Source organism: Triticum urartu, chromosome 2, assembly GCF_003073215.2.
Source record: "Triticum urartu cultivar G1812 chromosome 2, Tu2.1, whole genome shotgun sequence".
In the NCBI taxonomy this organism is placed as follows: Eukaryota; Viridiplantae; Streptophyta; class Magnoliopsida; order Poales; family Poaceae; genus Triticum; species Triticum urartu.
In genome coordinates, this window is record NC_053023.1 from 646503337 (window position 1) to 646622412 (window position 119076).

The 119076-nt window shown below is 48.5% G+C and overlaps 2 protein-coding genes and 1 pseudogene across 3 annotated transcripts; all 3 read left to right on the forward strand.

Annotated features, from left to right (window-relative positions):
- Positions 1 to 23790: 23790 nt before the first annotated feature.
- Positions 23791 to 29666, forward strand: LOC125539410 (serine carboxypeptidase-like 18). Of its 2 annotated transcripts, XM_048702854.1 has the most exons (13): positions 23797 to 24049; positions 24195 to 24340; positions 24438 to 24514; positions 24602 to 24724; positions 24828 to 24930; positions 25117 to 25154; positions 28039 to 28140; positions 28253 to 28336; positions 28412 to 28597; positions 28696 to 28889; positions 28977 to 29090; positions 29186 to 29231; positions 29335 to 29666. In XM_048702854.1, exons 1-13 carry the CDS (start codon positions 23898 to 23900, stop codon positions 29416 to 29418), a joined length of 1449 nt encoding a protein of 482 aa, XP_048558811.1. In that variant the 5' UTR covers positions 23797 to 23897; the 3' UTR covers positions 29419 to 29666. The 2 variants fall into 2 exon arrangements, with proteins under 2 accessions (XP_048558810.1, XP_048558811.1); XM_048702853.1 differs by having other exon boundaries at positions 23791 to 24049; positions 28696 to 29090.
- A 1476-nt stretch (positions 29667 to 31142) lies between these two features.
- Positions 31143 to 41312, forward strand: LOC125539411 (serine carboxypeptidase-like 18). The gene is made up of 13 exons (XM_048702855.1): positions 31143 to 31423; positions 31511 to 31656; positions 31754 to 31830; positions 31937 to 32059; positions 32166 to 32268; positions 32586 to 32623; positions 39601 to 39702; positions 39789 to 39872; positions 40044 to 40226; positions 40317 to 40510; positions 40625 to 40738; positions 40835 to 40880; positions 40983 to 41312. Exons 1-13 carry the CDS (start codon positions 31302 to 31304, stop codon positions 41064 to 41066), a joined length of 1416 nt encoding a protein of 471 aa, XP_048558812.1. The 5' UTR covers positions 31143 to 31301; the 3' UTR covers positions 41067 to 41312.
- Positions 41313 to 42609: 1297 nt separating this feature from the next.
- LOC125537649 lies at positions 42610 to 96715 on the forward strand (annotated as a pseudogene).
- The last annotated feature ends 22361 nt before the right edge of the window (positions 96716 to 119076 follow it).

The following is a 119076-nucleotide window of genomic DNA, read 5'->3' on the forward strand; positions in this document are numbered from 1 at the left end:
GTTCGAAGAGACTTGCAAAGATATCAAATCATGCATATAAGAATTCAGAGGAGATTCAAATAATATTCATAGATAAGCTGATCATAAATCCACAATTCATCGGATCTCGGCAAACACACCGCAAAAGAGTATTACATTGAATAGATCTCCAAGAACATTGAGGAGAACTTTGTATTGAGAATCAAAGAGAGAGAAGAAGCCATCTAGCTACTAGCTATGGACCCATAGGCCTGAAGTAAACTACTCACGCTTCATCGGAGAGGCAATGGTGTTGATGTAGAAGCCCTCTGTGATCGATTCCCCCTCCGGAAGGCGAAAAAGGCCCAAAGATGGGATCTCACGGGTACAGAAGGTTGCGGCGGTGGAAAAGTGGTTTCATGGCTCCCCTGGATGTTTTTGGGGTATAAGAGTATATATATAGGCGAAAGAATTAGATCAGGGGAGCTATGAGGGGCCCACAAGGTCGGGGGGTGTGCCCCACCCCTTGGGCGCCCCCTCCACCCTTGTGGTCGCCTCGAGGCTCCTATTACTTGTACTCCAAGTCTCCTGGGTGTCTTCTGGTCCAAGAAAAATCATGGAGAAAGTTTTATTCCGTTTGGACTCCGTTTGGTATTCCTTTTCTGCGAAACTCTAAAACAAGGAAAAAACAAAAACAAGCACTAGGGTCTAGGTTAATAGGTTAGTCCCAAAAATCATATAAAATAGCATATTAATGCATATAAAACATCTAAAATAGATAATATAATAGCATGGAACAATCAAAAATTATAGATACATTGGAGACGTATTAGTGTCCCGGCTAGGGGCCTCTCACCATGTCGCCTCCCGGGCTGGTGGGCTGGACTGAGGAGCCCCTTGTTGTTCCCATCCGGCCACTAGCCCGGCCCACTGAATATAAATCAGATAGAATATAAATCACACATACTAAACCTCAGAAGGACTCAAATACTTTCAATGAATTATCTGAATATAAATCAATCTATTTGTCCAAAGAAGGCAGATAGATCAGAGAGAATGACAAGGGTATAAAATCACACATACTAAACCTCAAAAGGACTCAAATACTTTCAATGAATTATCTGATCATAAACCCACAACTCATCGGATCCAAAAAACACACTGCAAAAGTTACATCATATTAATCTCAGATGAGATCATTGTATTGAAGATCAAAAGAGTGAGAGAAAGCCATCTAGCTACTGTTATTGACCTGTAGGTCCCATCGAAACTACTCACACGTCATCTTGGAGGTAACAAGGTTGATGAAGATTGCCTCCCCAGTGGTTTTCCCCTCCGGCAGAGTACTGGAGAGGCCTTCGGATGGAATCGCCGAAGAATAGAGACTTACGGCAGCGGAAAAATTGTTTTGGGACCTCTCCTGGTGATTTTTGGGTATATGAAAATTTATAGCGCTGGAATTAGGTCAAACAAAGGCAGAGGGGGGACACAAGGCACCTGGGCGCACCCTACCCCCTAGGGTGTACCCCTACCTTGTGGTTCCCTCGTGTATCGTCTGGTCTTCTCCCGAAGCTTCCAGGTTCTCTTTTTGTCCAGAAAAAATCATCAAAAAGTTTCGTCAAGTTTGGATTTGTTTGGTATTGATTTTCTAAAAAACCAAAGACATGCATAAAACAGGAGCTGGCACTAGGCACTGAGTTAATAGGTTAGTCCCCAAAATGATACAAAATGACATATAAAACATAGAAGGTTGATAATATAATAGCATGAAGCAACTAAAAATTGTAGATACATTGGAGATGTATCAGGCGCCACCACTAATGTCATTCGCTTTATACGTTCGGTGTGGGCGGCAGTAAAGCGATTGTGAAAATTGGTCCATACCGCCTTGCAAAGGACACGAGAAATAGGATGCGCAACAAATAGTCCATGAAACCATATTGATTACTGGCTTGGGTTATTACGACTTGCTATCGGGTTAATGTTTGTTCTGTTGCAAAGAGCTTGCAGACTTGTCGTGTTTATGCATCTAGTGGTGCTGCAACTTCTGGTGTGGTTCATTAGGTGGGTTTTTTTGTTAGTGCAAGCTAAAAGTGCAACGAATCCCAGGGTGGTTTTGGTCATTAATAACAACATATATGTCATTAAACTAATGCCTATTCAAAGATTGATTTCAGGAAAGTTCAATATTAGCATGGCAAGGACATGTTGAAGTGGACCCCTCAAAATGCTATGGAAACATATTGGAAAAGCTCCAAGACTCTTAATTTTTGGTTAAGTGATCCAAGACCACATTGAGTCCATAAGAAATCCAATACTATTAAAAGGGGGTGAGGCTTTGATCATAAACCCTCAACCACATTCCCACATTCCAATATATACAAACCCTAACTTTTAAACTCGGTCCCGATGAAACTTCCACATTCGGACCCACCGAGTTGATCCTAGACAAAGCCACAACCAAACCCTAGAAATTTGGTTCTACCGAGATGATGTTCGGTCCAACCGAAATGTTGTGACCAAGTTTCTGTAACCCTTTCACTCCATTTCGGTATTACCGAGTTGGTTTGATCGGAACTATCAAAATGGGGTTTCACTTAGGTCATCACATATCGGTCCCTCCGAGTTGATCCGTTCGGTCTCACCAAGATGCCTAACGTTCGAATCTTTTACACCGGTCGGTCTCACAGAGATTCGTTTCGGTGTCACTAAGTTGAGTCAAAAGGTTTTTATGATTGGATTCTTGGTGAAGGATATCTATACCCCTCCACCCCACTCACTCTCTAAGAGAGCCATCAAAATGGAACTACACTTCCACCATTCCTTTTCTGAGAGAGAACCACCTACTCATGTTTTGAGATCAAGATATTCCAATCCAACCATTTGAACCTTGATTTCTAGCCTCCCCAAGTTGCTTTCCATTCCAATCCCTCTCCTACCCAAGCCAAATCTGTGAGAGAGTGATTGAGTGTTGAGAAGACTATTTTCTGAAACATCAGAGCAAGGAGTTCATCATCAACACTGTCGGAGTAATGGGCCACGAGTAGGCTAACCCGAGGCCCAGAACCTTTCAAGACATCGGGGCTGACTGCGCCCCTCAAGACACCAGGATGGAGAGCCGCCTTCCAGAGGCCGGTTAAAGGAACAGCCGACTGCCCGCATGCGACCGAGTTCTGGAGGCGAGGTCAAGACAGGCCGACTCCCGCCAGGCGGCTCCCAGAGAAGCCGGCCACGGGGAGTCGGCCCACGACACCAACAAAGCCCATGCCCTCATAAGGGGGGATGGGACGGGAGTGGCCACAGTAAAGCCCACTCCCTCCCCTTTTTATGGGATGGCTAGGCCACAGTGCACCGTACCAGCGGAGATCTCCGTCCGGCGAGGCACTGTTGTCGTGCCATCCCTGACATCAGCAACAGTAGGCGGAGTCTTGCACCCACGACGGCCTGTCGGTACGGTCTATGGACGATGGGCCCTACCGGTCAGCGAGAGTCCAGAAGACGGCAAGAGCGCCACCAGCCGGACCCGAAGGGAGCCGGCCCTCGGAAGTCGGCCTGCCCCTCCCACGGGTCCCACGTGCCATTAACCAGACGAGACGGGGAGTGGCTACAGTAATCGCCCGCCAGGTAGCAGGGTTGTAGCCACGACCCCATGACCAAGCCTGCGTCATTAGAAGCACGGCTACAGTAATCGGCAGCCGGCAAGACCCGCAAGCGGCGGGTACGGCCTGTCGGCTCCGTACCAGACCAGTCGACGGGGCCCACCAGTCGGCGGGCCCCAGTAGTCGGCAGAGAAGCCGGCAGGCGGAGAGACTGACGGCTGGGCCCTGCGCCCAGTCGGTTTACCATTGTACCCCCGGGGGGTAGGCCTATATAAACCCCCCCGGGGCACCCATGCAAAGGGTTCGGACCCATTAGAATGAAACCAGACCTTAGAGAAGGAAGAGAGCTGGCCTAGCCTCCTCCTGTCCACGGATACAGCTCGAGGAGCACCATTGTACTCACTTTCGCCTTAGTGATCATGCGGAGACCCCGCAGAGCAGGACTAGGGGTGTTATCTCCTAGGAGAGCCCCGAACCTGGGTAAAGTTCGCCGGTGTACGTGTCTATGCCTCATCCCATTTCCAGGCACCGGCGACGTTCTACTCGCCCCCACCATGATAAGCCATCCATTGACATATGTCGCACCCAACCCCTGACATTTGGCGCCCACCGTGGGGCCTGGTGCACCGTCGTCCGGAGACCTGTTCTGGACGGGAATCCTTTTTCTCCCTGGCGAGCACAGCCAGCCCGGCACGTTAGACGGAGTCTGCGCCGACGTGCTGCATGGCGCTGAAATCGCCTGCGCGGCCAGTTGCCTCGCCGATCTTCTAGGCGAGGTCCGCCTCTCCGATGAGCCCGCATCCGACGCGGGCACAGGCGGCCCCGAGAGCCTCCTCGCAGGCCTCCTTGATCAACTTCACGTCGCCAGCGAGCCAGCTGGGGACTTGGAGTCCGTAGGCTCCACTGATCCAATGTTGGTCGACTCCGACACCGTGTCGCTTGACACGTTCCCCACCAACGTGGTGGTCTACGACGAAGCACCGTCACGGAAGTGCTTGTCATCGAACATGGCAAGCACTCCGGTGGGGGTGATCACGACCCGCTCCATGCGGCGCTGCAAGACCTGGCAGTGCCCATCCCTGAAGATGCCGACGCCGAGACACTGGAGGCACGCCGCCTTCAGCTAGTCGATGGCGCCAAAAAGCTGGCCAGCATGAGACACCTGTCAGAAGCCTACCAGCGCGAGATGGACCGCGCGGTGGGTGGCACGCCGGCTCCAGCTGGGCCTAGCCGCCTTGGCACGGTCCAGCAGCGCGGTGCGCCTATCGCCGATCTGTTCGGGGCGAATCGCCCCGTCTACGCCACACCTGTGGAGAATATTCGAGTCGCCCAGGCGGCGGCGGACGAGCTGGACAAGTTCGAGGGCGAAGAGCGTCGCTTGATGACGGAGCGCGTGCAGCGACTCCTTGACGCGGCTGCTGAGCAGAACAAGGCCGGCTGCCACACTAATGCGCCGCGCCGACGGAATGACAACCTGCTTCCGCGCCGAGACCAAGGCGCGGAGTCTCGGACGCCGACTGGCGGCGTCCGCGGAAGGAAAGACAAGGAGCCGGCTGCCAGCCGCAGTCGGACTCGCATCACCATAGAGCGCGACCGAGACGGCCGCCCAAGAACAGTGGAACGATGGGATGACTGCCCGCCTCCTCCCCCTCGGAGGGAAAGGCGAGTCTCCCCGCCGCTTGTTGATCACCCGACACTCGACGACCGCCTTGGCCGTCGAGAGGGAGTCGGTGAGAACGACGCCCGCCATCGGATCGACCGTCTCCACCGATCCCTGGCGCTTGAGGAAGAAGATGAGTTGGGTCCGCCGTGTTTTGGCCCCCGCATCCGAGATGAGCCCTTCCCCAAAGGGTTCACGCTCCCCAGAGACACACCCAAGTACACCGGCTCCGTGAAGCTGGAGGACTGGCTGGTCGACTACTCCACGGCCGTCAGCATAGCAAACGGCAACAAGCATGTTGCTGTGAAGTACGTTCCACTCATGCTCCAGGGCATGGCCCGTACATGGCTGAACAGCTTAAGGCCCCACAGCATCAACAGTTGGGTCGACTTCACTGACGCCTTCGTCCGCAACTTCACCAGCACGTACAAGCGACCTCCCAAACCCCGCCAGCTCTCCATGTGCGTGCAAGGCCCCAGCGAGTCAACTCGCGACTACCTCACGTGCTGGGCCGAGCTCCGCAACTCTTGCGAGGGCGTGCATGAGGTGCAGGCTATTGAGTACTTCACTACAGGATGCCGAGAGGGCACCCTCCTCAAGCAGAAGCTTCTCTGCGATGAGCCGGAAACTCTCGACGAGCTGCTAATCATAGCAGACAAATACGCCACGGCCGATTCCTCCATGAAGACGGAGATTCAAGTCAGCGCAACCGGCAAGGTGGCTCCTCAGGCTCCCCGAACCCCAGCCGGGGACACCAGTCGGCGCCAGCAGCAGAACGACCACAAGCGTAAAGCCCCCCCCCCCCCCCCCCCCCGCCGACTTCCACCAGTCGGCAGGTGGCAACAGTTGAAGACCAACAGCCGGAAGGGCAGCCTCCGCTCAGACGTCAAAAGGGCGGCAAGTCCAACTGGCAGCCGGCTTTCTCATATGAGCAGACTCTGGATGGACCCTGCAAGTTCCACAGTGGCGCGAAGCCGTCCAACCACACCACTCAGAAATGCCACTGGCTCACCAGGATCGCCAAGGGAGACGGCCTTATGCCTCCCCCACCTGCTGGGCAGCCGCCTCCCCCTCCGCCCAAGCAGCCGGAGGTCAGACCAGTCGGTGCAGCGCAAGACGAGTACCCAGAAGAGCAGTGAGCATACGTCATGTTCACCAGTGTGGCCGATGATCAACGCAGTAGACGGCTGCAGCAGCAGGAGGTGAATACAGTAGCTTCTGACACACCTGAGTTCATGCACTGGTCTGAGAAGCCCCTCAGCTAGAGTCGGGCTGACCACCCTGAAGTAATGCCCAGACCCGGCTCCTATGCTTTGGTTTTGGACGCCACCTTTGCCACGGACAAGCGAGCTGCTCATTTTTCCAGAGTCCTAATAGACGGCGGCAGCAGCATCAACACCTTGTACAAAGATACCATGGAGAAGTTGGGAATCAGGCAGAGGCAACTGCAGTCCAGCCGGACGGTGTTCCACAGCATCGTCACTGGCCTTTCCTGCTCGCCAATCGGCAAGATCTTGATCGACGTCCTCTTCGGAGACAAAGATCATTTCCGCCGTGAGTCAATATGGTTCAAGGTGGTGGACCTAGAAAGCCCATACCATGCACTGCTTGGCCGGCTAGCCCTGGCCAAGTTCATGGCCATCCCCCACTATGCCTACCTCAAGATGAAGATGCCGAGTTCCAAAGGGATTCTGACCATAACTGGCGACTACAAGAAGTCGTCCGCCTGCGCATCAGAGAGCAGTCGGCTGGCCGAGTCCCTCGTGATCGCAGCTGAGAAGCGGCTGCTAGATCGAGTTGTGGCGATGGCAGGCAAGCAGCCAGAAATATCGCCTGATCCCAAAGAGTCGGAAGCTGAGGGCTCGTTCAAGCCGGCCAAGGAAACAAAGAAGATACCTTTGGACCCGGAGCACCCAGAAAGGTACGCTGTCGTAGGCGCCAACCTCGACAGCAAATAGGAAGGCGAGCTCGTCGATTTCCTCCGTGAGAATCTAGACATCTTCGCATGGTCCCCCAAGGACATGCCAAGTGTCCCAAGGGAATTCGCCGAGCACAAATTACACGTCCGACCTGATGCCAAACCAGTCAGACAGCCTTTACGCCGCTTGTCAGAAGAGAAGAGGAGAGTTGTTGGAGAAGAGATAGCCCGGCTGCTCGCAGCCGGCTTCATCATGGAAGTATTCTTCCCAGAATGGTTGGCCAACCCGGCCTTAGTACTGAAGAAGAACAAGCAATGGTGAATGTGTATTGACTACACAAGCCTCAACAAAGCATGCCCCCAAGGACCCGTTCGCCTTGCCAAGGATCGACCAAGTGATAGACTCCACAGCCGGATGTGAGCTATTGAGTTTCTTGGATGCATATTCAGGGTATCACCAGATCAAGTTAAACCCAGCCGACAGGCTGAAGACTGCCTTCATCACGCCGTTTGGAGCTTTCTGCTACCTAACCATGACGTTCGGCTTGAGGAACGCCAGCGCCACCTTCCAACGATGCATGCAGAAGTGTCTCCTCAAGCAGCTCAGCAGAAATGCTCGCATCTACATGGATGATGTGGTGGTAAAGATGGAGAGGCGTGGAACATTGCTGGAAGACCTCAAGGAGACCTTCGACAACTTGCGCCGATTCCAGATCAAGCTCAACCCGGAGAAATGCATCTTTGGAGTACCAGCCGGCCAGCTCCTTGGTTTCCTGGTCTCCGAACGCGGCATAGAATACAACCCTGTGAAGATCAAGGCAATTGAAAGGATGGAGGTACCCAGCCGGCTGTTGGACGTACAAAAATTCACCGGCTGTTTGGCGTCCGTCAGCCGATTCATCAGTCGGCTGGGCGAGAAGGCCCTTCCCTTGTACCAACTCATGAAGAGGACCACTTTTTTCGAGTGGAACCACAAGGCGGACGAAGCATTTGTCCAACTAAAGAAGATGCTGGCGACTCCACCTGTTCTGGCGGCTCTGACTCCTAAGGAGCCCATGCTCCTCTACATCGCCGCCACCAGCCGAGTGGTCAGCACGGTCATTGTAGTAGAGCGCAAGGAGAAAGGCAAATCACTACCAGTTCAGAGACCAGTATATTACTTGAGTGAAGTACTGTCGACCTCCAAGCAAAACTACCCCCACTACCAGAAGATGTGCTATGGTGTGCATTTTGCCGCCAAGAAATTGAAGCCCTACTTCCAAGAGCATCCAATCACTGTGGTCTGCACGGCTCCTCTAGCCGAGATCATCGGCAGCCGAGACGCTTCGGGACAACTGGCCAAGTGGGCCATAGATTTGTCCCCCTACACCATCTACTACCAACCTCGCACTGCCATCAAGTCACAACCTCACGCCGAAACCCAGTACCTACCACCAGTGCCCGACTCCACCCATTGGCGAATGCACTTCGACGGCTCCAAGATGCGCACCGGCTTGGGAGCCGGCATCGTCCTCACCTCTCCCAAGGGCGACAAGCTCAAGTATGTGCTACAAATCCATTTTGCCGCCTCCAACAACATCGCCGAGTACGAGGCACTCATCCATGGGCTCCGGCTAGCCAAAGAGCTCGGCATTCGCCGGATCCTGTGTTATGGTGACTCCGACTTGGTGGTCCAACAGTCGTCAGGCGATTGGGACGCCAAGGACGCAAACATGGCAAGCTACCGCTTCCTCGTACAGCAACTTAGTGGGTATTTCGAGGGATGCGAGTTTCTCCATGTACCAAGAAACGACAACGACCAAGCAGATGCCCTGGCACGAATCGGCACCACCCATCAGGCAATACCGTCTGGTGTCGCCCTTCAGCGCCTCCTCAAGCCATCCGTCAAGCCATCACCGGAGTCATACTCCATCTTCGTGCCGCCTCCTCCTGAAGTAGTCAGATCCGACTCAAGAGCCCCCGCAGACGGCGCGAGTGTTCCGGCAGACAGTGCGGGGATCGTGGCAGTCGCACCCGGCCCGAGGACTGCGGTGGCCGGCCCGGAGACTTCAGAACCCGGCCCGGGGACTGCGCCAATTTGCCTGGGGACTTCATCGACGCAACAAGCGGCTGCCGACTCCAACCCGCCACCTCCCGACCCACCCACCCACCCTCGTCCAAGTCGCAGTCTTGGCGGTTGCAAAAATTATAGCACCTTCATGGGCCCAACCCATCCTCAAATTCTTGGCGAACAAAGAGCTTCCAGCCGATGAGATCTCGGCTCGGCAAGTGCAACGCCGGGCGGCAGCGTACGCCATCATCAATAGAGAGCTCGTAAGACGCAGCGTCACTGGTATTCACCAGCGGTGTGTGGAGCCAGAGCAAGGCCAGGCAATCCTCAAAGACATCCATCAAGGCAAATGTGGCCATCACGCGGCTTCAAGAGCACTCGTCGCCAAAGCTTTCCGCCATGGCTTCTTGTGGCCGACTGCTCTTGAGGTCGCCAAGTCTCTAGTCCAAAAATGCAAGGGGTGCCAGAAGTTCCACTCTAAGCCTCATCAGCCGGCTTCAGCACTCAAAACTATTCCTATTGCCTGGCCCTTTGCTGTTTGGGGCCTGGACATGGTCGGACCATTCAAGACGGCGCGAGGTGGTTTGACTCATTTACTTGTTGCAGTGGACAAGTTCACCAAATGGATAGAACCAAAGCCAATCAAGAGTTTGAATGGTCCGACTGATGTGACCTTCATCTCTGACATCACAATTCGGTACGGCATACCGCACAGCATCATCACCGACAACGGCACAAACTTTGCCAAGGGTGCCTTGGCTCGTTTCTGCGCAACGCAGGGCATCCGACTGGACTTAGCGTCCGTTGCCCATCCGCAGTCCAACGGCCAAGTAGAGCGAGCAAATGGCCTAATCCTGTCCGGCATCAAGCCCCGGCTGGTCGAGCCTCTGGAGCGCTCGGCAATCTACTGGCTTGATGAGTTGCCAGCCGTCCTCTGGAGCCTGTGCACAACTCCAAACAAGTCAACTGGCTTCACGCCCTTCTTCCTCGTCTACGGTGCCGAAGCCGTCATCCCAACGGACATAGAGTTCGACTCCCCTCGAGCCACCATGTACACCGAGGAGGAAGCAGAGGAAGCACGTCAAGACGGCGTCGATCTGCTGGAAAAGGGCCGGCTGTTGGCACTCAGCCGGTCCAGCATCTACCAGTAGAGCCTACGCCGATACTACAATCGGAAGGTCAAGCCGCGATCTTTCCAAGGAGACCTTGTGCTTCGGCTGATTCAGCGAACAGCTGGCCAGCACAAGCTCTCAGCACCTTGGGAAGGCCCCTTCATCATCAGCAAGGTGTTGGGCAATGACTCCTACTACCTGATCGACGCTCAGAAGCCTCGAGCACGCAAAAGAGACGACTCCGGCAAGGAGACGGAGCGACCATGGAATGCAAATCTCCTCCGAAGATTTTACAGTTAATGCAGTATGTATCACGCTACCTTTTGTATTAAAGTACGAAGACTTCGGGCCCCTCGAGAAGATCTTGGGGACTGCCTTCTTTTATCTTTATGATAATGAGTTATGCCTATGAGTATGTTATTCTTTATCGCTTGGCACCGGTTTCGACTAGTCGGCCCGGGGACTTGCCGTCTTGAGCTATGAAATGACTTCCTGCAGCCGGACAAGTAGTGTGTGGCACTCAAGCCGTCTCATGTTAGAAGCTGCAGATCGCAGAGCGACTGACTGGCAAGCAGGAGTAAGGTAGAATGGGTGTCCATATGAAAAATGGCTAAGGACTCAAAGCACGCACATAGCTTAAGCCGGTTTCCAGCCCCTTTGCAACCGACTCTCGAGCAGCCGGCTCGCCGTTTTCTAAATTAACTTGCTAAAAACTCTAAATGGCTAAGTACTTGCCTCCCAAATAAGCCAAGTATTTGATCTAGCGGCAGTCCGCAGAGCGGCTGTCCGACTAGCCAAACGGCAACCAAGGGAAGGCAGCAAAGGAAAAAGCCAAAGAGCAATAAGTAAGAAGATATAGAACGCGGATAAATATTTACATAGAAAGGCCCTGGGCCGAATCATCAAATAGGAGTTCAAGATACACCCACATCTAGTGGGTGAAATTGTGCAAAATAACAAGTTCATTGAGACCACTAAGCAGGAAAAACAAAGATAAAGTGGCAGCCTAGGAAGCCGCGGACGGACTCGGAGGACCAGAGGGGTCGGTGGTGCTAGTTGGCGGGGCAGTCGGTTGGTTGGTCTCCGCCTGATCACCCCTGGCGACAGCTGGCTCAGTTGTGCGCGGCTCGTTGCTGGAGGCGCGGTCGGGCTGGGGCTGGCTGTCTGCCTCGACCTTTGGCGCCTCCTCCTCGTCTCCTTCCTCCTCCTCACCTTCCCCTTCGCCATTGGAGTCGATCACCTCCGCCGAGTCCTCGCCATCGTTCGGGTTCAGCCCGAACCACTCCGGCGGCGCCTCCTCGCCGTTCTCAGCCCGCTTTGGGACGAAGACACTGGTGTCGGTGTACTCAGCGATCGATGTGGCACGCTTGACGAGATCGTCCTCCACCGTTGCTAGCTCCGCCTGAGCTTCCAGTCGGAACGTGGCTAACTGGGCTAAACTCAGGCCAGGATACCACGCCTTGGCGAACTCCAAGGCCCGGCGGGCTCCAGCCCGGGCTGCAGAGCCCTTCCACGCCTCAAGACGGCCGGCTGCCACCTCCAACCAGTCGGCAGTCCGACTGGGGGTGCGTGGCGCCTGCATGTCCGGCCACAAGGCGGCAATCGCCTGGGCGCCGACACGTTGAAGCCGGCGCAGCATCCGGTGGGCTGGCCGAAGACGGGCCTCGATGCTCAGAATCTGCTCGTTAAGAGTTCGGGGGGCGTCGGCGGCGACCTGTGCACCGTCCATCCTCCGTGCTTCGAGATCAGCCTCGATGGCCTGATTGGCGGCGTCAGAATGGCCGGGGAAGAAGTCTTCTAAGGAAGAAGAGCAAAGAAACAAAGTTAAAAATTTAAGGCCGACTCGACTAGCAGTCGGCAGCCCGGAAAAATAAACAAATGGAAGCTCACCATCGACAAGATCTTTGATCGCCTGGAAGCCGGAGACCAGCATCGCCTCCTTGTCGGTCCAGGAGGAGCGCTCGGACGCAAATTTAGCAAGAAGGGGGGTCTCCTTGTCCTCTGCCTCCTTCTGGGCCCTCTAGAGCAGCTCCTTCTGCTCCGCCAGCTGCGTAGCCAGCCGGTTGCGCTCCTCCGTCAGCCGGCCACACTCCTCCTCCCTAACGCACAGCGCGGTTTTGACTTTGCCCAGCTGCTGCTGAAGGGCGGCGTTGGCCTCTAAAAAAAGAGGGGGAGGGATGTCAGTCGTCAGCAAAGAAGAAGGGTCGCTGGGGAGATCCGGCCCGACTACTCAGCAGTCGGCCCGAATCTCGGGGACTACAACCCGCGGGTGCGCCTGCGTGCCCCCGCAGAGAAAGAAGAAAACTCACCCCGGCTGTCCGACAAGTCGGCGGTCCGCTTGGCTAGCTCCTCAACATTGGCGTTGAAGGAGGTCACGCGAAGATTGTGGTAATCCTGCATCAAATTTTAAGAAAAAAGCATTGGTACTTGGAACTTGCCGATTAGAGTTCCGAGCCACCTGCTCAGCAGCCGGCCCGAAACTTGGGGACTACACCAAGTGGGTGCGCTGGCGTGCCCCCACAAAGAAAAAAAAACAAGGAAGCAAAGCAAAGAAAGGATGTGTACCCGGATGGCGGTTCATGAAGCCAGGTATGCCTTGGTGCACTCCTTGATGGTGTCGCGCTCGGTCCGGAGCTTGGCTTGGACATCCAAGAGCGCCCGGTTCAACGGGCCTGTCCCGCCTCCCCGCACCCACCCGGTGGGCGCGGCGCTCGACACCTCGGTGTCCGGGATCGAGGAGCTCACAGCGCCGGTATCCAGAGGACGCGGCACTGAGGCCGCCTTCATGAGACGGCGGCGCTTCGGCGTACCGACCTCGAGGGCCAGGCCCGTCGCCGCCGCGCCTCCGGTTGGCGGCATTGGCAGATCCGCCCGTTGTCCGCCTGGCGCGCCTCCGGAGGGTGGCAGTGGCGGCACAACGACCTCCGGTGTAGCGGTGACGTCGACATCCCTCTCCGTGACCGGGTTCTCGTCGCCGGCTTCCCCTGTCTGCGTCGAGAACTCCGGTGGCGGCGGTGCGGAGTTCAAGGGGACGACAAACACTGCCGACTGGTGGCGCGCGACTTCTTCCGCGCGCCTCTTCTCCGCATCGGCGGCCTCGGTTTCCGCCAGCTTCTTTAGAGCGGCGGTCTCCGCTTTGTCGGCTTCCGCCTTCTTCAGGCGGGTGGCTTCCTGCTCCTCACGCGCCTCCCGCGCGTTCTGCTCTGTCGCCTCCCGGAGTTCGGCGGCGGGGTCAACCCGCCGGGTGATGGAGGAGGTCTCCGCCGACTTCACGATGGAGCCGGCGACCGACTTCTCAAGAGAGAGAGGGGCCCTAAAGCCGGAAAACAAAGTAAAGAAATTTTAGACAGACTCAATAAAGAAATATGAAGATACGAGGGGAGGTGGTGCTTATGCTGAAATGAGCTGCGGCGTCTTCACCACCTTGCGGAAGCGGATGGCCTTTGCGGCCGCCTCGTCCCGCTTGGTCGCCACGGCTGAGCCCTTGGGCTTCTTCGGCCGGTTGCCAAATAGGCTCGCCCCGGCCCTGCGCTTCTTGTCGCTGCCTTGTGCGTCCGGCGGAGCTGACGAGCCCGCGCCCGACTGGCCGGCTCCTGGCTGGTGGCGTGGGACGACCTCCTCGTCATCATCGGGCCAGTCCTCGAGACTGGCCCCAAGTCTCGGGCCGCCCGTTGCGCCGCCTCCTCCCTCGGCATCGTCCTCCAGGGCCGCCGCCCCCAGGTCGGGGTCGTCAACATCACTCTTCGCCCGATCGGGGAGGAATTCGCGGTCCGGCCTAGCGGTGCCGGCTGCTGGCTGGAGGAGGGGGTTCTAACCAAAGCCGGCCGGTCAGATCGGACAAGACGGACTCGGCAACGAAGAAGTCAGAGAGAAAGAGAAAAAGAAAACGACTCACCAGAGGCGGAGGGGCGGCACGTGAATACGGCTCCTTGCCGAATTGCCACTATTCTCGAAGGTCGCAGCTCGCCAGATAATTCACCATATAGGCCACCTCCTCGCGAGGCATCTCCTTGGTGCACATCCGACTCGGGTCCCGATGCCCGCTCATCTGGCAAATCATGTGGGGGAGACTTTGAAGAGGGAGCACTCGGCGGGCCACGAAGGCGGCCAGCAAGTCCGGCCCGGTCAGGCCCTCCGACTGCACCAGTACTCGAAGCCGTGCAACGGCACCGACTCCCGCTTGCGTCAACGTCCGGGCTCGGTACGACCAGTTGGGTTGCCTCCCAGCCGGCGGGCCGGCTACAAAGGCCGGCAGGTTGATCCAGTCGCCCTCCGCGGAGACGTTCTTCACGTAGAAGTACGACCGCTGCCACATCTTCACCGACTTGATCAGCTTGATGGAGGGAAACGGGTTGTCGGCCCCCGACCTCCGAACGGTGATGAATGCGCCGCACTGAGCCGGCACGCCCGCGGCCTGGGTGCCGAGCTTGGAGAAGAAGAACTCCCTGAGAGCTCCATGGTGGGGAGAACGCCGATGAAGCCCTCGCACAGGGTGACGAAGGCAGACAGCAACACCACCGTGTTGGGGGTGAGGTGGTGAGGCTGGAGTCCGTAGAACTCAAGGAAGGAGCGGAAGAAGTTGCTCGCCGGCTGGCCCAGGCCGCGCAGGCAGTGCGAGCGGAAGACGAACCGCTCGCCCTCCTGCAGCGCCGGCGAGATCTCTCCCCTCCGCGCGAGGCAGACCCTCACGAGGTCCTCGCCGGGCAGTCGACGCGTCTTGCGGAGGAAGTCGATGTGATCCTCGTGGACCTCCGAACCATACCAGGTGCTGGAGTGCGCCGCCGGGGGCGTAACGGCGGAGGAAGAGCTCATCGTGAGCGGACCGCTGCGACGTTCGATGAGGCTCGAGGAGCGGAGAGGGAGAAGAAGTAGTGGGGAGGTGGGACGCGCGTGCTCCACCGCTTCCCCTCCTCCCCCTACTTATAGCCCAGTGGGATGCGAAGCCGAGGGGGCAGTAGTGGGATTTACTGCCCCCACTACTCCACGCCTCCCACGTTTATCACGCAAAGTTACTGCGCGCGGTAATTCTGTGGGAACCTCAACCGCCCCCACGGCCGCAGCAGATCCACTCGCGCGCCGAGGCATGGTAGTGGGGGCCCCGCCTGCGGACATGTCCCATCTCGCGGAGGGGTAGGCGGGCTGGCCCGGCCATTGGTTGCCACCTGGCGGGCACAGAGTGGGTGGCGGTCAGGAAGCTTAGCTCATACGCTACCGAGTTCCCGCCGGGGAATTCGAAAGCATTTCTAGACTAGTCAAGGTCAGGCGACTCCGACTCCTACCAGTCGGCCCGGCAGAAGTCAAACGAGGTCTCACCTCAAGCACTCGGAGAAAGAAACTGCTGAGGCTCCTCGGCTGATCGTCCGCGACGCCTCACCAGCTTCGGGGACTATTGTCGGAGTAATGGGCCACAGGTAGGCTAACCCGAGGCCTAGAACCTTTCAAGACATCGGGGCTGACTGCGCCCCTCAAGACACCAGGATCGAGAGCCGCCTTCCAGAGGCCGGCTAAAGGAACAGCTGACTGCCCGCATGCGGCCGAGTCCTGGAGGCGAGGTCAAGACGGGCCGACTCCCGCCAGGCGGCTCCCAGAGAAGCCGGCCACGGGGAGTCGGCCCATGACACCAACAAAGCCCATGCCCTCATAAGGGGGGATGGGACGGGAGTGGCCACAGTAAAGCCCACTCCCTCCCCTTTTTATGGGATGGCTAGGCCACAGTGCGCCGTACCAGCGGAGATCTCCGTCCGGTGAGGCACTGTTGTCGTGCCATCCCTGACATCAGCAACAGTAGGCGGAGTCTTGCACCCACGACGGCCTGTCGGTACGGTCTATGGACGATGGGCCCTACCGGTCAGCGAGAGTCCAGAAGACAGCAAGAGCGCCACTAGCCGGACCCGAAGGGAGCCGACCCCTGGAAGTCGGCCTGCCCCTCCCACGGGTCCCACGCGCTATTAACCAGACGAGACGGGGAGTGGCTACAGTAATCGCCCGCCATGTAGCAGGGTTGTAGCCACGACCCCATGACCAAGCCTGCGTCATGAGAAGCACGGCTACAGTAATCGGCAGCCGGCAAGACCCGCAAGCGGCGGGTACGGCCTGTCGGCTCCGTACCAAACCAGTCGGCGGACCCCAGCAGTCGGCAGAGAAGCCGGCGGGCGGAGAGACTGACGGCTGGGCCCTGCGCCCAGTCGGTTTACCATTGTACCCCCGGGGGTAGGCCTATATAAACCCCCCGGGGCACCCATGCAAAGGGTTCGGACCCATTAGAACGAAACCAGACCTTAGAGAAGGAAGAGAGCTGGCCTACCTCCTCCTGTCCACGGATACAGCTCGAGGAGCACCATTGTACTCACTTTCGTCTTAGTGATCATGCGGAGACCCCGCAGAGCAGGACTAGGGGTGTTATCTCCTAGGAGAGCCCCGAACCCGGGTAAAGTTCGCCGGCGTACGTGTCTACGCCTCATGTCGTTTCCAGGCACCGGCGACGTTCTACTCGCCCCCACCATGATAAGCCATCCATTGGCATATGTCGCACCCAACCCCCGACAAACACACCATCTATTACCTTTTGGAGAGTTGTGTATTCTAGATTGGTTAGGTGTCACTTGGGAGGCTCCAAGATCATGTGGAGTTGAACCAAGGAGTTTGTAAGGGCAAGGAGATCGCCTACTTCGTAAAGATCTACCCTGAGTGAGGCTAGTCCTTCGTGGGCGTAAGCCATGGTGGAATAGACATGGTTGATTCTTCGTGGACCCTTCATGGGTGGAGCCCTCCATGGACTTGCGCAACCGTTATCCTCCGTGGGTTGAAGTCTTCATTAACATGGACGTACGATAACAACACCTATCTGAACCACGCCAAAAATCATCATGTCTTCATTGCGTTTGATTTTTCTGATCCCTCCTTTACGTTCATATGCAAAGGCTTTATTTTCCGCTGCACTACGCTTAGACTTGCATGTGTAAGATGTTGTTTGACTTGGTAGAATTACTAAAACTTGCCTACTACTAAAATTAGGAGAGGCACACTGCTATTTCCGGATGCTTGGTGAGGCACACTGCTATTTCTGGCCGGTTGGTATAGATGCGACGCGAAGAGCCATGTTGGTTCTTATCTATCCTACCACGTTGCGAGTGCCACGTCCACCCACATCATATGGTTCTAACTGGCGGTGCATACCATTTGGTTAAGTACAACCAACGTCTTTAGTACTCTCTCCGGTTCTTTTTAGTTCACATATAAGATTTGTCTGAAGTCAAGCCTCGTAAAATTTGACCAACTTCATAGAAAAAAATTCAACATTCACAATGTAAAATTAATACCAGTTTATGCATCGGGACTTAAAGTTTCATATTGTATAACTTTAGCATGATAGATGTTAATATTTTTTCATATAAATATGGTCAAATTTCTCAAAGTTTGACTTCAGATAATTCTTATATGCAGAATAAAAAGGATCGGAGGGAGTACATAGTCCCTGGCCAAGCAGGTGGTTTTGAGCGGTCAGGAATAGAGAAGGGGATGCCAAAAGGAAATATATGTGTTTGACCGGGTACAGAGCAGCGGAGCCGAGCAGACCGTGTACCTCACTGGGCCTTTGTGCCAATTGACTCCTAAAGCCACAGAATGTGGCACATCTTGGTAAAGTGACCATTGGCATTTGGAATGACACTCATAGGTCTCGGTGGAGTCAGGTCATTGTCGGATCCTCAGAATCTATTCAGATTTCGTTTGTCAGCATATAAGTTTGAACTGTAAAGAAGAATATAAGCTTGAGTGAAAACTGAACTGTAAAGAAGAATATAAACTTGAGTGAAAACTGTTTTTCACATGGTTTCCTTCTGCTCGTGTGGTTCCGGGCGGGAGCATATGCCTTGGTTGAAGTTTTGGACTATTGCCCTGCCACCCCATGCATGTTTGGGGTATTGGACTATTGCTTGTTCACTGCTAAAGAAGTCAGAGGGACCTCCACTATAAAACCAAGGCAGTCCACCCACGCTTGGTGGAGTCTGCCTTTGGCTATCCATCTGCTTGTCAGCTGCCCGACTCGCACAGGCGAACCATCGACCCATACTCACAGGACACTGAGCGGCGTTCGAATGCAATAGGGTACCTAGACTAGCCGGGAACAACTGACCCTCGTATGCAAACAATCCGGCACGGGGTGAATGAACAACCCTAACAAGCAGACTGGGATTGCCCCTTGCGCGAGTTGCCATGTGGGAGAGGGTAGATGCGACACAACCCATGTTGTTGTTTTTTTCTTTGAGAGGGTAGTTCCGATGTGATCGTGATAGGTGTGGCTTCTCATGTTTTCTTGCACAGTGTTGGGCTAGTAACACTTGTGCTACTATCTCGTATATTTTTTTACCTACTTGTATGAAATTTTTCTCACCGCTTTATATCAGTTTGACTGTTTGTGTCTTTATTTATAAATAAAGCATGTGAAAGCCTAAGAGGACCTTGGCAGTTGTCACATGAACATGATTAGTCCCAGGACATTGGTAATATTCTTCGATTGGTCATCAACTCATCATGAACATGATTAGTCCCAGGACATTGGTAATTGCCTTTAGCTTTCTTGATGTTACCTTTTGTCGAGGCATATGAATGCTTTGTTTAACCGACCGTTCCATTATCAATTACTGGAATCCAATCCTATCTTGGAGGCTTTTAGGAAAAAAGTTTCGTGACATCCAATTAAGAAGTTTTCTTCCCTGCTCCTTTGTTTTTCAGTGCCTTTTAGAAATTTCAAACAAAGTACTAGCTAACAATTAAACTAATAGTAGTATGCAGATTTTCTTTTCTACAAAGGATAATCATATGTGGTTTATTGGCAAAAATTAACCCATTAGATTTTTATTCATTGAAGGTGATCTCTTACGATTGTAATTTTGTACTTCCTCTGATGGTTTACTACAAAGTTAGTGATCAGAGGGAGTAATATTTTTCAACAACATATTAATTGACGATGGTTTACTATAAAGTTAGTGACCAGAGGGAGTAATATTTTTCAACAACATATTAATTGACGATGGTTTAATACAAAGTTAGTGGCCAGAGGGAGTAATATTTTTTAATAAATGTGTTTTTTGTAGAAATGAAGGAGAACCCTCGGTCTCTGCTTCTGGACGATGCATGCAGCCAATTTATTAATTATTCATACAAGACCTTACAAAGTCATATAAAAGTAAGACTAAAGTCACTGTCTAGGCAACATCTGTCGCTACTTCTATCCAGTTGATGAAGGGATGCTGATAATCTGGGCCTAATACCAAACATACCTCGCAGCCAAACCTAACATCTAAGGCTTGAGATCCCAACCAGGACGCCTGCCGAGTATGGAGCATCCACCAGTCTGGCGCACTCCTCAACCTGGACGCCTGCCGGGTAAGAGGCCGCCGCAGCCACCTGCCACCGATTCATCTTTAGTGTTGTACTGCTACATGTACCTTGCCCGGTCTAGCTGTCGTCGACGCCACCACGACGCCAGACAACGCCACCATCCTGCGCTCGTCCATCATCACACGCCCATTGGCGAGACCCCGCTGCTCCATGCCGCTGAGACCCGCCGTTGTCGACGTGTCAGATACCACGCTGCTCCTCTTCTTGTCCCCTCCAGCCAACACTTGCTCCAAAACGATGCCCCCAGAAGGGAGAACGACATCAAAACATCGCCATCGTCCGATCTAGTAGATCTAGATCTAGGGTTTTCCCAGAACCTTCTGATCAGGTTGACGTCACCTGCAATGACGATGTCTCGAGAAGAGAACGACGTCCAAGACGCCACCATCGTCCGCCATGACCGCAGTCAGGCGCGATTTTCACCGGAAGCCACGTCGTCCCGATCTCGCGGTTGGCTGGAACCGAGCGGTGCCCTCTGCCGAACCGGTGATGCCACCGCCGAACCGGTGACGTCACCGCTAATCCGGCCACGCCACCGCCGTGCGACGCCCCCGATGGAGATCCCGATCGAGATCGAAGACGACCCCGACCAAAACCCCGCCACCAGTGTCGCCGCACCGTGCCAGCTCCTTCTAGCCCAGTCGCCGCCGGATCCAGCCATCCCCGCCTCCGGGAGACCAGTCGGACGAGGCGCCCCTTGTCCCCAAACAGCCGAGCCGCGCCGTCGCCATGAGGACCAGAGGAAGGAGGGAGTGCCCCACCGCCCGCGCCGCACGGGCTTCGCCCGGCGGGCGCACTCCGACGACGGCGAGGGGAAGGGGACGTTGACGAGCGGGAGTCACCGGTGGCCGATCTAGATCTCCCGAGACGCGCGCGGGGGGCGCGTCGCGGGAGCGGGGCGAGAGTCCTAATCCCTTTAACAGATGTGTGAAGCAAATTGTTAGAGTTGTGTCGAATATTGTGTACAAGGTAGGTTACAGTCGGACTATGAGTTGTATTGTGTTTACATAGGATGTGGAGTCGTGTCCAATTAGGACACTTGTATCATAGGCCTCTCTTATATAGCGGGTGTAGACACACGGTGTAACCTATGCCAACATAATAGCACAGGCACACAAGGGGGAGCCGGTGGCATGTGCCGGCGCTCGGGTGGCCGGTGTGCGGTATTGTGACGGTGTCATGGGAAGGAGCGCCCGTAGTCAGGCCCAGGGGATGTAGCCATATCGGTGAACCTCGTTAACAAATCTCGGTGTTGTGCTCGTGTGATTGCTTGGTCTTCGGATGATCAACGATATGCCTCAAATTTATTCTAACAAATGGTATCATGAGCTAGGTTATTCGAAGGCTGCGGATCGTTGATTTAGAGGAAGGATCAAGTCCAAGATGCAGCCGGCTGTCGGCGTGGTTCTAGACCAGACCGGAAGAAAGCAGATCGGTGGGCGGCTCGTGCGCAGACAAGGCAGGACGTGCAGCGATGGATCAAGAGGATCGATCGGGCGAGCGTGCGGCGGTCAGACGTGTGCAAGCGGCAAGTGAGACGTGCGGAGATCGATCGATCGGGCGAGCGTCTCCTGCGAGCGGCGACGGCGTAACGTGCGACAACAGGACTTGCGATCGGACGGACCACGCAGACGTGGCTATGACCGTGCAGGCGCAGCGGCAGATGGCTGCGTGGCCCAACAGGTGTTTGCCTGTCTGTGTGTGCTGGCGGGCTGGCCCAGGCGGGGCTGTCCGAGCCGGCAGCGTGTCCAGGACGAGGCCCAGGCACGTACGCGTGGCTAGCTGCTCAGGTGCGTTGCGTACGTCCGAGATTTGTTTGAAAAAAGGAGGACCCGAGTCCTCTGGTACGCTGCAAGGCAGCAGATCAATTGGGAAAGAAAAGAAATCCATCACGTTGGCATCCATCGAATTAGCAAGGCGTTGACAAGGCAGTTGCACTAGCATCAGGAGTTGAGCACTGAAGCACATCACGTGAAGGCCAAACATGTTTGGTTGGATTTTGCTATTAGTACATGGGGTGTACCTCTTCAGATTTTGCTCGTGTACTTGTGGCATTGCAGTGGAAGCTCGGTTAATTTTTCATAGCGTCGGTCATATGAAGAATTATGACATCATCAGGAATCAGGTTTGAGGTGGAGAAGTTTAACGGAACTGAAAACCTTGGGTTATGACAGACAAGGGTGAAAGATTTGTTTACACAATGAGGATGCTTGAAGGTGTTGCGTGAAGTCAATTCAGCTAAGATGGAATTATCATATGATGGATGGAGATTCACCGAAGGCGATTTGGGAGCCTCGAGTGTGTCGTACAGTCGAACGAGTTCGGCTGGGTTGGACTGGACAGTCTGATGGATTGACTTGAGTCGGTCGGTACAGAAGACGGCGGTGATTTCAGCGACGACGACATAGGAGCGTGATGTTGATGGTGACCGACTTCTGAACGTGGAAACACGTGGCGCAGGCCCAAGGGCTTGTGTGGCTTCGACAAGGCTTTGGTGCGGGGTTGATTCAAGGTGATGTACACACGGAGCTTGAAGTCGACGGGACGCGGGGATGAATTGATCATCTACCATGGAGTCATGTTGAAGGTGAAGCTGGATTGAGGGGCTACGGTGTAAGGATCCGGGAAATCGAAGCCTATCCAATAAGAGAGAAAAGCGAGTGACATGCAGTTTGGACTGGAGCCCAGTGGTCTTATGGAAGCATGAAACTCGTCATCGGTCGGTGATGATCGGTGGTACTCTGCAGTGGGGGTTGAGTGGTGTGGGTTCGCGGCCCTTGAGACTCGACTGGGACAGCGGAGGCTCGACGCGGTAGTAGCGGCGAGGCGTGCGGTATGCACGGGACATGGAGACGGGCCAGGGCTCTGGTGGTCATACATGTGGTGAGATAACTGCGAATTTGACTCAGGATGACTACAAGCAATGGTGAAATTCTTTAAAGTTTCAGACAGGCGGTCAAGAAAGGAGCGGTGATGTTGAGTTCAGGTAACTCTTATGTGTGACACCCAATATGTGAGTTATTCATTTTCACGCAGGTTAGTGATCAGTGTGTGATGGCGCTGAACGGAGCTCTGAAAGTTGGGAGCATACACTAGAGTAAAGAAAAACTTAATTTTGCTCGAGTGTTGACAGTGGTCAAGAAAAGAAGGGACTACAAGTTGCAGGTGGAGTCACATGGAGTCTTTGGAGTAGTAGCGGTACTCACGGGATAAACTCAAGTCCAATGCACATAGAAGTTCACACAAGGACGAATTCAAGGTGGTGGAGAATATTCGCCAAGGTGGAGTTTGTTAGAGTTGTGTCAAATATTGTGTACAAGGTAGGTTACAGTTGGACTATGAGTTGTATTGTGTTTACATAGGATATGGAGTCATGTCTAATTTGGACACTTGTATCCTAGGCCTCTTTTATATAGCGGGTGTAAACACACGGTGTAACCTATGCCAATATAATAGCACAGGCACGCAAGGGAGAGTCGGCGGCGTGTGCCGGCGTTCGGGTGGCCGGTGTGCGGTATTGTGACGGTGTCACGGGGAGGAGCGCCCGTAGTCAGGCCCGGGGATGTAGTCATATCGGTGAACCTCGTTAACAAATTTCGGTGTCGTGTTTGTGTGATTGCTTGGTCCTCGGATGATCAATGGTATGCCTCGGATTTATTTTAGCGAATCAAAATTGATCAGTGACAAAAAAATATGTCTTATATTTCTACGGAGGGGTGTTACGTAATATAATATATTTTTTGAAGGCAACGTAAAATCATTTTTGCTTCGTCGTCTATGATATTGTACATGCTGTGCCTGATGATTTCCTTTTTTTATTTTTATTTTGCAGGTCGCGTGATGACTTATCTCGAGAGAACCTTCTTTTTTCCATGGCAACTTGCCACGCCTGACACATGATATTATGTTGATTGGCCATCTAGTAGCTGTCAGAAAAGGATTAGCCATCTAATATGACATACTTGTGTGAGTGGTGACATGTTAACAGAGTATAATACACAATGAAAACATTATTATTTTGAAAAGTCCCATGTGGATCATGCTCACGATTGTTCTTCTGCTGCCTTAGGGCATGTATTTTGCGCATATAGGCTTTGAAGCAGTAGGTCTCAGCCTGTTTCTAGAGAACAACAAAACGGAGCAACTCGCAAAGAACTAAAAACTAAAACAGAGCAAAAGGAAGCGGTTGACCACCACAATGAGCGGGCGGCTGCTCCTGCTCCTCCGCCTGATCCTCTGCATCGTACTTGCCACAAGGCAGCTCGCTCTCGCCGGCGCAGCCTCCAGTTCCACGGTGGTGACCAGCCTCCCGGGGTTCCAGGGCCGCCTCCCCTTCCACCTCGAGACCGGGTACCCTTTCTCTCGCTCTGTTCTTCGCTCAAGTTTTTCTACGCACCCAGGCGGTAGGAGCTAGGTGCCGATGTGCGGGATCTCCGTGTCTCCTTGGTCAGCTCCATTGGTTATAACCTGCTGCTGGCTGCTGCTAAATTACAAGGTATGTGGAGGTGGACGAGGAGAACGGCACCGAGCTGTTCTACTACTTCGTGGAGTCGGAGGCCGGCGGCGAGAATGACCCTTTCCTCCTCTGGCTCACCGGCGGCGACCACTGCTCCGTACTCAGCGGCCTCGCGTTCGAGATCGGTACATTTTGTTTCCGTTCTCAAGCGATGACTCGCCGTTACTCTCTACTCCGTGATATCATACATGAGATGCATACACATGTCAACCGCAACTGCAGGTCCATTCAAGTTCGTCCTAGAGCCTTACAATGGCACCATACCGAGCCTGGAAATCAATCCCAACTCATGGACCAAGGTCGTCAATCGGTCATGTTTTGCACTCTGCAGCTAGCCAATTAGCCGTATTACATGTTCATGCTCATTCCTGTATTGACCGTTGCAGGTTGCGCATATCCTCTTCGTTGATTCGCCGGCCGGGGCAGGATTTTCCTTTTCCAGACAACCCAAAGGTTACCATGTTGGGGAAATATCTACCTCACTGCAGTTACATGAGTTCCTCATCAAGGTACTACCTAACCTAACTGATTTGATTTGATTTGATTTGATTTGTTGCCACCCATTGATTGCCTGCATCTTCCTTACTGTCTGATCCACGTGACCTTGTCCAGTGGTTTAGGGACCATCCCAAGTTTCTATCAAGTCCTCTCTATATCGGGGGAGACTCGTATGCTGGAAAAATTGTACCATTCATCGCACAAAAGATTTCCCAAGGTACGAACACTTGCTCTATATTTCCACGTATCCAACATTGAGCATGCGTTTATAGTCGACTAAATTCACCACAAAGGTAAATGTGGTGAGCTATCTCAATTTTTTTTAAATGTGTATTAACTGAGTTCATATCTATCTTCATGTTTTTTTACGGACGGCGTCATCTTTATGCTTTCATCCCTACAGGTAATGAAGTTGGAAGGAGCCCCCTTCTTAATCTCAAGGTACCTACCGTAACCCTCACAATTCTACACAAGAGACTACGGAATAATACATATGGCTAAAAACTTGCATGTTGTGAAACACGCATCACAAATGTGTATGTGAAGTTGATATATCGTTATCGGTTTTGCTATTCATCAATTACAATTATTATGGTATTTCTTTAGTGAGTTTAGGATGGCTCACCACTCTTGTCACAAGATTTCACTCATTATTGTGTTTGTTTTATGGGGCGTCGTTATAGTATAGGCCAATCTGGATCGCAACCACCCTGAGGTCCCATGTGTCAGGGTCATTAGGTTATATCATGGGTCCCATCCAAGTCACCACCCAACACATATACATCCCAATGATTTATCCATTTATGGGTCCAACCCAAGCGCAGCTAACACATGTGCATCCTTACAAGTATGTTGACATAAAGGAAACAAATAAGAGGATGGTGTCGCCTCACAGCATGTGTTGTTGTCACGGATGGGGATGTTGTTGCGCTTGTTTCCAAAAGTATCTTTTATTTCCGAGTTGTGCCTTTTTTTATCTCTCTCGTGTGCAAATTTGTGTGTATATTCTCTGAAAAACTAAGCGAGAAAATTAGATCACAACTAGAGAAAATAGTTTCTTAGATAGACGGCATGCTAAATGCAGTATGTGGCATATCACTTGCTATCATCTCCATAGGCGCCTCGGGGCTTCACTGTCTATATGTACAATGAAAGGGAGCAATAAATCGACAAACGTGTTTGTTGATGACAACACATGTACTAGCACCCACTACCGGCTATGCCACATAATACTATCTTTAGTGTTATGCCACATAATATTGTCTTCAGTGTAGCAACACCACTAGAGGAATGACAAAGGAAAATATCATTTGAATATGCGGAGTGATGTGGAGTTTTAATTATCTTGTTGCATAGAAGTGAAATCATTCATAATTTGGATACTCATTCCGAAAACTATTGTATTCTGAATTTTCACTCAAAAGGTACGCCAAAAATAACTTTGTGTCCCTTGCTGGCTGGAAAAGAACACACGTTTGTCACTGTGTGGCCACAACCCGCGGGTAAACTTTGAAGGAGGGGGGGGGGGGGGGGCATAAATTTGACCCGTTAACATAAACAATGTTGAATTTGTTGTTTTTGTTTTTAAACTATGTTTAATTTTGGATTCTTAATTTTTTGTGAGATTGTATATGCGTAATATATCTACTTCATAGATTATCCTTATATATTTTGACAATTTCTAAATTTTGTATTAATTTGCCGGTGCACCGGATGCAACTGCTTCCTGCTTCCTTGATTGTGCTTTCTTCCCAAGATTCCACATTCTCCCGGATCATTAAAGGATGAAGGATGTCGATTAGGCTGGGGATGGTTGAATAGGAGATTGCAAGTTTTAATCATTATTTCTATTTTAGCGAATTGCATATATAAATAATATGTAAGTGTAACTACCTGAGACAACCTACATGATATGGCAACTAGCAAGAAAAAGGTCACCACTAAGAAAGTAAAGGAGTAAGTCATAAAAATAACCAAAAGGGGCTCGGAGTCAATGTTGATTAAAAGTGAAGTTAAATTCCTTGATTAACTCTAATATTTGTGGGAGACGTTTGGCACACCAAGTCAAACACGACTAAAAAGGTCCAGCCTAGTTCTGGTTAAGCTTCAGCCACAATGTACGAGTTCAACCGCCAAGGGTAGATCTTCAGGGGATCTTCGATCTTTACAAATTCTCGGGGCAAATCTAGATCTTTGATGTTCCCGGTGGACTCTAAACGCCTAGGAGTCCCAAAACGCCTAAGCGGTAGGTATGAAAACTGAGCGGAAATGTATGAAGCAAGTGTTATTGCATTTGTTTCTTAGTGAAAGCAAAACACAAATGAAAATCTTGTAAACAAATACGAAGAAACATTGCCAAAAAGGAATACAAAGCGAACCTGTTGCGGACACCTATACGAAAATGAAAGGTTACCGAAACATAAAACCCCCACAACCATATAGAAAAATACACCCGAAATAACAAAATTGTTCAAATGCGTATGAGCGAGCATGCCTATAGGATGTGAGTGGGAGGTGTGTAGTCGGGAGACAAGGATCACAAGACTAGTGGGATGGGGGATTTTTTGTGTGTGGATAGGAATCGGTTGTTCCCAGCGTGTATATGGGCTGGGATGAAATGGGCTATGCCGATAAGCGGAAATTTCTCCACATATGTTTACTAAAATTTTCTTTTTATTTGAAGTTTCACCAGAAAACGCTATTCTATCTCCATTCCATTATAAAATATCCATTCTGCTTCTGTAATGTAAATTCCATTTCCGATTACGAATTCATGCTCTGTTTTTTTTCCTGAATGGACGGAAAAATTCTGCCTAGTTTTCACCCCTAGGAAGAAGCATGTAAACCCACACACATTACGTCTGTTCATGAAACGTAGATATAGTACAAAATCCAAATTACAAACTGGTAAAGGTAAAATATGCTAGAAAACTCAACAATAAGTATCCACCCTTTAATTTGGTATGCCAACTTTTAATTGACGAAGCATAGACAATGGATCTTCATAACTATGCCTAACCGATCATGGTCAATGGCGTACATATACCATTTTAGCCGATATAGAACTTCAAAATTATATGGCTAAACCTAAACATATCTATCTTTTTGCAGTTTTAATAAGCACACCATGTCAATCAGCTATAGTTTGTTCTGCAAAAAATTATCTCTACTCAGCAACCCATGCCTCCAATATTTTCGTAGCATGTGTCGAGGACACACAGTAATATGCATATCTTTTTCTTAGCAGTATATACCTGCTTTTGGTAGTGTGAGTGTGATGTTAATATATCTGATGTCATGTTTATGTTCATTTCGTCACCATCAGGGCTATCTATTAGGTAACCCGGCAACAGGTGAAAGGATCGACGAAAGCTCCAAAGTGCCTTTTGCTCATGGATTTGGTATAATATCAGATCAATTATATGAGGTAATTAACCTTGCCTGTATCCATTATCCCGACAGTCTGCTCATACAACCATACATGTCAGAACTGTTGTGATGCAAATAGTACTCAAATAGTATAAATTTCTTTGATACAGACAATATTGGGTCATTGTCAAGGACAAGACTACAAGAATCCTACAAACGTGTTGTGTGCTAAAGCTCTGGGTACTTTCCATAGTGTAAGAACCCGCTAGCCAAGATAACTTTTATTCCATAGATATGAAGCAAGTATATGACCGAGTACTCCAATGCAGCTCCTGTCTGAACTCATGTTGCCCCATATTTTGTGGGACAAATGTGTTTATTCATCCGCTGGACCGCACGCGAAGACGGACGACTCAGCTGGTGCTGCCAGGAAGATCTTAAGCGAGGAAGCAGCTGAAATCAAATTGGGGAAACGGCTGAAACATCCGCCAGTCCGTCCTCGGCTTGACTGTATTGTAAGTCAGCATCATGCGTATGCCTCTAGTACCCTACCCTGTATGTGTTCCCCGTTTCGTGGACTGACCCGATCGATCATGCATGCCCGATGGATCAGAACTACGCGCACTACCTGTCGTATTTCTGGGCGAACGACGAGCGCACCCGAGGCGCCCTCGGCGTCAAGGACGGCACCGTGGACGAGTGGGTGAGGTGCCAAGACGGCGGCGTCCCCTACACCAGAGACATCGTGAGCACCATCAAGTATCACCGGAACGTCACGGCCAACGGCTACCGCGCGCTTGTATACAGGTCCACACATTTTTGCCCTGTTACTACTGCATACAGCTTAAAGATCGAGTGTCATTCTGATGGGATTTTGTTTCGTGTCCATGGCAGCGGCGACCACGATTCGGTGGTGCCACACCTCGGGACGCAGGCGTGGGTGAGATCGCTCGGCTTCCCGGTCGTCGACGAGTGGAGGGCGTGGCATCTCCATGGCCAGTCTGCCGGGTTCGTCGCCGTCGTCTCCTTGTCGTTGCATGTTCTGTTTATTTCACTCGCTAACAGTGATTTCTCCGCTTGATTTCTTTCACGCGGGTTCGCAGATTCACCGTAAGTTACTCCAACAACATGACATTCGCGACCGTAAAGGTAAGAAAATTACTTATTGCTCCACCTTCTCTGCCTGTGTTGGTGGGAGGCACAGTTTATTAGAAAACCGGTTCTAAATTGCTGCTCTGAATTTGGTTTTCAGGGAGCCGGTCACACAGCCCCTGAGTACGAGCCTGAGAGGTGCTTTGCCATGTTCAGCCGTTGGATCCTGAATCAACCACTCTAGTCTATTGTATTTGTATTTTGAAAAAAGAAAACGATGTACATGTAGAACCTTGTGCATGTACAGGATGTGTTGATGCACGATGTGAGTTTGTGACTTTGCGTTCGACTCATCTCGCTAGTGTGCGGGTTGAATATCTGATTCTTTTTGTGAGAGACTGGTTTCTTGAGGTTTTGGCAAGAGACATAGTCATGTATATATGGTAATGTTCAGTCGTTTGATAAAGCATGTAGCTACCATTTTGCACCGTATAGAGTGTTGTCTTCTACAAATCATTCTGATTTTTTAACAGTATCTTCAGCAGTAGCTTTGATACCTCTAATTTTTATTTTCATTACTGCCTTCCTTTGATTTTATACTTCTACTTTAGGCATATCATTTTCTTGCACAGCATTGGTGTTTGAAAAACTGCCCTCAAATCTTCTCGCAAAATATTGACAAAACATTCTCCATCCAACAAAAATAGTATTCCCCATCTGTCGTCCACAAATAAATGTAGACATTTCATTTTTCTCACTTAGAAAGCAACTACCCTTTCTGTTGCTCTAAAAATCCTCATAAAATCACATAGCAATTCCTTGCAATCTGGACAACAACTATTCATGAAAATAGGATTGGCCCGTGCGACTTTGAGGAAAAAGCTTAGGCGTAGTTTATGCAAAAATCATAACTCATTTGGGAACCTATTTTCCTCTGATCCAAATGGGCCCAAACTTTGTGGGCATTCCCCTACACCTATTGTAACAATTGTAAAATAGGATAAAAATTGTCACAATTGTCCTGCCGCATTTTAAACTTTGTGGACTACTCCGGGTGGTTTTGTGTTGACATGGACCGGGTATTGACTGCAAACCGGGCTATGTTTGTAGAGGGACGAAAAGTATCCGGTATATTGTTTTTAACGTCAGGCAAACGTTGTCATAGGAAAAAGACTAGAGTAAGGCCTCCTTTGGTTTGTAGGAATTTCATAGGATTTCTATAGGATAAAGATTTGCAATTTTTTTTCCTTTAAAGCCCTTTGGTTTGTAGGAATGGATTCCTATTCCTATGTAGGATGGGAATTAATCCTTCACATTTTGGAGGAAAAAATATTAGCTAAGGCCTCTTTTGGTTCATAGGATAGGATTATCATAGGAATAGGAATCTTGTAGGAAATGAGATGACATGTATCTCAAATCCTATGAGTAGGAATAGGAAACAAGATGTCATTTGGTTGACACCAAAGGAATTTTTCTATTGAGTCTAGGCTCTTTTTTATTTTCCTATGAAATGTGGATGATAGGAACCAATCCTATGTAGGAATAGGAATCCATTCCTATGAACCAAAGGGCTTTAAAAGAAAAAATCCTATAAGAATCCTATCCTCTAGAATTCCTATGAAATTCCTCTAAACCAAAGGAGGCCTCAATGAAAAAATTCCTATCATATGCATCAAATGACATCTTCTTCTCTATAGAAATTGAGATGCATGTTATCTTACTTCATATGATTTTTCTATTCCTATAATATTTCTATCCTATGAAGCAAAGGAGGCCTAAAATGTAGAGTTTGCTCTTGGCAAAAGTTCGGGCGTACACATGGCCAGGACACAATATGAAACGAATTAGTAATAAGATGCCATATGGGGCCAGGCTCACGTGTACCCTGGTTCTTCTGCTACTTGTGACGGCACGTGTTGCACACGTCGAATAGTACAAAGTGGAAATGCTCATCTGTTTGATGGTTGCCTTTGTGTCCACCTCTTGTGCGCTGGTCTGAACGAAGGAGACGTAAACGTAGATTGTTTAGCGCCTCCTACGATTCCAATCAAACCGCACTGCAGCAGAACAACTCCAGAGCAAAAGGAAAGCAGCCAGGCTCTACTCTGCAATCTAGGTACGGGTAGTATGATCCGGCGCCTGCTCCTGCTGCTCTGCCAGCTCGCCCTCGCCGGCGCAGCGTCCAGCTCCAAGGTGGTGACCAGCCTCCCCGGGTTCCAGGGCCGCCTCCCCTTCCACCTCGAGACCGGGTACCCATTTCTCGCTTTCTTCTTCAGCTAAGTTTTCCACGCACCATGGCGGTGGGAGGATATAACCGGCTGCTGCTTAATTATTAGGTACGTGGAGGTGGACGAGGACAAGGGCACCGAGCTGTTCTACTACTTCGTGGAGTCCCAGGCCGGCGGCGAGGATGCCCCTTTCCTCCTCTGGCTCACCGGCGGCGACCACTGCTCCGTACTCAGCAGCCTCGCGTTCGAGATCGGTACATCTTGTTTGCGTTCTCAACCGATGACCCGCCGTTACTCTCTACTCCGTGATATCATACATGAGATGCATACACATGTCAACCGCAACTGCAGGTCCATTCAAGTTCGTCCTAGAGCCTTACAATGGCACCATACCGAGCCTGGAAATCAATCCCAACTCATGGACCAAGGTCGGTCACGTTTACACTCTGCAGTTAGCCATGTTCAACCGTTCGATCCTGATTCCTTTCTTGGCGGTTCAATCCTAATTCCTGCCTTGGCGACGCCCATTTGCAGGTGGCACATATCCTCTTCGTTGATTCGCCGGTCGGGGCCGGATTTTCCTTTTCCAAACAACCTCAAGGATACGATGTTGGGGATGTATCTACCTCACTGCAGCTCCATGAGTTCCTTATCAAGGTGCTACTTAACTGCTTATTATCAGCTACTCCCATCCACAGATTTGTTACGATGCATGAATTGGCTATATCTTCCTTACTGTGTTGATTCACGTGACCTTGTCCAGTGGATTAGGGACCATCCCAAGTTTCTATCGAGTCCTCTCTACATCGGTGGAGACTCTTATGGTGGAAAAATCGTACCATTCATCGCACAAAAGATTTCAGAAGGTACGGGCACTTGCAGTACATTTCCGCCCATCCAACATTGAGTATGAGTTTACATTTGACTGAATTCGCGGATTTAACAACAAGGTAACCGTGGTAAGCCATCTGAAAATGAAAAAAAATATGAACTATTAGCTGAGTTCAACTCTACCTTCATGCGTTATTCTACTCCCCCCGTTCCTCAATATAAGACGTTTTGGCAGTTTAAATTGAACTGCCAAAACTCCATATATTTAGGAACAAGGGGAGTATCATACGAACGGTGTCATTTTTATGCATTTTTTATGTGGGGAGTCATCTTTATGCTTTCATCCTTTCAGGTAATGAAGTTGGAAGGACACCCCTTCTTAATCTCAAGGTACCTACTTTACGCCTCACAGTTCTGGCCAACAAACAATGCAATAATATATATGGCTAAAGGCATGCATATCGTGAAAACAAGAATCACACAAAAAATGTACGCAGAGATGATATATCATTATCGATTTTGCAATTCGCTAATTATTATTGTGTTTCTATAGTGGGTTTAGGATGGCTTACCACTCATATCGCAAGATTTCATTCATTATCGTATTTGTTTTATGGGGCAACGTTATAGTCTGGGCCAACTTCGAAATGGCAACTACCCTGAGGCCCCCATGTGTCACGGTCTTTAGCTTGTATTATGGGTTCGGCCCAAGTCGCCAACACATACACATACACATCCCCATGATCTAGCACCCGTGGGTCCGACCCAAGCGGCTAACACATGCAAATCCACACAAGTATGTATATTGATATAAAGGAAAGAAACAAGAGGATGGTGCCCCCCTAACGGCATGTGTCACTCTCACGGATTTGACAAACATCATCGTATAGTTAAAGAAATACATATTTGGCTTAAGATCTCCAATTTCAATGTAACAAGAAATAGAAAAACCTTCTGTTCCGATGAAATAACAAATGTGTATGATATCATTCTTGCCAATTCATCACAAATGTGGGACACGGTGCAGGAAAATGAAGAAAGGATCTTGAATGATGCTCTATGACATGCTCAAGATTAACATACATGTATGAGAAGATATATATAAATCCAGTGATAAAAATAATATTCCAGAATATCGGAGAGGTCCCGGCTTAGGAAAGAAAGGATGGAGAAGGCAACATTCTTATTTGATGTTTCAATCATTCTGCTCTTTATCAACCGTAGAACATATCTAGTGCAGCCACTATCATGATACAATCCTTGCACCCGAGATAAAAAGTATACTCTGAAAGTGACTAAAAATATGAAAGTAATTTTGTACTTAGATACACTGTGTTTATCATGTCGCGGTATCTCAGAATTCAAATTAGACTTGCAACTCGAGAAATAAGCAAGTCAAATTATGTTATAAGTAGTAGTTATTTGAAGACGGGACAAGAATTTAGCTCGTTAACACAAGCAATGCTGAATTTGTTGTTTTTATTGCTCAAGCTATGTTTCAAATTTGGATTAAATTTTTTGTGACATTGTATATGCATATTATGTCTACTTCGCAAATTATCTTTAGATATTTTCCCAACTTCAAAAAATACGTATTAATTTGTCGGTGCACCGGTTACACCACAAGTGAGGATGCACCAGATGTGTTATGCTATCAACCCATCCTCCCTGAGAGTCCACACTATTCCAGATCATTAAAGGATAAAGGTGAAGGAAATATGCCCTAGAGGCAATAATAAAGTTGTTGTTTATATTTTCTTATATCATGATAAATGTTTATTATTCATGCTAGAATTGTATTAACCGGAAACTTAGTACATATGTGAATATATAGAAAAACAAAGTGTCACTAGTATGCCTCTACTTGACTAGCTCGTTGAATCAAAAATGGTTAAGTTTCCTAACCATAGACATCAGTTGTCATTTGATTAACGAGATCACATCATTAAAGAATGATGTGATTGACTTGACCCATTCCGTTAGCTTAGCATTCGATCGTTTAGTATATTGCTATTGCTTTCTTCATGACTTATACATGTTCCTATGACTATGAGATTATGCAACTCCCGAATACCGGAGGAACACTTTATGTGCTACCAAACGTCACAACGTAACTGGGCGATAATAAAGGTGCTCTATAGGTGTCTCCGATGGTACTTGTTGAGTTGGCATAGATCGAGATTAGGATTTGTCACTCCGATTGTCGGAGAGGTATCTCTAAGCCCTCTCGGTAATGCACATCACTATAAACCTTGCAAGCAATATGACTAATGAGTTAGTTGTGGGATGATGCATTACGGAACGAGTAAAGAGACTTGCCAGTAACAAGATTGAACTAGGTATTGAGATACCGACGATCCAATTCGAGCAAGTAACATACCGATGACAAAGGAAACAACGTATATTGTTATGCGGTTTGACCGATAAAGATCTTCGTAGAATACGTAGGAGCCAATATGAGCATCCAAGTTTCGCTATTGGTTATTGACCAGAGAAGTGTCTCGTCATGTCTACATAGTTCTCGAACCCGTAGGGTCCGCACGCGTAACGTTCATTGACGATATAGTATTTATGAGTTATGTATGTTGGTAACCAAATGTTATTCGGAGTTCCGGATAAGATCACGGACATGACGAGGAACTCCGGAATGGTCCGGAGATAAAGTTTGATATATGGGATAATAGTGGTCTCCGGAAGGGTTCCGGATGTTTTCCGAAATGTTTGGGTACACGAACACTTTATTTGGGCCAAAGGGGAAAGCCCGCAAAGTTTTTGGAAAGCGCAAAAGGAAGTTTTGCGGAGTCCTGAGGCCAGACGTCAGGGTCCGTGGCGTCTGGGTCCAGACACCGGGAACCCTGGCGTCTGGCCCTGGAGTCCGAGAAGGACTCTTGCCTTTTGGGTGAAACCGACTTTGTGGAGGCTTTTACTCCAAGTTTCGACCCCAAGGCTCAACATATAAATAGAGGGGTAGGGCTGGCACCCAAGACACATCAAGAAACACCAAGCCGTGTGCCGGCAACCCCGTCCCCTCAAGTTTATCCTCCGTAATAGTTTCCGTAGTGCTTAGGCGAAGCCCTGCGGAGATTGTTCTTCATCAACACCGTCACCACGCCGTCGTGCTGCCGGAACTCATATACTACTTCGCCCCTCTTGCTGGATCAAGAAGGCGAGGACGTCATCGAGCTGAACGTGTGCTGAACGTGAAGGTGCCGTACGTTCGGTACTTGATCGGGACGGATCGTGAAGGTGTACGACTACATCAACCGCGTTGATAAACGCTTCCGCTTTCGGTCTACGAGGATACGTAGACATACTCTTCCCTCTCGTTGCTATGCATCACCATGATCTTGTGTGTGTAGGAATTTTTTTGAAATTACTACGTTCCCCAACAAAAGGATGTAGATTAGGGTTGGGGGCAGGTGGGGTGGGGGTGATGGAATAGGAGATTACAAGTTTTAATTATATTTTATTTTAGGGAATTACAGATATAATGATACTATAAGTGTGACCACGTGAGATTGCCCACATGAGATGGCAACTAGCAACAAAAATCTTACTACAAGATATGAAAACCTGTTACCACTATAAGCAAGTAAAGGAGTAAGTTTACCATCAAAATTTATGGAAGGTTCACCAAAAAACACCATTCTATCTCCATTCCATGATAAGATATCCATTCTACTTCTGTTATGTAAATATCAGTTTTGTTTACGTATTTACACTATGCTTTGGTTTCTTTGTGAAATGGACGGAAAGTTTCCGCCCAGTTTTCATCCCTAGAAAGAAGCATGTAAACCCACACGTTAGGTCTGTCCATGAAACGTAGATAGTACAAAATCTCAATTAAAAAGTTGTAATCATTGCATTGCTATCTACCCTCATCTCTATCAATCTATTAGATTAAGGTACATGATGTTTTAACCGGTGAAGGGTAAAATATGCTAGAGAACTCAACAAAAAATATACATCCTTAAATTTGGCAGGCCATCTTTTAATTAACAAAGCATAGATTTTTTCGACAAAGGGTGAATTTTATTTGCTCAAAGAGCAGCATCAAGAGGATACAGACGCAAAGAACACACATCCGGCCTCTGCACATCTAGGATGCACAGAGCCTACACCAACACACGCACACAAAAACACGTGAGATAGCAAAGTCATATAAGACCAAAGCTATGTGTAGGCAAGTAAAAGAAAAACCCGAAGCGATCAGATCCATGATTGGAAAACTATATCAGTGACCATATCCGCACCAACCATCTCATGACACCACACAGACCACGAGGTTCTTGAACTGCAACGCCTTCAAGAAGGGAGCAACACTCGAGTGTTGCCGTCACCGGATCCAACCGCCAAGGCCCGAATCTAGGTTTTCACCTTGAAGAAACAATCGAAGCATATCCGAGAAATGCCTTCAACAAGGTAACAACGTAAAAGAACATCGCCATTGCCAGGTATAACCAGCTCGGGTCAACCTAGGCTTTCACCCCGGAGCTCACGACCGGTGCTCACAGCACCACCATCGAAGTCACTATAGTGTTGTCGCCACCCCTTTTCCGCAATCCTAGCAGCTACATGCGATGCGATCGCCGCCACTGCACAACCATTCCTCTACGTCAAGCCGGTGTCCGTAGTTTGCATCACACCGTGAAAGTCAACCATTGGACATAGAGAGATGAACTGAAGATCCCTCAGTGACCACCGCCGTCATGGTGCCGCAAGAGGTTGCTGCAACAGTCTACAGGAACCCCACTCGACCGACCGAATCTGGATCACCACCACCCTTGCACCAAATCCAACAAGGCCCAGGATCTGCCCCGCCGGAGAATGGCCGCGTCCAAGGACCTCGAAGATCAGCAGGGCTAACTGTTCGGGAACATAGCATGCAATTTCAAAAATATTCCTACGATCACGCAAGATCTATCTAGGAGATGCATAGCAATGAAAGGGGGAGAGTGTGTCCACGTACCCTCGTAGACCGAAAGCGGAAGCGTTAGTTTAACGCGGTTGATGTAGTCGAACGTCTTCTCAATTCAACCGATCATGTACCGAACGTACGACACCTCTGAGTTCTGCACACGTTCAGCTCAATGACGTCCCTCGAACTCTTGATCCAACAAAGTGTTGATGGAGAGTTTCGTCAGCACGATGGCGTGGTGACAGTGATGGTGAAGTGATCCGCGCAGGGCTTCACCTAAGCACTACGACAATATGACCAGAGGAGTAAACGGTGGAGGGGGGCACCGCACACGGCTAAGAACAATTGATGTGTCATAGAGGTGCCCCCACCCCCGTATAAAAAGGAGGGAGAGGGAAGGAGGCCGGCCTAGGGCGCGCCAAGTGGGAGGAGTCCCACTTGGACCCCTAGTCCAATTCGGACCCCCTTTCCTTTCACCGGAAGGAGAAAGGGGGAAGGAGAGGGAGGAGGAGAAGGAAAGGGGGCGCCGCCCCCTCCCCTTGTCCAATTCGGACTCCTTCCCTGGGGGGAGGGGCGCCACCTCTTGTGGGCTGCCTTGCCTCTCCCCTATGGCTCATATGGCCCATATCTTCCCCCAAGGGGTTCCGGTAACCCCTCCGGTACTCCGATATGTACCCGATACATTCCGAAACACTTCCGATGTCCGAATACTATCGTCCAATATATCAATCTTTACCTCTCGACCATTTCGAGATTCCCTGTCATATCTGTGATCTCATCTGGGACTCCGAACAATCTTCGGTCACCAAAAACACATAACTCATAATACAAATCGTCATCGAATGTTAAGCGTGCGGACCCTACGGGTTCGAGAACTATGTAGACTTGACCGGCACACATCTCCGGTCATATTGGTTCCTACCTATTCTACGAAGATCTTTATTGGTCAAACCGTAATGACAACATACATCATTCCCTTTGTCATCGGTATGTTACTTGCCCGAGATTCGATCGTCGGTATCTTCATACCTAGTTCAATCTTGTTACCGGCAAGTCTCTTTACTCGTTCCATAATGCATCATCCCGTAACTAACTCATTAGTCACATTGCTTGCAAGGCTTATCATGATGTGCATTACCGAGAGTGCCCATAGATACCTCTTCGATACTCGGAGTGACAAATCCTAATCTCGATCTATGCCAACACAACAAACACCTTCGGAGATACCTGTGAAGCATCTTTATAATCACCCAGTTACGTTGTGATGTTTGATAGCACACAAGGTATTCCTCCGGTATTCGGGAGTTGCATAATCTCATAGTCAAAGGAATATGTATAAGTCATGAAGAAAGCAATAGCAATAAAACTTAACGATCATTATGCTAAGCTAACGGATGGGTCTTGTCCATCACATCATTCTCCTAATGATGTGATCCCATTCATCAAATGACAACACATGTCTATGGTTAGGAATTTTAACCATCTTTGATTAACGAGCTAGTCTAGTAGAGGCATACTAGGGACACTTTGTTTTGTCTATGTATTCACACATGTATCAAGTTTTCGGTTAATATAATTCTAGCATGAATAATAAAAATTTATCATGATATAAGGAAATATAAATAACAACTTTATTATTGCCTCTAGGGCATATTTCCTTCACTAACCGCCAAAAAAATGATTGAGGGCACAACTTACTCCGGCCCCAACCCGCCCGGGCCATGGAGGCCACGCGCAGGAGCTATGGTGAGAGGATTCCCCGTGCCCTGCCCACCTTGAACACCGCAAGGCACGGCATCGTCCACGCGTCGCCGGACGGCTGACAATCTCAACGACGGATCCTAGTGGGACTCAGAACGGACCGGCGCCGCTGCCTCAACCGGGGAACCCCGCCCTAGCTGCTGGAAGTAACGAGAGACTCACGCCGCCCAGCCTTGCTTGTCCGTCGTTGCTGCCCTCTACCCCCGCCCCCCAACACCTTCGGCGCTGGGGCCCGCCGCCGCCGCGGACGAGGCCGGCGGCAGCGGCGTCGGAGATCTGATCTGGGTGGAGTTTTTTGACGGGGCTAGGTTTCGCCCCGGTGTCACTCTAGGGAGCAACACGGGAGCAGGCTGGTGTCGAGGGAGGAGTTCCCCGGTTACCTTAGTGGATCTTCAGAACTATGCCTAAGTGGATCACGGTCAATCGCGTACATATACCATTCTAGCCAATAGATATTTAAAACTATAACTAACCTAAACATATCTATCCTTTTGCAGTTTAAATAAGCACACCATGTTAAACAGCCCTACTTAGCTCTGCAAAAGAATATCTCTACTCAACAACATGTGCCTCCAATATTTCCATAGAATGTGTAGAGGACACAGAGTTATATGTTTGTCTGTGGTAGTGTGGGTGTGGTGTCAATATATTTGATGCCATATTTATATTCATTTTTCGTCACCAATAGGGCTATCTAGTAGGTAACCCGGTAACAGGTGACCGTATTGACGAAAGATCCAAAGTGCCTTTTGCTCACGGATTTGGTATAATATCAGGTCAATTATATGAGGTAATTAACCGTCCATCTGCTCATACAATTGTGTCAAAAATGTTGTGTTACAAGTAGTACTCATAGTATAAATTTCTTTCATACAGATGATATTGGGGCATTGTCAAGGACAAGACTACAAGAATCCTACAAACATGTTGTGTGCTAAAGCTCTGGGTACTTTCAATAATGTAAGAACACCCATTTATTCCATAAATATGAACTACTCCCTCCGATCCAAAATAAGTGTCGTGATTTTAGTTCAAATTTAAACTAAAACCACGACACTTATTTTGGATCAGAGTGAGTAATATCTAACCAACTACTGAAGGTTATAACGGTTCTAAATAATCCAATTGCAGCTCCTCTCTGAAGTTATGTGGCCGCATGTTTTGTTGATCAAATGCGTTTATTCATCTGCTGGACCGCATGCGGAGACAGACGATTCGGCCGGTGCTGCCAGAAAGATCTTAAGCGAGGAACCTGGAATCAAAGTGGGGAAACGGCTAAAACATCCGCCAGTTCGTCCTCCACTTGACTGTATTGTAAGTGAGCATCATGCATACACCTATACCCTATATGTGTTCCGCTTTCATTGGACTGACCCGGTCATGCGTACCCGATGGATCATTCAGGACTACGCCCACTACCTGTCGTATTTCTGGGCAAACGACGAGCGCACCCGAGACGCCCTCGGCATCAAGGACGGCACCGTGGACGAGTGGGTGAGGTGCCAAGACGGCGGCGTCCCGTACACCAGGGACATCGCGAGCAGCATCAAGTATCACCGCAACGTTACAGCCAACGGCTACCGCGCGCTTGTATACAGGTCCTTCCATTTTTTGCCCTGTTACTACTGCGTAAAACACTAGGATTGGTTGGAGCGAGCTAGCTGAAAGATGGAGTGTTATTCTGATGGGATTTTGTTTGGTGTCCATGGCAGCGGCGACCACGATTCGGTGGTGCCGCACCTGGGGACGCAGGCGTGGGTGAGATCGCTCGGCTTCCCGATCGCTCATGACTGGAGGGCATGGCATCTCAATGGCCAGTCTGCCGGGTTCGTCCTCGTCGTCTCCTTATCATTTGCGTTGCATGCTCTGTTTATTTCACTCACTGACGGTGATTCATCTGCTTTCTTTTCACTGGTTTGCAGATTCACCATAACTTACTCTAACAACATGACCTTCGCGACCGTAAAGGTAAGCAAATTACTCCACATTCTCTGCGTATGTTGGTGGGATGCACGGTTTAGTAGACCATCGGACATCGGTTGTAAATTGGCCTTTGGTTTTGGTTTTCAGGGTGGTGGTCACACGGCGCCTGAGTACGAGCCTGAGAGGTGCTTCGCCATGTTCAGTCGTTGGATACTGAACCAACCACTCTAGTCTACTGTGTTCTCTCCGCTGGGAAAAACTGCACTTGTAGTTCCCATAAAACAAACATGCACGTGCAGAATGTGAGCTTGTGACTTTGCGTTCGACTCGTCTCCCAAATGGGCGGGTTGAACATCGGATTCCTTTTGCGAGAAGCTGGTTTCTGGAGGTTTTGGAAAGAGACATACGGTCCTAGACGTGTATGTTGTTCTATGTTCAGTCGTTTGATAAGGCATGTAGCTGCCATTTTGCACCGTATTGAGTGTTTCTTCAGCAGTAGCTTTGAGTCCTCTATTTTTTTTTCATTAGGTTTCCACTTCAATCACAACTTCCATGATGTAGGGGTGATGTCCGCTTACCTTCATATTCTTCTTTAGTCTCATCGTCTGCGTCGCTACCGTCATGTACTCTCACACACACACACACTATATATATATATATATATATATATATATATATATATATATATATATATATATATATATATATATATATATATTTAGGGTCGCGCTATTCGTCACCCTGGGTGATGAATAGTTATTCGCGCTATTCGTCACCCTGGGTGAGGAATAGTTATTCTTCACCCCCTCTTTATTTTGACGCCAACGCACCGTATTTTTAGGTTTCGTAAATTTTATCTTACTTCATACGTAAAAAGAAAACGTAAGAAAATATATACACGCCGTAAAAAATATTTTATGTTACGTAAAATTACAAACGTAAAAACATAGTGTAAAACATACATAAAATGTGATATTTCTGGTCTTATAACCTATTTTTTTTGTTTTCTCATATCAAATTTTGCGTAGTAAATCAATATGAATGTAACTATTTGTATTTCAAACATAATTTATTTATGAAGCGGTCGTAAGATTACGTCGGATGAAGAATAACTTATTCTGCACATTGGATGATGAATAGTAACAATATATATATATATACACACACACACACATATATATGTGTGTGTGTGTGTGTGTGTGTGTGTGTGTGTGTGTGCTCACGAGGCTTAAATAATAAACATTGATCCAACGCATTACGTCAATCCCCCCTCTCTATTCCTCTTACACCTTCCTTTGATTTTATAGTTCTACTTTAGGCATCTCATTTTCTTGGTGTTTGAAAAAAATGCTCACATATCTTGCGCAAAATATTGACAAAACATTCTCCATCCAACAAAAATATTATTCCCCATTTTATCGGCCACAAATTAGTGTAGACTTTTCATTTTTCTCACCTACAAAGCAACTACCTTTCTTTTGCTCTAAAAATCCCCATAAAATCACATTAGCAAGTCCTTGCAATCTGGACAACAAGTTTTCAAGAAATTAGAACTGACCGGTGCAACTTTGCGGAAAAAGCTTAGGCGCAGTTTATGCAAAAATCATAACTCATTTGGGAACGTATTTTCCTCTTATCCAAATGGGCCCAAACTTTGTGGGCATTCCCCTGCACTTGTAATGTAATGCTCACATCACCCAAGTCTCAGCCTCTAATTTTTCAATCTCGAACTTCGCATTTCCTCAAACAATTGGCAGGTAGAAAGAGATTTGACATGTCTCTGTCTGCCACTAGCGAGGCCCAACGCTTCCCTCCTCCCCTACTTCTAGAGCTCAGTGTTGATGCCACGAACCAGCCACTCTGGTCTATTGTATGTAACATCATCTAGTTTTGTTTTTTTGAAAAGGAGGAAGACCTTCAGTCTCTACATCTGAACGATGCATGAAACTATTTTAATTTTGTTTGCGTTCTCAGGCTATGACTCGCCGTTACTTTCTACTCCGTGATATCATGCACGAGATGCATACACATGTCAACCGCAACTGCAGGTCCATTCAAGTTCGTCGTAGAGCCTTACAATGGCACCATACCGAGCCTAGAAATCAATCCCAACTCATGGACCAAGGTCGCCGATCGGTCATGTTTTGCACTCTGTAGCTAGCCAATTAGCCATACTATTTTATGCTCAATTCTGTATTAAGCATTACAGGTGGCGCATATCCTCTTCGTTGATTCGCCGGCCGGGGCAGGATTTTCCTTTTCCAAACACCCAAAGGCTACGATGTTGGGGAAGTCTCTACATCACTGCAGCTACATGAGTTCCTCATCAAGGTGCTACCAAACTGCTTAGATTTCATTTGTTGGGACGCATTGATTGGCTGCATCCTTCTTACTGTTTGATCTACGTGACCTTGTCCAGTGGATCAGCGACCATCCCAAGTTTCTATCAAGTCCTCTCTACATCGGGGGAGACTCCTACGCTGGAAAAATTGTACCCTTCATCGCGCAAAAGATTTCCGAAGGTACGGACACTTGCTGTATATTTCCACGTATCCAACATTGAGCACGCGTTCATAGTTCACTGTATTCCCTGATTTCACCACAAGGTAAACGTGGTGAGCCATCTCAAAATGAAAAAAAAGAAGTATTAACTGAATTCAACTCTATCTTCATGTTTTTTTTACGGACGGCATCTTCTTTATGCTTTCATCCCTACAGGTAATGAAGTTGGAAGGAGCCCCCTTCTTAATCTCAAGGTACCTACCGTAAACCTCACAATTCTGCACAAGAGACTATGAAATATTACATATGGCTAAAAACTTGCATATCGTGGAACACGCATCTCGTCACGGTTTTGCTATTCATTATTTATTATTGTGTTTGTATAGTGAGTTTAGAATGGCTCACCACTCGTGTCAGAAAATTTCATTCATTGATGTGTTTATTTTATGGGGGGTCCTTATACTATAGGCCAATCTGGATATTGCAACTATCTGAGACCCCACCCCATGTGTCAGGGTCATTAGCTTATATAATGGGTCCCGTCCAATTCACCAGCACATACACATCCCAACATCTATCCACTTATGGGTCCAACCCAAGCAGCTAACACATCTGCATCCGCACAAGCACGTCAACATTTTTTAGAGAAAAAGGCCGCAGACAGACTTTAAATTAATAAAGCCCACCAGTAGAACATATTAAGCCCAAGGGTAATAGACCCACACAAGCCGAAACAGAAGAAGAATTTAACAGGCCACACGCAGCAACCAAACACGCAGGCCATCAAAGAACTAACAAGATAAAGGGCGATAACGACGACAACGGCGAGCACCAACTATTGTCGAGAGGCTTGATTTACATCCAGAAGACTAGCAGCCGAAGATGAACGCAAGAAATGAGAAGCTCCACGGCCGCCGAGTCGCCGTCCTTAGTTAGAGATTTCCACTGCTGCAAAAAGATAGAGGATTTGAAGATGCAGTCAATCGCCCTGCTAGGGAACACAAGTTCAATAGTAAAGTTATTACTGGTTGTCCACAGGGTCCGGCACATGGCAGAAAAACCGAACCTGAACAGTCTCTTAATCTGTCCCACGAGGGTTGACGCCTGGGCCTACAACTCCCCAAAGTTACTCGGGGCCCAGGACACACCCAACCGCTCGCAACAGCAGCTCCAGAACAACCTAGCAAGAGGGCACCGGAAAAGGATACCATCAGTGTCTTCTAAGTTCTCGCAGAGGAAGCAAAATAAAGAACCAGGCACATTCCTCTTTTTGATTTGATCCGCAGCAGGCAAGCGTCAGCGCATAGCCTACCACATAAAAAAAACTTGGGCGGCACACTCGCCCTCAAAATAGGAGAGAATCTAGACACGGGAGCACCCATAGACAACAAATGATAACAAGACCTAACAGAAAAATGGCCAGAGGCCGAGTGTGGCGAAGAGACCACATCCGGCGACTCCGAAAGCACCGGGAGGGAGGCAACGAGGCGATGCCAGTCCTTCAACTCTACAGGAGACAAGGCTCGGCGAAAATCAAGGTCCCAATCTTTGGCCGCAAGCTCCGCGATGGAGGCAGAAGGAGATGCAACAAAAGAAAAAAAAAGGGAAGGCAGCCGCGAGAAACCCGTCCATAGTCCACTAGTCGAGCAAAAATATAATCAAAGAACAACTGACCACCGAGAACTTGACCAAAGCCCTGAAATCATCCCGGACAATAAGCAACTAACGCCAAAACTGAGAAACAAAATAGCCCCCTAGGCTGAGACCATCGGCGGGTTCGAATGAGGGAAGTATTTGGCTTTAATAATGGAACCCAAGAGGGCGTCCGGGCCAGGGGAAAGGATGCGCCACCACCATTTAATCACGAAGCATTTGTTCATATGGAAGTATTGAGAATACCCAAGCCCCCAAGCAATTTAGGTCTGCACTTAAGCTTCCATTTAACCAACCTATACTTTTTCTTATTATGCGCGGTATTCCCGTAGAAGCCACTCCTATGTTTGTCAAAACCTGTGTGAATGCCTTCCGCCGGGCAATAAAACCCCATGAGATGCATAGGCAGCGAGGAGAGAGAAGCATTGATCAGACAGAGCCTCCCGGCCGAAGAATTGTAACGAGCTCTCCCGGGCATAACACGATTACCCACCTTAGTGACAAAGAAGGAAAAGTCTTTAGAGATAAGTTTGTAAGGGGAGATAGGAATCCCAAGATATTTGAAGGGCAAGATCCAAGACTACAGTTGAGGAGGGAGACCAGCCGCCTCGCCTCCTCCGGGGGAGCACCAACCACTAAAACCTCACTTTTTAGAAAAGTTAATCTTAAGACCAGAGAGTCCCTCGAAGCAAAGTAGAAGAAATTTAAGGTTAGCAATACGGTGGTCAGAGTTCTCCATAAGAATAATTGTATCATCTGCATATTGGAGATAAGACACACCATAGGGAATGAGATGGGAAGCAACCGGAGTAATATGGCCATTCACGGACGCACAATTAAGGATGCAAGAGAAAGCATCAGCCACAAAGTTAAATAGGAGGGGGCAAATGGAACCCCCTGCCTGCGGCCCCTGTCATTCTTAAAGTGGGCGCCAACCTTCCCGTTAACAGACACGGCAGTATGGCCCCCACCAACCAATTGCATAATCTGGTGAACATACGCACCCTCAAAACCTTTAGCCAGAAGAACATCTTGAAGAAAAGACCAACTGACTGAGTCGTATGCTTTCTCAAAGTCTAATTTAAGAATAATAGCATTAAAGTTCCTAACTTTAAGGTCATGCACAATCTCATGCAGGCTAAGAAACCCATCTAGGATGAAGCGCCCTTTAATAAAAGCACATTGTTGTTGGCCAATGACCTTATGGGCAACAGGAGATCAGTACGTAGCAAAACCTTTGGAGGGAAATTTAGCAATGTTATTGAATAGGGAAATGGGTCTGAATTGATGGATCGAATCAGCCCCTTTAACCTTGGGCAGAAGAGAGGTGCTCACATAATTAAGCCTGGAGATGTCAACGGAGCCCAGACAAAACCGCGTGATAATAGTATACACCAAATGCTTCAAAACCTGCTAGACTTTTTTAAAGAAAGGGACAGAGAACCCATCAGGGCCAGGAGTAGAGTTGGACTTGGAAGAGGAGATGACCAAATCAATTTCCTCATGGGACAAGGGAACCATAAGCGCAGCATTATCCAATAGGGAGACCCTACAATCAATAGGCCATAGGTTGGGAGAAATATAGAATCTCAAGGGCCGCTTAGCTGCCAGAAGATTAGAGAAGAAGGAAAGAATATGCTCCTAGATCACAACAGGATCGGCCATAACCTCTCTGTTGATCAGCAGCCTAAAAATGGAGCACCTCCTACGGTGGCCATTGGCAACAGGAAAAAATAAGCCATAATGGAGTCACCTTTTAAAAGCCACGAGATGCGCCCATGGTGCTGCCAGTAAACCTCCTCCTGGCGGCAGAGTTCCAAGAGGGCATTTTCTGAGTCATATCTATGGGCCCAACCTGCCTCATCCAAACCACCCAAGTCAGCGACTGCATGCACTGATTTGATGCAAGATAGCAGGATGTCCTTTTCTCTACGTGAGTCAGCCACTCTGTTCCGACCCCAACCTCCCAAAGGTCATCGAAGATTAGAAGACAAGAAGTGCCATTCATCGAGAGGACCAAAATATCAGTGGGGCAAGCCAAAAAACTCTAGGATCTTGCATGAGACTAACGGGGAAAAACCCTCGATCAACAGCCACGAAGCATCAAACTTAAAAGGGCGAGGAACAATAGAAGAATTCAATAAGAGTCCAGGAGAAGAGGTGTGTGATCGCTACCAATAGAGGACTCAGTGACCAAGGAGGGTCGAGGGTAAAGAGCGTCCCATTCTGGAGAGGTTTAGAACCCTGTCCAGCACCAATTGGACATGGTCAAGCTGATGGTTAGACCAAGTAAACCTAGCCCCAAACCTCTATAGTTCCCGAAGAGCAAAGCTAATAATAAAATCATTGAAACCCTCAGCCCTGGACCAAGAGAAATTAGCATTATTTTTGTCCCACGGGAACCTCAAAAGATTAAAGTCCCCAACAATAAAGAAGGAAGGGAGATCAACTCAACCTTAGAAATTAGCTCTAAAAGGAAATCGTTAGACAAAGCATGATTAGCAGGACCATAAACCCTATTAAATTCCCAATGTTGATCCCATGCGTAGTGGTGCAAAACCATACTAGCAAAGAAAGAGCCCGAGTCAAAGTAAGTGAATTCAAAAACATCATGACGAGCACCAATTAAAATCACACCCGACTAGCTAGAGGCAGGCACCCACTTGTGGCAAAAAAACATCAGCACCCGCCAAGGAGGCCAAGCCAGCAGGAGAGAATGAGACTTTGATGGTTTCCTTAAGACACACGAGATCGATATTATTAGCCCTAGTATAGTCCTTCAACAGTCTTTGTTGCCCCTAGCTCCGAAACCCCGCACATACCAAACTAGGGCTCTCATTTAAAATTCAAGTTTTTAATGCGGAAACTGCACCTCAAGGGCCTAGCAGACGACACCAACCTCTTGCGGTTAGGTCTACCAACAAGGACAAAAACCAATGTTAGAGTCAAAGGCATTCCCCTCTCGGCCACAATTAGGAAACGAGCAACAGACGCCGCAGTGGCCACATGATCTTTAGCCCTTGCCAAAGCGGTCTGGGAGAGCTCATTAGCACGAATCTTAGAAATCAAAGTAGAAGGGGACCAAAGGAGCCATCCAAAATAAAACCAAAACCTACCGCTACTACAATAAAGTGCTCATCACCAAAAAAATCAGTTAAAAGGACACATTTGGGGAGGCAAGACTCGTACCTGTCATAACGCGATCCTTGTCCTCCCACATCCAAGTTGCACGATCAAGTACAAACTCCCCTGCATTCCTGGCATGACGACTCTTGTGAGTAGTGGATGTGGGGGTGTGAATAGCCAGGGAACAACCGGACATGGGGAAGGCCATAGTAGGCTTGGGCAAAGCCACCTTGCCCAGGTCATGGTCAAGCTTGCAGCAGGGGCCAGTCATGGAGTGCTTGGAGGCCCGAGAGCTCCGACTGTGAGTAGAGAACTTCTTGACAACAGACTTGGAGCGCGAGCAAATAGGAGTGGTCGAAGGAGCCACCGGCGAAGGAGGGACCACATCATCATCCACCCTAGAGAGCGACGGCGATGCCTGCCTAGCTGGGTGATTGGAGCAGACCACTAAGAAGGGGCTAAGGAAACTCGTTCCCCCTACGGCAGAGCTCAGGCCAGCCCCCACACCCGCAGCTGTGAAGGGAGGTTCCTCAGCAGCCAACGGACCGCCGCCACCCCCACCACGGGGGGGGGGGGCTTGAACAGCTCCTACAAATGGGGGTTGAGCACATCCCACTCATGTTGAGCGAACAGCACCCTAGAATCATGAGATTCATCCCGACTGCCATCAACCGGAGGCGCCGGGGGGTGGAGGCATCCAAGGAGAAGGGCGGTGAACCCTCAAGGCGCATGAAAATACGGAAGGCAACATCACCCGGAAAGACTTGAATGTGGCCACGAACGCGAGAGGGGTCAATGCACTTGATAAGCACACGAACCGAGCTAGGCCACGCAAGGGAGGAGGCATTCGCAGCCACCGGAAGACCTATTAGATCCACGAAGGACTTAAGAGAAGCAGAAGAGCGCATCAAAGGAGGGACGTCATTAAGAAGGACCCATGTTTCGGACAGAACGACAGAGGATTTGGCGCCATCTTCCGCCTCCTTGACAAAGATAACCAACTGTTTGACAGGGAGAGTGAAGCTTGTGCATGAAACGATTACACGGAAGCTTTCTTTCGATGGAAAAATGGCACTGACAGAAGAGGCAGTCAACTATTGGATTTGCCAATCCCAACCCTCCAAACCCCATGCCTTCAACTCATCAGCCAACATCTAAGCGGATGCCCCTTTGGATAAGATGGAAATGATAGAGGTGTTCTGGACACCAGGCACCGGGTTACCTAATCGAGCTTATGCACCGAGGCGAAAAAATCACAACTAGGTAAGCCCAGCCCAAGGTGTTTGAGCGTCGGAGAAGGGGAGCAGTTCATGCAATTGATAGTTGGGTGGCCATCTTGGCGGCAGATAAGACAAAATGGCGGAAATTTACAACGAAAATTGGAAATGACCCAAACGGTGGTACGCAAAGCAAGAGAGGGAGTCACATGAGGAGGATGGACCAGGGTCAACCGGAGATGACAACAGATAAGGAGAGCCAGGAGGAGGAGGGGAGAATACCATCACCATGGCCAGTAGGCCTGTTGTCGGTGTCAAAATCGGCGGATCTCGGGTAGGGGGTCCCGAACTGTGCGGCTAAGGCGGATGGTAACAGGAGGCAGGGGACACAATGTTTTACCCAGGTTCGGGCCCTCTGGATGGAGGTAAAACCCTACGTCCTTCTTGATTAATATTGATGATATGGGTAGTACAAGAGTGGATCTACCACGAGATCGGAGAGGCTAAACCCTAGAAGCTAGCCTATGGTATGATTGTATGTTGTAGTTGTTGTGTCCTATGGACTAAAACCCTCCGGTTTATATAGACACCGGAGAGGTTAGGGTTACACAAGGTCGGTTACAAAGGAGGAGATACACATATCCGTATTGCCTAGCTTGCCTTCCACGCCAAGTAGAGTCCCATCCGAACACGAGACGAAGTCTTCAATCTTGTATCTTCATAGTATAACAGTCCGGCCAATGGAGATAGTCCGGCTGTCCGGAGATCCCCTAATCCAGGACTCCCTCAGTAGCCCCTGAACCAAGCTTCAATGACGATGAGTCCGGCGCAGTATTGTCTTCGGCATTGCAAGGAGGGTTCCTCCTCCGAATACATCACGGAAGAATTTGAATACAAGGATAGTGTCCGACCCTGCAAAATAAGTTCCACATACCACCGTAGAGAGAATAATATTTTCACAAATCTAATTTGCTGACTTGTTTTGGCAGCACGACATTATGTCATGGCCCAGTGATTATTCGAACCATTTCCTTTAACTAGCCCCACACATAACGCGAGGCAGTTTTTTGACATGTCTTGTCAAAGCAGAGATCATGTCCCCTTATCACGGGATTCTCATCAATACGGGCATGGGTAACCCAACCGCGCCATCGATTATGGCGCTTGGGGGATAAGCGAGTTTTACCGGGCTAGTGGGGACGCATAGTTTCGTCCGCCCATATAAAGGGATAAGGATTCACCTTTTCATCCATGCCTTCTTCCTCCTTTGCTCATCCGTTTTCACACACTCGAGCTCTAGCGCCCAAGTCCGCACTTCCCACCTCGACCTTCTCCAACCATGTCCGGAGTGGGAGGCAGGTGGATGGTCTCCTCCGTCACGGAGGGAAACATCAAGAAGCTGAGGAGAGCCGGATACCTGCCCGACGACATCGCGCACCGGCTCCCAGATGAGGGGCAGCTTATCCCCACCCCCGGGCCCCATGAGAGGATAGGGTTCCTTACACATTTCCTCCGCGGACTGGGATTCCCTCTCCACCCATTCGTCTGGGGGCTCATGTTCTACTACGGCCTGGATTTCCACAATCTGGCCCCGAACTTCATCCTCAACATCTCAGCATTTATCGTCGTGTGCGAGGCCTTTCTCCGCACCAAGCCCCACTTCGGCTTATGGCTTAAGACCTTCAATGTCAAGAAGAAGGTAGTGGGCAGCCGCCAGACGGAGTGCAAAGGCGCCATGGTGGGCAAGATGCCCAACGTTACATGGCTCGAGGGCTCCTTTGTGGAAACCATAAAGGGGTGGCAATCGGGGTGGTTCTACATCACTGAGCCGCGTGACCCTGCATGGGCAGCGGCCCCCGAGTTCCGATCTGGCATCCCCACGTGGCTCACCTTCTGGAAAGAGAAGGACCTGTCCTGGGGTAGTTCGGGAGAGCTGACCGGACTCCAAACATGTATTCAAAACATGGTGAACAAGAAGCTCAAACTCGTCAACGTAGTCCAGGTCATGCTCATCCACCGGATCCTCGCGTGTCAACAACGGGCCTTCAACTTGTAGGAGTTCGACCCGGCGTAGCACCAAACTCTGAACAGGCTCTTCGATACAACACACGAGGATGCCTGGAAGGTGCTATTCAAGGGCGCCGAGGTTCCTCCTCCTACTACCGAGGATCGCGGATTCTGCGCGAAGCGCCAAGCCAGCGCGGTAAGCTATTTTACCTCTTACAAGATACTTGTTTTACATAGTTTGACTCTATGCGGGATCTAAGCTCCCGTTCCTTTGACAGGACTGGCAGGAAATGGCCGGACAGATCGACTGTCCGGCTCCTTTGCCCGAAGGCCCAGCAAACGCTCTCCTGACGGAGATGCTGACTCCGGCTCCTTACAAGGTGCCAGAGAAGACCAAGAAGGCCAAGGGAACCCAAAAGAGTTCCCGGCGCCAGGTGTTATCGGACTCATCGTCTGATGACTCTGCGGCACACTCCTCCCCCGAAGATGAGGAGGAAGAAGAAGATGCTCCCCCTCCAGGCGGGGGAGACAAGAAAAGGAAGGCCGTCCCAACTGGGGGGGCCGAAGGGTCCAAGAAGGGAAGGACTCTCCTTCCGGATAGTTCCACCACCACCGACGAAGGCGAAGACGAGTGGTTGCCCAGGGCCAAGCCCCTGGGGAGATCGTAAGTATTCGGACACCAGAGTAACTCATAGTATCCTTTTGCGCACTGCTTCCCCTAACACGAAAATATGATTATGCAGGCCACCCCGAGGCCGCATCGATGTATCATCGGACGGCTCCCTGGGCTCATCGGACATGGATAGCGATCCAGTCCCGACCACCACCTCCCCTCATCCCGCGGACGACGCCGAGGTGCTGTCCCACGAGGCACCGGGTCGAGGGGAGACAGTCCCGGAGGCGCCTCAAGGCGGCCTCCCGGACTCCGGGAGCCAAGGGGACAAGGCCCCTGAGAGCTCCGAGTTTGGCCCTCAGCCGAACACCGCGCCGGAACCTCCAGCAGTTCCGGGCTCGGGCAGGCGGCCTCCTTCTAAGAGGGGCGAGACGCCTGTACCAGTGGCCTCTGTCCATCCAGAGGTGTCGGACAATCTGCTGGAAGCGCTTCGCAGCCATTCCATCGACGAGGAGCACCGCACTATCATGAGTGCGGTGATACAGAAGGTTCAGTCCGCCAAGAGATGATTGACTGAAGCCTGTGCCAGCCTTCTAACAGGCTTTGAGGTAAGTGTTTGAAATATAGGAAAATATTACCGCATAGACAGTAGCCCCTGATGCTCTGTTCGGTGTTCACAAAGAAAAGCCGAACAGAGGATCAAACAATATCGCAGGAGTCTAATATGAGTATGTCAATATGCGTATGCAGGCTTCGCTGGTGGCGTCCGCCACACTGGCTGCGGAGGTCGCTGTACTGAAGCAGGACCTCGAGGGGTCCAAGAAAGAGCTCGGCCTTGCCAAGAGGCAGCTCGAGGATAATAAGGGTAAGTAATACCCTCTCTATAGATATGTATATATAAAAGAAGATGAGATTGCAAAATGACAGGATCATCGTATATTTGCCAGGGGCCATGACCGAGGTGGCAACCCTGAAGCAAGCGCTAACTAAGGCCGAAGATAAAGCGGCCAAGGAGTGCACCGAGCGGGAAAAGCAAGAGGCTCGTGTGGGCGAGGTGCAGCAAGAGCTCCAGGCTCTCGTGACGAAGCACGAGGCGTTGGAGCTTGACTCGAAGACGCAAGAGTCTGAGCTTGCCGCGGACCTCGAGAGTGCAAAGAGTGCCAAGGCCGAAGCCCAAAAGGCCCTCCGGGAGATCGACGCAATGAAGAAGATAGTGGCAGGTAAGGCATTCTATATGCAGAGCAAGCATGTAAAAGTAAATTACCGATTACTTACCCAAATTCGGAGCTCTCCAGGAGCATTCGCAGATTTGCCCCGCAGTGTGTCGGATGCCGCACAGTTTTACCAGGCCGAGGAGGGAAGCTCAACGGAGAAGCTGTTCTGGTCTCAGTATATTGAGACCGAACACCCGATGCCTCTGAGCGACCAGCTAAAGCAGCTGGTCGAGCTGCACAAGGCGGCCGAACAGGCCATGAAGGGCCTTATAGTCCGGCTGTGGCTTGGCGACGCCCTTCCGAACAGCTACTTCGGCCTGGTGAGGCGGCTAGTGGATGCCTGCCCACGGCTGGAGGTCGTCAAGCGGTCCGTCTGCATCGAAGGTGCACGCCGGGCTTTCGCCCGTGTGAAGGTGCAGTGGGCCAAGCTAGACGCCGTGAAGCTAATCAAGGAAGGGCCGCCGCAGGGCAAGGAGCATCGCACCCCCGAAATTTATTATGAGGGTGTCCTAAAGGGTGCCCGTCTTGTAGCGGACGAATGTTCAAAGGATGTAATATTTGATGATGAAAACTTGCTCGTGTGATCCTGTATGATGAAAACTTATTTCATATGCGCTATGCAACGCTTGTGTGAATTTAAAATATTACCTTCTGTTTGTCCGTTTATCCAATCTAAGAGATGGCTAGTCATCGGCTTCTGCCCCCATGCCACGAGTGCTGGGGTGTTCGGGATAAACCTGAGCACTCTTGTTCCCATGTTTGGGTCCTTCGAGGAAGGTGCTCAGCACAACGAACAAGGCAACTGGACTAATAATGCTTTATCACTCTCACTTAGCCATAGAATTCTATAATTTTAAATTTCGGCGAAGCTCCTGGTATTCGAAAGGCCGAAGTCGGGGGCGATACACGCCTTTAAGCCGGACAGGGCCGGCCCCTCGCTCTAAGCGGCATAAGTCTTTAGGGACTCGAAAACCTCGCCGAACAGCGACCGGTCTCTCGCCTTATCATGACAGTCAGTTTTAGCTTTCTCTACTGAGGTGCTCGGCCCAGCAGAACCGGGGCACAATCGCAGTAGTTCTCCTAGCGCTACCTTAGCCGATAGAGCGGAACGTAAGGTACCAAAACATAGGAGCCGGGCAAACCCAACATTTGACCAAAGACATGATTCGGAGCTGATGCATATAATGCTATAAGTTCGGGGTGCCGCACTTGTGAAAGTGTTCGGACTTTTCACACCATATTGTGGGGTACGTAAGCCCCTGGTGTATTGGCCGTACCAAAGTGTACGGTTGCAAGGCGTCGTTAATGAACACACATATATATAACAAGAATGCAATAATAGTCGTAATGTTATGTGTTGTTTATTCAAAAAGTTGCGTTAAAGCAGAATGATACAGATGGTGCGATAAGCAAAGAGTAGGACTAGGTCCCTTCCAAGGGCAAGCTGAGGAATAGTATTAAATCAAATATTTCGCTCATTATTGTAATCCACCTGGGAATTCCGTGGTGTGACGTAGCTTTCTGCCTCCTTGATTGCTGCATCATGTGTTCGCCAATAGTGCTGCCGGACAGGGTTTCCAGAGATTAAGGTCCTGAAAAAGAGAAAAATAACCAAACGGGAAGCCCCTAGTGCGGTTTAAGCCTCGTCTTGGGGCGTGCCGCAGTTGTGTCCCCCTCCCCACCTGTGCCCATGGTATTTTTAATGCGTAATGATGTACGCGTGGCACGAGTTTCGCCGTTCGGCTGGGACTGGGGTGGGGGCCGCATTGCTACGCGAGCTCAGATCGCGCCAGTCGGTCTAGTTGCTGATTGCTCTGAGCACGCTTGAAGGTGTCCGGGTCTTGAAACGCCGAACTGGTGGATTGGCTTAAGAGGCTGCTTTGCGCTTCTGCTGCGAGGGCCACGGTGTGCTCCTCCGTTCGGAGAGAGCGCTCTGTGTTTCCATTGACTGTAATAACCCCGCGAGGTCCTGGCATTTTGACCTTGAGGTATGCATAATGTGGTACCGCATTGAATCTCGCAAATGCGGTTCGCCCGAGCAGTGCATGATAACCACTGCAGAACGGGACTATATCGAAGATTAACTCTTCGCTTCGGAAGTTATCCGGGGATCCGAAGACCACTTCTAGTGTAATTGAGCCTGTACAATGGGCCTCTACGCCTGGAATGACGCCTTTAAAGGTCGTTTTTGTGGGTTTGATCCTTGAGCGATCTGTACCCATTTTGCGCACTGTGTCCTGATAAAGCAGGTTCAGGATGGTGCCGCCATCCATAAGGACTCGAGTGAGGTGAAATCCGTCAATGATTGGGTCCAGAACCAGTGCGGTGAATCCGCCATGACGGATACTAGTGGGATGGTCCCTGCGATCGAAAGTGATGGGATAGGAGGACCATGGGTTGAACTTTGGGGCGAATGGCTCCAACGCATATACGTCCCTGAGCGCATGCTTCCGCTCCCTCTTGGGGATGTGGGTTGCGTATATCATGTTCACCGTCCGCACTTGTGGGGGAAACCTCTTCTGTCCTCCAGTGTGTGGCTGCCGGGGCTCCTCCTCGTCATCGCTATGTGGCCCCTTGTCCTTGTTTTCGGCAATTAACTTGCTGACCTGCTTGAACACCTAGCAATCCCTGTTGGTGTGATTGGCTGGCTTTTCTGGGGTGCCGTGTATTTGACACGAGCGATCGAGTATACGGTCCAAGCTGGACGGACCCGGCATACTTTGTTTGAATGGCTTTTTCCGCTGACCGGGTTTAGAGCCTTTAAATCCGGCATTGACTGTCGTATCCTCGGTATTATCATTGTTAATGCGGCGCTTATGTTTGTTGCGACGTGACCTGCTATTGCCATCCTTGGTATCCGAAGTGCCATGGTTCTTTGATATGTTATTACTGCGAGCTAGCCAGCTGTCTTCTCTCGCACAAAAGCGGGTCATGAGTGTCGTGAGGGCTGCCATAGATTTCGGCTTTTCCTGACCAAGGTGCCGGCCTAGCCATTCGTCGCGCATGTTGTGTTTGAAAGCCGCTAGGGCCTCTGCATCCGGACAGTCGACGATTTGATTTTTCTTTGTTAGGAACCGAGTCCAGAATTGCCTGGCCGATTCTTCTGGCTGCTGAATTATGTGGCTCAAGTCATCGGCATCTGGTGGCCGCACATAAGTGCCCTGAAAGTTGTCGAGGAATGTGATGAAGCTATGTACCTAGGGTAGGGGCACGGACCTGTCCTAAGAGCCCTACCCAAGGACATCCTTAGAAAAATTCATCTTTCAATCGACTTGAAGGATACCCACTCGACGGGTTCAAGACACTCGACTAAGAAGCTACCACTCGACCACGAAGCCAACCACTCGACGGCCAGGAGATCTAAAGTCACTCCGCAGGCAAACGGTCGGTCATTAAATAGTCTTTATGGTCATCATAGCACTTTATTAGGGGCGTTACCAGTAACGCCCAACCTTAATGTACCTTAAACCCTGCATTACTGAGGGCAGGAGAGGGCTGGCGAACTCTATATAAGCCACCCCCCTCCTCAGTAGCAAGGGTTCGCACCCCTGTTATTCACACACCTATAATCCAATCGACCGCCTCCAGGCACCGAGACGTAGGGCTGTTACTTCCTCCGCGAAGGGCCTGAACTCATACATTCTGGTGTGCTTACAACTTCTCCATAGCTGAGATCTAGCCTCTCCATACACACCCCCTACATCACTGTCAGAGTTAGAACCACGACAGTTGGCGCCCACCTTGGGGCGGGAATCTTAGCGCCTAGTTGGAGAAGTTGCGATTTTTCCGATCCCTTTGATCATGGTTTCGTGCAGAGTTTTCGTGGAGGGCCGTGAGATCCGTCTCGGCGCGCTCACGTTCATCGCCGACGACTCCGCTTGGCTTCAGGAGGCCCCACTCGACATCGACGCGCTCCCCGTCCGCGGTGCGACGCACTTCCGCGCATGCGTTCGTGGCGTCCTCCTGCGGCAGCCGTCGACCCAGTATCAGTCGGCCCCCGTGTCACCTCCCCGCTCTGTCTCTCGCCTGCGCAAGCGCTCCGGTAGGTCGAGACTTCAGAGGTGGGTGAGGCATGCCGTGGCTCGCCAGTCGGCCGCCCCACAAGTCACGGCAATCGAGCCCGACGAATCCCTCTGCGGCTTGTTTGACCTGTCGACTGGCTCCGCGGAGACCGCATCCGAGTGCGACAGCAGCGACCCAGCGACTGAGGTTCTGGCGGTCGATGGAACACACAGTCCTCCCGGTTTCCCTCGCACTGACGGAGGCGCGGGTGGGGGCGACCCGTCGCATCCCCACGATGAGTATCTCCCCGAACCTCTCACGTCATTGCAGCGAGAGGAGCTTCGCCGCTGGAACATGGACGCGCTCCACACTCCTATCATCAGAGAAACCCCCAAGGCCCGGGCCTTGGAGGACGTGCGCTTGGCTAACTTGGCCGAGCGCACTCGACTGGAGAATCTCCAGCGAATACTCGACGAGCAAGCGCGTCAGCGAGCTCCCGAGTCCAGTCGACGTCAGCTCTTCCCGCCGACGCAGGTATATCGAACCCCAGTTCAGAATTTGGCCGCCGCGGCCCGTATAGCAGAATCGATTCAGCCCTCCCAGTCAGAGGCTGGTAGGGGCTTGTTGCAGATCAGAGCGTTGCTCCGGGCAGCGGGAAACCAGAATTCCGCTGTTTCTCAGTCACGGAATAGGATCCACAGTCGATCCATCGCAACGGATACAGTCCAATCGGCTCACAGCCCGAGATCGCCCCCGAGGCGTGAGGGACGTGGAGACCGGCACGATCAGTATAGAAGAAATGAGCAGTATGATCACCGATTCGATCGTGATGATCGACATCGAGTGCCAACCCCTCCCCCAAGGAGTGGGTCGTATGCGCCTCGACAGCAAGATGACGGACGCCCTCATAGTGTTGGGCGGAGGATTCCGGTCGACCCCAGGGACCCAGGCTTTGATGCGAGATCCATCCTCGTTCAAGGTCTGGTTGACAGGAACAGAGCTCATCGAGAAGGCCACGACAGAGATGCGCCTGCCAGCAGCAGAGTACACGCTTCGGGGCCAGAGTGTTTCAGTCGAGCCATCAGAGCCGCAGTGATTCCTCCCAACTTCAGGTTGGCGACGGGGGTCAGCAAGTTCACCGGTGAATCTAAACCTGACACTTGGCTTGAAGATTACAGGGTAGCTGTACAGATTGGCGGTGGCAATGATGAGGTGGCTATGAAGCATTTGCCTCTCATGTTAGAGGGCTCAGCCAGAGCGTGGCTAAATCAGTTGGCACCCAGCAGCATCTACACTTGGGAGGACCTCTCCCGAGTGTTTGTCACAACCTTTGAGGGAACATGCAAGCGACCTGCAGGCCTTACAGAATTGCGGTCTTGCGTGCAGAAACCGAATGAAACTCTGAGGGATTACATCCAGAGGTGGATCACATTGCACCACACAATTGAGAATGTACCAGATCATCAAGCAGTTTGTGCCTTTAAGGAAGGCGTTAAGTACAGAGAATTGAATCTGAAGTTCGGTCGAACTGGAGAGATGTCTCTGAATCGGATGATGGAGATTGCCACCAAATACACTAATGGTGAAGACGAAGATCGACTCCGAAGTGGCAAGCACAAGGCAGTCGCCCAAGAAACCGGAGGAAACTCCAGTCGGAAACAGAAGTGGAAGGCCGAGCCAGCCGCCCCTGGGGAGGCCCTGGCCGTAACCCAGAGAAAATTCAATGGAAAACCCAAGGGGCCCTGGAATCCCAAGAAAGTCAAGGATCAAGATGGAAATGATGTTTTGGATCTGCCATGTCACATCCACACCAAGAAAGATGAAGAGGGTAATTTTATTTACCCGAAGCATACCACTCGACAGTGCCGGCTCCTGATCCAGCAGTTTCAAGGCAAGCAGTCCAAGGATAAGGAGAAAGAGTTGGACAGAGTTGAGGACAAGGAAGATAGTGACGATGGATACCCCCAAGTCAATTCCACCCTGATGATTTTTGCTGATGTCGAAAGCAAAAGTCGACTGAAAGTCATTAACCGTGAGGTGAATATGGTTGCTCCGGCAACACCCAGTTATCTGAAGTGGTCTCAGACTGCCATCACATTCGACCAGTCCGATCACCCTACGCACATTGCCACCCCTGGGAGGCAAGCTTTGGTGGTCGACCCAGTTGTCGAAGGCACTCGACTGACCAAAGTCCTGATGGATGGTGGCAGCGGCCTGAACATACTGTACGCAGAAACATTGAAAGGGATGGGCATTCTGATGTCCAGGCTCAGTACCAGTAACATGAGCTTCCACGGAGTCATTCCCGGGAAGAAAGCCGAATCACTCGGCCAGATTGCTCTTGATATGGTTTTCGGTGATTCGAAGAATTACCGCAAGGAAAAGTTGACATTTGAGGTCGTGGACTTCCAAAGCGCTTATCATGCCATTTTGGGCAGGCCAGCTTATGCACGCTTCATGGCTCGACCATGTTACGTGTATCTCAAATTGAAGATGCCCGGCCCCAGAGGTGTGATCACTGTTACAGGCAATCGGAAGAAAGCTGAAGAATGTCTTCAGAAAGGCTCAAAGATCGCTGATGCTCAGATGGCAGTGGTCGAGTTGCAAGAGTACCAGAAGACTGCTGATCCGAGTGAATTGCTACGAGCCAAGAAGCCTGCTTCAGCATCTGCTTTCCAGTCGTCCGGTGAAACAAAGCCAGTCCACATTCACCCGACCGACCCCGATGCTGCCCTGACTCACGTCTCAACGACGCTCGACTCCAAATAGGAAGAAGCGCTCGTCCAGCTCCTCCGTGAGAACTGGGACATCTTCGCATGGAAACCCTCTGACATGCCTGGAGTTCCCAGAGAGCTGGCTGAGCACCATCTACGAGTCGACCCAAAATTCAAGCCTGTGAAAGAACATCTTCGACGGTCCGCCATCCAGAAGAGGAAAGCTATTGGCGAGGAGGTGGCTCGGCTCTTAGCAGCGGAGTTCATCCGAGAGATTTACCACTCTGAGTGGCTCGCCAATGTCGTCATGGTCCCCAAGAAGGACAAGTCACTTGGCATGTGCATTGATTTTAAACATATCAATCGGGCCTGCCCGAAAGATCATTTTCCTCTCCCTCGCATCGACCAAATAGTCGACTCGACCGCGGGGTGCGAGAGATTGTCTTTTCTAGACGCCTATTCCGGGTACCATCAGATCCGTCTGTACGGACCCGACGAGGTCAAAACGGCTTTCATCACTCCATTCGGATGCTTCTGTTACGTCACCATGCCGTTCGGTCTCAAGAATGCCGGAGCCACGTTCATGAGGATGATTCAGAAGTGTTTACTCACTCAAATCAGTCGGAATGTGGAGGCATACATGGATGATATTGTGGTCAAGTCACGGAAAGGTTCCAACCTGCGGGTTGACCTTGCTGAAACCTTTGCCAACCTCAGGAGTTATGATATCAAACTCAATCCATCAAAGTGCACATTCGGAGTTCCAGGTGGAAAGTTACTCAGTTTTCTCGTTTCCGAACGGGGGATCGACGCCAACCCTGAAAAAATTGGTACCATACTCCGGATGAAGCGTCCTGTGCGTGTGCACGATGTCCAAAAACTTACAGGCTGCTTGGCCACTCTAAGTCGATTCATTTCTCGTCTCAGTGAAAAGGCGTTGCCTCTTTACCGACTGATGAAGAAGTCTAACAAGTTCGAGTGGACTCCAGAAGCTGATGCAGCATTTGCAGAGCTCAAAGCTCTGCTCTCCACCCAGCCGGTGCTTGCTGCCCCAATCAGCAAAGAGCCTCTGCTGCTTTACATTGCAGCCACAGGACAAGTTGTCAGTACAGTACTTACGGTCGAGCGGGAAGAAGAAGGAAAGGCCTTCAGAGTTCAGCGTCCAGTTTATTATGTGTCTGAAGTTTTGACCCCTTCAAAACAAAGATATCCTCATTACCAGAAGCTTTTATATGGGATTTATATGACCACGAAGAAGGTTGCACATTACTTCTCTGACCACTCCATTACAGTCGTCAGTGACGCCCCACTGTCAGAGATTATGCACAACAGAGATGCGACTGGTCGAGTGGCTAAGTGGGCGATTGAACTCCTTCCCTTAGATATCAAGTTTGAAGCAAAGAAGGCTATCAAGTCCCAAGCAATCGCAGATTTCGTCGCCGAGTGGATTGAACAGCAACTTCCGACTCAAGTCCACTCAGAGCACTGGACCATGTTCTTCGATGGACCTAAGATGCTGAATGGTTCCGGTGCTGGGGTAGTATTAGTCTCCCCCCGAGGAGATAAGCTCAGATACGTTCTCCAGATCCACTTCGATTCCTCCAACAATGAAGCAGAATATGAAGCACTTTTGTATGGGTTGCGCATGGCCATTTCACTCAGCGTCCGTCGCCTCATGGTCTATGGCGACTCAGATTTGGTGGTTAATCAAGTGATGAAGGAGTGGGATGTCAGAAGTCCGGCAATGACTGGTTATTGCAATGCAGTGAGAAAGTTACAAAAGAAATTCGAGGGGTTAGAGCTTCATCACATCCCCCGACTGAAAAATCAGGCGGCTGACGATTTGGCAAAGATAGGCTCCAAGAGAGAAGCCATTCCCAGTAACGTGTTCCTGGAGCACATCCACTCGCCGTCAGTCCAAGAAGATCATTTTACAGAAGAAGCCCCGCAGCCGAAAAGTGCCACGGATCCGACTGAAGTCGAAGTCCCTGCTGTGGTCGACCTAATCATGGAAGTCTTGGCAATCACTCCTGACTGGACGATACCGTACATCGCGTATATCCTAAGGAAAGAACTCCCGGAGGACGAGGAAGAGGCTCGGCAGATCGTTCGCCGATCCAAGGCCTTCATAGTCATAAAGGGACAGTTGTATAGAGAAAGCGCGACTGGAATCGGTCAGAAGTGCATAACACCAGAAGAAGGTCGGATAATCCTTGATGATATCCACTCGGGGACCTGTGGTCACCATGCGTCTTCTCGGACCATTGTGGCTAAAGCATACCGAGCGGGATTTTACTGGCCAAAGGCAAACGAAATGGCTAAGGAGATAGTCGACAAGTGTGGAGGGTGCCAGTTCTACTCCAACATGTCACACAAGCCTGCGTCAGCCCTGAAGACCATTCCACTCGTCTGGCCCTTTGCTGTTTGGGGACTGGACATGGTTGGTCCACTGAGAACAGGCAGGAGCGGTTTCACGCATGTGCTTGTGGCAGTCGACAAGTTTACCAAATGGATTGAAGCTAAGCCTATCAAGAATCTTGATGCTTGCACTGCTATCAGTTTCGTCAGGGGGCTAACATTCAGATATGGAGTCCCGCATAGCATCATCACTGACAATGGGTCAAATTTTGATTCAGACAAGTTCAGAGCTTTTTGCGCCTCTCAAGGCACACGAGTTGACTACGCATCGGTCGCCCATCCCCAGTCGAACGGACAAGCTGAGAGGGCGAATGGTCTGATCCTCAAAGGACTAAAGCCCCGGCTGATGCGTGATCTCAAGCATGCAGCGGGCGCATGGGTCGACGAGCTTCCGTCGGTTCTATGGGGATTGAGGACCACCCCAAATCGGTCGACTGGAAGAACTCCGTTCTTTCTGGTTTATGGAGCCGAAGCAGTTCTGCCGAGTGATCTTCTTCACAACGCACCCCGAGTCGAACTTTATACCGAAGATGAAGCAGAACAAGCCCGGCAAGACGCAGTCGACCTCCTAGAAGAAGAGAGGGAAATGGCCATGATCAGATCGACCATTTATCAGCAAGACTTGCGTCGATTCCACGCCAGAAATGTGAAGAGTCGAGCCTTCCAAGAAGGAGATTTGGTCCTCCGAGTGGATCAACAGAAACCACACAAGCTTGCTCCTACTTGGGAAGGCCCCTTCATCGTCACCAGAGTCCTCCACAATGGAGCGTATCACCTCTACAATGTTGATCGCCAGATCGACGAGCCGCGAGCTTGGAATGCAGAACTGCTCCGCCCCTTTTACACCTGAGTTCTCCCTTGGACGAGATGTAATAAGAAAAAAACTTCTGCAGTTCATTTTTATCAAAGACAAGAGTGTTCCAATAACTGTTGTCACTTTTGTTTGCATACGAAACCTCCCCCAGTGGGTGACTTAGCTGCGAATCCGTTTCGCCTAAGTTTGAAAAATCCTACCGAGTGGAGAGCAAACCTCCCACTCGGGGGCTTAGCTGCAGCCCAGTGCTCACCTAAGTGTTTAAAAATCCTACCGAGTGGAGAGCAAACCTCCCACTCGGGGGCTTAGCTGCAGCCCAGTGCTCGCCTAAGTGTTTAAAAATCCTACCGAGTGGGGAGCAAACCTCCCACTCGGGGGCTTAGCTGCAGCCCAGTGCTCGCCTAAGTGTTTAAAAATCCTACCGAGTGGAGAGCAAACCTCCCACTCGGGGGCTTAGCTGCAGCCCAGTGCTCGCCTAAGCATTTAAAAATCCTACCGAGTGGAGAGCAAACCTCCCACTCGGGGGCTTAGCTGCAGCCCAGTGCTCGCCTAAGCATTTAAAAATCCTATCGAGTGGAGAGCAAACCTCCCACTCGGGGGCTTAGCTGCAGCCCAGTGCTCGCCTAAGTGTTTAAAATCCTACCGAGTGGCGAGCCAGACTCCCACTCGGGGGCTTAGCTGCAGCCCAGTGCTCGCCTAAGCGTTTAAAAAATCCTACCGAGTGGAGAGCAAACCCCCCACTCGGGGGCTTAGCTGCAGCCCAGTGCTCGCCTAAGTGTTTAAAAATCCTACCAAGTGGCGAGCCAGACTCCCACTCAGGGGCTTAGCTGCAGCCCAGTGCTCGCATAAGTTTGAAAAAATCCTACCGAGTGGAGAGCAAGCCTCCCACTCGGGGGCTTAGCTGCAGCCCAATGCTCGCCTAAGTTTGAAAAAATCCTACCGAGTGGAGAGCAAGCCTCCCACTCGAGGGCTTAGCTGCAGCCCAGTGCTCGCCTAAGTTTGAAAAAATCCTACCGAGTGGAGAGCAAGCCTCCCACTCGGGGGCTTAGCTGCAGCCCAGTGCTCGCCTAAGTTTGAAAAAATCCTACCGAGTGGAGAGCAAGCCTCCCACTCGGGGGCTTAGCTGCAGCCCAGTGCTCGCCTAAGTTTGAAAAAATCCTACCGAGTGGAGAGCAAGCCTCCCACTCGGGGGCTTAGCTGCAGCCCAGTGCTCTCCTAAGTTTGAAAAAATCCTACCGAGTGGAGAGCAAGCCTCCCACTCGGGGGCTTAGTTGCAGCCCATTGCTCGCCTAAGTTTGAAAAAATCCTACCGAGTGGAGAGCAAACCTCCCACTCGGAGGCTTAGCTGCAGCCCAGCGCTCGCCTAAGTACGGAACGCAACCCAATCCACAAGGACGACGAGGTGCAAATCGACTGCTACCTTCTCCTTCGGAGCTGCACCACAAATACAAAGTTATTTCGAGTGAAGATCGAGTTCCACTCGACGGATCATCCATGAAGATATTCAACGATAAATCAAGTTCAGATAAGACCTAAAGGTCCCAGACCTCAGACCAAAGTACTCGAGCCCTCAGCTCGACGGAGTTTAACGGTTACAAAACCCACTCGGCATTCCGAGGCAAATTTAAAGTGAAGCATAAAATTTTTTCATTCCTCAGGTGGAGGACTGGAAGGGGCGACGAACTCGTCCAAGTCGATCCCGTCTGCAATACGAGTGGCAGCAGCAATAAAAGTCTCCATGAAGTCTTGAAAGCTGTGCTTCCTGGTATTGGCAACTTGGATGGCGGCTATCTTTTTTTCTCGCGCCTCCTTGCAATGGACGCGGACCAGAGACTGAGCCACATCAGCGCCGCACCGAGCAGAAGACTTCTTCCACTCCTGCACTCGATCAGGGATTCCGTTAAGACGAGTCATCAGAGACTCGAGATCGTTTTGGAGCGTAGCCTCTGGCCAAAGTGCCGGGTCGATCCGTGACATGGCAACCTTCAGTCGAGCCAAGTAGTCCATGACACCGTCAATGCGAGATTCCAGTCGGAGCAGATTCATGGCAGTTTCATCTTTCACGGGAGAGTTGATTGGATCCAAACCTGGTTCGATCCGCCCAGTCTCCTCTTCAAAGTTCTGGCAAAACTCTGCATTCACGATCCAAGGATAAGCCAATTTTCATAGACTGAGTCGACACAAAAAAACACCAGTGGGAACTGAATGTGCACCTTCAAGCTTGATGTACAACTTCTTGGCGAGGCTCCTCAAGTAGCTCTCCAGATCGTCCCTCCTGCGAGCGATGCCTTCCATCTTTTCGTTCAGGTTGAGGTTATCCTTCTTCCAACGTGTACACTCCCTGTTGGCTTCATTCAGAGCGGTCTTCAGCTTGGTATTCTCTTCTTCTAACTGGCCGACCGAAGCCAGCTTCTGTACGGCCAGAGCAGTCTTGTCGTCAGCCTCCTTACGGGCAGCAGCCAAGTCCTGATCCTTCTTCGCCAGAGCTTCTCTCAGTTTTTCTGCAAAGAAATGATGATTGATTCGGAAATAGCAGAAGGGTACTCAAGCCTAAAAACTAACCAGTCGAAAAAGTCGTCTTACCTGCGGCACCGTCTCTGACCTTCTGCAGCTCTGCTCTGGCCAGCTCCAGATCAAGGTTCAGTTGAATCTGCTGCTTCTCCAAGTCAGCAAAGCGAGCTCCAAGATCGCAAGATTTCTGAAATCAAAGGGGAGAAGTTATCGTTACAGTGAAAAAAAACAACAAAGGCAATACATACTAAGACTACGGTCGACTGCCAGCAGTCCACCATAGTCTCGGGGACTACACCCAGTGGGTGCACTTAGAGTGCCCCCATCGGTTCTGATCCCACTCGACCGGCCCGCCGAAGTCGAGTCCAAAAAAAACATTCGTCCAAGATAAGTTGCTTCCGAGTAACTAAGAGACAATGATGGCGTTTCTAAGACTACAGCCGAATCAAAAACATTCGACAGTAGTCTCGGGGACTACACCCAGTGGGTGCACTCAGCGTGCCCCCACTGTAAAGAAAAAAAACAAAGGCAATAAATACTAAGACTACGGTCGACTGCCAGCAGTCCACCATAGTCTCGGGGAATACACCCAGTGGGTGCACTTAGCGTGCCCCCATCGGTTCTGATCCCACTCGACCGGCCCGCCGAAGTCGAGTCCAAAAAAAACATTCGTCCAAGATAAGTTGCTTCCGAGTAACTAAGAGACAATGATGGCGTTTCTAAGACTACAGCCGAATCAAAAACATTCGACAGTAGTCTCGGGGACTACACCCAGTGGGTGCACTCAGCGTGCCCCCACTGTAAAGAAAAAAAACAAAGGCAATAAATACTAAGACTACGGTCGACTGCCAGCAGTCCACCATAGTCTCGGGGAATACACCCAGTGGGTGCACTTAGCGTGCCCCCATCGGTTCTGATCCCACTCGACCGGCCCGCCGAAGTCGAGTCCAAAAAAAACATTCGTCCAAGATAAGTTGCTTCCGAGTAACTAAGAGACAATGATGGCGTTTCTAAGACTACAGCCGAATCAAAAACATTCGACAGTAGTCTCGGGGACTACACCCAGTGGGTGCACTCAGCGTGCCCCCACTGTAAAGAAAACAAAAGTTGACTGTCCGCAGTCGACCGGATACCGTTCCATTCGACATGACCTGACCAGACCGAGTGAAGAAATACAGCTACAACAACTCAATATAAAGACTACAGTCGACTGCCAGCAGTCCACCGTAGTCTCGGGGACTACACCCAGTGGGTGCACTTAGCGTGCCCCCACTCGTCCAAGAGTTGGCAGACACACCCAGTGGGTGTACATATATAAAGATCTTTGGAAAAGAGATTCTTCAAACAGCATATCGTAACAGACCAAGTGTTGAAGTCGACTGACCTGGACGTTACTCTGAAGAGCCGAACTCGCGTCATAAGCTGCTTGGCTGGCCTCCCGAGCCACTTTCACTTGTTCCATCATGATCCCCGCCTGGCGTATAGCCTCTTTTGCGGCAGCCGCTTGGTCCTTAGGGACGGGGTACGCGGCAAAAAGTGAAGATGGATCCGCAGTCGACGTCGAGGGCCGCACACTCGTCAGAGGAATGGCAAAAGTCACAGAAGCCCGAGTGGATTCACCACCATCTCGAGCTACGGCCTCAGGCGCCAAAGTGGATTGTGGGGTCTCGCCAGCCGACGCTCTCCTGTTCCTTCTCGCTCTCAGCGGCACGTCGTCGTCATCCGGGAGGTTGATAACATGAGGAGGAGCTACAAGAAAAAATTCAATCGACCAGAGTTGCAATAAATGTCCAGACGACTCAAGGCAGAACATCAGTAATCGTACCAGGGTTGGAGGTAACAGCATCCTCCATCTCTTGATCGTCGTCCTTGGTGGAGAGCTCAGAAGTAGCAGCACTGCAAATCTCGAAAGTCAGTCAATTGGCTCAATGAATCGACCAAGGATCTGTCCACGGTCGACAAAGGAAAACAAGTTTTATTATTACCCAGAAATGGTGGGGACGGCCATCTTCATCTTGGGCAGAGCCTTAGGCGGCTTGGACAGTGTCGCGCGCGGGTGCTTGGGAGCCTTTTCGATCGGCGGAGGAGAAGAGGTCCGAGGGCGTTTCGACGACTGCCCAACAGGAGCAGTCGCCTTACCACGTTCCCGCGCTGGATCGTGTGTAAGCTTGGATCGCCCCTCCGGGCGGGGGGGTTCAACCTCCTCCTCCTCCTCTTCGCTGGAGTCGACGTCCTCGCCTCCCTCTCCTTCGCTATCGGACTCCCACTCGCCTTGATCGTCTCCACTCTCACCTCCGCTCGCCTCCCCTTCCTCAGTTGGCTCCTGTGCCCCGTTGGGTGTCGAGTACATCTCAGTAGTTGTCTGGAAAACAACAGACAAGACAAAAGTCAATCGACCAATTCAAAGAAGACCAATGAAGAAAACAAGATCTCAGTCAGGAGCATAAAGTCAGACCTGGTCCACTTCATACGAGTTGTCGAGTGGAACAACCCTCCTGGCTCCTCGGGGGTTGTCTTTGTTTGCTGTGATGCTCGACAGCCACCCCTCCAACATCTCATCAGTGACCTCCTCCGGGTGGATCCAAGTGGTGTCGTCGAGACCCGAGTACAGCCACATCGGATGGTCACGAGCCTGGAGCGGTTGGATGCGCCTCCGAAGGAAGACCTCCAGCAAGTCCATGCCAGTCACGCCGTCGCGGACAAGCTGAACCACTCGACCAACCAGCACTTTGACTTGGGCCTTTTCTTCCGGCGTCACGTTCAGAGAAGTAGGTTTTTGAGCTCGGTCGAGAGAGAAAGGGGGAAGCCCAGTCGACTGTCCTGGGGTTGCCTGGTCTTTGCAGTAAAACCAGGTCGCCTGCCAACCACGGACCGACTCTGGGAAAGTGATAGATGGAAAACAACTTTTTTCCCTCGTTTGGATCGCCAGGCCCCCGCACAGCTGGATCACCTGCGTCCTTTCATCACTCGACTTGGCCTTCTTGACCGATTGGGAACGACAAGTAAAGATGTGCTTAAAGAGTCCCCAATGGGGGGGGCAACCCAAGAAACCCTCACACAAGGAAATGAAAGCAGCGAGATACACGATGGAATTGGGAGTGAAGTGGTGGAGCTGCGCTCCGAAGAAGTTCAGAAAGCTCCGGAAAAAAGGACGAGGAGGCAGAGAAAAGCCGCGGTCGATATGGGTGGCTAGGAGCACACACTCACCGTCACGAGGTTGGGGTTCGATCTCTCTCCCCGGGAGACGCGCAGCTTCGTGGGGAATGACTCCCCCCTCGACCATGTCATCAAGGTCTTCCTGCCGGATCACCGACGGCATCCAGTCGCCCTGGATCCAGCCTCTGGGCAGAGCAGTCCTTGAAGAAGATCCGCCCTGAGCAGACTTCTTCCCTTTCCCCTGCGTCGGCGCCTTCTTCGCGCGCTCCAAAGCGGATGTTTTGTCCTTCACCATCGTCGCCGGCAAATCTCGAATGGGCCCACGGCGCTAGGGTGAGAGCGGAGGTGGCGGAGGAACTTGCGAAGGGAGAAAGAAGAAAGAGGGCGCACTGTTTGGAAACCCCGAGCCGGCGGCTTATAAGAGACCGCTTCCGAGTGGCCGACTGGTAGGCCCAGGCTATCCCGTCAAATCCCGCGGCAGACGCGCGCGCAGTACATGGCGAAAAAGGTGGCGCAGAAATCGAGGAGCTTCCGCCTTATCACGTCCGATTACTGCGGCCGCTCCCGTCCCGCGCGCTTCCCGAAATTCAAACCCCGCGAAATCTACGGGTTGCAGAACGATTCGTTAGACAGAAGATCCCTTTCACACCCTCATTCAGAGCTTCACAAGCAAGGTAATTCACTCGACAAAAGGCCTGAAATGGATCAAGGCGACTGAAAGAGGTTGATGACGTGATCCGTGACGACCGATCCAAAACGAGGCACTCATGTAGCCCAAAGAACCAGTCGGAAATATCCCCAACTCTTTCCCCACTCTAACCTCGATCCATTTGGGGGCTAATGATGAAGCTATGTACCTAGGGTAGGGGCACGGACCTGTCCTAAGAGCCCTACCCAAGGACATCCTTAGAAAAAGTCATCTTTCAATCGACTTGAAGGATACCCACTCGACGGGTTCAAGACACTCGACCAAGAAGCTACCACTCGACCACGAAGCCAACCACTCGACGGCCAGGAGATCTAAAGTCACTCCGCAAGCAAGCGGTCGGTCATTAAATAGTCTTTATGGTCATCATAGCACTTTATTAGGGGCGTTACCAGTAACGCCCAACCTTAATGTACCTTAAACCCTGCATTACTGAGGGCAGGAGAGCGCTGGCGAACTCTATATAAGCCACCCCCCTCCTCAGTAGAAAGGGTTCGCACCACTGTTATTCACACACCTATAATCCAATCGACCGCCTCCGGGCACCGAGACGTAGGGCTGTTACTTCCTCCGCGAAGGTCCTGAACTCGTACATTCTGGTGTGCTTACAACTTCTCCATAGCTGAGATCTAGCCTCTCCATACACACCCCCTAAATCACTGTCAGAGTTAGAACCACGACAGAATGCGGCTTCCAGATCTTCCCAACAGCTAATGGACTCTGCTGGCAGGCTGTTAAGCCAATGCCGCGCTGGTCCCTTGAGCTTTAGTGGGAGGTATTTGATGGCGTGTAAGTCATCACCGCGGGCCATGTGGATGTGGAGGAGGAAATCCTCGATCCATACTGTGGGATCTATTGTGACATCGTATGATTCAATATTCACAGGTTTGAAACCTTCTGGGATTTGATGATCCATTACTTCGTCTGTGAAGCATAAGGGGTGTGCGGCGCCTCTGTACTAGGCTATATCGCGACGCGGATCGAATGGGTCTTGCCTGTTGTGTTCGTCCCGACCGGATTTACTTTTAATGTATCCGGCGTGACGTTTATCATCTCGCATAGTGGCACGCTCGTGATCCGTAGATCGATCTTTCATGCTTTGCTTTGTCCTCCAATATGTCTCGCAGGTCCGGCGTATCTCCCCATGCCTTTTTATTTGAATGGCGTCGGGGTGCAGGCTGACTTTTGTTGGGGAACGTAGTAGAATTTTAAAAATTTTGACGCATCACCAAGATCAATCCATGGAGTCATCTAGCAACGAGGGAGAGAGGAGTGCATCTACATACCCTTGTAGATCGCGCGCGGAAGCGTTCAAGAGAACGGGGTTGATGGAGTCGTACTCGTCGTGATCCAAATCACCGATGACCTAGCGCCGAACGGATGGCACCTCCGCATTCAACACACGTACGGTTGGGAAGACGTATCCTCCAACTTGATCCAGCAAGGGGGAAGGAGAGGTTGATGAAGATCCAGCAGCACGACGGCGTGCTGGTGGAAGCAACGGTGATCTCGGCAGGGCTTCGCCAAGCACAGGGAGAGGGAGGAGTGTCACGGGAGGGAGAGGGAGAGGCCAGGGGCTAGGGTGTGGCTTCCCACCCTCCCCCCACTATATATAGGGTCCCTAGGGGGGTGCCGGCCCTAGGAGATCCAATCTCCAAGGGGGGCGGCGGCCAAGGGGGTGGCTTGCCCCCCAAGCCAAGTGGGGCGCCCCCACCCCTAGGGTTTCCAACCCTAGGTGGAGGGGAAGGCCCAAGGGGGCGCACCAGCCCACTAGGGGCTGGTTCCCCTCCCACTTCAGCACATGGGGCCCTCCGGGACGGGTGGCCCCACTCGGTGGACCCCCGGGACCCTTTCGGTGGTCCCGGTACAATACCGATTACCCCCGAAACTTTCCCGATGGCCGAAACTTGACTTCCTATATATAAATCTTCACCTACGGACCATTCCGGAACTCCTCGTGACATCTGGGATCTCATCCGGGACTCCGAACAACTTTCGAGTTACCGTATACTAATATCTCAACAACCCTAGCGTCACCGAACCTTAAGTGTGTAGACCCTACGGGTTCGGGAGACACGCAGACATGACCGAGACGACTCTCCGGTCAATAACCAACAGCGGGATCTGGATACCCATGTTGGCTCCCACATGCTCCTCGATGATCTCATCGGATGAACCACGATGTCGAGGATTCAATCAATCGGTATACAATTCCCTTTGTCAATCGGTACGTTACTTGCCCGAGACTCGATCGTCGGTATCCCAATACCTCGTTCAATCTCGTTACCGGCAAGTCACTTTACTCGTACCGTAATGCATGATCCTGTGATCAACCACTTGGTCACACTGAGCTCATTATGATGATGCATTACCGAGTGGGCCCAGAGATACCTCTCCATCATACGGAGTGACAAATCCCAGTCTCGATTCGTGCCAACCCAACAGACACTTTCGGAGATACCTGTAGTGTACCTTTATAGTCACCCAGTTACGTTGTGACGTTTGGCACACCCAAAGCACGCCTACGGTATCCGAGAGTTCCACAATCTCATGGTCTAAGGAAATGGTACTTGACATTCAGAAAAGCTATAGCAAACTAACTACATGATCTTTGAGCTATGCTTAGGATTGGGTCTTGTCCATCACATCATTCTCCTAATGATGCGATCCCGTTATCAATGACATCCAATGTCCATAGTCAGGAAATCATGACTATCTTTTGATCAACGAGCTAGTCAACTAGAGGCTCACTAGGGACGTGTTGTGGTCTATGTATTCACACATGTATTACGATTTCCGGATAACACAATTATAGCATGAACAATAGACAATTATCATGAACAAAGAAATATAATAATAACCATTTTATTATTGCCTCTAGGGCATATTTCCAACAGTCTCCCACTTGCACTACAGTCAATAGTCTAGTTACATTGTGATGAATCGAACACCCATGCAGTTCTGGTGTTGATCATGTTTTTCTCTAGGGAGAGGTTTAGTCAACGAATCTGCCACATTCAGGTCCATATGTACTTTACAAATATCTATGTCTCCATTTTGAACACTTTCACGAATGGAGTTGAAGCGACGCTTGATATGCCTGGTCTTCCTGTGAAACTTGGGCTCCTTGGCAAGGGCAATAGCTCCAGTGTTGTCACAGAAGAGAGTCATCGGGCCCGACGCATTGGGTATGACTCCTAGGTCGGTAATGAACTCCTTCACCCAGATTGCCTCTTGTGCCTCCGAGGCTGCCATGTACTCCGCTTCACATGTAGATCCCGCCACAATGCTTTGCTTGCAACTGCACCAGCTTACTGCCCCACCATTCAAAATATACATGTATCCGGTTTGTGACTTAGAGTCATCCAGATTTGTGTCGAAGCTAGCATCGATGTAAACCTTTACGACGAGCTCTTCGTCACCTCCATAAACGAGAAACATATCCTTAGTCCTCTTCAGGTACTTCAGGATATTCTTGACCGCTATCCAGTGTTCCATGCCGGGATTACTTTGGCACCTTCCTACCAAACTTACGGCAAGGTTTACATCAGGTCTGGTACACAGCATAGCATACATGATAGACCCTATGGCCGAGGCATAGGGGACGACACTCATCTTTTCTCTATCTTCTGCCGTGGTCGGGCATTGAGCCGTGCTCAATCTCGTACCTTGCAATACAGGCAAGAACCCCTTCTTTGACTGATCCATTTTGAACTTCTTCAACATCTTGTCAAGGTACGTACTCTGTGAAAGACCAATGAGGCGTCTCGATCTATCTCTATAGATCTTGATGCCTAATATATAAGCAGCTTCTCCAAGATCCTTCATTGAAAAACACTTGTTCAAGTAGGCCTTTATGCTTTCCAAGAATTCTATATCATTTCCCATCAACAGTATGTCATCCACATACAATATGAGAAATGCTATAGAGCTCCCACTCACTTTCTTGTAAATGTAGGCTTCTCCATAAGTCTGCGTAAACCCAAACGCTTTGATCATCTCATCAAAATGAATGTTCCAACTCCAAGATGCTTGCACCAGCCCATAAATAGAGCGTTGGAGCTTGCACACCTTGTCAGCGTTCTTAGGATCGACAAAACCTTCCGGCTGCATCATATACAATTCTTCCTTAAGGAAACCATTAAGGAATGTCGTTTTGACGTCCATTTTCCATATCTCATAATCATAGAATGTGGCAATTGCTAACATGATTCGGACGGACTTCAGCTTCGCTACGGGTGAAAAACTCTCATCGTAGTCAACCCCTTGAACTTGTCGATAACCCTTAGCGACAAGCCGAGCTTTATAGATGGTTACATTACCATCCGCGTCTGTCTTCTTCTTAAAGATCCATTTATTTTCTATGGCTCGCCGATCATCGGGCAAGTCAGTCAAAGTCCATACTTCGTTTTCATACATGGATCCTATCTCGGATTTCATGGCTTCCAGCCATTTGTCGGAATCCGGGCCCGCCATCGCTTCTTCATAGTTCGAAGGTTCACCGTTGTCTAACAACATGATTTCCAAGACAGGGTTGCCGTACCACTCTGGTGCGGAACGTGTCCTCGTGGACCTACGAAGTTCTGTTGCAACATGATCTGAAGTTTCATGATCATCATCATTAACTTCCCCTCTAGTCGGTGCAGGTACCTCAGGAACATTTTCTTGAGCTGCGCCACTTACCGGTTCAAGAGGTAATACTTCATCAAGTTCTACTTTCCTCCCACTTATTTCTTTCGAGAGAAACTCTTTCTCTAGAAAGGACCCATTCTTGGCAACAAAGATCTTGCCTTCGGATCTGAGGTAGAAGGTATACCCAATAGTTTCTTTAGGGTATCCTATGAAGACGCATTTTTCCGATTTGGTTTCGAGCTTTTCAGGTTGAAGTTTCTTGACATAAGCATCGCATCCCCAAACTTTTAGAAACGACAGCTTAGGTTTCTTCCCAAACCATAATTCATACGGTGTCGTCTCAACGGATTTCGACGGAGCCCTATTTAAAGTGAATGCGACAGTCTCTAAAGCATAGCCCCAAAATGACAGCGGTAGATCGGTAAGAGACATCATAGATCGCACCATATCCAATAGAGTGCGATTACGACGTTCGGACACACCATTTCGCTGAGGTGTTCCAGGCGGCGTGAGTTGTGAAACTATTCCACATTTCCTTAAGTGTGTGCCAAATTCGTGACTCAAGTATTCTCCCCCACGATCTGATCGCAAGATCTTGATTTTTCTGTCACGTTGATTCTCAACCTCACTCTGAAATTCCTTGAACTTTTCAAAGGTCTCAGACTTGTGTTTCATTAAGTAGACATACCCATATCTACTCAAGTCATCAGTGAGGGTGAGAACATAACGATAGCCACCGCGAGCCTCAACACTCATTGGACCGCACACATCAGTATGTATGATTTCCAATAAGTTGGTTGCTCGCTCCATTGTTCCTGAGAATGGAGTCTTGGTCATTTTACCCATGAGGCATGGTTCGCACGTGTCAAATGATTCGTAATCAAGAGACTCCAAAAGTCCATCTGCATGGAGCTTCTTCATGCGTTTGACACCTATGTGACCAAGGCGGCAGTGCCACAAGTATGTGGGACTATCATTATCAACCTTACATCTTTTGGTACTCACATTATGAACATGTGTAGTAATACGCTCGGGATTCATTAAGAATAAACCATTTACCATAGGAGCATGACCATAAAACATATCTCTCATATAAATGGAACAACCATTATTCTCAGATTTAAATGAGTAGCCATCTCGAATTAAACGAGACCCCGATACAATGTTCATGCTCAAAGCTGGCACTAAATAACAGTTATTGAGGTTTAAAACTAATCCCGTAGGTAAATGCAGAGGCAGCGTGCCGACGGCGATCACATCAACCTTGGAACCATTCCCGACGCGCATCGTCACCTCGTCCTTCGCCAGTCTCCGTTTATTCCGCAGCTCCTGCTGTGTGTTACAAATATGAGCAACGGCACCGGTATCAAATACCCAGGAGTCACTACGAGTACTGGTAAGGTACACATCAATTACATGTATATCAAATATACCTTTGGCGTTGCCGGCCTTCTTGTCCGCTAAGTATTTTGGGCAGTTCCGTTTCCAGTGACCCTTCCCTTTGTAATAAAAGCACTCCGTCTCAGGCTTGGGTCCATTCTTTGGCTTCTTCCCGGCAGCTTGCTTGCCGGGCGCGGCAACCTCCTTGCCGTCCTTCTTGAAGTTCTTTTTACCCTTGCCTTTCTTGAACTTAGTGGTTTTATTGACCATCAACACTTGATGCTCCTTCTTGACTTCTACCTCCGCTGATTTCAGCATTGAGAACAACTCAGGAATGGTCTTTTGCATCCCCTGCATGTTGAAGTTCATCACAAAGCTCTTGTAGCTTTTTGGAAGCGACTGGAGGATTCTGTCAATGACCGCATCATCCGGGAGATTAACTCCCAACTGAGACAAGCGGTTATGCAACCCAGACATAGTGAGTATATGCTCACTGACAGAACTATTTTCCTCCATCTTACAGCTGAAGAACTTATCGGAGACTTCATATCTCTCGATCCGGGCATGAGCTTGAAAAACCATTTTCAGCTCTTCGAACATCTCATATGTTCCATGTCTCTCAAAACGCTTTTGGAGCCCCGGCTCTAAGCTGTAAAGCATGCCGCACTGAACGAGGGAGTAGTCATCAGCATGTGTCTGCCAAGCGTTCATAACGTCTTGGTTCTGTGGGACGGGTGGATCACCTAGCGGTGCTTGTAGGACATAATCTTTCTTGGCAGCTATGAGGATGATCCTCAGGTTCCGGACCCAGTCCGTATAGTTGCTGCCATCGTCTTTCAGCTTGGTTTTCTCTAGGAACGCGTTGAAGTTGAGGACTACGTTGGCCATTTGATCTACAAGACATATTGCAAAGATTTTAGACTAAGTTCATGATAATTAAGTTCATCAAATCAAATTATTAATGAACTCCCACTTAGATTATACATCCCTCTAGTCATCTAAGTATTACATGACCCGAGTTAACTAGGTCGTGTCCAATCATCACGTGAGACGGACTAGTCAACGTCGGTGAACATCCTCATGTTGATCGTATCTTCTATACGACTCATGCTCGACCTTTCGGTCTTCTGTGTTCCGAGGCCATGTCTGTACATGCTAGGCTCGTCAAGTTAACCCTAAGTGTTTTGCATGTGTTCCGAGGCCATGTCTGTACATGCTAGGCTCGTCAACACCCGTTGTATGTGAACGTAAGGATCCATCACACCCGATCATCACGGCGTGCTTAGAAACGACGAACTTTAGGAACGGTGCACAGTTAGGGGAGAACACTTCTTGAAATTGTTATGAGGGATCATCTTATTTACTACTGTCGTTCTAAGTAAACAAGATGCAAAACATGATAAACACCATGATCTCCATCATCATGATCTCCATCATCGTGTCTCCATGAAGTTGCTCGCCAACTATTACTTCTACTACTATGGCTAACGCGTTTAGCAATAAAGTAAAGTAATTTACATGGCGTTTCTTGATGACACGCAGGTCATATAAAAGAATAAAGACAACTCCTATGGCTCCTGCCGGTTGTCATACTCATCGACATGCAAGTCGTGATTCCTATTACAATAGCATGAACATCTCATACATCACATATAGATCATTCATCATTCATCACAACTTTGGCCATATCATATCACAAACCACTTGCTGCAAAAACAAGTTAGACGTCCTCTAATTGTTGTTGCAAGTTTTACGTGGCTGAATTAGGGTTCTAGCAAGAACGTCTTCTTACCTACGTTAAAGCCACAACGTGATTTGTCAACTTCTATTTACCCTTCATAAGGACCATGTTCATCGAATCCGCTCCAACTAATGTGGGAGAGACAGACACCCGCCAGCCACCTTATGCAACTAGTGCATGTTAGTCGGTGGAACCGGTCTCACGTAAGCGTACGTGTAAGGTTGGTCCGGGACGCTTCATCCCACAATACCGCTGAAGCAAGAAAAGACTAGTAACGGCAAGAAAGTTGACAAATCTACGCCCACAACTAATTGTGTTCTACTCGCGCAAGAAGAACTACGCATAGACCTAGCTCATGATGCCACTGTTGGGGAACATTGCAGAAAACAAAAATTTTCCTACTCGTTTCACCAAGATCATCTAGGAGTTCAACTAGCAACGAGCTATTGGATGCATCTACATACCTTTGTAGATCGCGCATGGAAGCGTTCAAAAGAACAGTGATGATGTAGTCGTACTCGACGTGATCCAAATCACCGATGACCAGCGCCGAACGGACGGCACCTCCGCGTTCAACACACGTACGGGACGGGAGACGTCTCCTCCTTCTTGATCCAGCAAGAGAGAAGGAGAGGTTGATGAAGATCCAGCAGCACGACGGCGTGGTGGTGGATGCAGGGCGTCACAGTAGCAGGGCTTCGCCTATACTGCGAGAGAGAGACGTAACGGGGAGAGAGGGAGGCGCCAGGGGCTGGTGTGTGAAGTCCCTCCTCTCCCCCACTATATATAGGGGTGCCATGGGGGGGGCGCCGGCCCTAGTAGATGAGATCTACTAGGGGGGCGGCGGCCTAGGGTGGGGGGCTTGCCCCCCAAGCAAGGGGGCGCCCCCTCTAGGGTTTCCCCCAACCCTAGCCGCATGGGCCCTTGGGGGGGTGGCGCCCCAGCCCACTATGGGCTGGGTTCCCTCCCACTTCAGCCCATGGGCCCCCCCGGGATAGGTGGCCCCACCCGGTGGACCCCCTGGACCCTTCCGGTGGTCCCGGTACAATACCGGTGACCCCGAAACTCGTCCCGATGGCCGAAACAGCACTTCCTATATATAATTCTTTACCTCCGGACCATTTCGGAACTCCTCGTGACGTCCGGGATCTCATCCGGGACCCCGAACAATATTCGGGTTACTGCATATACATATCTTCACAACCCTAGCGTCACCGAACCTTAAGTGTGTAGACCCTACGGGTTCGGGAGACAAGCAGACATGACCGAGACGACTCTCAAGTCAATAACCAACAGCAGGATCTGGATACCCATGTTGGCTCCCACATGCTCCACGATGATCTCATGGATGAACCACGATGTCGAGGATTCAATCAACCCCGTATGCAATTCCCTTTGTCAATCGATATGTTACTTGCCCGAGATTCGATCGTCGGTATCCCAATACCTCGTTCAATCTCGTTACTGGCAAGTCACTTTACTCGTACCGTAATGCATGATCCTGTGACCAGACACTTGGTCACTTTGAGCTCATTATGATGATGCATTACCGAGTGGGCCCAGTGATACCTCTCCGTCATACGGAGTGACAAATCCCAGTCTTGATCCATGTCACCCAACAGACACTTTCGGAGATACCCGTAGTCTACCTTTATAGTTACCCAGTTATGTTGTGACGTTTGGTATACCCAAAGCACTCCTACGGTATCCGGGAGTTACATGATCTCATGGTCTAAGGAAAAGATACTTTGACATTGGAAAACTCTAGCAAACGAACTATACGATCTTGTGCTATTGTTTAGGATTGGGTCTTGTCCATCACATCATTCTCCTAATGATGTGATCTCGTTATCAATGACATCCAATGTCCATAGTCAGGAAATCATGACTATCTGTTGATCAGCGAGCTAGTCAACTAGAGGCTTAGTAGGGACATGTTGGTGTCTGTTATTCACACATGTATTACGATTTCCGGATAACACAATTATAGCATGAATAAAGACAATTATCATGAACAAGGAAATATAATAATAAAGCTTTTATTATTGCCTCTAGGGCATATTTCCAACATGTACGAGAGCCGTGTTGTTAAACTGCCGGATCCTTCTCCGGCCACGGACTCCGAGCCGCCTGCGCCCCTTCCTATCGAATCCGATTGGGCGCCGATCATGGAGTTTACCTCCGCGGATATTTTTCAGCACTCGCCCTTTGGCGACATACTGAACTCATTAAGGTCTCTCTCCTTGTCAGGAGGATCCTGGCCGAACTATGTCCGGCAGGGCTGGGATTCGGACGACGAAGAAATTCGCGGCCCACCCACCACCCACTTAGTAGCCACTGTCGATGACTTAACCGACATGCTCGACTTTGACTCCGAAGACATCGACGGTATGGACGACGATGCGGGAGACAAAGAGGAACCACTGCCCACAGGGCACTGGACAGCCACCTCATCATACGATATATACATGGTGGATACACCCAAAGAAGGCAATGGCGACGAGATAGCGGAGGATGACCCCTCAAAGAAGCAACCCAAGCGCCGACGTCAGCGGCGCCGCTCTAAGTCCCGCCAAAGCAAAAGTGGTGATACCAGCACAGGAGATAATAACACTCCGAATAGTGCCGAAGACAACAACACTCCCCTCCAGCAAGATTTAGAGCAGGAGGATGGAGGAGCCAGCCCTCCTGAGAGAGCGGCAGATGGAGAGGCGGAGCATGATAATTACATGGCCCCCTCCGAAGACGAGGCAAGCCTCGGCGACGACGAATTCGCCGTGCCAGAGGATCCTGTCGAACAAGAGCCCTTCAAACGCCGGCTTATAGCCACGGCAAATAGCCTTAAGAAAAAGCAGCAGCAGTAGCAGCTTCAAGCTGATCAAGATCTGCTAGCTGACAGATGGACTGAAGTCCTCGCGGCCGAGGAATATAAACTCGAGCGCCCCTCCAAGAGTTACCCAAAATGTAGGTTGCTACCCCGACTGGAGGAAGAATCCTATGACGCGGCTGATCGGCCACCTCGTGGCCGCGATAGAGAGGCATTCCAGCCAAAAATTTGTTGTAAATATGCCCTAGAGGCAATAATAAAATGGTTATTATTATATTTCTTTGTTCATGATAATTGTCTATTGTTCATCCTATAATTGTGTTATCCGGAAATCGTAATACATGTGTGAATACATAGACCACAACACGTCCCTAGTGAGCCTCTAGTTGACTAGCTCGTTGATCAAAAGATAGTCATGATTTCCTGACTATGGACATTGGATGTCATTGATAACGGGATCACATCATTAGGAGAATGATGTGATGGACAAGACCCAATCCTAAGCATAGCTCAAAGATCGTGTAGTTCGTTTGCTATAGCTTTTCCGAATGTCAAGTATCATTTCCTTAGACCATGAGATTGTGCAACTCCCGGATACCGTAGGAGTGCTTTGGGTGTGCCAAACGTCACAATGTAACTGGGTGACTATAAAGGTACACTATAGGTATCTCCGAAGTGTCTGTTGGGTTGGCATGAATCGAGACTGGGATTTGTCACTCTGTATGACGGAGAGGTATCTCTGGGCCCACTCGGTAATGCATCATCATAATGAGCTCAATGTGACCAAGTGGTTGATCACGGGATCATGCATTACGGTACGAGTAAAGTGACTTGCCGGTAACAAGATTGAACGAGGTATTGGGATACCGATGATCGAGTCTCGGGCAAGTAACGTACCGATTGACAAAGGGAATTGTATACGGATTGATTGAATCCTCGACATCGTGGTTCATCCGATGAGATCATCGAGGAGCATGTGGGAGCCAACATGGGTATCCAGATCCCGCTGTTGGTTATTGACCAGAGAGTCGTCTCGGTCATGTCTGCGTGTCTCCCGAACCCGTAGGGTCTACACACTTATGGTTCGGTGACGCTAGGGTTGTTGAGATATTAGTATACGGTAACCCGAAAGTTGTTCGGAGTCCCGGATGAGATCTCGGATTTCACGAGGAGTTCCGGAATGGTCCGGAGGTGAAGATTTATATATAGGAAGTCAAGTTCCGGCCATCGGGAAAGTTTCGGGGGTAATCGGTATTGTACCGGGACCACCGGAAGGGTCCCGGGGGTCCACCGGGTGGGGCCACCTGTCCCGGAGGGGCCCATGGGCTGAAGTGGGAGGGGAACCAGCCCCTAGTGGGCTGGTGCGCCCCCCTTGGGCCTTCCCTTGCGCCTAGGGTTGGAAACCCTAGGGGTGGGGGGCGCCCCACTTGGCTTGGGGGGCAAGCCACCCCCTTGGCCGCCGCCCCCTTGGAGATTGGATCTCCTAGGGCCGGCGCCCCCTAGGGACCCTATATATAGTGGGGGGAGGGAGAGCAGCCGCACCCTAGCCCCTGGCCTCTCCCTCTCCCTCCCGTGACACTCCTCCCTCTCCCTGTGCTTGGCGAAGCCCTGCCGAGATCACCATTGCTTCCACCACCACGCCGTCGTGCTGCTGGATCTTCACCAACCTATCCTTCCCCCTTGCTGGATCAAGTTGGAGGAGACGTCTTCCCAACCGTACGTGTGTTGAACGCGGAGGTGCCGTCCGTTCGGCGCTAGGTCATAGGTGATTTGGATCACGACGAGTACGACTCCATCAACCCCGTTCTCTTGAACGCTTCCGCGCGCGGTCTACAAGGGTATGTAGATGCACTCCTCTCTCCCTCGTTGCTAGATGACTCCATGGATTGATCTTGGTGATGCGTAGAAAATTTTAAAATTCTACTACGTTCCCCAACAGTGGCATCATGAGCTAGGTCTATGCGTAGTTTCTATGCACGAGTAGAACACAAAGCAGTTGTGGGCGTCGATATTGTCAATTTGCTTGCCGTTACTAGTCTTATCTTGATTCGGCGGCATCGTGGGATGAAGCGGCCTGGACCGACCTTACACGTACGCTTACGTGAGACTGGTTCCACCGATTGACATGCAGTAGTTGCATAAGGTGGCTAGCGGGTGTCTGTCTCTCCCACTTTAGTCCGATCGGATTCGATGAAAAGGGTCCTTATGAAGAGTAAATAGAAATTGGCATATCACGTTGTGGTTTTGGCGTAGGTAAGAAACGTTCTTGCTAGAAACCTATAGCAGCCACGTAAAAACTTGCAACAACAATTAGAGGACGTCTAACTTGTTTTTACAGCATGTGCCGTGTGATGTGATATGGCCAAAAGGATGTGATGAATGATATATGTGATGTATGAGATTGATCATGTTCTTGTAATAGGAATCACGACTTGCATGTCGATGAGTATGACAACCGGCAGGAGCCATAGGAGTTGTCTTTATTTATTTATGACCTGCGTGTCAAAATAAACGTCATGTAATTACTTTACTTTATTGCTAAAGCGTTAGCCATAGTAGTAGAAGTAATAGATGGCGAGACAACTTCAAGAAGACACGATGATGGAGATCATGGTGTCATGCCGGTGACAACGATGATCATGAAGCCCCGAAGATGGAGATCAAAAGGAGCAAATGATATTGGCCATATCATGTCACTGTTTGATTGCATGTGATGTTTATCATGTTTTACATCTTATTTGCTTAGAAGGACAGTAGCTTAAATAAGATGATCCCTCGTAATAATTTCAAGAAAGTGTTCCCCCTAACTGTGCACCGTTGCGAAGGCTCGTTGTTTCGAAGCACCACGTGATGATCGGGTGTGATAGATTCTAACGTTCGAATACAACGGGTGTAAGCCAGATTTACACACGCAATACACTTAGGTTGACTTGACGAGCCTAGCATGTACAGACATGGCCTCGGAACACGGAAGACCGAAAGGTCGAGCATGAGTCGTATAGAAGATACGATCAACATGAAGATGTTCACCGATGTTGGCTAGTCTGTCTCACGTGATGATCGGACACAGCCTAGTTGACTCGGATCATGTTTCACTTAGATGACTAGAGGGATGTCTATCTAAGTGGGAGTTCATTGAGTAATTTGATTAGATGAACTTAATTATCATGAACTTAGTCTAAAATCTTTACACTATGTCTTGTAGATCAAATGGCCCACGCTAATGTTGCCCTCAACTTCAACGCGTTCCTAGAGAAAACCAAGCTGAAAGATGATGGCAGCAACTATACGGACTGGGTCCGGAACCTGAGGATCATCCTCATAGCTGCCAAGAAAGATTATGTCCTAGAAGCACCGCTAGGTGACGCACCCATCCCAGAGAACTAAGACGTTATGAACGCTTGGCAGTCACGTGTTGATGATTACTCCCTCATTCAGTGCGGCATGCTTTACAGCTTAGAACCGGGGCTCCAGAAGCATTTTGAGAGACACGGAGCATATGAGATGTTCGAAGAGCTGAAAATGGTTTTCCAAGCTCATGCCCGGGTCGAGAGATATGAAGTCTCTGACAAGTTCTTCAGTTGTAAGATGGAGGAAAATAGTTCTGTCAGTGAGCACATACTCAAAATGTCTGGGTTGCATAACCGCTTGACTCAGCTGGGAGTTAATCTCCCAGATGACGCGGTCATTGACAGAATCCTTCAGTCGCTTCCACCGAGCTACAAGAGCTTTATGATGAACTTTAATATGCAGGGGATGGAAAAGACCATTCCTGAGGTATATTCAATGCTGAAATCAGCGGAGGTGGAAATCAAAAAGGAACATCAAGTGTTGATGGTGAATAAAACCACTAAGTTCAAGAAAGGCAAGGGTAAAAAGAACTTCAAGAAGGACGGCAAGGGAGTTGCCGCGCCCGGTAAGCAAGCTGCCGGGAAGAAGTCAAAGAATGGACCCAAGCCTGAGACTGAGTGTTTTTATTGCAAGGGAAGTGGTCACTAGAAGCGGAACTACCCCAAATACTTAGCGGACAAGAAGGCCGGCAACACTAAAGGTATATGTGATATACATGTAATTGATGTGTACCGTACCAGTACTCGTAGCTCCTGGGTATTTGATACCGGTGCGGTTGGTCACATTTGTAACTCAAAGCAGGAGCTGCGGAATAAGCGGAGACTGGCGAAGGACGAGGTGACGATGCGCGTCAGGAATGGTTCCAAGGTCGATGTGATCGCCGTCAGCATGCTACCTCTACATTTACCTACAGGATTAGTTTTAAACCTCAATAATTGTTATTTAGCGCCAGCTTTGAGCATGAACATTGTATCAGGATCTCGTTTAATTCGAGATGGCTACTCATTTAAATCCAAGAATAATTGTTGTTCTATTTATATGAGAGATATGTTTTATGGTCATGCCCCACTGGTGAATGGTTTGTTCTTAATGAATCTCGAGCGTAATGTTACACATATTCATAGTGTGAATACCAAAAGATGTAAGGTTGATAATGATAGTCCCACATACTTGTGGCACTGCCGCCTTGGTCACATAGGTGTCAAACGCATGAAGAAGCTCCATGCAGATGGACTTTTGGAGTCTCTTGATTACGAATCATTTGACACGTGCGAACCATGCCTCATGGGTAAAATGACCAAGACTCCATTCTCAGGAACAAATGGAGCGAGCAACCAACTTATTGGAAATCATACATACTGATGTGTGCGGTCCAATGAGTGTGAGGCTCGCGGTGGCTATCGTTATGTTCTCACCCTCACTGATGACTTGAGTAGATATGGGTATGTCTACTTAATGAAACACAAGTCTGAGACCTTTGAAAAGTTCAAGGAATTTCAGAGTGAGAGTTGAGAATCAACGTGACAGGAAAATCAAGTTCTTACGATCAGATCGTGGGGGAGAATATTTGAGTCACGAATTTGGCACACACTTAAGGAAATGTGGAATAGTTTCACAACTCACGCCGCCTGGAACACCTCAGCGTAATGGTGTGTCCGAACGTCGTAATCGCACTCTATTGGATATGGTGCGATCTATGATGTCTCTTACCGATCTACCGCTGTCATTTTGGGGCTATGCTTTAGAGACTGCCGCATTCACTTTAAATAGGGCTCCGTCGAAATCCGTTGAGACGACACCGTATGAATTATGGTTTGGAAGAAACCTAAGCTGTCGTTTCTAAAGTTGGGGATGCGATGCTTATGTCAAAAACTTCAACCTGAAAAGCTCGAACCCAAATCGGAAAAATGCGTCTTCATAGGATACCCTAAAGAAACTATTGGGTATACCTTCTACCTCAGATCCGAAGGCAAGATCTTTGTTGCCAAGAATGGGTCCTTTCTAGAGAAAGAGTTTCTCTCGAAAGAAATAAGTGGGAGGAAAGTAGAACTTGATGAAGTATTACCTCTTGAACCGGTAAGTGGCGCAGCTCAAGAAAATGTTCCTGAGGTGCCTGCACCGACTAGAGAGGAAGTTAATGATGATGATCATGAAACTTCAGATCATTGCTACTAGAACTTCGTAGGTCCACAAGGACACGTTCCGCACCAGAGTGGTACGGCAACCCTGTCTTGGAAATCATGTTGTTAGACAACGGTGAACCTTCGAACTATGAAGAAGCGATGGCGGGCCCAGATTCCGACAAATGGCTGGAAGCCATGAAATCCGAGATAGGATCCATGTATGAAAACGAAGTATGGACTTTGACTGACTTGCCCGATGATCGGCGAGCCATAGAAAATAAATGGATCTTTAAGAAGAAGACAGACGCGGATGGTAATGTGACCATCTATAAAGCTCGGCTTGTCGCTAAAGGTTATCGACAAGTTCAAGGGGTTGACTACGATGAGACTTTCTCACCCGTAGCGAAGCTGAAGTCCGTCCGAATCATGTTAGCAATTGCCGCATTCTATGATTATGAGATATGGCAAATGGACGTCAAAACGACATTCCTTAATGGTTTCCTTAAGGAAGAATTGTATATGATGCAGCCGGAAGGTTTTGTCGATCCTAAGAATGCTGACAAGGTGTGCAAGCTCCAACGCTCGATTTATGGGCTGGTGCAAGCATCTCGGAGTTGGAACATTCGCTTTGATGAGATGATCAAAGCGTTTGGGTTTACGCAGACTTATGGAGAAGCCTGCGTTTACAAGAAAGTGAGTGGGAGCTCTGTAGCATTTCTCATATTATATGTAGATGACATACTATTGATGGGAAATGATATAGAACTCTTGGACAGCATCAGGGCCTACTTGAATAAGAGTTTTTCAATGAAGGACCTTGGAGAAGCTGCTTATATATTAGGCATCAAAATCTATAGAGATAGATCGAGACGCCTCATAGGTCTTTCACAAAGCACATACCTTGATAAGATATTGAAGAAGTTCAATATGGATCAATCTAAGAAGGGGTTCTTGCCTACGTTACAAGGTATGAAATTGAGCTCAGCTCAATGTCCGACCACGGCAGAAGATATAGAAGAGATGAGCGTCATCCCCTATGCATCAGCCATAGGTTCTATTATGTATGCCATGCTGTGTACCAGACCTGATGTAAACCTTGCCGTAAGTTTGGTAGGAAGGTACCAAAGTAATCCCGGCAAGGAACACTGGACAGCGGTCAAGAATATCCTGAAGTACCTGAAAAGGACTAAGGAAATGTTTCTCGTTTATGGAGGTGACGAAGAGCTCGTCGTAAAGGGTTACGTCGACGCTAGCTTCGACACAGATCTGGATGACTCTAAGTCACAAACCGGATACGTGTATATTTTGAATGGTGGGGCAGTAAGCTGGTGCAGTTGCAAGCAAAGCGTCGTGGCGGGATCTACATGTGAAGCGGAGTACATGGCAGCCTCGGAGGCAGCACATGAAGCAATATGGGTGAAGGAGTTCATCACCGACCTAGGAGTCATACCCAATGCGTCGGGGCCGATCAAGCTCTTCTGTGACAACACTGGAGCTATTGCTCTTGCCAAGGAGCCCAGGTTTCACAAGAAGACAAGGCACATCAACGTCGCTTCAACTCCATTCGTGAAAATGTTCAAGATGGAGACATAAGATTTGTAAAGTACATACGGACCTGAATGTCAGATCCGTTGACTAAACCTCTCCCTAGAGCAAAACATGATCAACACCAGAATTCCATGGGTGTTCGATTCATCACAATGTAACTAGATTATTGACTCTAGTGCAAGTGGGAGACATGTTGGAAATATGCCCTAGAGGCAATAATAAAAGCTTTATTATTATATTTCCTTGTTCATGATAATTGTCTTTATTCATGCTATAATTGTGTTATCCGGAAATCGTAATACATGTGTGAATAACAGACACCAACATGTCCCTAGTAAGCCTCTAGTTGACTAGCTCGCTGATCAACAGATAGTCATGATTTCCTGACTATGGACATTGGATGTCATTGATAACGAGATCACATCATTAGGAGAATGATGTGATGGACAAGACCCAATCCTAAACAATAGCACAAGATCGTATAGTTCGTTTGCTAGAGTTTTCCAATGTCAAAGTATCTTTTCCTTAGACCATGAGATCATGTAACTCCTGGATACCGTAGGAGTGCTTTGGGTATACCAAACGTCACAACGTAACTGGGTAACTATAAAGGTAGACTACGGGTATCTCCGAAAGTGTCTGTTGGGTGACATGGATCAAGACTGGGATTTGTCACTCCGTATGACGGAGAGGTATCATTGGGCCCACTCGGTAATGCATCATCATAATGAGCTCAAAGTGACCAAGTGTCTGGTCACGGGATCATGCATTACGGTACGAGTAAAGTGACTTGCCAGTAACGAGATTGAACGAGGTATTGGGATACCGACGATCGAATCTCGGGCAAGTAACATATCGATTGACAAAGGGAATTGCATATGGGGTTGATTGAATCCTCGACATCGTGGTTCATCCATGAGATCATCGTGGAGCATGTGGGAGCCAACATGGGTATCCAGATCCCGCTGTTGGTTATTGACTTGAGAGTCGTCTCGGTCATGTCTGCTTGTCTCCCGAACCCGTAGGGTCTACACACTTAAGGTTCGGTGACGCTAGGGTTGTGAAGATATGTATATGCAGTAACCCGAATATTGTTCAGGGTCCCGGATGAGATCCCGGACATCACGAGGAGTTCCGGAATGGTCCGGAGGTAAAGAATTATATATAGGAAGTGCTGTTTCGGCCATCGGGACGAGTTTCGGGGTCACCGGTATTGTACCGGGACCACCGAAAGGGTCCCGGGGGTCCACCGGGTGGGGCCACCTATCCCGGGGGGCCCCATGGGCTGAAGTGGGAGGGAACCCAGCCCATAGTGGGCTGGGGCGCCACCCCCCCAAGGGCCCATGCTGCTAGGGTTGGGGGAAACCCTAGAGGGGGCGCCCCCTTGCTTGGGGGGCAAGCCCCCCACCCTAGGCCGCCGCCCCCCCTAGTAGATCTCATCTACTAGGCCCGGCGCCCCCCCATGGCACCCCTATATATAGTGGGGGAGAGGAGGGACTTCACACACCAGCCCCTGGCGCCTCCCTCTCTCCCCGTTACGTCTCTCTCTCGTAGTATAGGCGAAGCCCTGCTACTGTGACGCCCTGCATCCACCACCACGCCGTCGTGCTGCTGGATCTTCATCAACCTCTCCTTCTCTCTTGCTGGATCAAGAAGGAGAAGACGTCTCCCATCCCGTACGTGTGTTGAACGCGGAGGTGCCATCCGTTCGGCGCTGGTCATCGGTGATTTGAATCACATCGAGTACAACTACATCATCACCGTTCTTTTGAACGCTTCCGTGCGCGATCTACAAAGGTATGTAGATGCATCCAATAGCTCGTTGCTAGTTGAACTCCTAGATGATCTTGGTGAAACGAGTAGGAAAATTTTTGTTTTCTGCAACGTTCCCCAACAGTACAAGGTAAGGTCGATGTTTGGCTCGATCGCTGCTGAGGGTAAGGCCTCCGTGGCGGGGTCCATCCACCCGTCCATGGACGGCGCAACTGGCTCCAAATTGAGGGTCGGAGCGGCTGCCTGTGCGATCTCCTAAACACTGCCCGATGGTAGAGCTAAATTGTACTCATCGTGACTGCGTGACGCACAAGGCAGAGGCTCGAATCCGTCGAAGATCAAGTATCCATGGATATCGGCCGTGTAGTTTAAGCTTCCAAACCTGACCTGGTGGCCAGGGGCGTAACTTTCAATCTGCTCCAGATGGCCAAGCGAATTGGCATGCAGTGCAAAGCCGCCGAACACGAAGATCTGTCCGGGGAGAAAAGTCTCACCCTGGACTGCATCGATATCGATGATAGTAGGAGCCATCAGGCCTAACGGCGACGACACAGAGGAACTCTCAATGAAAGCACCAATGTTGGTGTCAAAACCGGCGGATCTCGGGTAGGGGGTCCAGAACTGTGCGTCTAAGGCGGATGGTAACAGGAGGCAGGGGACACAATGTTTTACCCAGGTTCGGGCCCTCTTGATGGAGGTAAAACCCTACGTCCTGCTTGATTAATAGTGATGATATGGGTAGTACAAGAGTGGATCTACCACGAGATCGGAGAGGCTAAACCCTAGAAGCTAGCCTATTGTATGATTGTATGTTGTAGTTGTTGTGTCCTACGGACTAAAACCCTCCGGTTTATATAGACACCGGAGAGGTTAGGGTTACACAAGGTCGGTTACAAAGGAGGAGATACACATATCCGTATTGCCTAGCTTGCCTTCCACGCCAAGTAGAGTCCCATCCGGACACGAGACGAAGTCTTCAATCTTGTATCTTCATAGTCTAACAGTCCGGCCAATGGAGATAGTACGGCTGTCCGGAGACCCCCTAATCCAGGACTCCCTCACCTGTATTTATGGTTCTTGTTGGGGAAGCCATTGTTGTTGGAGCGCAGATTGGGGCGAGGGTCGCCCATACCAAAGCCAGCACCAGCACCTAGACCAGAGCAAGGCAGCGGAGATGGCAGAGGAGGCCACGACGGGCCAGATCCGCTGGCTCCCGAGCCCGCAGCTGTAGCCTCCCACGGGTCCAAAGCCACGCCAGCGCCTTTCGGGTCGGACGACCTGCCTCAGCCATCCATGGGACGGCCTACCTCCCATGTGGCCTGCTCCTCCTAGATCTTGGTCTGCATCGCTGCCTCGCAGGCCAAAGAATCTGCATCGCCCACACCCGAGGCCTCCAACAGCCGCTTGTCATTGGATTTGTGCTCATTGGAGAAGCCCCGTGATCAGTCCATGGTGGCCACGTTCACGAAGGAACGGAGCAGGGGAGGGACTGGGGGATAGGAAAGAGCTTGTGCAATGGAACCCTAGATCTATGGAGGTCAGAAAGAGAGGCAGGAAACCCTAACCAGGGTCGGGATGCTATTTACGGACCGGAGCAGCCCATGAGGCGGGACTGACCCAACGGAGGCCGAAGGCCTAAGGTAGGTCAGCCCAGCCGAGCCCACAAGGGGTGGAAATGACTCGGCTGAAAAGGTAGGCAACAGCGGGCCAACCCCCAAAAGCGGCCCAGTCAGCGGCCTAGCCCACACCAGAGGCCCAAACGACCACCCCGTCCAACACACCCAGCACCTAGGGTTGCGGCCACAGCAGCCCCGTCCTCCAGCATCGCCGCCGGCACCACCCGCGAGATCTGGACCAACAAGTCTTGATCCGCGAGGAGAAGGGGGAGCACAGAGAAGGTGAGCACGGGGAAGGTGAAGGAGAGGGAATAGAGCGCCAGAGCCAAGGATGCCAACTGCCGGAGAATGAAACGCAAACTTACCAGAGCGACGAGAACGGTGAGGTCCACAAATGACTAGCCAAGCTCCAGCACCCCCGTTGCCGCACGGGCACGCCAAGAACTACCATAGCCGCCCGGTGTGAAAAGACGACGCCGAGAGGTAGGAGGCGGCGAGACGGCGAGGAGCCCCGAGGGGACAGCCACCGCGTCATCCTTCGAGTCGGATAAGCAATCCCCCAATGCCCAGAAGCGGTTGGAGACCAGACCAGCCTAGGAGGATGAACGGGTGGGCGGAGGGAGAGCACCAGGGGAAGAAAGGGAGGGATCACCGTGCTAGTTGTGAGTTGCGTTGGGATTTCCCTAAAGAGGAGAGGATGATGCAGTACACTAGAGATAAGTATTTCCCTCAGTTAAGAACCAAGGTTACCAATCCAGTAGGAGAACCACACAACACCTCATTAGCAGTACCTACACACAAAATAACAAATACTTGCACCCAACGCAAATAAGGGGTTGTCAATCCCTTGGGAGTTAATTGCAAGGATCAAATCTCGTAGTTATAGATAAATAAACAAAAATACAAAATAAAATAAAATAAATAAATTGCAGTAAGGTATTTTTTAAGTTTAATATATGATAAAGATAGACTCGGGGGGGGCATAGTTTTCACTAGAGACTTCTCTCTTAAACATAGCTTACGGTGAGTAAATAATTATTGTTGGGTAATTGATAGAAAAGCAAATAATCGTGACGATATCTAAGGCAATGATCATGTATATAGGCATCACGTCCGAGACAAGTAGACCAACTCCTGCTTGCATCTACTACTACTACATACATACATCGACCGCTATCCAACACGCATCTAGAGTATTAAGTTCATAAAAAACAGAGTAGCGCCTTAAGCAAGATGACATGAGTTAGACAAAGCAAATCCAATCAATATGAATAAACCCATCGTTTTACCCTTAATGACAACGATACAAATATGTTGCATGTTCCCTTCTGTCACTGGGATTGAGCACCGCAAGATCGAACCCATCACAAAGCACCTCTCCCGTTGCAAGATAAGTCAATCTAGTTGGTCAAACCAAACGGATAGATCAAAGAGAAATACAAAGCTATAAAAATCATGCATAAAAGAGTTCAGAGAAGACTCAAATAATATTCATAGATAATCTGATCATAAACCCACAATTCATCGGAACGCAACAAACATACCGCAAAAAATGATTACATCGAATAGATCTCCAAGAACATCGAGGAGAACATTGTATTGAAAAACAAAGAGAGAGAAGAAGCCGCTACTAGCTATGGACCCGTAGGTCTGTGGTAAACTACTCACACATCATCGAAGGGCAGCAAGGTTGATGTAGAAGCCCTCCGTGATCCGGCAGAGTGCCAAAGGCCTCCAGATGGGATCTCACGAGAACAGAAGGTTGTGGCGGCGGAAAAAGTGTTTTTGGTGGCTCCCCGTTGGTTTCCCGGTTTTAGAGAATTTATAGAGTCTGTATTAGGTCAAACGGAGGAACAAGGGGCCCATGAGGACCAGGGCGCGCCCTAGTGGCTCGTGGCCATCTCCTTTGCTTGCTGGTCTCCTGCTGAAGCTTCTAGTGTCTCTTATATCCAAAAAAAATCGTAAAAAGTTTCATGGCATTTGGACTTCATTTGGTACTGATTTCCTGGAAAACCAAAAACATGCGAAAAACATCAATTGGCACTTGGCACTAAGTTAATAGGTTAGTCCCAAAAAATGATATATAATTGTATATAAAACATCCAAGGTTGATACTATAATAGCAAGGCACAATCAAAAAATATAGATACGTTGGAGATGTATCATACCAGCGGTGCCAGTAGTCGCCAGTGGAGAGGATGGCTGGGGAACGAGAGGTGGAGAGGAGGAAGCGGGAGACGGGGAGAGGAGAGCCATCCCCGCTGGGTATGTCGCTCAAGTATGTCAACATAAGGAAACAAACAAGAGGATGGTGTCCCCTCACGACATGTGTCGCTATAACTGATAGGGATGTTGTTGTGCTTGTTTCCAAGAGTGTCTTTTATTTCCAAGTTGTGTCTTCTTTTTTATCTCTCTCGTGCGCTTTGTGTGTGTCATCTCTGAAATGAGTAAGCAAGAAACTTAGACCACAACTAGAGGGAAATAGTTTCTGAGATAGACTACATGCTAAATGCAATATGTGGCAATGCATGGGAGCAATAAATCGAGATGCGTGCTTGTTGATGACAACACATATAGTAGCACCCACTACCGGCTATGCCACATAATAATGTCTTCGGTGTAGCAACACCACTAGTGAAATGACAAAGGAAAATACCATTTAAATATCCGTAGTGATGTGTAGTTTTAATTGTCTTGATTCATAGAAGCGAAATCTTTCATAATTTGGATACTCGCATCGAAAGCTATTTTATTCCGAATTTTCACTCACAAGATCCGCAAAAGAAAAAACTTTGTGTCCCTTCCTGTGCGGAAAAGAACACATGTTTTCCTTTTGTTGGCACAACCTACTGGTAAACTTTGAAGGGGAGGCACAAATTTGACCCATTAACATAAACAACGTTGAATTTGTTGTTTTTTGTTTTTCAAGCTGTGATTAAATTTGTATTTTTTTATTTTCATGACATTGTATATACATATTATATCCACGTCGTAGATTATCTTTAGATATTTGACATTGTCTAAAATTTGTATTAATTCACCGGCGCACCAGATGTGTTATGCCTCATGCTTCCTGGATCATTCTTTCTTCCCGAGATTCCACATTCTCCCAGATCATGGAAGGATCAAGGATGTCGATTAGGGTGGCGGTGTTTCACTAGGAGATTGCAAGTTGTAATCATTATTTTTATTTTATGGAATTGTAGATATAAAATAGGTAAGCGTAACTACCAAAGATAGCCTACATGACATGGCAACTAGTAAAAAAAACAAAAACAAAATGGTCACCACTAAGCAAGTAAAGGAGTAAGTCATAAAAATAACCAAAAGGGCTCAGAGCCGATGTTGATTAAAACAAAAGTTAAAGTCCTTGGAGTAACTCTCCTATCTGTGGGAGACGCTTGGCACCATGAGTCAAAAACGACTACAAAGGTCTAACCTTCTTTTGATTAAGCTTGAGCCGCAATGTATGAGCTCAGCCGCCAAGGGTAGGTCTTGAGGCGATCTCTGATCTTCACAAATTCTCGAGGCAAATCCAGATCTTTGATGCTCCCGGTGGACTCTAAAAGCCTGGGAGTCCCAAAATTCCTAGGTGGTAGGTATGAAAATTGAGCGGAAACAGATGAACCAAGTGTGGTTGCATTTGTTTCTTTATTTGTTAGTGCAAGCAAAACACAGATGAAAATCTTGTAAATAAATATGAAGCAACATTGCCCAAAACAAATACAAAGCGAACCTGGTGCAGACACCTATAGAAAAGTGAAAGGTGACGGAAACTTAAAACCCCGACAACCAAATTGAAAAATACACCCAAAATAACAAAAAAATATCAAATGCGCACCAGCGAGTAGACAAGGAGGTGTGCCGGCGAGCATGCCTAGAGGATGTGAGTGGGAGGTGTAGTCGGGGGGACAAGGATCACAAGACTAGTGGGGTGGTGGATAATTTTTTTGTATGTGTGGATAGAAATCGGTTGTTCCCAAAGTGTATATGTGCTGGGATGAAATGGGCAATGGCGATAAGCGAAAATTTATCCACATACGTTTACGTCCATTCTGCTTCTGTTATGTAAATTCCATTTCCTATTACGTATTTATGCTCTGTTTTTGTTTTTTCCCTGAATCGACGAAAAGTTTATGCCTAGTTTTTATCCCTAGAAAGAAGCATGTAAACCCACACATTAGGTCTGTACATGATGTTTTAAATGGTAAAGGAAAATATGCTAGAAAACTCAACGAAAAGTATCTATCCTTTAATTTGGTATATGCCATCTTTGAATCAATTAATGAAGCACAGACAACGGATCTTCGTAACTGCCTATGTGGATCACGGTCAATGGTGTACCTATACCATTTTAGCCGATATAGAACATTAAATTATGGCTAACCAAAACATATCTACTCCCTCCATCCTTAGTGCCATAAATGGTCTTATATTTTGGGACGGATGGAGTATCTTTTTGCAGTTTAACTAAGCACACCATGTTAATCAGCTATAGTTAGTTCTGCAAAAAAGGAAAAAATCTCTATTTAGCAACCTGTGCCTCCAATATTTTCGTAGCATGTATAGAGAACACACATGGCATGTATAGATAACCCGGGGTAATCCTCTTTTTCAAAAAAAATGTGTAGAGGACACACAGCTATATGCATGTCTTTTTCTTAGCAGTATATATGCCTGTCTTTGGTAGTGTGAATGTGGTGTTAATATATCTGATGCCATAAATATTCATTTCGTCACCAACAGGGCTATATAGTAGGTAACCCGGCAACAGGTGAAAGGATCGACGAAAGCTCCAAAGTGCCTTTTGCTCACGGATTCGGTATAATATCAGATCAATTATATGAGGTAATTAACCTCGCCTGTATCCACTATTCCCGTCAATCTGCTCATACAACTATATATGTCAAAATTGTTGTGGCAGAAATATTAATCATAGTATAAATTTCTTTCATATACAGACGATATTGGGGCATTGCCAAGGACAAGACTACAAGAATCCTACAAACGTGTTGTGTGCAAAAGCTCTGCGTACTTTCCATAGTGTAAGAACCCGCTAACTAGGATAACTTTTATTCAATAGATACTTCCTCCGTTTTAAAATAGATGACCCAACTTTGTACTAACTGTATGAAGCAAGTATATGACCAAGTACTCCAATTGCAGCTCCTCTCTGAAGTTATGTCGCCGCATATTTTGTTGATCAAATGCGTTTATTCATCTGCTGGACCGCATGCGGAGACGGACGATTCAGCTGGTGCTAGCAGGAAGATCTTAAGCGAGGAAGCAGCTGGAATCAAAATGGGGAAACGGCTGGAGTATCCGCCAGTTCGTCCTCCACTTGACTGTATTGTAAGTCAGCATCATGCGTGTATACCTCTAGCCAGTATGTGTTCCCCGTTCATTGCACTAACCCGATGATGCATGCCCGATGGTCCGCTGGATCAGGACTACGCCCACTACCTGTCGTATTTCTGGGCGAACGACGAGCGCACCCGAGACGCCCTCGGCATCAAGGACGGCACCGTGAACGAGTGGGTGAGGTGCCAAGATGGCGGCGTCCCGTACACCAGGGACATCCTGAGCAGCATCAAGTATCACCGCAACGTTACAGCCAACGGCTACCGCGCGCTTGTATACAGGTCCTCACATTTTGCCCTGTTACTACTGCATAATAAACTAGGATCGGTTGGAGTGAGCCAACTGAAAGATTTTTCGATAAAAGGCGATTTTATTATCTTAAAATGTAGCATCAAGCAGATACGAGCCAGCTGAAATTCTGATAGGATTTTGTTTGGTGTCCATTGCAGCGGCGACCACGATTCGGTGGTGCCACACCTGGGGACGCAGGCGTGGGTGAGGTCGCTTGGCTTCCCCATCGTCGACGAATGGAGGGCGTGGCATCTCCATGGCCAGTCTGCCGGGTTCGTCATCGTTTCATTTTGGTTACTTGCTCTGTTTATTTCACTCACTGACAGTAATTCATCTGCTTTCTTTTCACTGGTTTGCAGATTCACCATAACTTACTCCAACAACATGACGTTCGCGACCGTAAAGGTAATCAAATTACTCCACCTTCTCTGCGTGTGTTGGTGGGATGCACGATTTAGTAGACCATCGGTTGTAAATTGGCCTTTGGTTTTGGTTTTCAGGGTGGTGGTCACACGGCGCCTGAGTACGAGCCTGACAGGTGCTTCGCCATGTTCAGCCGTTGGATACAGAATCAACCACTCTAGCCTATTTGTATTCTCCATTGTGAAAGATAAACCCTAGACATGTAGTTCCACAAAACAAACATGCAAATGGGGGATGTACCGATGCAAGATGTGAGTTCGTGACTTTGCATTGGGGTCATCTCCCCAGTGCGCGAATTTTCAAACAAGAAAAGAAACTACACAGTGCTAAAATCAGCAGTTTTGCTGGCACCAAGGTCCAATTTGGACGGGAACAGAAGCGCTGAACATCAAAGACGTTGTAGAAGATTGACATGCGAGCCCATTCCGGCTGACGCCAACAGAACAGCCTTGTTGACCTCCGATGTCGTTGCTGCTACATCCCGGTGGCGTCTGTTGCCTTCCAGCCCTGGAATTGCCTCTTGCGGATTGTTAAGGAAATCGGTAACTGGTAGCTGCTCGGTCGGCTTGGTAGTAGCGATTAATCGGTGAATCGGCAAATTAACTGGATTAATCGGTCGACCATTAATCGGTAGATTAAATAGTAACCTAGCAACATATATCTATATTTTTATGTACTATACCGTACTCTCATGCTCTCGGTTATGTAATACACCAAAATATGTTACAATTTGGTCGAACCCTAGCTATTGAGGAATGAGAGGGGGAGGGAGGGGTCACGGGCCAAAAATTTGAGCTTTGTTTTCCCAGAAGTTAATGGGATAGCAACGAATAATTGGCCTGGCAACCTATTACTCGACCTCACATACAAGTTAATCGGTCTAACAAGTTAACGTGACAAATATGTGTTATTCGATTCGGCCATCCTACGAGTAGTGATTAACTGCTCCGTTAACTAATTAATCAGTTGAATTCTTGAACAGTGCGGACTACTAGGCAACATACCAGGGGTCTAGTGCCGCCATTCGGCCATAGCTGGAGCTCATCGTCGGTCGTTGTGTCTCCGACCCTACCCGCGCACAAGGTGTTTGAGAAATTACGTCCAACCACTTTTTCTCTGTTGTTTGTTGATTACTATCTAAAATTGATCATGAAACACTCCAATATGTAGATGAAGAGGTTATGGGAGTTGTACTTGTACTTGGGCGATTTTGCGTTAGAGGAGGATGAAGAAGATGTTGATTCGAGTTGGTGCCCACCTCGATCATTCGAGAGGAGAATTTTAGGAGACCGGGGCATGGTTCTCGGACTGGTCGCATCCTTCAGGGTCGTCATGATCTAGTGAGGGATTACTTTGCTCTGAATGAAAAACATTCCACGAAATATTCTCGACAGAGATTACGGATGCACCGGCTCATCAACACCATTGCAAGAGCCGCGGAGAAACATCATCGTTCGTTTCAATTCAGAAGGAATGCCATAGGAGAAGCAAGTGCAACTCCATTCTTGAATATTACAACGGCTTTGCAAGTGCTTGCATATGGATGTCTTACTGATGCCATCAATGACAATGTCTGCATCAAGGGAAGATCTCATCCTCGAGTGTGTTCACAGATTCGCCAAAGTCATGATTGAGATATTTCGACTGGTGTACTTGAGGGCACCCACTGATAAAGATACCGAGAGGCTTTTGGCAAAAAGTGAAGAGAGAGGTTTGAAGGAAATATGCCCTAGAGGCAATAATAAAGTTATTATTTATTTCCTTATATCATGATAAATGTTTATTATTCATGCTAGAATTATATTAACCGGAAACATAATACATGTGTGAATACATAGACAAACAGAGTGTCACTAGTATGCCTCTACTTGACTAGCTCGTTAATCAAAGATGGTTATGTTTCCTAACCATGGACAAGGAGTTGTTATTTGATTAACGGGATCACATCATTAGTTGAATGATCTGATTGACATGACCCATTCCATTAGCTTAGCACCCGACCGTTTAGTATGTTGCTATTGCTTTCTTCATGACTTATACATGTTCCTATGACTATGAGATTATGCAACTCCCGTTTGCCGGAGGAACACTTTGTGTGCTACCAAACGTCACAACGTAACTGGGTGATTATAAAGGAGCTCTACAGGTGTCTCCAAAGGTACATGTTGGGTTGGCGTATTTCGAGATTAGGATTTGTCACTCCGATTGTCGGAGAGGTATCTCTAGGCCCTCTCGGTAATGCACATCACATAAGCCTTGCAAGCATTGCAACTAATGAGTTAGTTGTGAGATGATGTATTACGAAACGAGTAAAGAGACTTGTCGGTAACGAGATTGAACTAGGTATTGAGATACCGACGATCGAATCTCGGGCAAGTAACATACCGATGACAAAGGGAACAAAGTATGTTGTTATGCGGTCTGACCGATAAAAGATCTTCGTAGAATATGTGGGAGCCAATATGAGCATCCAGGTTCCGCTATTGGTTATTGACCGGAGACATGTCTCGGTCATGTCTACATTGTTCTCGAACCCGTAGGGTCCGCACGCTTAACGTTACGATGACAGTTTCATTATGAGTTTATATATTTTGATGTACCGAAGTTAGTTCGGAGTCCCGGATGTGATCACGGACATAACGAGGAGTCTCGAAATGGTCGAGACATAAAGATTGATATATTGGACGGCTATATTCGGACACCAGAATTGTTCCGGGTGATTTCGGAGAAAACCGGAGTGCCGTAGGGGTTACCGGAACCCCCCGGGGAAGTATTGGGCCTTAGTGGGCCTGAGGGGAGAGAGAGGGCTGCAGCCCAGGAGGTGGCGCGCCCCCCCATGGGGAGTCCGAATTGGACTAGGAGGGGGGGCGCGGCCCCCCTTTCCCTCTCCCTCTCCCTCTCTTTCCTTCCCCCTCTCTCTTCCTAGTTGGACTAGGAAAGGGGAGTCCTACTCCCACTAGGAGGAGGACTCATCCCTCCCTTTGGCGCGCCCCATAGGGCCGGCCGGCCTCCCCCCTTGCTCCTTTATATACGGGGGCAGGGGGCACCCTAGAACACACAAGTTGATCTTCATGATCGTTCCTTAGCCGTGTGCGGTGCCCCCTTCCACCATATTCCACCTCGGTCATATCGTAGCGGTGCTTAGGCGAAGCCCTGCGACGGTAGAACATCAAGATCGTCACCACGCCGTCGTGCTGACGGAACTCCTCCCCGAAGCTTTGCTGGATCGGAGCCCGGGGATCGTCATCGAGTTGTACGTGTGCTAAGAACTCGGAGGTGCCGGAGTAAAGGTGCTTGGATCGGTTGGATCAGAAAGACGTACGACTACTTCCTCTACGTTGTGTCAACGCTTCCGTTGTCGATCTACAAGGGTACGTAGATCACACTCTCCCCTCTCGTTGCTATGCATCACCATGATCTTGCGTGTGCGTAGGAAATTTTTTGAAATTACTACGTTCCCCAACAGTGGCATCCGAGCCTAGGTTTTATGTGTTGATGTTATTTGCACGAGTAGAACACAAATGAGTTGTGGGCGATATAAGTCATACTGCTTACCAGCATGTCATACTTTGGTTCGGCAGTATTGTTGGACGAAGCGGCCCGGACCGACATTACGCGTACGCTTACGCGAGACCGGTTCTCCCGACGTGCTTTGCACAGAGGTGGCTTGCGGGTGACAGTTTCTCCAACTTTAGTTGAACCGAGTGTGGCTACGCCCGGTCCTTGCGAAGGTTAAAACAGCACCAACTTGACAAACTATCGTTGTGGTTTTGATGCGTAGGTAAGATTGGTTCTTGCTTAAGCCCGTAGCGGCCACGTAAAACTTGCAACAACAAAGTAGAGGACGTCTAACTTGTTTTTGCAGGGCATGTTGCGATGTGATATGGTCAAGACATGATGCTAAATTTTATTGTATGAGATGATCATGTTTTGTAACCGGGTTATCGGCAACTGGCAGGAGCCATATGGTTGTCGCTTTATTGTATGCAATGCAATCGCGCTGTAATGCTTTACTTTATCACTAAACGGTAGCGATAGTCGTGGAAGCATAAGATTGGCGAGACGACAATGATGCTACGATGGAGATCAAGGTGTCGCGCCGGTGACGATGGTGATCACGACGGTGCTTCGAAGATGGAGATCACAAGCACAAGATGATGATGGCCATATCATATCACTTATATTGATTACATGTGATGTTTATCTTTTATGCATCTTACCTTGCTTTGATTGGCGGTAGCATTATAAGATGATCTCTCACTAATTATCAAGAAGTGTTCTCCCTGAGTATGCACCGTTGCGAAAGTTCTTCGTGCTGAGACACCACGTGATGATCGGGTGTGATAGGCTCTACGTTCAAATACAACGGGTGCAAAACAGTTGCACACGCGGAATACTCAGGTTATACTTGACGAGCCAAGCATATACAAATATGGCCTCAGAACACGGAGACCGAAAGGTCGAGCGTGAATCATATAGTAGATATGATCAACATAGTGATGTTCACCAATGAAACTACTCCATCTCACGTGATGATCGGACATGGTTTAGTTGATTTGGATCACGTAATCACTTAGAGGATTAGAGGGATGTCTATCTAAGTGGGAGTTCTTTTAGTAAATTAATTGAACCTAAATTTATCATGAAACTTAGTACCTGATAGTATCTTGCTTGTTTATGCTTGATTGTAGATAGATGGCTCGTGCTGTTGTTCCATTGAATTTTAATGCGTTCCTTGAGAAAGCAAAGTTGAAAGATGATGGTAGCAATTACACGGACTGGGTCCGTAACTTGAGGATTATCCTCATTGCTGCACAGAAGAATTACGTCCTGGAAGCACCGCTGGGTGCCAGGCCTGCTGCTGGAGCGACACCAGATGTTATGAACGTCTGGCAGAGCAAAGCTGATGACTACTCGATAGTTCAGTGTGCCATGCTTTACGGCTTAGAATCGGGACTTCAACGACGTTTTGAACATCATGGAGCATATGAGATGTTCCAGGAGTTGAAGTTAATATTTCAAGCAAATGCCCGGATTGAGAGATATGAAGTCTCCAATAAGTTCTATAGCTGCAAGATGGAGGAGAACGGTTCTGTCAGTGAGCATATACTCAAAATGTCTGGGTATAATAATCACTTGATTCAATTGGGAGTTAATCTTCCAGATGATTGCGTCATAGACAGAATTCTCCAATCATTGCCACCAAGCTACAAGAGCTTCGTGATGAACTATAATATGCAAGGGATGAATAAGACTATTCCCGAGCTCTTCGCAATGCTGAAAGCTGCGGAGGTAGAAATCAAGAAGGAGCATCAAGTGTTGATGGTCAACAAGACCACTAGTTTCATGAAAAAGGGCAAAGGGAAGAAGAAGGGAACTTCAAAAAGAACGGCAAGCAAGTTGCTAATCAAGAGAAGAAACCCAAACCTGGACCTAAGCCTGAAACTGAGTGCTTCTACTGCAAGCAGACTGGTCACTGGAAGCGGAACTGCCCCAAGTATTTGGCGGGTAAGAAGGATGGCAAGGTGAACAAAGGTATATGTGATATACATGTTATTGATGTGTACCTTACTAATGCTCACAGTAGCACCTGAGTATTTGATACTGGTTCTGTTGCTAATATTTGCAACTCAAAACAGGGACTACGGATTAAGCGAAGATTAGCTAAGGACGAGGTGACGATGCGCGTGGGAAACGGTTCCAAAGTCGATGTGATCGCAGTCGGCACGCTACCTCTACATCTACCTTCGGGGTTAATATTAGACCTAAATAATTGTTATTTGGTGCCAGCGTTAAGCATGAACATTATATCTGGATCTTGTTTGATGCGAGATGGTTATTCATTTAAGTCTGAGAATAATGGTTGTTCTATTTATATCAGTAATATCTTTTATGGTCATGCACCCTTAAAGAGTGGTCTATTTTTGATGAATCTCGATAGTAGTGACACACATATTCATAATGTTGAAGCCAAAAGATGCAAAGTTAATAATGATAGTGCAACTTATTTGAGGCACTGTCGTTTAGGTCATATCGGTGTAAAGCGCATGAAGAAACTCCATACTGATGGACTTTTGGAACCACTTGATTATGAATCACTTGGTACTTGCGAATCGTGCCTCATGGGCAAGATGACTAAAACACCGTTCTCCGGTACTGTGGAGAGAGCAACAGATTTGTTGAAAATCATACATACAGATGTATGTGGTCCGATGAATGTTGAGGCTCATGGCGGATATCGTTATTTTCTCACATTCACAAATGATTTAAGCAGATATGGGTATATCTATTTAATGAAACATAAGTCTGAAACATTTGAAAAGTTCAAAGAATTTCAGAGTGAAGTTGAAAATCATCGTAATAAGAAAATAAAGTTTCTACGATCTGATCGTGGAGGAGAATATTTGAGTTACGAGTTTGGTGTACATTTGAAACAATGCGGAATAGTTTCGCAACTCACGCCACCCGGAACACCACAACGTAATGGTGTATCCGAACATCGTAATCGTACTTTACTAGATATGGTGCGATCTATGATGTCTCTTACTGATTTACCGCTATCGTTTTGGGGTTATGCTCTAGAGACGGCCGCATTCACGTTAAATAGGGCACCATCAAAATCCGTTGAGACGACACCTTATGAACTGTGGTTTGGCAAAAAACCAAAGTTGTCGTTTCTGAAAGTTTGGGGCTGCGATGTTTATGTGAAAAAGCTTCAACCTGATAAGCTCGAACCCAAATCGGAGAAATGTGTCTTCATAGAATATCCAAAGAAAACTATTGGATACACCTTCTATCACAAATCCGAAGGCAAGACTTTTGTTGCTAAATTCAGAAACTTTCTGGAGAAGGAGTTTCTCTTGAAAGAAGTGAGTGGGAGGAAAGTAGAACTTAACGAGGTAACTGTACCTGCTCCCTTATTGGAAAGTAGTGCATCACAGAAAACTGTTTCAGTGACACCTACACCAGTTAGTGAGGAAGCTAATGATGATGATCATGAAACTTCAGAACAAGATACTACTGAACCTCATAGATCAACCAGAGTGAGATCCGCGCCAGAGTGGTACGGTAATCCTGTTCTGGAAGTCATGCTACTAGATCATGATGAACCTACGAACTATGAAGAAGCGATGGTGAGCCCAGATTCCGCAAAATGTCTTGAAGCCATGAAATCTGAGATGGGATCCATGTATGAGAACAAAGTATGGACTTTGGTTGACTTGCCCGATGATCGGCAAGCAATTGAGAATAAATGGATCTTCAAGAAGAAGACTGACGCTGACGGTAATATTACTGTCTACAAAGCTCGACTTGTCGCAAAAGGTTTTCGGCAAATTCAAGGGATTGACTACGATGAGACCTTCTCACCCGTAGCGATGCTTAAGTCTGTCCGAATCATGTTAGCAATTGCCGCATTTTATGATTATGAAATTTGGCAGATGGATGTCAAAACTGCATTCCTGAATGGATTTCTGGAAGAAGAGTTGTATATGATGCAACCAGAAGGTTTTGTCGATCCAAAGGGAGCTAACAAAGTGTGCAAGCTCCAGCGATCCATTTATGGACTGGTGCAAGCCTCTCGGAGTTGGAATAAACGCTTTGATAGTGTGATCAAAGCATTTGGTTTTATACAGACTTTTGGAGAAGCCTGTATTTACAAGAAAGTGAGTGGGATCTTGGTAGCATTTCTGATATTATATGTGGATGACATATTACTAATTGGAAATGATATAAATTTCTGGATAGCATAAAGGGATACTTGAATAAGAGTTTTTCAATGAAAGACCTCGGTGAAGCTGCTTACATATTAGGCATTAAGATCTATAGAGATAGATCAAGACGCTTAATTGGACTTTCACAAAGCACATACCTTGAAAAAGTTTTGAAGAAGTTCAAAATGGATCAAGCAAAGAAAGGGTTCTTGCCTGTATTACAAGGTGTGAAATTGAGTAAGACTCAATGTCCGACCACTGCAGAAGATAGAGAGAAAATGAAAGATGTTCCCTATGCTTCAGCCATAGGCTCTATCATGTATGCAATGCTGTGTACCAGACCTGATGTGTGCCTTGCCATAAGTCTAGCAGGGAGGTACCAAAGTGATCCAGGAGTGGATCACTGGACAGCGGTCAAGAACATCCTGAAATACCTGAAAAGGACTAAGGATATGTTTCTCATATATGGAGGTGACAAAGAGCTCATCGTAAAAGGTTACGTTGATGCAAGCTTTGACACTGATCCGGACGATTCTAAATCGCAAACCGGATACGTGTTTACATTAAACGGTGGAGCTGTAAGTTGGTGCAGTTCTAAACAAAGCGTCGTGGAGGGATCTACATGTGAAGCGGAGTACATAGCTGCTTCGGAAGCAGCAAACGAAGGAGTCTGGATGAAGGAGTTCATATCCGATCTAGGTGTCATACCTAGTGCATCGGGTCCAATGAAAATCTTTTGTGACAATACTGGTGCAATTGCCTTGGCAAAGGAATCCAGATTTCATAAGAGAACCAAGCACATCAAGAGATGCTTCAATTCCATCCGGGATCTAGTCCAGGTGGGAGACATAGAGATTTGCAAGATACATACGGATCTGAATGTAGCAGACCCGTTGACTAAGCCTCTTCCACGAGCAAAACATGATCAGCACCAAGACTCCATGGGTGTTAGAATCATTACTGTGTAATCTAGATTATTGACTCTAGTGCAAGTGGGAGACTGAAGGAAATATGCCCTAGAGGCAATAATAAAGTTATTATTTATTTCCTTATTTCATGATAAATGTTTATTATTCATGCTAGAATTGTATTAACCGGAAACATAATACATGTGTGAATACATAGACAAACAGAGTGTCACTAGTATGCCTCTACTTGACTAGCTCGTTAATCAAAGATGGTTATGTTTCCTAACCATAGACAAAGAAGTTGTTATTTGATTAACGAGATCACATTATTAGTTGAATGATCTGATTGACATGACCCATTCCATTAGCTTAGCACCCGATCGTTTAGTATGTTGCTATTGCTTTCTTCATGACTTATACATGTTCCTATGACTATGAGATTATGCAACTCCCGTTTGCCGGAGGAACACTTTGTGTGCTACCAAACGTCACAACGTAACTGGGTGATTATAAAGGAGCTCTACAGGTGTCTCCAAAGGTACATGTTGGGTTGGCGTATTTCGAGATTAGGATTTGTCACTCTCCGATGGTCGGAGAGGTATCTCTGGGCCCTCTCGGTAATGCACATCACATAAGCCTTGCAAGCATTGCAACTAATGAGTTAGTTGTGAGATGATGTATATGGAACGAGTAAAGAGACTTGCCGGTAACGAGATTGAACTAGGTATTGGATACCGACGATCGAATCTCGGGCAAGTAACATACCGATGACAAAGGGAACAACGTATGTTGTTATGCGGTCTGACCGATAAAGATCTTCGTAGAATATGTAGGAGCCAATATGGCATCCAGGTCCCGCCTATTGGTTATTGACCGGAGACGTGTCTCGGTCATGTCTACATTGTTCTCGAACCGTAGGGTCCACACGCTTAAAGTTACGATGACAGTTATTATGAGTTTATGCATTTTGATGTACCGAAGTTTGTTCGGAGTCCCGGATGTGATCACGGACATGACGAGGAGTCTCGAAATGGTCGAGACATAAAGATTGATATATTGGACGGCTATATTCGGACACCGGAATTGTTCCGGGTGATTTCGGAGAAAACCGGAGTGCCGGAGGGGTTACCGAAACCCCCCGGGGAAGTATTGGGCCTTAGTGGGCCTGAGGGGAGAGAGAGGGCTGCAGCCCAGGAGGTGGCGCCCCCCCCATGGGGAGTCCGAATTGGACTAGGAGGGGGGCGCGGCCCCCCTTTCCCTCTCCCTCTCCCTCTTTCCTTCCCCCTCTCTCTTCCTAGTTGGACTAGGAAAGGGGAGTCCTACTCCCACTAGGAGGAGGACTCCCCCCTCCCTTTGGCGCGCCCCATAGGGCCGGCCGGCCTCCCCCCTTGCTCCTTTATATATGGGGGCAGGGGGCACCCTAGAACACACAAGTTGATCTTCATGATCGTTCCTTAGCCGTGTGCGGTGCCCCCTTCCACCATATTCCACCTCGGTCATATCGTAGCGGTGCTTAGGCGAAGCCCTGCGACGGTAGAACATCAAGATCGTCACCACGCCGTCGTGCTGACGGAACTCCTCCCCGAAGCTTTGCTGGATCGGAGCCCGGGGATCGTCATCGAGCTGTATGTGTGCTAAGAACTCGGAGGTGCCGGAGTAACAGTGCTTGGATCGGTCGGATCAGAAAGACGTACGACTACTTCCTCTACGTTGTGTCAACGCTTCCGTTGTCGATCTACAAGGGTACGTAGATCACACTCTCCCCTCTCGTTGCTATGCATCACCATGATCTTGCGTGTGCGTAGGAAATTTTTTGAAATTACTACGTTCCCCAACATCTCACGTGATGATCGAACATGGTTTAGTTGATTTGGATCACGTGATCACTTAGAGGATTAGAGGGATGTCTATCTAAGTGGGAGTTCTTAAGTAATATGATTAATTGAATTTAATTTTATCATGAACTTAGTCCTGATAGTATTAGCATATCTATGTTGTAGATCAATAGCTCGCGTTGTTACTTTCATATGTTTATTTTGATATGTTCCTAGAGAAAAATTGTGTTGAAAGATGTTAGTAGCAATGATGCGGATTGGATCCGTGATCTGAGGTTTATCCTCATTGCTGCACAGAAGAATTATGTCCTTGATGCACCGCTAGGTGACAAACCTATTGCAGGAGCAGATGCAGACGTTATGAACGTTTGGCTAGCTCAATATGATGACTACTTGATAGTTTAGTGCACCATGCTTAACGGCTTAGAATCGGGACTTCAAAGACGTTTTGAACGTCATGGACCATATGAGATGTTCCAGGAGTTGAAGTTAATATTTCAAGCAAATACCCGAGTTGAGAAATATGAAGTCTCCAACAAGTTCTATAGCTAAAAGATGGAGGAGAATAGCTCAAGCAGTGAGCATGTGCTCAGATTGTCTGGGTACTACAATCACTTGAATCAAGTGGGAGTTAATCTTCCAGATAAAATAGTGATTGAAAGAATTCTCTAGTCACCATCACCAAGTTAGTAGAACTTCGTGATGAACTATAATATGCAAGGGATGACGAAAGTAAAGTCCCGAGCTCTTCGCGATACTGAAATTGACGAAGGTAGAAATCAAGAAAGAACATCAAGTGTTGATGGTTGACAAGACCACTAGTTTCAAGAAAAGGGCAAAAGGGAAGAAGGGGAACTTCAAGAAGAACGGCAAGCAAGTTGCTGCTCAAGAGAAGAAACCCAAGTCTGGACCTAAGCCTGAAACTGAGTGCTTCTACTGCAAGCAGACTGGTCACTGGAAGCGGAACTACCCCAAGTATTTGGTGGATAAGAAGGATGGCAAAGTGAACAAAAGTATATTTGATATACATGTTATTGATGTGTACTTTACTAGTGTTTATAGCAACCCCTCAGTATTTGATACTGGATCAGTTGCTAAGAGTAGTAACTCGAAACAGGAGTTGCAGAATAAATAGAGACTAGTTAAGGGTGAAGTGACGATGTGTGTTGGAAGTGGTTCCAAGATTAATATGATCATCATCGCACACTCCCTATACTTTCGGGATTAGTGTTGAACCTAAAATAAGTGTTATTTGGTGTTTGCGTTGAGCATGAATATGATTTGATCATGTTTATTGTAATACGGTTATTCATTTAAGTAAAAGAATAAATTGTTGTTCTGTTTACATGAATAAAACCTTATATGGTTACACACCCAATGAAAATAGTTCATTGTATCTCGATCGTAGTGATACACATATTCATAATATTGAAACCAAAAGATGCGAAGTTAATAATGATAGTGCAACTTATTTGTGGCACTGCCGTTTAGGTCATATTGGTGTAAAGCGCATGAAGAAACTCCATGCTGATGGGATTTTGGAATCACTTGATTATGAATCACTTGGTGCTTGTGAACCATGCCTTATGGGCAAGATGACTAAAGACTCCGTTCTCCGAAACAGTGGAGCAAGCAACTGACTTATTGGAAATAATACATACTGATGTATGCGATCCGATGAGTGTTAAGGCTCGCGGCGGGTATCATTATTTTCTGACCTTCACAGATGATTTGAGCAGATATGGGTATATCTACTTGATGAAACATAAGTCTGAAACATTTGAAAAGTTCAAAGAATTTCAGAGTGAAGTGGAAAATCATCGTGACAAGAAAATAAAAGTTTCTATGATCTGATCGCAGAGACGAATATTTGAGTTACGAGTTTGGTCTTCAATTAAAACAATGTGGAATAGTTTCACAAACTCATGCCACCTGGAACACCACAGCATAATGGTGTGTCCGAACGTCATAACCGTACTTTATTGGATATAGTACAATCTATGATGTTTCTTACCGATTTACCAATATCGTTTTGGGATCATGCATTAGAGACAGCTGCATTCACATTAAAAAGGGGCACCATCTAAGTCCGTTGAGACGACACAATCTGAACTATAGTTTGGCAAGAAACCTAAGCTGTCGTTTCTTAAAGTTTGGAGTTGCGATGCTTATGTGAAAAAGTTTCATCTCGATAAGCTCAAACTCAAATCGGAGAAATATGTCTTCATAGGATACCCAAAGGAGACAGTTGGGTACACCTTCTATCACAGATCCGAAGGCAAGACATTCGTTGCTAAGAATGGATCCTTTCTAGAGAAGGAGTTTCTCTCGAAAGAAGTGAGTGGGAGGAAAGTAGAAAACTTGATAAGGTAAGAAATCTGTTCATCACAGAAATCTGTTCCTGTGACTACTACACCAATTAGTGAGGAAGCTAATGATGATGATCATGTAACTTCAGATCAAGTTACTACCGAATCTCGTAGGTAAACCAGAGTGAGATCCGCACCAGAGTGGTACGGTAATCCTATTCTGGAGGTCATGTTACTTGACCATGATGAACCTACGAACTATGAGAAAGCGATGATGAGCCCAGATTCCGCGAAATGGTTTGAAGCCATGAAATTTGAGATATGATCCATGTATGAGAACAAAGTATGGACTTTGGTGGATTTGCCCGATGATCGGCAAGCCATTGATAATAAATGGATCTTCAAGAGGAAGACGGACACGGATAGTAGTGTTACTATCTACAAAGCTAGAATTGTCGCAAAAGGTTTTCGACAAGTTCAAGGTGTTGACTACAATGAGATTTTCTCACTCGTATCTATGCTTAAGTCTGTCCGAATCATGTTAGCAATTGCCGCATTTTTTGAAATCTGGCAAATGGATAAATAAAACTGCATTCCTTAATGGATTTATTAAAGAAGAGTTGTATGTGATGCAACAAGATGGTTTTGTCAATCCTAAAGGTGCTAACAAAATATGCAAGCTCCAGCGATCCATTTATGGACTGGTGCAAGCATCTCGGAGTTGGAATATACGCTTTGATAAGTTGATCAAAGCATATAGTTTTATACATACTTGCGGTGAAGCTTGTATTTACAAGAAAGTGAGTGGGAGCACTACAACATTTCTGATAAGTATATGTGAATGACATATTGTTGATCGGAAATAATGTAGAATTATTCTGCAAAGCATAAAGGAGTGTTTGAAAGGAGTTTTTCAAAGAAAGACTTCGGTGAAGCTACTTACATATTGAACTTCAAGATCTATAGAGATAGATCAAGACGCTTGATAAGTTTTTTCAATGAGTACATACCTTCACAAGATTTTGAAATAGTTCAAAATGGAGCAGTCAAAGAAAGAGTTCTTGCCTATATTACAAGGTGTGAAGTTGAGTAAGACTCAAAGCCCGACCACGGCAGAAGATAGAAAGAGAATGAAAGTCATTCCCTATGCCTTGGCCATAGGTTCTATAAAGTATGTCATGCTGTGTACCAGATCTATTGTATACCCTGCACTGATTTGGCAAGGGAGTACAATAGTAATCTAGGAGTAGATCACTGGACAGCGGTCAAAATTATCCTTAGTGGAATAAGGATATGTTTCTCGATTATGGAAGTGAAAAAAGGTTCGTCGTAAAGGGTTACGCCGATGCAAGTTTTGACACTAATCTAGATGACTCTAAGTCTCAGTCTAGATACATATTGAAAGTGGGAGCAATTAGCTAGAGTAGCTCCATGCAGAGCATTGTTGACATAGAAATTTGCAAAATGCATGCGGATCTGAATGTGGCAGACCCGTTGACTAAGATTCTCTCACAAGCAAAACATGATCACACCTTAGTACTCTTTGGGTGTTAATCACATAGCGATGTGAACTAGATTACTGAATCTAGTAAACTCTTTGGGTGTTGGTCACATGGCGATGTGAACTATGGGTGTTAATCACATGATGATGTGAACTATCGATGTTAATCACATGGTGATGTGATCTAGATTATTGACTCTAGTGCAAGTGGGAGACTGAAGGAAATATGCCCTAGAGGCAATAATAAAGTTATTATTTATTTCCTTATATCATGATAAATGTTTATTATTCATGCTAGAATTGTATTAACCGGAAACATAATACATGTGTGAATACATAGACAAACAGAGTGTCACTAGTATGCCTCTACTTGACTAGCTCGTTAATCAAAGATGGTTATGTTTCCTAACCATGGACAAAGAGTTGTTATTTGATTAACGGGATCACATCATTAGTTGAATGATCTGATTGACATGACCTATTCCATTAGCTTAGCACCCGATCGTTTAGTATGTTGCTATTGCTTTCTTCATGACTTATACATGTTCCTATGACTATGAGATTATGCAACTCCCGTTTGCCGGAGGAACACTTTGTGTGCTACCAAACGTCACAACGTAACTGGGTGATTATAAAGGAGCTCTACAGGTGTCTCCAAAGGTACATGTTGGGTTGGCGTATTTCCAGATTAGGATTTGTCACTCCGATTGTCGGAGAGGTATCTCTGGGCCCTCTCGGTAATGCACATCACTTAAGCCTTGCAAGTATTGCAACTAATGAGTTAGTTGCGGGATGATGTATTACGGAACGAGTAAAGAGACTTGCCGGTAACGAGATTGAACTAGGTATTGGATACCGACGATCGAATCTCAGGCAAATAACATACCGATGACAAAGGGAACAACGTATGTTGTTATGCGGTCTGACCGATAAAGATCTTTGTAGAATATGTAGGAGCCAATATGGGCATCTAGGTCCCGCTATTGGTTATTGACCGGAGACGTGTCTCGGTCATGTCTACATTGTTCTCGAACCGTAGGGTCCGCACGCTTAAGGTTTCAACGACAGTTATATTATGAGTTTATGAGTTTTGATGTACCGAAGGATTTCGGAGTCCCGGATGAGATCGGGGACATGACGAGGAGTCTCGAAATGGTCGAGACGTAAAGATTGATATATTGGACGACTATATTCAGACTTCGGAAAGGTTCCGAGTGATTCGGGTATTTTTCAGAGTACCGGAGAGTTACGGGAATTCGCCGGGAGAAGTATTGGGCCTTATTGGGCCATACGGGAAAGAGAGAGGGGCTGCCCAGGGCAGGCCACGCGCCCCCCCAAGGCCTAGTCCGAATTGGACTAGGGGGAGGGGCTGCGCCCCTCCTTCCTTCCCTTCTCCCTTCCCCTTCCTTGTCTCCTACTTCTAATACATGAAAGGACTCCTAGTTGGACTAGGAAAGGGGGAATCCTCCCGGTGGGAGTAGGACTCCCCTAGGGCGCGCCATAGAGAGGGTCGGCCCTCCCCTCCTCCACTCCTTTATATACGGGGGCAGGGGCACCCCATAGACACACAAGTTGATCTTCGTGATCGTTCCTTAGCCGTGTGCGGTGCCCCCCTCCACGATATTACACCTCGGTCATATTGTAGCAGTGCTTAGGCGAAGCCCTGCGACGGTTGAACATCAAGATCGTCACCATGCCGTCGTGCTGACGGAACTCCTCCCCGAAGCTTTGCTGGATCGGAGCCCGGGGAGCGTCATCGAGCTGAACGTGTGCCAAGAACTCGGAGGCGCCGGAGTAACGGTACTTGGATCGGTTGGACCGGGAAGACGTACGACTACTTCCTCTACGTTGCGTCAACGCTTCCGCTTCGGTCTACGAGGGTACGTAGACAACACTCTCCCATCTCGTTGCTATGCATCACCATGATCTTGCGTGTGCGTAGGAAATTTTTTGAAATTACTACGTTACCCAACAAGGTTGGCCACGTATGCTCGGATCCATTGACTGTATGCACTGAACATGGAAGAATTGTCCTGCGCCATGGAAATGTTAATACAAAGGGCATTCCCATGATCCAACCATCATTCTTGATGCAGTTCATGATTTGTGTATTTGGCATTCATACTTCGCTCTCACAATCACCTTAATGTCCTCTAGAGATATCCTCATTTAGCAAGGCTTGTTGCCGGTGATGCTCCACCTTGCAACTATGTTGTCAATGACCATAAGTACAACATGGGGTACTACCTCACAGATGGTATCTATACCCCATGAGCCACATTTTGAAGGCAATACAACATTCTCAAGGAAACAAGATATCTAACTTTTATCATGCCAAGAATCTGCTAGAAAGGTTGTTGAGATAACTTTTGGTGTACTTCAAAAATGCTTTACAATTATATGTGGCCCTGCTGAGTATTGGAAGCCTCAAAGACTGTGACAAGTCATGACAACATGTGTTATCTTGTTTCCTTACGAAAGCACCTAGGCTTACAACCTGGTCAAACGGCTATTGCAATCCCTGGCAACCAGGGGAAAGATCTCAATAGGAACATTAGCAAGCATGCTATAGTCGCCATGCACTCGGGCGTAGGCCGCCAACTCGTGTGCCACACTATTGCAGGTTCTTCTAATCACTGAGGTTGCGGTCTCCTTGATGTTCTACATGACAAGCTTAATGTCAGAAATGGCATGGTGCAAGGCTGATTTGTTCGATGACTCGAGCTTCACTAGAAGCACAGTCAGTCTCCACTAAGATTTTGCCTATGAATTTAGAGGCTAGCTCCTGCAGGCCATACTTTACGGCCAGAACCTCTGCCTCCTCGGCACCTGCACAAGGTGTGAGGCGCCGACAGCCCGACAGAGCCATTACGCCAAACTGGTCTCTGACAACCCAATTGGCACACGCTTGTCCATCAGTGCTCCTAAATGACACATCCGTGTTAAGTTTCCACCAGCCAACAGGAGGTGCATCCCAATGAATGATTTTAACAGTCTGCTCGGCACTCGCCTTGATGTCAGAGAATAGGGTTTGTTTCCCCTTGTCATCACCTTGTAGTTACATGCATTGGATCAGCTCTAGTTCGTACCTCTTCAGGAATTCAACAGAGAAAGAGACCGAGGCTTTTCCCCCCTCGTGCACATTGTTGTTACGGAGGTGCCACGCACATGTGTTATCTTGCACAATATGATCACTGAGGATGAGACATAGGACCCCTAGAACTTGAGTTTTCTGCAATGGTGTCATGATGGAGGCGGAATGTCACTCAAATAGAATCCAAGCATTCCTTCTAGCACACGGAAGAATCGAGAACTGAGAAACTCACAACCAACTCCTTGAAGATCTTGCCGAGCACCATTAGTAACTTCATAGCACTTGAGTCTTATGATTCTATCATGTTTTTTTTGGATTATTAGTTCATTTTGACCGCATGTTGTGTTTAAAGTTGAATGGTTAAGTTTGAAAACATTAAATATGTCATTGTATTTAAATTTTACACATTTGAGTTATGAAGCTTCGAATTGATATATTGTGAAAATATATGTTGGAATGGAGTTTGTATGCAAACAGTTTGGATGAATTTGCAAAATAAGAATTTTTGTGGATTAAGTTTTAAGGAATGGGCTAGATGTATAATAATTTAATCTCTCAAAAATAGGGGTATTAAAGGATGGGGAATGGGATTGGTGTGGGATAGATATGCTCTGTGTCTGCAAAAACTTGCAAACCAAGACTACAAGACTAAAGGACGACATATGTTTGTCGAGAGGCTTGGTGCTTAAGCAGTTCAAGCTCTTGTTCGCACACAAACACGTCGTGTGTACCCTCGGTGTCGCGCATGGTACGCAAAACACGTCGCCAGAGTAGACTCGCCAGGAGTGCAATTCGAAAGACACGTCGGCGTGATTTTTTAGAGATCTGAAACCCTACACGCCCGAGAGGGACCCCATTAGGGAGTGCAGCGGCTATGAGTTGCCCTAGGTTGACCTGTTCGCCATTAGGGTCCCAAGGTTCACTTTACGATAACAAGAAAAACAACAAAGAGCGGGAAGAAGAAAACGAGGAAGATCAAAAAATAAAGGTAAATGCGGATGGATTTCCTGTATAAGAAAATGATTTAACATTTCGTCCAACAAGTCAAAAACCTAGCCTGACTTGGATAGAAAACCCTTGTTCTCTGATAAGGTCGGATATTGCGTCGAACATTTGGTCAGACATTGGGTTGGACATTCCAACTAAATATCGGGCCGAAGCCAAGGAATCTTGTGCAAGTTAGACATTTGGTCAGAACATCCGAACTGATTTCTATAGCTTATGTTTCTGGCTTTTCTTTGGCTTCATAGATAGGTTGCATACTACTTTGGATGAGATGACCCAAAAAGTAAAATTGCTCATCTTGACGGAAGAGAATTTGTAGCACGTAGGTCTGGAGGGCACGGGTTTGCCGCGTGCGTCCGACTGCCTCGTGATTTGAAAACTAGTTTGGTTGCATGAGCTTCAGCCTTTAATTATCTTTTTTTTTAAGCATCAGTACAGACACAAGCGCTCATATACACGCGCATACACTCACCTCTACGAACGCACATACGCATACCCTATCCCTATGAGCCGTAGGCGCCTCGTCTGAAAGCGCATCGCCGGAAATCCTGAAATAAATCCAGGAATAATGCGATCACCAGGATTTGAACCCTGGTGGGTTGGGGATACCACTGTTCACCTAACCAACTCAACCACAGGTTGATTTGCAGCCTTTAATTATTATAGATGGGATCCATGCATGCAACTTTTGGCAGGTCCACCCATCCTACATCCCATGCTATTTATTTTGACATTCAAGCTTGAATCTATTATATCCTTTAAATCAAAATTCCAATTTATATTTCATTTGCATATTCGTGTTTTTTGCGACGAGGGTTTTAAAATAAGATTCATTTTGAATAATTGATGACTTTTAAAAAAATTGTTAAGTTTTAACTTCTGAAACTTAGTACGATAGGCTGACAAATCACAACTTTAGTACCTACGGCCGACAAAAATTGCTTAAAGTTTTAGCTCCGAAACTTGATTCAAGCGACCCAGGAAACTACAACTTTCAGATACAAAATCGTAAGTTTCAGTGATTAACTTAAAACTTACTGTACTCTCATGATGAATCTAACGACTTCCCTGATTGCAAGCAAAATCGGGCGGTCTGGTAAGTTTCAACTACTAAAACTTATAAATTTAGCAAGTTTCAAAAACTAAAACTAAGAAGCTAGACCCTAAACCCTAAAAACATATGAACTTTACGAGTATCAAGTTTTAATACTGGCAACTTAGGTTTCTTTTCGAAAGAAAGTTGTCAAAACATATCCAAGATTAGTCTTCTTCGAAAGTTATCGTCGCGATGAACACGAATATGCAAACAGAAGTTAATTTTGACTTTCAGTTCAAAAGATATTGTAGATTGAAATTAAGATATGAAATAGAAAAAGCATGCGAGGCAGGATGGATGGCACATGAAACTCTGGCAAAACCCGTCAAAAGCATGCGTGAATGGACCCGAGTGTACACTAATTAAATTATTAAAGGGCTAGTGCTAGACAAGTTTATGAATATTAAAATAATCGAACGCCCGGAAAGGAGTAGGCATGTGGGTGCCCCTGCACCTTGGTGCCCTACGAATTTTCGCCCTCTCGTCGTCTCGATGGGACCAATAAGTTTCATGTTGAGCACTTTTTTCATTTTAAGTCATCTCGAGAACGATCCTGAGCAATCTAATACATGTTGTCAAACACATACTCCTTTGAATTCGTCGCAAGTTTCGCGTCCAAGGATCGTTTTGGGCCATATTTATATCAATTTTGACCATCTCAAAGAGGGTTATCAAACGGTGAGCGTCAATCTTCAATTCAACCTCGTCTTGAGCTCAAGCCAATCTTTATGATCGTGCCACTTTTAAGCGTCAACTAATAACCTGAAATACGGCAACGGACCTACAGCGTGCGAGTGCGACGCCTATTAACCCCCGCGGTCAGCAAGTCACTCGAGGCATCGACCACGCGTACGTATGTGCACTCAATTCGCCTGCGCCAGGGGCGATTAAAGCAAAACATGCTTTGCTACGGTGGTGGGGTCAACGGAAAAGTGGAACCGGACGCCGTGCCCCCGCCCTCCCTACGAATTTGTCTGTCTCAGAGAGAGATCGAGCTCCGATGTGCTCCCCGTGACCGACCTGTCATTCTCGCCGAGCTAGCATAGCATCCATCCATGCCGCCCGCCCGACACCTTCAAACGTTTCAAAACCGTCACCTTTCCTCCCGGTGCTACGCTACGCAAGTGGCCTCTCCACTAGTGTACAAACAAAACCACGGGCAAGCGCGCGCGCCACAGGCCGTGTGACTCGCGGCGGTAGGCCACACACATGCCCGCTCCCGCTCCATCCCTCTCTCGCCTCGACCGCATGCATGCGCGCGACGACATCCCACGTCGCGTCGCCGCCATGCCGCCTCGAGCGCGCGCAAAAGTGACCGTTGCGCCTGGCCCGCCGCCTCCGGCCGCAATGCGCTGGCATGGTGGTGCACGGCGAATGCGTGGTCACCGCGCCCAGCAAGTACGGCGCAGAGAAATGGAGCGGTCTGGGTGGTGCGTTCCCACAGTCTTGCGATGGTTTCTAGCTGTTCGGGCGTCGGTACCAGACTTGCATGCTTGGCATTGCTCCGTCAGTCTGTCTGCTGCGTAGCATTCGTTTCTGAGCAAATAGTTGCTCGCGTCTCTCATTCTCTGGTTCACACACATGCTAGTTGAACGGAGATCAGCCGGCCGGAGGATGCACGCACGAGCGTACCGCGTACATGGATCGGTATGGGTTCGCCGATCCAAGGCTACAGCTTTCAGTCACGTCTCTGAACTGCACTGTGCAAAGGTAAAAGTGATCTATCGAGACGCATGGATCCCAACCCAAAAGTTTATTCTGAATAGCAAGGCGCGGTCCTGCTTTTTGACAGCACCATGCCATGTGGGCCTCGGACCCTCGGTACTCAGGCAGACCTCCCGTCGTACTCCTATAGTAGTACTACTACTAGCAGTATTGCAATGACCAAGGAGGTTCTCCTAGCCCAGAAGAGAACAAATGCCAACGATGAAAAGGTTTCAGTACACGATCCCTCATCAGCTGCTAATCACTCGACTCGAGACTCAAGGGACAAAGAGGATGGACGGATCGTGCAAAAGGGCCTCAGCTTTGCGGCTCGCGGCGGGGCACGCTCGGCCTGCCCTGCCGCGCGCGCGCGTCTCCCGAAGCGAGGCTTCCTTTAGCTCGGCGTGTGCGTGCGTGCATGGCGGCATGGGCGCGCCGGCGGGCATGCATGCGCGTCGTACGCTCGCTCGTCCTCCATCGTTCCTCCAGTTTTCCCGTTGAGCCATGCTGCCCGTACGACACCTCACGTCCGAATTTTGTAGTAGGACGCTTCAAACGAATCGTTGGATCACAGTAGTTTTCTGATCTATGCGCTTAAAAATGGCATCGTATGATCGTATCAAAATCATACGCGCAGCATTAGCTTACGATGGTCGCGGCGGGTTGCGGACACCATGTTTAGAGTGATGGCCGAAGCAACAGTGGACAGGTGTGGGGTGCTGGGGGCGTCAAGAGGGCGAGCTCTTCGTCGACGAAGAAGGGCCGGGTTTAGAGGGATGGCCGAAGCGGCGGTGAACCGGCAAGGGACAGGGAGAAAGACGTCTGCATGTGGAAGAAGATGGCCTCCTCGCTCGTCCGATATAAATCAGATGGTGAAGAAAAAAGGTGACTGGAATAGAAAATCAGTCGACTAACAAATGGTCGGCCTCTTAGTTCAGCCCTATTTGAATTGCAGTGTTTCAGCTTCCATGCACTTCTTTGCACTAATTTAGCAGCGGTGCCTTGGCCGTAAGCCTGTAACGGATACTAGGAAGGAAGGAAGAAGAAGTTTGTGTGCACTGTTCTATCCCGTGAGTTTGCGGTGGCATTTCCTGAGCCTCTACAGCGAGGAAATGGGCAGTAATCGGTGCGTGCATGTTGCTGTTGGTGGCTTTGATGCTCATATCAACGCACACGCTCTTGTCTCCATCCAATCTACCGTTTCAGGGAGGCCCACGGCACATCAGCGGTTCAGGAGTCAGGACCATCCCTTCCCTCCGTCTTAGGGATCCGGAAAAGCTGAAATGCCAATGCCACGCACGTCATAAGCATACATGCGTTTTCTGTTTGGCACTGCTATATGTACTAATCGAGCATTC

Coding starts and splice junctions, on each gene's coding strand:
- LOC125539410 (XM_048702853.1), top strand. CDS start 23,898: ATGAGCGGGCGGCTGCTCCTGCTCCTCCGCCTGATCCTCTGCATCGTA. Junction 24,341..24,437: donor CGGCCTCGCGTTCGAGATCG/GTACATTTTGTT, acceptor CCGCAACTGCAG/GTCCATTCAAGTTCGTCCTA. Junction 28,598..28,695: donor GTCCTCGGCTTGACTGTATT/GTAAGTCAGCAT, acceptor CCGATGGATCAG/AACTACGCGCACTACCTGTC.
- LOC125539411 (XM_048702855.1), top strand. CDS start 31,302: ATGATCCGGCGCCTGCTCCTGCTGCTCTGCCAGCTCGCCCTCGCCGGC. Junction 40,511..40,624: donor TACCGCGCGCTTGTATACAG/GTCCTTCCATTT, acceptor TGTCCATGGCAG/CGGCGACCACGATTCGGTGG. Junction 40,881..40,982: donor TGACCTTCGCGACCGTAAAG/GTAAGCAAATTA, acceptor TTTGGTTTTCAG/GGTGGTGGTCACACGGCGCC.